Below are 144179 nucleotides of genomic sequence, written 5' to 3'. Positions count from 1 at the left end.
TCAACTCTGCAAGACCCTGGCTCAAAATAAAAATTTATAAAAGACTGAGGATGTGGCTCAGGGGTAGAGTACTTACCTTTAATCCCTAACACCATAATTTAGGGGAAAAAAACTTAAATATTAAAATTAAGACTTCTGATCAGCAAGAAATACAAGTTTTAAAGTCAAAACTCAAGCAACAGGGGCTGGGGATGTGGCTCAAGTGGTAGCACGCTCGCCTGGCATGCGTGCGGCCCGGGTTCGCCCGGGTTGGATCCTCAGCACCACATACAAAGATGTTGTGTCTGCCGAAAACTAAAAAATAAATATTAAAATTCTCTCTCTCTCTGTCTTTAAAAAAAAACTCAAGCAACAAACTGAGAGAAAATATTTGCAGGGCACATGACCAGCAGAGAATTAAAAACAAGTATAATATGTCCATAAATAAGAAAAGGATACAGTATAAAAATTGGCATAATCTGGAGTTAAGATGTCCAAAATATCATCATAATAAAGGAGAAATAATTATTTGAAGTTACTAAAAAAAGGTTTAGTCAAAAAAGAAAAATTACACTTGAAATAACTAAAAGAAGATATATGCAATCTTATTGGTTATTAGAAAAATGAAAATCAGAACCATAATTAGGTAACATTTATACCATTTCAATTAGCAATAATTTAAAAGTTACAATAAAAATGTTTTGGAGAAATTGTAAATAGAGGAATAATTTACATGTAATGAATGTAGGACAAATTGATAAAACCATTTTTAGAAAAATTACTGATAAAGTTTATTATTAACTTATTCCATAAACCAGCAATTCCTATCTTAGGTACACATGCAAAGACATTCTTGCCTGTGTGCCCCAAGAGACATATACAAAATTGTTCATTATAGCACCTTTCAAACAAGCCAAAAATTATTGTCAATACAAATGTCCCTCAACAAATGAATAGATAATTCTAATGTATTCACACATTGAAATATGAACCATGCTACATAAAATTTTTAAATAGGTTGAAGGAAAAAAATGTTAAGTGAAAAATAAAAGTCCAAGAACATACACTAAGTATGATATCTTTTGTGTGAGTTTTAAAACACTTTAACTTTAAAATACAGTATTATTTAGGCATTCACATTTGAATGTGAACATGTTTAGTATTTATTTATTTATTTATTAAATCAAGTGTGTAAGAAACGCACAATTCAAAATCACGATTCTCCTGAGTTGGGTATGAAGAAAAGAAGTGTATAAAGGACTATAAGTGGCTCTAAGCTATTGCTAAATTTTCTGTCCTTGAATTGAAAAGTGGACTAAAGAGTGATCATGGCTTTTATGTGTTGCAGTGCTGGATTGAACCCAGAACCTTCCACAAACTAGATAAGTGCCCTACCACTGAGCTATTGAATGTATTATTTTCAATTCATTCATGAACTAATGATGATTCCATAAATATTTAAATAACATAAGTTCTCCAATGTAATTTATATCTTACTCATTAAACAAAATAAATTTCAGTTAATTGTAAGTATGGTTTACATTATATTTTTAATTTTCTATGTAAGTTTAATATAATATATAAATAATTAAATTCATCCCTGAAATTAATCTCCTTTGAAGAAATCTAAAAAGAAAAGGAAAAGGTAAAGCTTAATGTCTTAAGGGAATTTTTCATAAAACTGTTATTTGGATGTACCTATGACAATAGTCATGGATTTCCTAATCACCTCTGTGAGACATCAATCCCCACAAGGTCTAAACCTCACCAACAGAGTGGCCTTCAGAATTATAGATAAATATTTCCCTACTACATGTTAAAGATTCCTAGATTCATCAACCAACAAAGTACCCTTCTTCTTTAATTTGGCAAAACTCTATTACTGTAAATAAGAGTATACAATAAAAGGTTTTGAGTATCCAAAAATATATATATGGCCAAAACTAATTCATCAGTCTTTCCACCAGTTCCACAATTAATTTTTACCCCGTCCTTTGAATTAGAGACTTCCTGTAAATCTTAATTCAACCACTGCATTTAAATATAAATGAGATTGTGGTATTATTAAAAAAAATTTTAAAAACTGGTGTCAGTATAAAAACGCACACCAAAAAACAAAAACTGGTTAATCCAATTTTTCAGAGCTTCAGTAACATGCTCCACAAAAGTTTTTCTGAATTATTAATGCAATGAAGGATCATCATGATGAAAATATAGGTGCATTAGGACTACATGAGAGCATGACAGCTAAGAATTCTCCACTCATGAAAGTATATAATCTAATCTTTTTGGCTTCTGGTAAGTATTCTCTGATATCTCCACCAGAACATGCAGGAAAAGATAAGGGGTAGAAGACAGATCCTAGATAATGTAGGCCTCCATCTGATGTGAAAGCAAAACTGTGAAAGGCATATATGAGATAGTAATATATTGATGCATTCTCAGAGAGAGCATTAAAATTCAACAAGAGCAGTTAGTGTATTTTGAAGTTTTTGAATGTTTTCCATGCATCAGGCATTGTGCTAAACATTTTATACTTAGTCTATCATTTTATCCTCCTCAAAACCATCCTACAAAGCAGATACTGTAGGATAACTATTTTACAAATGAGGAAAATGAAATTTAAAAGTTGATGAGCTTGTTCAAGTCACACAATGAGGAAATGACTGACATCCATGGAGTGAAAACATGGTGGAGTGAATCCAGGGACTGGGGTCTTAACTCTTTTGATACTGTCTTTTCTGTTTGGATTGGTATGACTACAGCAATTCACCTTCTGCTTTAATTATAAATGATCCATTTATTATGTATTATTATTTTTAATATATTATTTTTTAAATATTCAGGCAGTTTTCTATTCATATTATGTTCATCAATATTATATTTAAATATACTTGGTTCATTTATCTTGAAATTCAATGAACTAAGTAAATGTAAATTATCCTACTTGGCAGTGAAGTACATCCACAGCATGAAAAAATGAAAACTGAGTTTCTATTAAAATGTACTGTGTCTCTTTTTAGTATCTGTTTCTTCAGTTTCATTGTTCTAAGTCTCATCCTTAATATCACATTCATTTTAAATGGAAGTTAAAATAATATCTAAAGTTTGATAGCAAGGCTTAAATCAATATGGAAAATGGTAAAAAGCAAAAAAATGAAGAGTCCTGCATTCAAGTTTACAATATTAAATTACGAAGAGTATAATTCCTGTCCTGGCAGCATTTCTAATAAGAATACCTTGTGCCTTATGTTATCCAAAGTTTAAGCAGAGCCAGTCATGTTTTCTACCTGGTAAAAGCAGCTAATGCATATTTTAGAAAATGTATGCAGATCATAGCTGTTCACAGTTTTCTTCAGTAGTGTTGCACTTCTGGAGTATGACGCTCACTTTGAATATAATAATTTGAGGCACTGGATTAAACCATGAGTGTCCAGTGGAGAATAACCAGCAAAGCTTGGCAATTAAAGATCATGCAGCATTAGGAACAGATAAATGTGCTTTGGTAATAGAAATCTAAGGTTTTAATATTAGAATCTATTATCTAAACATATTTGATAATAGATTCTAACATTAAAAGAAAAAAAGCTGGGCATTGTGGTGCACACCTACAGTCCCAATGGCTCAGGTTACCTGGGTCAAGTTCAAAGCCAGGCTTAGTGAGGCCCCAAAGCAACTTAGTCGAGAGAGAGAGAGAGAGAGAGAGAGAGAGAGAGAGAGAGAGAGAGAGAGAGACTTAAAAGACATATTCAATTTTTAATAAGCCATGCAAAGAGATAATTAGTAATAAACATCAGGACAGTGGATAGTTCAGAAAATATGAAAGAATTATGACCAGGAAAAGTTAAAGACAGCTCCTGGTAGCAAAGTTCTATTTCTTGAGTTAGGCACTTGTTACAAGACTATTCACCTAAACCTGTTCACATTTTCTATTTTTTATTTGTCAGTTGATCGTATTTATTTATTATTTTGTAACAAAACAGTTTTTTACAAAGCTATGTTGAATTGACTACTTGTGTTACTTTCAGAATAAAGAAGAGCCAGAGTTGGATGTTGCCAAAAGGGAAATTTTGAGCTCAACATAAGTAAATAAGAGGCACTGACTGAAGGAAAGAGGCTGTTCCATGTGCAACTGACCTTTCCTATCACTGAAGTTATGCAAATAAAAGTTGTATGAATCTTCTGTGGAAAGATCTCCTATGGGGGGAGGGGGGCTTGAAGCTTCTGAGGTCCATTTCAACTTTATAATTTATGGCATTTTGAACACTATCCCAAATTTAAGAGATCAAGAGTCCAATGAAATTTGTAATCAAAGCATTCAGGGAAATCAAACCCTCTTGTCCCTAAGGTTTATCAACCCAATGTATACATTATATGGTGGTTTTGTATATTTCTGTATACATCATTGTATTTGTACATTTAAGAAGTCATACAAAAATTTTAAAACATTCCAGTTTAGCTCTAGAGCATCATGATAAAAATCACTAGTGTGAAAAATGAAGGCAGTAAGGGGTAGATAGAGTAATAGTTATTTGGAGGTAGGGGGACATGGGTATATTTTGTCTTTTTAGAATTAAATGTAAACCCAGCACATTTCCAACTACTTTCACAAATATTAACATTTATAACCTTTCATTAAGGAAGGGAATATTGTTATATTAATTTCACATATAAGCAACTTTGTATTCCGACAAGCTAAATTATTTCCCAAGGACACATAGTTTCCAAATAGTGGAGCTGGGATTTGATGCCAGGCTCTTTGACTTTAAAATTTGTGTCCTTAAGCACTATGTTTGACTTGGTAGATGTCCTATTACAGAAAAACTGCACACTCATTAGTTTATACTTTTGTTCTAAGAAAAAATACATCTATAAGTCATACTACTTGCTAATAACAGTTAAAAATACATCTATAACTCATACAACTTGCTAATAACAGTTTCTTCATGATTACAACATTTTCATGTTCTATCTAAAGTTTGTATAACAGTGATTTACTCAAAATAATTTATCTTCATCTTAGTTATATAACTGCAACAAATTAAGATTTTTATTATACGACCATGAGGACACTATATACATAGGTAAGATACCATATGGTCAGGAATTATTGGCAGAAAAAAAATATTTTTAATTAATTTAGTAACTAAAATTTCCAACTATTTAATGATATGAGACTTAGTTCAGAAATGGTGAAACTGATGGAACCTTTATCCTTTTTAAGTACTCCTTTTAGAGTCAAAAGTGTTAGTTTTATATAAAGTGTTCCAAAACAACCAGAAGATCCACCATGTAATTGATAAATTCCATAAGGACAAATACTACTCACATTATTTTATGAATTATCAATTGTTTCCATTACCAGCCTGGCTAATTCTGTGAATGAACAGGTGAATAAGAGTTGATGACAAGTGTTGTTATACGTTTGTGGTGGACAAATGGCTCTGGAATTAGTTCAATTTTTAACTCTAACAAATCCATGAGATTTCTCTGAATGTATAATATTAGGCATTAAAGTATTTGAAAAATGGCCTCTGCACATGTAAGTAAAGGTTAATAATAAGAAAGATTTTTATTTTCTAGCAACGAAAAATACACCAACAAAAAAACAGCCTAGTTTATACAATAACTATAAAGCCTGAAATGTTGGAGAGTAGGAAAAATAGGGAGAAGGAGATTGGTTGTGATTGTGATTATGATGCTTGGAATGAGACGTTAGGCAGTAAATTTGGAAAGTGATTCTGCTACCAAATTGTAGAGCTGATCCCAAGAAAATGTTATTTTACTTCTTACCTCAAACACAACTCCTTTGATAAGGGAAAGATTTATCACAATGAAGTGATAGTGTTATAATTTAGGAGGAAAAATATCCTCAAAATATACTCTACTCTTAAATTATATTATTCACTTTATAGCTTCATTATTTAATTAAAATACATAGAACCATGGGTGGTATTTTATACTAATCTTTTGCAGTGATTTAGAATACACTGATTGAGTTCAGCATATTGTTAGAACAACTTTGGATTTAATTAAGTATGGAAAGGCTCTGGGCACTGAATATTAAAAGAGATGTTACAAATAGAAAAAATGCATGAATATAAGGAAGTTGGGGATACTTATGACAAATGTCAGAGATTTTCAGTTTTTACCTAAGGCTGACTCTGTTTTTGGTTACCATAATATTATCTCCTAGCTTTCATAAGGAACAATGGAAACAAGCAATGGAAGTTCCACAACAGACTTCATCCTTCTAGGGTTTTCTGATCGACCTCAGCTAGAGAGCATCATCTCTGTGATTGTCTTCATCTTCTATATTGTGACTCTGGTAGGAAACACAGCCATCATCCTTGTATCTTATCTAGACACCCAGCTTCATACCCCCATGTATTTCTTCTTATCTAATTTGTCTTTTTTGGACCTCTGTTATACAACTAGCATTATCCCCCAGATGCTGGCAAATCTATGGGGTCCCAAAAAATCTATTACATATGGAGGGTGTGTGCTCCAATTCTTCTTTGCCCTTGACCTGGGAGCCACAGAATGTCTTCTCTTGGCTGTGATGGCCTATGATCGCTATGCTGCTGTCTGTCAACCTCTTCACTACACAGTAATAATGCACCCTGAGCTTTGCCAAAAGATGGTGCTGACCTCCTGGTTGGGTGGCCTTGCCAGTGCCTTAATTGTTTGCTCCTTAACTTTGAAGTTGCCAAGATGTGGGAACCGGAAAGTAGATAATTTTTTCTGTGAAATGCCAGCATTGATCAAGATGGCTTGTGTCTATTCAAAAGTAATTGAGATTGTTGTCTTTGCTCTTGGAGTAGTATTTCTTCTAGTACCTCTATCACTAATTCTCTTTTCATATGGAGTTATCACTCGAGCTGTGATGAGGATCAGATCAGCAGGAAGGTGGAAAAAGGTCCTAAATACATGTGGTTCCCACCTCACAGTAGTAACTCTTTTTTATGGAACAATCATTTATATGTACATGAAGCCACAGAATACCACATCCCAAGAGCAAGGAAAGTTCTTTACTCTCTTTTACACAATTGTCACACCCAGCCTTAACCCCCTAATCTACACTTTAAGAAACAAAGATATGAAGAGTGCAGTGAAGAGAATACTAGTGATAGATAAATGTTCAGCAAAAGCATGAAATAAAAGGAAAAATTAGACCAGAGTGTTGCAAGCTAAGTAAATAATTGCTTTTATCAATAGAAGCTAATCAATGCATTTATTTAAATTTATTTAATAAATAAATGTATTTATTTATTTATTGGGCATGTACAATGTACCAAGAATTATACTAGATACAATATTCAACTTTTTAAATAGAAAATATAGAGGAATGATATGGAGACATAAATACATAAATATCTATGGGATAAAATAACTAATTATAAAATGTAGTAAATACAGTAATAGTGTTATGCAAAAGATATTAAGAAAAATTTCACATGGACATCTATGTTCATGTAGAGTTATCTGGACAGTTTTTATTCTTCCAAGACATACTACTCTATGAGAAATGACACTCCTCTTCATTCACACGAGAATGCTGACCAGCCTTTGTGGTGGAGGCTATCTGCCAATACATATTCCACCTGAAGTTTTAGCTAGATATATGGCCACCATGCTGCAAATCACACTCTTAGCTTGGTCTCCACCAATACAATGTCAGGAAAGTAATGGGTTTCACACGAATCTACTTCTATCACCTTCCTCACTCCCCTTCCTATTAGCTGGAATGTAAATGTGGAGGGTATCTCACTTGGACCATGCAAATGGAAACAGAACCCATGAGAAAGAATGTAATAAGTATGTAACTGGCAGAGCAACAGTTTCAGACCATTACAGGAAAAAATTCTTCCATTGTTTGTAATATTAATTAAGCCTCTGTATTGGGGGGCTTTCTATTAGAGTAACTTAACTCTAACCCTTATATGACCTGGTAAGGAATTTGGGCTTTATCATGGAGGAAACTGGGGTCCTGGGACCAGAAGTATTAGCATCACCTGGCAACTTATTAGAAATGCACGTTCTTGAGCCTCATTCCAGAAATATTGAGTCAACAATCTGAGGATGGACTCAGCAAACTATATTTTTTTTAAATAAGCTCCCAGTTGATTATGATCAAGCAGAAGTTTAAGAACCACTATTGTAGGGAATAGGGAGATATCAAGTGTCTCATAACAGAAAATTAACATAGTTTTATAGATTTTAATGAATGTCCTTGATATCTATATTCTTTTCCTTCCTGGTAGATATGGAAAAGAACATAGATATCAATCAGAATTCTTAGATAAATATCCTAAATGTTGGACTCCAAATTAGAGTCAGTCCATGAGAGACTTTCCACTACCACCACCACCACAAATCTTGAAAAATTAGGAAAATAAGAAGTTTCACTCATGATTAAATGAAGTCACCACAAAGGTTGCATTTAATAATACCATACCCTTCATGCAATTTGGCTTTATAATGCTCTTTCTTGTATTGAATTGATGGTGGTAGTACATGGTAAATTTTTGGAAGGAAGCTTGATGTTCTTCATTGACAAAACAAAAAATTAGCACCCTTGTGGTTTCCCCGCCACTTCTCACTTTACTAGCAAATACATTCAAATTTAGAAATCCCTGAGCTGGAGAGTAAACTGCTTCACTTCTCTACAAGTCAGCCATTTCAGAGATTGGAAATCCTCTCTTCATGTGAAAGATGCCCTTGCTGTGATATTTCAAAGACAGTCATTAAGAGTTTATGACCTTCTCTTTCAAATTTGCATTATGAAAACATCATATCTTCCTTGTAATGTAATTCCTCTTTGCAGATAACTTTAAATTTTCAGTCATGTTAGCCTTGATAAAAATGAAGAATTATAAATGGTAAAAGAGGACAGGAAAAGCATGAAGAAATATAAACTTTATGGTGTTATTAGGACTGTGGAAGGCAATAAAGTATAGAATGGTGAAATTGTGAATATTATAAACGATTTCAACTTTCCTTTGTGATGACACCTGATCTCAAATCTTGATAAGACATTTGATGTATTACTTAAAAATCTCCTACTCAATCTTTCATGCCTAGTTAAAAATCTTGTATCATCTGAAAAGTCCTCCAAAATATCATTAATTTATTTCTTAATTCCCTTAAAATCCTGATTATATCAGTATTATGGCATTATCCCATTTTATTTTAGTTACTTGTTTGTATTTGTATTTGAGGGAAAAGCATTGGTGAGTTTTTCAACAATAGGTGTTTGATTTTGCTGTGTCTAATCAGTTTCTGACATGAATTAAAACAGTAAATGTCTGTAGAATTAATAAATGAATAGATTTTTATTAATCTTCATGAAAATATTGAATCTGAAGAATAGATAAGATCCTTATTAAATGATTAATACTGGAGCAACAACTTCAGTTTGTGTTAACTTTGAAGACATACAAAACACCTAAGACTTAGGAAATGAGAAAGATAATATTGTTTTTCTTTCACATGCATAATATTATCAAATCCTCAGAGCATTTCTTGAAGGTATATTTAAGTACAGTCATCCCTCAATATCTGTGGGGAATTGACACCAGGACTCCTTAAGTTACTAAAATCTGTGGATACTCAATGCCCTCAAATTAAATGGCATATTATTTACATATAACCTACACACATTCTTTTATATATTTTAAAACATATTTAGATTACTTATAATATCTAGTGTAATGTAGATGCTATGTAAGTAGTTGTTACATTGTGCTGTTTGGGGAATGACAAGAAAAAAATCTATGTTCAGTATAAATGCAAGTTTCTTCCAAATATTTTCAATTGGCATTGATTGAATCCAAGGGATACAGAAGGCTAAATATTTATATTTGGAAACTAGAAAACTAAGAGAAATTTTTTAAAAATCTATATATTGCCGGGCACTGAATGCACAGCTGCCTATAATCCCAGTAACTGTGGAGGCTGAGGCAGGGAAGATGGCAAATTTGAAACCAACCTCAGCAATTTAATGAGGCCCCAAAGCAACTTAAAGATCTCTGTCTCAAAATCAATAAAAAGAGGTGAGAATGTGACTCAGTGATTAAGTGCCCCTGGGTTCAATCCCCAATACATGGGACATGTTCAGGGAGAGGATTCTTTCTACATTAATTCTTTCATCTACATTAATTCAAAAGCATTAGCATCTGGACAAGGTTTAGCTTTGGATACCAATGACTCGGTTCTGTGACTGGCAAAGCACACAAGGAAGCTTAATTTTAAAAATCTCTGAAGTGATAATAAAGGAATCTGAAAAACAAGCATTTGCATGTCATGTCAGTAAAAATTATATAGTGTTATTTGGTTCATCAAAACATTTTTGCCTTCTTTCTAATTACAGGATGAGTTAATGAGAATTTGAACAGTAGAATAAATATTCTATTGGAATGCCAACAAGTACACATCTGACAGTTCTCTGTAAAATCTTGGAAACTGTTTTAATTCCCAAGTCCTGTTGGCAATCTGTTGGGTTATAACCTCCTGAGATACATCCTCCTGATTCTGGCCCTGAACCAGATTTTTCTAGAAATTAATCAAAGGTACATGATCTTTTTGTCCTTTCAGCTTTTGCTAATTGACATAGAAAAATTAGTGAGACAAAGAAATACTATTAGAACTAATCTTAAGGCAAGCCTGAGAATATTCTTTTAAAAAAACAATCCAATGGACTATAAGGGGAAGGAAATACTCAACCCCATCTGACCAGAACTGCTTCAACTTGACCCTTTCTTAACTACTGGTACTATTAATCTGGTTGGTCAAATTCTAGGACATCAACAAAGTCTTGATTACTATGGAAAGTGTTTTCATACTTTAAAAGACACAAACCCATCTTCCATGCTTTGTCTTGGTTTTCCTCTTCTCTGAGCCAAGGCACTGAGACTGGCTTCTCAGTAGACCAGTTATCTTACTTGCCACTTTTTCCAAATTATTTTTTCCATGAGCTGGCCAGAGATGACATGAGCCTAAACTTCAAAAGTCACCACTGAAGAAAAAGCCAGGTTACATGCTCCAACTCAGACTTGGAATCTCTGCATAAGAACTGACCTTCTCCATTGGTGCTTCTTTGAATAGTGGAGTGCTCATTCAGTTCTTTATAAATTGACAGTTCCCTTTTATTCAACAAAGTTTTTAACATCATTGACTCAAAAATCAAACAACCCAATTTCAAATCCTACCACTTACTACCTATGTGACCTTATCTGTGCTTCATATTCCTCACCTTGAAAACATAAATGGTAATCTCTAACTCATAAATTTACTGCAAGGATGTGATACAAGGGGTTTGGGGATGAAATCTACAATATCATGTAGTACAAACCAAGAAATAAAATTTACTGAGGAAACTTAGAACCAAGAGTCAGGCACAAGAGCCAGTGGAGTCTTCTCATAATCCCACAGAGATGAACCAAGGCCATGCATTTGACATGAAGTAGGTTGGTGTTCTAGTTCTGACCCAACTGTTCTGCCTTCTCAAAGGATAGCCTTGAATACCAATTTGCAGTAAAATAATAAGCAAACTACATGATTGCCTGGCTGTCTGGGTTTAGACATTAGCAAAGAGAAGGAAGCATCTGAAGATATCTACTTACCACCTGGGGACTATCTATCTGGTAGGGAATTTCAGCCCCTCCTATTAGGAAGTGTAAGGTGCTGGTCTATAGGAAGCTGAGGTTAGGTGCACTAGCTCACTTCCTAGGCAATCTAGAGTGAGATCCCAAGATCATATTTTAATATTCTGTTTATTGCCCCACAGAGGATTAAACAAAATATAACAAATGAAATATTTAGGATACTAAGTGTTCAATAAATGCTAACCATTATAATAAGTCTTTTTGGCTACTGTTCCTTTTAATTTCCTTACAAATGTCATATAAAGCAGAATGTCAGAGTGATTGACAGGGATAGATTTAGTCAATTCTGTATCCTTTAGCAATTTAAAAAAAAAAAAAAAGTACCGAAACCTCACCCTCAATGAATTACAGTCATATCAACAGTTACTCTAGCCTGCACCCTTATAACTCATGTGTACCTTTGTTTCCAAAGAGCTAGCAGGTCTCCACTACTCCAGTTGCTTTCCCACCTAGTTCCAATTTCAGTCACCAGTGTACTCCTCCTAAAATATAGTATCATATAATTTACAAGTTTTCCTAATTATTTTGTTGGCAAAGTTATGGGGAAACAGACTGGCCATTCCTATATAATATATAATGTGGCAAGAACAAATCCTTTAGGGCTAAGATGTTAAGGCAAGATACCATTTCAATATATCAGAAACTCTAAGTTCTTTAGTGATGATATTAGCTGAGCTACTAGCAACAGGGAAGACAAAACCATGCTGGAATACATATAAATCTCTGTAAGGATGAGTCTCTGCCCACTGAAAGGTAGAGAAGGTCCCAAGTGATTAACCTGCCACCAAATGAATGGTTATTATTCTCAAAGAGATCTTATCAAGGGTTCAGTGCTAGTAATAGCTAGCCTTTCTTGGCTGAAAAAATTAAAAATTTGCCCAACTTTAAGACACATAGCAGAGGGCTGGGATGTGGCTCAAGCGGTAGCGCGCTCGCCTGGCATGCGTGCGGCCCGGGTTCGATCCTCAGCACCACATACAAACAAAGATGTTGTGTCCGCCAAATACTAAAAAAAAATAAATAAATATTAAAAAATTCTCTCTCTCTCTACCTCTATCTCTCTCACTCTCTCTTTAAAAAAAAAAAAAAAATAAGACACATAGCAGAAAATATATATTATGCAGAAGTATGGATTATTGTCGTAGGGCTGCTGTAATAAGGTACCACAAATTGGACAGTTTAAAAAACAGAAATTTCTTTTCTCACAATTCTGGAAATTAGAAATAAAGGTTTTAGTAAACTGGTTCCTTCTGGGGCTATGAGGGAAATTTTAGTCCAATCCTCTTTCCTGGAGGTTTGCTAGCAATCACTGAAATAACCTGACTTGTATTATTACCCCAGACTCTGCCATCATCTTCACCGGTGCTCTCCCTGTTTCTATATACAGATCTCCCCTTCTTACAAATATGCCAGTCATACTGGATTGGGGCCTACTCTAGTGACTCATCATGACTGCAAGAGCAATTACTCTTTTTTTCAAACATGGTAACATTCTGAGATACTGAGACTTTTATAACTTCAATGTATAAGTTGGGGGCAGATATAATTAAATCCATAACTCAGGCAATAAGCAAATATACAATAAAATGTAGGTAGTCATAAATGTTACTAAGAAAGATAAAGAAAGGTAAGGAGAATGATGAAAAGTGCTAATTTATAGATGGCCAGGATAGTGTCTCTAAGTATCATATGTGAGCAGAGACCTAAGGGAACTAGTCTTGTAAAAATCATGAGGAGAAAAATTCTTAGGAAATTATAAAAATGGTAATGTGTTTTGTTTGCTTAACAGCAAAAAAGTTAGTGTGGATTATGTGAAAAATCATAGGCAAGTGTAAGGATTCAATGTATAAGACAGTGAATTTCCTCTGGTGAGCAAAATCCAAGGGATAACAAGCATTTTGTTTTCCATACTTGGAATATTCTGCAGTTTCTCCCAGGAACTAGTAAGATAACTAATACATGTGCAATGCCTAACTGCTATGGTAATGCCCTCCATGAAGAGGCTTTATGCTAGAGTCTTATCAGCCCTGACACTAGACACTCAGCTCTCTTATTAGACAACCACAATGTTTCACTGCACCTAAACCTATCCACTAACAGTAACTTTATACAATGAACTTTCTTTTAAAAAAATATTTATTTTTTAGGTGTAGATGGACACAACACACTGTCTTTATCTTTATGTGATGCTGAGGATCGAACCCAGGTCCCGCCGGTGCTAGGGGAACACTCTACTGCTGAGCCACAATCCCAGCCCCAATGATGAACTTTCTTAAGAGCTCCTAACCTTGCACATTGCAACTTAGTATGTAATTGAGGAATAAGCTGCATAATGTTGCTAACTCTGTAACCTGCCTAGTGATACAATGAACAATATATACTAACCATACCAATGACCTAAGATAACCTATGAATATAAATAAAGCTAGTAGCTCAGGCAAGGAGCTTTGCTTTGCCTCTGTACCTTTTGCTTTGCTTGCAGGCAAGTTTCCCTATAATAAAAGCAGCAAGGAAAAGAAACAACAATGCAGGCAGCGCCTTTTACTTTATAGATCATGATTTTTATTCTAAGAGTGAGAATTCAGAATATGGGATGTTCTAACAAGATAACTTGCCTAAATTCTTCAAAAAGTTAATGTCATAAAAGAGAAAGTAAGTCCATTGTTCTAGATTCACAATATCCCATAGAAATACCATGTAAGCAACAACTATAAGCTACATATGTATTTTAAGTTTTCTAGTGCCAAAAGTAAAAATTGCTGAAATTGATTTTAATTATATTTTATTCAACCCATATATCCAAATTATTATATCAGCATTAATCAACATTAAAATTAAGAATTTTATTTTCTACATGAAATCAAAACTGATTATGTATTTTACACTTGTCATGCATTTTAATTCAGACTAGCCATTTTCACTTGTGCTCAGCAGACATGTGGCTACTGACTACAGTAATAGACAGCATGATTCTATTTGTGCTCAGCAGACATGTGGCTATTGACTACAGTAATAGACAGCATGATTCTAGATCAAAATAAACTAAAAAAAAAAAATGTAGTGATTGCAAAGTGTATACCCTAATTGAATTCTGATGGGGGGAGAAAACAGCTTAAAAGACTTTTAAGGACAACAAGGAAATTTGAATATAGGTAAGATATTTGTTGTAATTTATAATTCAATAAGAATTATAAATCATTTTTTAGGAATAAAAGTGACATTACAATTATGAAAAAATATGCTTATTCTCAGGAGAGACATACTGAAGTGTTTGGGGATAGGTGGTATATCTTAAACTTATTTTAAAATGGTTCAGGAAGAAATTAGCAAATGCGACAAAATGTTCCATTTAAAAAGGAGGAAAAAGTGACAAGAAGCCAGTGGAGAATTTTAAGTACATTACCTAATCTACATTTCTAAAGAATATTGTTGACTGCTCTGTAAAGTGTGTCTAGAGTCCATACTATAAGGATGCAATAGTACACACAGGGAACTACCTACATGTTTTTTTAAAAAATGGATTTAGTATAGATTTTAAATACAGTATTGATATTTTTTGCTCACATTCTTGAGATAAAAGAACCTCTTTCTTTCTTGACCTTCAGATAAGAGAATGGCATAAACACATTTATTTTTTCCCTTCCATGATAATGCCTTGAAATGCCCAATCTAATACAGAAATAGCATGTGTATAGTTTATTTACATTAAACACATTATAGACATAAAGGTGAGAACAGAGTAATATTTTGTCAAACAAGATTGTTGTGAAGGTTAGGAGAATATACAGGCAACTAGGCAATGCAGACAATGAAGACTCTTTTCTTAAATAACAGAGCATAATGATATACAGCCACATTTTATGGATGAGGGGACCAATAGTAGTCAACAAAGACAAAGGGGAAAAACAGCTGGAAACACAAAAGGGGAACCAAGAAACAGCATATCATGGAAACCAAGGAATTAATTTCATTCAAAACTATTTATTGAGTTTCTTTCCTCCTCCCCCACTCCACTTCACCCCCACAACCTCCTGCCATTTATCAGCCAAGATTCTAGTGGCTTAGAATAATAATACATCAGTTAACAAAAGATAAGGTTTCCTGCCTGCGTGGAGTTTATACTCTATCAAAGTAGTAAGATAATATACATACAAATAAATAGCATAAATAAAATATATTATTAGTTATTAAAAGCTATGGGGGAAAAGTAGGGTAAGGTAAGAGCAATGAGAATAACAATAGGCAAGATACAATATTAATCAGGGTTATATCTCCAAAAAGTAAGGTCTCCTTGGTATCAACTGCTGCAAGGAGGTAGATGTGCATAAGGTTGAGGAAAGCATATTGGACTCAATGATTTTTCATCTGCAAACTCAGGGGATTTTAGTATGCTTTCTTATTTTATGCCCATTGAGATCTGAGCTCACCCTGAAAGTTTTCCCACACTTTTCACATTTATATGGTTTTTCTCCTGTGTGGAGTCTTTTGTGTACATTGAGTTCTGAGCTTTGATGAAAGGTCTTCCCACACTCATGACATTCAAAGGGTTTCTCTCCATTATGGACTTTCTTGTGGTGTCTAAGGCCTGAGCTATAACTGAAGGCTTTTCCACACTCTTGACACTCATAAGGCTTCTCCCCAGTGTGGATTCGTTTATGTTTGGTAAGGTCTGACTTCCCACCAAAGGCCTTTCCACACTGATTACAACTATATGGTTTCTCCCCAGTGTGAATTATTTTATGTTTGGTAAGGTCAGAGCTGCAACTGAAAGCCTTCCCACACTCAGCACACTGGTAAGGCTTTTCTCCAGTGTGGATTCTCTTGTGTTTGGTAAGGTCTGAACTACCACTAAAGGCCTTCCCACACTCTGTACATTCATAGGGTTTCTCTCCAGTGTGGATCCTCTGATGCATGGTAAGGCAGTGCCTAAACTGGAAGGCCTTGCCACATTCACTACATTCATAAGGCTTCTCCCCAGTGTGAATTTTCTGATGCATGGTAAGACAATTCCTTGTCTTGAAGGTTTTTCCACAGTCACTGCATTCATAGGGCTTCCCTCCATTGTGAATCCCTTTATGCTGAGAAAGTGCTGACCTGCTACTGAAGGCCTTCCAGCATTCATTACATTCGAAAGGTTTCTCTCCAGTATGGATTCGGTGATGTTCAGTGAGGGCCGAGATATTCCTAAAGGACTTCCCACAGTCCCCACATTCATAAGGTTTCTCTCCAGTGTGAATTCTCTTGTGTTTAATAAGATCTGAGCTCCCATTGAAGGCTTTGTGGCACTGGTCACACATATATGGTCTCTCCCCACTGTGGATTCTTTTATGTTGGGTTAGGGCAGAGCTCTGGCTGAAGGCTTTCCCACAGTCATCACATGCGTAAGGCTTCTCACCACTGTGGATTCTTTTATGTAAGGTAAGAGCTGAGGACACCCTGAAACCTTTTCCACATTCATCACATTCACAAGCTTTCTCTTTGACATGCATTTCCTCATGAAGAATAAGGTCTGACTGCCAACAGGTATTTTCACAACCTGTGCTACATTCACAGAAACTACACCCATTAGGAACTCTCTTACATATGACATATTCCAAGTTTTCAGTCAAACTTTCCTTTAGATCTTTACCTTTTAGTTCTGACACATCCATCATAATTTTCTTAGCTTTGTCATTCACCTTCCTAGAATTTTCATTCGTATTTTTCAGTGTTTCTCCTATGGATTTTCCACACTGATTCTTCTGGGTACTTTTCATGACCCAGTGTGCCTCCTTATTTTCAAACATTAGTTTTTCAAGTTTTTCAGTTGAGTTTTCATCCCCAATCTTGGTTCTAACACCTGGATCTTTAAAAAAGAAAGGAAAGGGGGGGGGGGGTCACTTGTTTATTGCACTTGTGTAGCTGTAGCAATAAATAAATAAATAAATAAATGATTGATTATGTGGAAAAAGTACGATGAGTTGTGATAAAACATTTCAAACCAAAATATTGTTTAAATCTATGGGGAAAGAATCGAGACAAAATTAATTTTTAAAAATACTGGGTCAGGCCAGGCACAGTGGCACATACCTATAATCCCAGCTACTCAGGAAGCTGAGGTAGGGTGAGACCCATCTCAAAATAAAATAAAATGTTTAAAAAGGGCTGGAGATGTAGCTCAGTGGTAGATGCCTGCATAGCATGTATAAAGACCTGAGTTCAATCCCCACTACCACAAAAAAAGAAAAAAAATTATATATATACATATATATATAAATATATATATATATTTCTAATTTACATATACATGTAAGTAATAGCAAATATATATGTATATGTGTGTACATATTCCATATTCATCATATTCACAACCTGTGCTACATATACACATACACACACCCACATATAGGCAAAATGGTGAATGAAAAAATCTAAGCTTATAAAAAATAGGGATTTACACCTTCAGAGTACCTTCCAAATTGAACTTAGTAGAGCTAAAATTATAGGTTATATCTCAAATGATACCACCATAAGGACTCAGGATGAAATAAAATTCAACAAATCAGTTCAACCTACCCTAATGTTACATATCTCACTTTAAACACAATCTCTTCAAGCTATTAGATTATTTTCAGTATTTTCTTTCAAAATATAATTCAAAACTTCTCTCCTACAGAAAATCACTAAACTCCCTTCCTACAGGAAACCTCCCCTGATTAACTCTGATTCAACTCTGGTCAAACCAGAACTGAGTTGTTTTTTAATTCTCTTAGAAAGTATTTTGCTACCCTGTATTAACTAAATAGTTATATATGCTATTTTATTAACTTTCAGATAATTGGGTCATGTATCTATTTTATCTAACTTTTTTTACCATAAACTTTACCTATTTTATGTCCATGAATAATCTTTTCATCAAAATCCAAAATAGGTTTATCCTTAACATAAGGACAATGTCATTGCAATGATCATATCCATAAATTCTAATCATTGCCCTCACACCTAGATTAAGAAACTAGTATACCTATGGGCTTCTTCTGTGTTCCTACAATAAACATTTATTAAACATGAATTATACAGCATATGTTCTGGTGATGATTACAGCCTCTCCAAGAAGCTCATAGTTTAGAATAATGTTTTTCAAACTTTAATGGGCATATCATATTGGAAGCTCATAAAAGCACAGATTCTAGCTTGCCCCAGGTAATATCTTGTCGATAAGCATTCCCATTGTTTCATATGTAGGTGGTCCTTAGATGTCACTCAGAAAAATAATTTATAAAAATAGGCCAAATATGTTTTTGAAAGCAAAGCTGGAGAATATCAAAGAAGACTGAATTGAAGATCCCATTACACTAAGAATTGTAGGTTAAGAGTATGAACAAAATGGAGATTATAAAGTTTTATCTAAAGTGGTAAAAAAATACAGTCAGCCAGGATGCAAGGGATTCATATACTTTTAAAGATACAGGTTGAAACCACGGTGTAGGTTTTTTGGTTTTTCCTCCTAAAGATTTTAAATGAAAGATATAACTGGGAAGGAGCTATATGATATGTCCTTAGGTAAAAAGACAAAGGAAAAGATAAGGTAGAAACTCTCAGATTCTTTATGGTTCACATACCTACACAGGAGCTTCTTGGAGCCACTCTTAACCCAGCTCCCTGTGGATCAAGAATATACGACTCCTGACCTTGTTCAAGCTGGGAGATCACAACAGGTTTGGGAAATTGAAGTGCTCCTTGCAAGGAGATAACAAGATACAATTACCTAGAAAGTAAAATAAAACTACTCCAAAGCCTAATCCTAAACTTACAGGCAGTTAAGAGGTCAATAAAGATCAGAGGAGATAGAAAAGCTGGGAGTAAAGTAATAGATGGACTAAAAATGTCCTCAGAGCATCAAAACATATAAACAACTCTACAAATCAAGAAAAAAAGGACAGAAACTAATTATAAACATGACAAAATAGGTATTCAATAAAACAAATCTAAATAAAAAGTGATCAACTTAATTACTCAGTGAAATGCAAATAAAACACACACAATACCATTATACATCCACCATATGGCTAAAATGAAAAGACAGTACCAAGCATTAATATTGCTGCTGGGATATAAATATGTACAACTACTTTGTTTGGCATATGTTATGACCCTACAATTTCATTCCTAGTTATAAACAACAAAAATACATGTATATTTTCAAGAAAAGCCATATTCACAGCAGCACTGTAAGAATCAAATCTAAAAATAACTCAAATGTCTCTTTATAGTAAAATTTTCACACAATGGAATAATATAAGTAATGAGAATGAGTAACTTCAATCTCTGGCAACAAATTAATAAATCTTACAAATATAATGTTGAATGTAAGAAGCAAAACCCAAAAGATGACATGTTGTTTAATTCTATTTATCTAAAATTCAAAAACAGGCGAAATTAACCAATCATGTTAGAAGTCAGTAAAATTGTTAACTTAAGTGGAGGTAGGAAGGTAGAGTAGAAGTACTATCTGAAGCAGACACAAAGGGACATGCTTCTTAAGTTCAGACAAAGTTGTATTTCTTAATGTTGGGTGACTATATGGGAGAGTTTTTACTCTGAAAATTCAGCAAACTGCACGTTTATAACATATATGTTACTTTTCTGGATACATAATATCCCCAACAAACCACCCTACAACAAAAAAGTATACAAACATATCACAAGGCAGAAGGAAACCAAATCAGAGAATCAGTTTCCTGTCCCTGAAAGGCAAAGACACATATAACTCGACTATCCACTTTTCACTGAAGAAAACAAAATTCTTTCTGGATGAGTTGAAAAAGTAAAGCAAAACCAAAGTAAGTGAATAAAATTCTTTACCTAGAGAAAGCAAATTCTGATAATTCTCCAGCATCACATTCCTATAGAGGTCCCTCTGAGCAGGAATTAAACACATCCATTCCTTCTGGGTAAAGTACACAGCTATGTCCTCAAACATCACCAGCTTCTGAAACAACAAACACTTGCTGTCCTAGGAATAATCCCATAATGACTTCATAAAATAAACAAGGAGATTTTGTTAAAATGCTATCACTTTCATTAAGATTATGAAAGGAGTGGCAGGAGACAATATAGAAAACAGTAAAGGGATTGGTATAAAATCAAAAGGCAGGCTTAAATAATCAAATAAACCTTCTTTAAGTGAGGATTAAACATCTAAATTTTAAAGCTATATGGTCAAAGACCACTTTGATTGAAGGTTTAAATTATAACTGGTTTGTTTTTTTTTTTTTTTTTTTTAATTTTTTATTGTTGGCTGTTCAAAACATTACATAGTTCTTGATATATCATATTTCACACTTTGATTCAAGTGGGTATAACTGGTTTATTCAGAGAATAATACTCTCCAGAAGAAAGGAAACCAAAACTCACCTGGGGATTGCTGACCAATGGCACTTCTTCCTGTGCTCTGTCTTCTTGGCAGTTCTCATGATCTAAGGCAGATTCAGGGGTGGAAGACACTGAGAGGAACGAAAGTAATCAGTGTAGTCAATATGGACCAATTGTTCAATAAAAGTCCCTCTTGCCAATAAATTTCCTTTGAATCCAGGAACCCTATTCAAATGTGTTCTAAAAACTAAAACTAAAACTCCACTGATACTCTCAACTCAATTTGCTTCTCTGGTAATTTCTTACCCCATTTTTTCATCAGAGCATTCAATCTGCATTTACAAGCTAAAATGATCACCAACCCTCACATATACGCTTAAGGCTTTTCCTCTAAGGCTTTGTCCATAGTCCTCCTGCCATCTGTAACAAGCCTTTCCTCTTCTACCCATACCCTAACCCTCTACTTTCTATATCCCTCCACACACACAATTCACAGTACATCTCCTCTGAGAAAGCAGAAAAAAAAGTACGCTCTCCTGGAGTAGCCCTCAAGCAAAGAGTTCACTGGCCAGATGGCCACTACTTTTTTTTTTAACAAGTGACTGCTTCTGAGAACTACAGAATTATCAGTACTAAGGTCGTTACCCAAACCCCTGCATAAAATTATTGACCAAACTCTAGCATAGCTTCCAGCAACAGAAGGTATGTCTCTATGATGACCCTGTCTCTCTACTAAAATGTCTGCCTGAGAAAACTCAACACTGCCAGGATAATTTACTATTTATTCTAGCTAAAACCTGGTGATAGGTGCCAACGTCCCTTAGGGCATTTACCACAAAAAGATTTAAAATTTTATCTCTTGCAACTCAGAAGTATCTCTCAAGGACCAGAGAGCCATTCCTTCCTAATGTTATCATCAACAGGGATAAGTTGGGCTAGTGATATAAGTCAGTTGGTAGAGTGCTTGCCTTGCATGCACAAGGCTCTGGGTTCAATCCCCAGCACCACAAAAGAATTAAAAAATAAAAAACGAATGAGTTTCCTGTGTCTTCTAGACTACATTATAAGGCTAGAATTCTAACTTTGATGGTACCAGCTGAAAAACAGCTGACCTAATCTTATTTACAGTGACTAATCCTTTGTATTTTTCATTTTTCTAGCTCCACTGATCCCCTTTACACCCCACACACATGCTTAAAACACCCAAGTCAGAATGGAGTTCAGCCCTTTCCCCTACTGTCAGTAATTACTGAATAAAACATTTTCACCCCTTTAACTTATATCTGGCTATGTTATCTTTGACAGTGTCCATTATAAAAATTCAGACTTCATAAACCAAACTCCTAGAATTATCTGCATCCTAGAATTCATCAATCTCCTTCCTTTGCTTTTCTAATCAGATACTTTCCTCTCTACATCTACTGTGGCATAACCTCTTCTATTAAAATTAGAAGAGATACCAAGTAGTATGTAATAGAATCATGCGCTATTCAAAAAGCCTTACAGAATTTAAAACCTCAATTGCTTTCTTGAAGAACTTCCTTTTTTCCCCCACCATCATTTTGGTATGGCTAGCTCATTCTGAACCCTTAAGAGTCACTTATTAGTTGTTTTGTACTTCATTGTCACTGTTATAGTTTAGATCTGGAATGTACCCCAAGGTTCATGTGTTGAAGCCTTGGTCCCCTAAGCAGCAATATTCAGAGGTTTTGGGAAAGTGACTGCATCATGAAGGTTTTGATTTCATTAAGAGATTAATCCACTGATGGGTTCCTAATTGAATGGACTATTGGGAAGCAATAGAAATTGTAGGAGGCAGAGTCTATTTAGAGGAAGTAGGTCAGTGGGGGCACAGCCTGGAAGTTCCTGCCCCTTTTCTCTCTCTTCTTTCTTCTTCCTTCTTCCCCTCTTCCTTCTCCCTCACCCTTTCCTTCTCTCTTACTGCCATAAAATAAGTTTTGTTCTACCATATCCTGCCTGTCATGATGTTCTACCTCACCACAGGCCCAGAATCAATGATATCCAGTGACTATGGATTGAAACTTCTGAATCTTGTAAGCCAAGATAAATATTTTCTCTTCTAAATTTATTTTCTCAGGCATTTTGTCACAGTGACAAAAAGGTGACTAACACAGTTGGCACCTATCATCAGGTGTTAGTTAGTCCACTGGTCCACAATCAATCATTTTCCTATCTCTGGAACTTAGAAACCCATTCAAACACTAACATTATTCCACACTTTCATTTCCAAATTCATATCTTCACAAATCCTGAACTCTAATTTACCATCTATCTAGCCTCTCTTCAGGTCTGAACAGTAATATTCTCAAAGTGAAGGCATCAAACTCAGTAATCACATTTTGGGCTCCTTCTTCAAACACTTTTGTAGAACCTCATCTACCACCAGTACAATGTCACCCTTCTTTGACCTCTGTGATATATGTCACCATGGACCATTCTCTTCCTTTTTCCTTCTGACTTCTTTCTTGCTGTTTCATAAAGTTCCTTCTACTTTTCTGGGTTGGGGCTGGGGATCAGTGATAGAGCATTTGCCAAGCATGTGTGAGGCACTAGATTCAAACCTCAGCAACACATGAAAAATAAAATAAAATAAAGGTATTGTGTCCATCTACAACTAAACAAGAATTTTTTTTAAAGTTCCTTCTACTTCTCTGTTTTCCTACTTAGTCTTCTTCAACAGTAGCTTTTCTTCTACTCACCTCTTAAACTTAAGTGAATTTAAGGTATCCATCCTTGCCCCTCTGCCATTCTCACTCAACAATTTCTCCCTACATTACTTCATTTACATTAGCAGCTTCAACTTAAGCAGATGATTCTCAAATCCATTTTTCTAATCCAAATCACTTTATTAAACTAAAACTCAGGTATTGAATACATGGACATCTTTGCATGTTCATCTTTGCAAATTCATCTTTAGATTCAAACTGATCATTACCTCAATCTATGTTGCCAAACTTAGTGAATAGCACATTTCTATCTATTCAGTTATCCAAACTATGAACCATTCTCTCTTATGTACCCTATATCCATACTCCAGCCACAAAGACCATCTATTCTTTCTACCCCCAGTCCCACAGCATCCTCTACATGTTTCTTTCACAGTGGACTGTTGTCACAGATTTTCTTCTGTTTTCCCAAAATTTCTTCTGTTTTCCCAACCAGACTAAAATGTCTTTAGGGCAGGAATCAAATAGCCTTCAATTTTGCATCTTTACTGCCCATATAGCTATCTGACACTTCAAATACACTCAGTATGTGCTCTACAAATGAACATATAAATTAAGTGAATGAATAAATAAATAGATAAATTGTTTATCATCTGCTTCAAGTGTACAAGATGAGAAAAGTTATTTAACTGAAAGCTGCTGTCTCCTCTCTTGGATATGTGAGTCCTAATTAGTCCAAAGGTCCACGAGATGATGGCCTACAGAACATATTCAATTGCATCAACAGTTTGGAGCTTTTGAATTTCATCCAAATGTTTGGTAATACATTTAATTTTATTACACATGTTACTATTTTATCTTTAAAAAAACCATTGGGTGTAGATCATTTATTTACTATTCTAAAAAATAATAATTATCCAACTAAAATTTCTCTTAGTCTAATTCTCTGAAAGAATTCTGACAATAAGAAGTCCTATGAGGATAGAAGTAAAACAACCCCCTTAGGTTGGGTCCTAAGCAAGGGATCCCTGCCTAAACTGATCAGATAAGCCCACCATGTAATTCAATTCTGTTATTATAGCATTAAAGCAATATGTAAACAAAAAAAGCACAGCTGTGTTCCAGTAAAATGTATGGACACTGAAATTAGAAGTTTCATAATTTTCAATGTCTTAAAATATTATAATTCTGTGGTGGCTTTTTTCCAACCATTTAAAAACATAAAATACACTCTTAATTCAGGGGCCATACAAAAAGAAGTAGTTGGTTCCATTTGATCTGTAGGCTGGAAATTGCCAACTCCCTGCCTTAGGAAATAAGGTGGCCAGTCTCCCGAGCCAAAGCAAGGTGGGACTGCCTCAGAAACATCTAAGGAGTAGCTTTTAGTCACTTTCAGGCCAATGTTTGCTTAGTTTTATTTTTAAAATTCTAATGTGTGTAACATCTAGAAATCAGTTAGTTATTTATATCATCCTTTGGTACCATACCATAGCTCATTTCCACTGAACTACAACAACTCTCTCCCATAAACAGAAGCATGCCTGCTAGCTCCCCACCTGACTTTTCTTGTAGAACCCAAGAAATAGGGATGACATTTTCAGGTTGGATAACCCCAGGCCAATGCTGGATAACTGGTGAATCCAAGGCTGATGCCAAAATCTTCTCATGTGCTACATTCTTCCCTTCCTGGGCACTGGATAGAGTCTAGATGTAGAAATGTTATCAAAAAGGAAGAAATATAGGATTAAATGGACTGCAGAGAAAAGGGAAATAATATTTTTATTTCATCTTATAAGAAGAAGATTCATATTCTTTCCTACAAAAGCATTCAACTAGAAAGTTGAATCAATATAGTCAAAACAAAGAGGTTATGGGAAAATCTCAACAGAGAACCTTTGCCCCTACTTTCCTTATCCCTGAAGAAAGACATAACTTTGATTGTTTCTCTCCCCTGGTCAGTAGAGACACTGCCTCCTCTTACCTGTTCTCCATTCAGATCTTGTTCTCCATCTCCTCTCATTCCTATGACCTCCTCTCTGGTAAGAGAATCCTGTACCCGCATCCAATCCTGTCTTTCCAGGAAGACATCCTGGTCCTTCTCAAGAAGAAAGGGCTCCTCAAGTGAGCCAAACCCCTTGTGAACACTGATCAAAAAAATAAATGGTTTCAGGCTGGGGATATAGTTCATTCATACATGCACAAAGCCCTGGGGTTTGATCCCCAGAACCACCGGAAAAAAAAAAAAAAAAAAAAAAAGAGTTTCTCCAGAGTAGCTGACATCTTGAACCAGGGAGCACACTGCATTTTGTGTCCATCGGCAGCATGACTTTCAACACCAGGAAAGTTCAGAGGCTCTGCTCTGCATTTCACATTATTATCTTTTCTTGAGAAAATATCAGAAGAAAAGTACCACATCAATAATTAAAGACACAAATGACTAGAGCAGTCCAAAAGGAAAAGATATTGGCTAAAATGAAGAAAACTACAGTTCTAATAAGAATTTTGGGATTGGTGCTGGCGGATTAGTATTGTGACTAAGAACGCAAAGTGGTGGCACCAGCCCGCATAGGTTTACTTAACCTCAGTTTACCTGCATTTTCACCATAGGCAAGTTTATTACCTTCTCTAGGTTTAAGTGTGCGCATGTAAAAACCAGGGTAATGACAGATACCCCTCCAACACACACACTGGATTTTTAAGAATTAAATTCATTCATACAATATAAAAGCACAAGACCTGACCCAGAAATAAGCACGCTATATTCAAGTGTTTGCCAAATAAAAATATTTTTAAAAAACCGTTTAATATTAAAGGGTGGCTTTTAAAAAGAGGAGCAAATGGAAGAGAGAAAAACAGAAGAGAAGGGAAACGAAAAAAATGTGTCGACAGGCGGAACCCGCGACACCGCACCCCACCTCATCTCACCCGCAGCCGCAGGGCTGGCGAGCCGGGCGAGCCGCCCTTCACCATAGTCCCACACCTGCCCTGAAGCCTCGTGTTTTCCGCTGGTTTTTCAGGTCCGGACTTCCAGGCCATCGGCCCGAGGGAGTCCAAAGGCCCCCCACACTTCCAAGTGAAATAAAAGAAACCGGGACCCCACCCCCAGCTCCCACACTACCTAGGCTCTGAGCCTTTCCACTCCGTGGTCTCCATGGCAACCTGCCTCTTGCCCTTCTAGGACCTGTGGCGGACTCTTCTCTTTGATTCGTCCCTGTAGACCCTGAAACTGTTGTCTGAATCACAGCTTAGTTTGTTGGGAAAACTCTCCATGTTTGGGGTACAGATCAGGTTGAATATGATGTTTATCTTCTTCAGTGTACGAAGAGAAAAGATAAATAAAATGGAAGCACTAGTTAATCAGAATTAGTGGTTGAACTGTTAAAATTAGATTTGAACTGTTTTGTCCACTCATGTATTTCAAACCTTTAGAACAGTTACTGTAGTGCTTGTTGAATGGATGAACTTAAATATGAGTCTGAAAATAAAATTACTGCAAAGCAATTTTGACTGATATCAGCATTTGCCTCTTCTTATAGCTGTGTCACCTATATTTAAACGTTTTAATTTTTAAAATTATGAAGAGTCACAAACATTTTAATGTATCCTATTTTCCAAAATGTATTTCTGTTATCTTTCAATAATATGTCTTTATTATGTTATAGTTCAATATAATGGTTTTTTTTTTAAGAGAGAGAGAATTTTAATATTTATTTTTTAGTTTTTGGCGGACACAACATCTTTGTTTGTATGTGGTTCTGAGGATCGAACCCGGGCCGCACGCATGCCAGGCGAGCCACATCCCCAGCCCCTCAATATAATGTTTAGCAGAAGAAATTTGAATGGAAAATATTCAATATACAAAAGTAGTAAGAATAAGCCCAAAAAATATATTTCAAAGTTTGAGGCAGTGGTAAATATTTTTAATAGATGGTATATTTTAAAGCAGTTTTAGGTTCACCGAAAAATTGAGCTAAAGGCACAGAGAGATTTCCCATGAACCCTTTTATTGCCATACATGCACAGGCCAGCCCATCACTATCAACATCTCCAACCAGAGTGGTACATTTTTTACAAGTGAGCAGCCTACATTGACATATCATTATCACCCAAAATCGATGGTTTACATAAAAGTTCACTTTTGGTTTAAACATTCTATGAGTTTGGACAAATGTATAATAATAAGTAACCACTATTATAGTATCATACAAAGTGTTTTCAATGCCCTAAAAATCCTCTGTGCTGTGCCTATTCATCCTCTGTTGCCCAACCCCTGGCAACCACTGACCTTTTCATTGTCTCCTTAGTGTGCCTTTTTCAGAATGTAATGTAACTGAAGTCACACAGTATGTAAGCTTTTAAGATTGGCTTCTATCCTTAGTTATATACATTTAAACTCTAAATAGCAAATGCTTTTTGGATTTTTCTTTCCTATGTTAGATGAGAAATGTGGCTAGGTGACTCAGGGGTAGAGTGTTTGCCTAGCACATGTTGAAGCCTTGAGTTCAATGCTCAGCACCAAAAAGTAAATTAATTAAATAAATAACCTTTCTACCATAAAGTTCTGGGAAATTATCCTTTAGAAGACTTTCCAAGAAAACAATTATTAAAAAAAAAAAAAACAAAAAAACACCACAACAGCAACCAGGTGGGGGAAATAGCTCAGTAGGTAGAGTGCTTGCCTAGCATGCTCAAAGCCCTGGATTCAATCCCCAGCACTACCAAAAAAAAAAAAAAAAACTCACAATGAATATAAGCATAATTGAATCTATATCAAATCAAAGAACAAAAAAAAAAAAAAAGGCTGGAGCTGTTAGCTCAATGGTAGAGCACTTGCCTGGCATGTGGGAGGCACTGAGTTTGAGCCTTAGCACATATAAAAATAAATAAAATGAAGGTATTGTGTCCATCTACTACTAAAAATATTTTTTAAAAAGACAAAAAAAGCAAATACTTGCTAAAGTTCTTAGTTGAGTTTAAATAATAAGAATATTAAGAAAAAAATGGAAAAGATTATGGCAGTTAAAAATGAGTTAGAACTACTTTTTTCATTAAAGATAAATCTTGAGGGTCTGAGGCTGTGGCTCAGTGATAGAGCACTTGCCTGGCACACATGAGGCCCTAGGTTCAATCCTCAGCACCACATAAAAATAAAATAAAGGTATTGTGTCCACCTACAACTAAAACATGTATATATATATAAAAAAAAGATAAATCTTGAAACCACAAAGTTGATTACAAAGTACACAATATACCCAATTTTCCCCAAAAATATTGAACCCAAATCAAATCAAGTCTTTCAAGATTAAAAAATATGTATGGAGGGAAACTAATTGTACAGAATTTGTAAAATACAAAAATTACACACTATGATATTTGTGGCTACCCATGTATGTACTAAAAAAATACAAACATGGATGGGAATAATAACATCAAAATCAGGATAACAGTAAATCTGGGAAAGAAGGAGGTAGGAATTGGGAAGGGATACCGAAAGAATTTAATTGTAATTGTAATATTTAATTTAATTTAATTGTAATATTTTATGTCTTAATCTAGGTGTTGAGTATTCCTTGGTGTGCCTGACATATTTGCTGTATTTCCAAAAGCCCCTGAAAGTGTACTTGGTAATTTTAATAATGGCCATGGGACCTATAAAATTACTTAATACCACATAAGCTTTTATTTCTCCACCAATAATCATAACTTTCAAATTGGGAATGTAGGACAAATAATAATACGAGGAAGATACTTGCCTTAAATGAGTTCAGGTCTTCATGCCTAGCCTGAAAAGTCCTAAAATCAGATTGGCCACAGGACCCTCTGAAGGCCATTTCTGAGGAGTGGAACAGATTCCCAAGACTATCAAATATCCAAATTTTCAAAAAGTAAAAAAAAAGTGAACAGTATAATTAACAGGCTGAAAAGCTTGACATGGACTCCTGGCAAAATTTCAGTATTAATTATTTTAGAAATCTTAACAACAATTGGGGTTAACCAAGAACAAATAGTGTAAATAAATTTATCTCACTAGATTATTAAACTGGTTTAAAGTAAGTCCTTCTTTTTTTTAAATATATTTATCTTTTAGTTGTTGTTGGACACAATATCTTTATTTTATCTCTTTATTTCTATGTTGTGCTGAGGATCAAACCCAAGACCTCACACATGCTAGGTGAGTGCTCTACCGCTGAGCCACAACCCCAGCCCCTAAAGTAAGCCCTTCTTTACAGAGGAATTCAGGCTAGTAAGTGTGTGTGGGTGGGGGGGGGGGTGAATGTTAGAATAGAAAAATCACAATTTTTTAATTTTTATTTTTTAGTTGAAGATGAACACAATCTCTATTTTATTTATTTATTTTTATGTGGTGCTACTCAGTGCTTCATGCATGCAAGGCAAGCGCTCTACCACTGAGCTACTACCCCAGCCCCAAATCACAGTTTTAAAATCCCTAATGAAATGGTTGATTCTGGCAAAGATTATCAATGGATGAAACCATCATATGAAAGGTTGATCAATTTAGCATGACAAAGAGTGAAGTAAATGTGGCAAAAAGTACATAGCACTACCTGAGAAGAATCCTTACCAAAAAAGTTAAATCTAACTTTAATTAAACCTTTAGAGCTAACATCTACCTTACAGGAAATACATGGCTAGAGAAATTAATTGAATGAGAACACAAATTAATAAAGCCAGTAATGAAACATTTAGGATAACTGACCCAGTTTGTTCAGTGAGTTCATTATATTGGGGGAAAAGGATGGAAGGAAGGAACTACTTTAAATCTAGATTTAAAAAGAGAACTAAGAATGTGTGAGGCCCCAGGTTTGATTCCCAGCATTGGAAAAAAATAATAATAATTATAGGCAAAAGAATTCAGAGATATAACCAACCATACTAAACGTGTAGATTTTAGATCCTGAGTCAAAAAAGAAAATATATTTAGAGAAATTCAATATGGAGCCCATATTAGGTGATAAAAAGGGATTATTTTCCTACATGGAATAATGGTCTTGTAATTCCATAAGAAAATGTCCACGTCGTTTAAGAGATGAAGTTGAAATAACATGTCTGGGTTTTGCTTTAAATATTTCAACAGGAAAATGGAAACCATACATGAAACAGTGCAGCAAAATCTTACCTAGCTCTGAGTGATGAGTTTATGTGGGTTCCTTATACTTTTTTCTCCACATTTGTGTGAGCTTGAAATCGTCTTAGAGAAACTGTTGTTTGGGGAAAAGACAATTATTTATGTCCTAAGTTGACTTTTTTCATATATTTGCCACAAAATTTCTGTCCATTCCCATCTTGATTTCCCTCCCTGACGGTGAGTCAATGTTACCCTGATCCTCCACCCTCCACAAACTTGAGTAAGATCCTCGAAATAGGAACCGCGAGGACTGAGAATTTCTAGGAAACCGCTCAACCAGAGAGTCTAGGCGTTTCCTAGAAAATCGCCGGAAGTGATGATCCAGGCCGAGTAGGAAGTGGAGCTAGTGTTGTGTTTGTGTTTCTCATTTGTTGCGGAGAGTATCCGCGGTAAGGTCTGGGCCTTAGTGCAGCGTGGGACGGAGTCTTCAGTCCAGGAGCTCTCGAGCTGCCACCGCAGGTGCCCTAACTGGCTAATGGGCTAGTGGGAAAGAGCGGGAGCCGCTACCAGCCTTTCTTAAATACTCCAGCCCGCTCCGGGGTCACCTGAGGTCGCGGGCCCTGAGCGGGCGGTGCTTTGCTGTCAGATGCGGGAAGAGGGTGCATTGCAGGTTTCCTCCTTTAGTCTTGGCATTTCTCGCCGATTTCTTTCTCACTTCCTCTTACTCTAGCTCCCAAGGTATCCTGACCTCTTGTTTATATTCATATCTCTAGCATCCATTCATATATTCATTCATTCAGCCAATTTTTAATCCAGCATTTACAAATGCAGATACTGTTTTAGGATTACAAAAGTGAACAAGTCAGATAAAACTCCCTATCCTCATCGAGTCTAGGAGCCTGCATTTTAGCGCGAGTAGTACTACAATAAATGATGGTTGTGATATATAAAGAACTAATGCACCATACTGGAAAGTGATAAAGTGCCTAGAGAAGAATTAACATAAAGCAAGGTAAAGTATTTCAGGACTAGAAGGAGAAAGTAGGTTGCAATTTTAAATAAGGTAAAGTAGACCTCCCTGGGAAGATGACATATAAGCAACATTTGGCAATAGCTTGAAGTGAACAGACCAGCTAGTAGAAAGGCCTAAGATGGAAATGTGCCTGGAATGGGGGGGGGGGGGATAAAAAATAAATAAAGGTCATTGTGGCTGAATGGGATTCAATGAAGGGGAGAATAGTAGAAGAGGATGTCAGAGATAATGGTCACATCCTATAGACTGCTAAAAGACTTGAAGCTTTTATCTTGGGGGAGCAGAAGAGTTAATGCCCTGTGCCAAAAGACTTCAGCTTTCATTTCAGTAAAATTGGAGAGTCTTGAGCAGAGATGAAATGACCAACTTAAGTTGTAACTGGAATGTTCAGACAGCTGTATTAAGAAGAGAAAAGGAAGGCAAGGATAGAAGCAAGGAGAGTGGTTAGGAAGCTATTGAAGTAATGGAAAGAAGGAATGATAATAATGGTTGCTCAGGCCAAGGTGTTAGCAATGGAGATTGTATTGTAGGAATATTAACACTTTCAATTTGTCTTTCTGTGCTCCCTCATCTCCACAGATGCACCAAGTCCTCAATGATTCTGTTTTATTCCCCTTCTCATGGTCACTCTCCTCTCTTTTTGCTCTCCTTCACCGAATATGTAGAAAAGCAAGATGTGAGTTCACACCTGACTTTTGTTGATGATGAACCTGAAATCCAGAGCAATGTTTAAAACATCAAGTCAGATAGCAGCTGCACTGTAAGTCAAGGAGTTTCCTTTTGCTGGTACCACCAAGATTTGTGTCCCCAAAAGGAGACTGGCAAATACAGAAGCCATTTCATTACTATTTGTTTGGAAACTAGATCTGACCATCAAGAAGAAAATAAGGACAGTGGTAGAAGACTATAAAAGAAAGCTGAGTAAAAAGATGCAGCAGGTAAGAAGAGGGGAGGCTACAATATACATCACAAGGAGGAGAAAAGAGAAGTGAGTCCAAGAAAGAAGGAAAGCAGTGAGAGTGTGTTGGGCCTAGACTGACCTTGTGAAGGTCTCTCCTTCTTGACATTGTTTTTCCTGCTTTACTTGCTGATTATTAGTTTTTCAGTTTTAGAGAATAACTGGGTGCCATTTTTGTTTTTCATAATGTATATTGAGAACTGAGTCCTTGATTTTCTTCCCTCTTTTGGTATTTCTGGGAGGTGTTTTCTACAGATAAATCCTTAATGATTGGATGCATCTTCCCATGTATTTTTCTTATAACCTCTCTGAATTCATTTTTCATTCTGCAATAGGTTGTGCTCTCAGATGAGAGTCCAGGATCACCATGCCAGCTACTTTGCATTCCCAGCAATACCCAGCTCCTTCAGAAAAAAGGTGAGGTGCACAGCTATTGTGACAGGAGTCATGCAGCTGAGAATAGAGTAGGGACATAGAATGGGTCCTCCCAGATCCAAAAATCTATTCATTATTGAGCATTTATAGAATGCTTTCTCATGTTTCTGTACTGGGTTTGGATCAGTATTTAGAATAATTTAGTTATTCAGTTTCTGCCCTAATCTTAAATCACATTTGGACAGGGGCTGGGGAGGCAAAAAACAAAGATTTATAAAAATGGCTGGGAATGTAGCTCCGTGTTAAGAGTGTTTGCCTAGCAAGCACAAGGCCCTGGGTTCCATCCCTGGCACCATTAAAAAAAGATACAAATTTTTTGTGAAAATTTTCTATAAAGAAATTTATCAAAGAAATCTAATGCATACACTCATTTACTGTATAGCAATATATATGATAAATGGTATACATGTTTGTACATAAATATTTACACATATAAAACTTGTAAAGGGGGATATGCTTGGGAAGTAATATTGGCAAATTATATTGATATTTTGTGTGCATGTATGAATATAGCAGAACAAATTCCATTATTATATACAACTATAATATACAATTTAAAAAAGTGGAAAAAAAACTTTGTAGTATAATTTAGTAACTTCTAGCCAAACACAGTTTTGCCAACATATACAATTTGAAAATATATTAAATTTTATTTCTTTATATATATTTTAAGAACCCTGAAAATTTTAATTATAGTATAAATACTTGAGAAATAAAAGAGCAGTGGCAAAAGAAAGAGTAAATGGTTTCCCATGAACCTTTGAGGCAAGTGAAGGAAAATGGACTAATGGGAGTCTGAGCATTAGAAGTGTGCTCTGATGTTGGGCATGTGGTACATTCTCTAATCCCAGCATTCTCAGGAAGCTGAGGCAGGAGGATTGAATGTTCAAAGCCAGCCTCAGCAAAAAGCAAGGCACTAAGCAATCCAGTGAGACCCTGTCTCTAATAAAATACCAAAAAAGGGCTAGGAATGTGACTCAGTGGTCGATTGCCCCTGGGTTCAATCCCCAGTACCAAAAAATCAAAGTTCTGCTTTGATGATATGTGAAGATCTGTATTAAAGGAGTGCTTGGAGATAGTTGCTGGGACATGGTATTCTAGAGTCAAAATTGGGCCCAGAAAGCCATGAACTTTTGAATAGAGTACTAGGCACACCCAAAAGTAAGCTTTTTAGTATATATTACCTGTAAAAAGAAAAAGGAAAATATATTTTTATATGTAAGAAGAAACTAATATGTATATGTATAAGAGAAGTACTCTGTTTATAAGAAATCAAATGAAAATTAATAATAGAATATATTATAAATTTAGAAGTAGAAAATAATAGATATTACCAAACTTAGGTGCTCATTTTTTAAATTTTTATTTAGTTGTAGATGGACACAATATCTTTATTTTATTTATTTATTTTTATGTGGTGCTGAGGATTCAACTCAGTGCCTCGCACAAGCTAGGCAAGCACTCTACCACTGAGGTACAACCCCCGCCCATTTTGTTTCATTTTTTAAAATAAAATATACTCATGGGCTAAGGTGTAGCTCAGTGGTGGAGTGCTTGCCTCACATGTGTGAGGCACTGGGTTCAATACTCAGCACCACATAAAAATAAATAAATAAAATGAAGGTACTGTGTCCATCAATAATTAAAAGAATATATTTTAAAAATAAATAAAATATACTCATGACCTGAGTCTTCCAGTCCTCCTTTAACTAGAGAGGAGAAACTGACCTTTCAAATTCTAAAGCTAAAAAATAAAGCTTAAGCATCACTATGAGTTGAGAAAACTAGCCCAGTAAGTATGTGGAGGAGAATTTGAGTTATATAGGGGTATGCTTTTGTCAAAATTCATCCAGTGGTACACTTAAGGCTTGTATATTTCATTACATGTAAATTCTATCTTAAAAAAAAATTAAACAAATATTTACTCCAGTTAGTAATATATATGCTAGAGCAGTTAGAGCTGAAGTTACTGATGTTTGCAACTTCCTTTGAAATATATCAAAACATAGATTAAAGTACAGATAGAGGAATAGATATGTGATAAAAAAGCAAATACTGCAAAATGTTAATCATAGAATATAAATGGTTGGTATATGGATATTTACATTTTTCAACTTTTCTGGATATTTGGAAACATTCATAATAAAATGTTGATAAAAAAAAGCCAATTGAGAGCTTTAAGTTTGTTGATGTTATAAGGAAAAGAACTTTTATATAGCATTATAGGCAAAATATATATTTGCTATGAGCTCTGTACTATCTAGGTGAGCTTGGGACTGAGACAGAATAACTTGGCAATTTTATAGAGAGACAGTGGGAAAAGTGACTGGAACCACCATAATTAAGACATAGCCTCAGTCTTGGTCAAAAGCTCAAGAGTAACCTAGACCAAAGTGGGTGTTCTTAGGAAATTTCTGTGGGAAGAAATCTAGTTCTAAAATAGAGTTCTGGTCAAATTTGAATAATAATTTTGGATGCCTAAGACCAAAGATGATCCTAGATTCTTACCAACAGATGGCTTCAACATTGCTGGTTTGTTAATAGCAAAAAGAATTCATTCAGACTTTAATTTAGGGATAAACTGTTAAGAAACGTAAGTCACCTTAAACATTGAAGCTACGAAAGGTTGAAATGACCTTCAAGAAATAAAGCAAGACCCCATTAATTAATAATATGAAGCTGTACTTCTTGCCCAATTCATATAGATTATACCTAGACTATTGGACATTTTGATAAGCTTTCCTTTTTCATCTTAAAAATACTCTCATTTCTCTTAGGTTTATATAATCTTTTACCTTTTAAAATGCCAAATGTGGGGCTGGGGTTGTGGCTCAGTGGCAGAGTACTTGCCTAGCATGTGTGAGGCACTGGATTCAATTCTCAGTACCACATATAAACAAATAAATAAATGTCTGTCGACAACTAAAAAAATACTGAAAAAAAAAAATGCCAAGCATGCAATACCGCATTCATGTGGGGAAGATGGCTTAGTAGTAGGAAATTAGTAAGAAAAGGGTTCAGTATCAGCAAAAAAGTTATTTCTCTCTGGTAAAACAAGGAAATTTTTTATTCTAATAAACTAACAAGTTAGACCAGCCATTTAGTTACCTATAGAAACAAACTTGACCTGTTACTGGATATTACTGTTCAACATCTCCTGTTCCCCCATATGTCCCTTCTCTCCCCACAAGTCTTTTGGAGGAAATGACCTCAGTATTCAGATACAGAAAGAAATGTTATTGTACAAGCTGAGAATCAGTAATTTAAGCCTTTTTACCTGATCTATTTGAGGAGGGGTAAGATTATTCAAAGACAAACCAGAAAAAAATTATGTAGTAAGTGAGAGAGGGAGAGAATGTACTTAAAGCTGGCTTGGCTGCCATGCCAGTGCTGATAGCTCAACACTGAAAGCTAAGCCTAGAGAAATAGTGGAGAAGAGAATATCATATGACAGTAGGCTTGACCCCTAGGTTAGAGCTGCTGTGCTTCTGCATTTGGTGAAGAAGAGATTGAAGCAGGTTTTGTTATGCTAAACTGACTCTTGCATATTTCTCTTCCCTCAGTTCTACCAGCTTCTCAATATCCTGTCTTCACTAAAGATGGAAGTCAAGAAAACCTACTAGAAACAGATGCCACACTGATGAGCTGGGCCCAAGTGAGCTGAGGCACCTTTCATCCTTCCTGAAACTATTTCAATACCTCCTAAATATGGACTTCTTTTCTTTTTTTTTTTTTTTTTAAGAGAGAGAGAAAGAGAGAATTTTTTAATATTTATTTTTTTGGTTTTTGGCCGACACAACATCTTTGTTTGTATGTGGTGCTGAGGATCGAACCTGGGCCACACGCATGCCAGGCGAGCGTGCTACCGCTTGAGCCACATCTCCAGCCCCTGGCCTTATTTTCACTACATTATATGGTTACACAAATCTCAAACCAAGATGCTCCCTCTCATAAGGAACATTTTGTTGGAGAACAAACCACTTGTAGATTGTTTCCTCTTTTGTTATTTTTCAGTATTAAAAGCCTGTGTTCCCTTTCACTTCATTTCTAAATATCAACCAAACAGTAACAGTCTTTCACTTCTATAAACCTTCTCCCTATAAATTCCTTTCTTCTGTCTCTGTTTCCTGAGGAAACTGTGGGGTTTTCTCCTGGACAACAGGAACTTATTGTTTCAGGCATCGCTAACATTTGAGGATATAGCTGTGAACTTCTCTAGTAAGGAGTGGCAGAGTCTGACCTATTTTCAAAGGCATCTCTACAAAGATGTGATGTTGGAAAATTATGGAAACATGGTATCCCTTGGTAAGAACCTTTTCTGCACTTGGCGTAGTGCTTTCTCCATCCTTAAAAAAATAAAATAATGCTCATTTTGTTGTGTATAGGCTCGCATATTGAAAGTTAGAGCCCTCTTTCTTAACCATCAGGATCTTGCCTAAAAATAAAAGTTTTGGTTTACCTTTGTTGTACAACAGGTAACCTTTTAGGCATTTTTGTTATTGTTTTCTAATTCTTTGGAATGGTACTCTGTCTGGGTGAAAGGGAGATACCTAGCTTCTCTTTTCCCCAGGTTCTTGCTTCTTCAGCTCCCTAGTTTTTCCATTAAATGGCATGTGTTCAGCTCCTAGTTGTGAACTGCCTTCTAGGGGCCTAAAATAGTAGCCTTCTAAGGCTTTTCTAAGACAGTTTCCAAACAAATCCTTGTACCTGTTTCCAGAATGCTAAAGAAACCCTTTTCTCTACCTAAGTAGGTATTTCTTTCCTGTCTCCTTACACAAACAGAGGGATCAGGGCCAAGTGTAAGAACAGCTCCTTGTTATTCTATACAGTCTCATTCCTTCTCTGCAACCAGGATTTTCATTTCCTAAACCTCCTTTGATCTCCCATCTGGAGCAAGAAGCAGAGCCATGTGTTCAGGATCTACAGTACGGGAGGTTCCTGAGCTGCTCCTTCCCAGGTGAGTGATGATGAAGCTTTTAGTTCCGTATCGTCTTCCATGTACAAAATGATTATAGAATGTTCTTAGTGATAGTTCATCCATCCTGAAGGCCCCAGAAATGAAATCCATTTACAACTCAAGAAAAAGAAAACAACAGCAACAAACATGGGTAGTAGTCTTTCATTATCTAATTGGTCCCCTCCAATCTATCTAATAACCTTTTGCAGTTAAGCCCTTTTAGAAAGCTCAGAAAATTGCTTTCCTCTTTGTATATGAGTTATTGCAGGGCTCAGAGAGCAATAAGTTGAAGGAGGAGAGAGGCAGTTGAAGCAGAGGGAATAACATGTGAGAAAGTATTGTGGAATAAAACAAATAAACTTGGACTAGTAGAGTATGACCAGAGCAAAGAACTTAGGGTAATTTGTAGAGAAAGTTCAGGAGCAGTAGAAAAAAGCAAGATCATGGTTTGAAGGATTTTCTATGAGTGTTTGATAAGCTACATGCCTTGAACTTTGTAACTAACATTGGTTAAGTACATCAGTATGGCAAGTGTTTTATATACATTAACTCATGTAATTATGGACAGATGATCCCATTTTATAGATAAAGCTATTGACTCAAGAGAATTGAAGTTATCCTTCCAAGTTCACACATTTATTAGGTACCAGAACTAGAATCTGAGCCCAGCTAGGGCTCTTGACTGTATGCTTTACTTCCTTTCTTTCTGGGTGACTCTGGAGTACCATTTGAAGTATTGTAAGTTGAGTGACATTATTAGAAAGAATGGTTTGGAAGGAGTGTGGAGTATATGTTAAATGGGAACCAGACTAAAGGACATTTGAGGGGTATTACAGATAGCTAGTGAGAATGCACAGGTGGAAATGGAGAAGGGAGATTGATTTTGGATTGTTTGGTTGCCAAGAATAAAAATTTACTCTAAGCAAAAGAACATAAACTCTTTATTCAGGGTATGCCGTGGCACTTAAATCAGGCCTATCTCTCCAACTGTTTCTCTTCATTCTTTTCTGCCAAATTGATCTTTTTTGCCCATCAGAGCAAATGGCAGAACATTCCCTCCCCTGTGTCATATACTTTCCTGCCACCACTTCTCTCAGAGCCTGATCTTGCCTGCATTCAGATCACTATTCCAAAGGCTAAGATGAGAGAATCTAGCCTGGTTTGGATCAAAGTGTTACCCAGCTCTAATCCTTCCCACCCAAATGGACAGTCACACAGCAGAAATATGGCCATCCAGAACCCACTCTTAGGATCAAAGCAGATACTTCTTTTAAAGGGGACTGCATCAGGATTTCAGCACCCCTTTAGCAGATCACCTCATAATTAGAATTTGTAAAATGTTAGCTGAGTAAATATGAGGGGAGGGAGAAGGAAATAAAGATGATTTTCAGTTTTCTAGCTTGTGTATGAAGTTGTGGCTAGGTGTATGAAGTTGCTGCTCACTAAACTAGGAGACTGTAGAAGAGGAGTATTTTTGTAAAGATTTTATATAAAGTTTGCCAAGTTTAAAATGTCTTCATACTTCTCAATGTTTCAGCCTACCCAGGTGAATGATAGAGAAGCTTTCAGTCTCTTCCCTTTAATGTGACAAAATGGTCATATAATGTCCTGACCTTTGACACAATGTTAGTAACTTTTCTAGCATGAAAGTTATTTGCTCTTTTTTTGTGTTTATGAGAAATTTTTAATTTGTTTTTTTTTTTATGTCATTTACTCTTCAAACAGATTCACATTGCTTCACCTCTCCTATCTTATTTTCTTATTTTCTCTCCTCTGACAGTCTTATTTTCTCTTTTAAGTACCAACAGGCAGGATTTGGCCTGGGAGTGAGAAGGCACCTTCAGAACAAGAAGTATTTGAAAACAGAGAAGTCTTCTGGGTGAAATGTAACAGTCTTCTAAATATTGTTTCCCAGGATCCTGAAGTTAGAGAAGTTTGTATGCAGGATGTCAAACTAGAAAATCAATGGGAAACATTCGTAAGGGGAGAACTGAGAGAAGTGAGAGAAGGCTCTACAGAAGTGACCTTCAAAAAGGGAAAGAACCAGAAGGTACTTAAAAAAATCTTTAATTCAAACTCAAAACATATTTCATATAATAGAGTGTTTACAAAGCAAAAACTTCATGAATATACGAAATGTGACAAAAAATTCAGCTGGCATTCAGACCTAATTCTCCTTGATCAAATTCATTCTGGTGAGAAATCCCATGTCTGTAAAGAGTGTGGGAAAGCTTTCAAGACCAGAAATCAATTTTCTGTACACTACATAATCCACACAGGAGAGAAACCTTTTAACTGTACACACTGTGGGAAAGCCTTCAACAGCAGATCAGCTCTTTGCAGACATAAAAAAATCCACAGTGAAGAGAAGCCTTATGAGTGCCAGGACTGTGGGAAGGCCTTCAAGACCAGGACACGTCTCAGTGTGCATCAGATAGTCCACACTGGGGAGAAGCCTTACAAATGTAATGACTGTGGAAAGGACTTCCAGTTTAAGCATTCCCTTATTGCCCATGGCAGAATCCATACTGGGGATAAACCATATGAATGTGAGGAGTGTGGGAAGGCTTTCAGAGGGAGTTCAGATCTCACCAAACACAAAAGAGTCCACACTGGGGAGCGACCTTATGAGTGCAACAAGTGTGGGAGGGCCTTCAGTCAAAGCTCAGACCTAAGCAAACACAGAAGAGTCCACACTCAGGAGAAACATTTTGGGTGCCCTCAGTGTGGAAAAGCCTTTAGTATCAAGGCAGATTTCAAGAAGCATAGAAGAATCCACAATGAGGAAAAACCTTACAAGTGTGAGAAGTGTGGAAAAGCCTTCCGTCATAACTGTAAGCGCAGGGCTCATGAACTAGAACACACAGGGAAGAAGCCCTATCCATGTGGAGATTGTGGGAAAACTTTCCAGGATAGGCACTGCCTTACCATCCATCAAAGAATCCACACTGGAGAGAAACCTTATAAATGTTTGGAATGTGGCAAAGCTTTCAGTGGGAAGTCCAACTTGACCAATCATCAAAGAATTCACACTGGAGAGAGACCCTACACATGTGAGATTTGTGGAAAGGCCTTTCATCATAATTCAGTACTGAAGCAACACAAAAGAATCCACACTGGTGAAAAGCCATATACGTGCTATGAGTGTGGCACATCTTTCCGTCAGTACTCAGCTTTAACTGGACATAAGCGACTTCATACTGGAGAGAAACCTTATGAATGTGAGGAGTGTGGCAAAGCTTTCAGGGTGAGCTCCAATCTTACTGGACATAAGAAAAGAAAACATTTGAGTATGGAGAAGCCATGAGCTTGATGAGAATGGGAAATCCCTCTCTCCAGTAAACATTTCCCAGACCTTCTCAGTAATCAGTATTTTGACCATTCATGCCAGATTATAATGATTCTGTTGTTTACAACTTTCCATTTCCTTACCAACTCTTAGACTGGTCCTTCTTGTTCTCCTACATAGGGTTTTCCTGACTGCTAATTGTGAGACACGCCCACCCCCCCAGAGGCTTTATCCTTTCTTTATCTTACGTATTCACTAAATTTATAAAAGAAAGAGATGAACAATGGGTTACTCAGCATTTCTCAAAATTTCTTGAAAGTGTTTTATAAGTTAGTGTTCTTAAAAACAATTATATATTTTTTTGTTTGTTTTTCAGTGAGCACAGTCACTTTCAAGGGTTTAATCAAACTTTTTTTTTTTTTTTGGGGGGGGGGGGATATAGGGGTTTGAACCCAGGGACACTTAACCACTGAGCCACATCCCAAACTCTATATATAGAGAGAGAGACAGGTTCTAGCTGAGTTGCTTCCAGTCTTGCTAAGTTGCTGAGGCTGCCTTTGAACTCACAATCCTCAGCCTCCTGAGCCACTTGAATTACAGCCATGCACCACCATGCCTGGCTCTCACTGTCAAACACTTCTAGATAACAATAAATAATTTGTTTAATCCATACAATGTTCCTATAAAAAGAAGAATTTGAGGTATAGAAAGATTAAGAAACTTGCTTAAAGCCAGTCAAGGTAGCACAACGCCTGTAATCCCAGCTACTTGAGAGGCTGAAGCAGGAGGATCCCAAATTCAAGGACAGTCTGGGCAATTAAGTGAGACTCATCTAAAAGTAAAAAAAAGCCAGAGATATAGCTCAGGGGTAGGGCACTTGATTGGCATGTGCAAGGCCCTAGGTTCAACCCCAGTACCAAAAGAAATGAACTTGTCCGGGATCATATGACTAATACATTCTGCACAAATTATCCTCCCAAGTGTTTAGACTTACCTAGGCAATTCCCATATGCATACACCAAATCTTTTGGCATGAAGTTTTACCTCAGTTCAACACAAAACATTTTTAATTGATAAGCATTGATTATTTTTTGCCAAGGTATTAAACTTAAAACTGGTACTTCTCTATATTGTATATCAGGATTCCTAAGCTTCAGAGTGAAAATGGAAGTGAGAGAATGGGTAGATTTAGGAATTACAGATAAGTCAGAAATACAGTGTTAAGCAGCAATTTACTTAGGAAAGAGTTTGAAGTCTTATAAATACAACAAAATTTTTCTAACTTTATTTCTTAAATATTACTATGTTCATTTGCATAGCATATGAAATACTCTTACAAATATATTTTTATATATATTTCAAGATTCTCTGTGTTCATATCCTTCCCTTTCTCTTCTAAATATTATCACTTTATGTGTCCTTTGTTGCAGACAGAATGAAATACCAAGACATAATAAGGCTATTAAAATAGAAGTTAAAAATTAATTGTTTGTTTTTATTAACATCATTGAGAACTTAGCCTAAGTTCTCTCACTGGTAAAGAGATGAACACTGTCAGCGGCAGGGTGCTTAGTTAGTGTGTTCCAGGCCTGGGTTTCATCCTCCGCACAGTAGTTTAAAAGAAAGAGATGAACAATGGGTTACCCAGCATTTCTCAGAATTTCTTGAAAGTGTTTTATAAGTTAGTGTTCTTAAAAATAATAAATTTAGGAAATTCTGATTAGGTAAGGTTGTGTGTTTTGTCATTTTGTTGTTGTTCCCTTAAAGATTTTTCAGGGCCTAACCCATTTTTCTGTATAATTAAAACACACTAATTAAAAGAAATTTCTGAAGGCCTATAATATGTTGATGTCCATTCTGAATCTATAAAAACATTGTCCACTAGGAACCTATGAAAACATTGCTTTCCAAAAATAATTAACCATAGAATCTTTGTTTAGGGGAGCATCTTCATGGATTATGTTGTTTCACAGAGAATGTTTTGGAAAATGGTTACATATCTAGTAAAATAGACAAGGAATTCAAGAGATAAAATTTTCTAGTAACAAATTCCATGTGAACTATGGTTTATTATACAAAAGTTATAAATGAAAGCATTATTTCTCAGATTCAGTATCTACAGAAAATTAGCAATAGTTTTATATGGCCACTTATATTGTTTGTTGATGAAAACATTTAGGATGTATTCAGTTAAAATTGTTTCTATAAAGCATAAAACTGTATATCTGGCTTTCAGATGATAAAACATGATTTAAGAACAGAACTTAATGTAATGTGTCTGGAAATTGGCAGTGGTTTTCCATAATTTTTGATAAGAGAACCTTTTATTTGATGACCAACAAATTTCACAGACCACACTCTTCCCCCATGTGTGCACATATGGAGGTAGTTGTGCTTTGATGCTTAATGATGAAATGTTCTCTTCTAGAGTGTAAAGTTTTGATCATTTATGATGCATATATATGCCTTTGGAAAATATTCATTTGTTGTGCATTTGGACTTTGAAATCAGAATCCTCAGCCCTGCTTGAGAACCATATAGTATATCCCTTAATATCACTTCTTTTAGTTAGTGTTTTATCAGAATCTATCAAGCTAGAAATTCCAGTTTAAGTTCTGGACCATCCTGAAATGTTGCTGTTTTGTTTAGATAGCTTAGCTAGTTGGAGAATCAAAACCTTCAGACACAGCTTGCTGGAGGAGGTGACAAATTAACATTCTGTTATGAAAGTTAAGAAACCTCTATATGGAACCCAAAACAGATTGCCTCTAAACTCTATCTTCTTCAATCCATTTTCAACATGACCATTGTCACCCCAAAATATTTCTATGATCCTGATACTAACTTTAAAAACCCCTGATTAAATCTCAGTCTTAGTGTAAGAAACTTCAAATTACTAATTTGACATCCAGGAATATTTTGATGTTTCTAGAACATTTAAAATGAATCTAGTGAGAAAGCATTTGAGAAAATTTCAGGTATTTTACTGGGTGGAAAAAGAAGTTTTTGATTTGTTTTGAGGTTTTTGAAGGACTACTTTATAAGCAATGGGTTAATTGTGTTCTGCAACTATCCAAGGACATAGAACTACAATTCATGGGTAGACACTACAAAAAGACATTTCTGTACATTTAAAAGAGAACTGGAATCGATTGCCATAAAGTATTAAGTTTGGTAGGCATACTTTTTAAGGAATTTATGAGTCAGATAATAAATAATAGATAATAAAACCCATTAGTGTTAGCTGGGAGCAGCATATGCCTGTAATCCCAGCGGCTTGGGAGGCTGAGGTAGGAGGATTACACGTTCAAGCCCAGCCTCAGCAACTTAGCAAGGCCCTAAGCAACAACTTAGCAAAACCCTGTCTCAAAATTTTTAAAAATAATGATAATTTAAAAGTGCTGGGGATGTGGCCCAATGATTGAGTGTCCATGGGTTCAATCCCTAGGACCACACACACAAAAAAAATAAATCCTGTTGCTTAAAACCCTAATAGTTCTAATACTGAAGAGTTACCAAAACAAAAATCACCAAGTAAAACTCCATTTTTTAACCTAATTACATTCTAAATGTAAAGAAAATTTTCACTAAAAACATTGAATGTATAAGATCTTTACCTTCACAGAAGTGGAGAATAAACACTTAATTTTAAAAGGGTGATAAGCTTGGTAACAATTGTAACTTGAATATATATTTCTGCTTTTGCTCTCTCTAAAAACTGCACTGATGCTACAGTAAAGGATTTATTTTAGGGTCTTGGGTTGTAGCTCAGTGAACACTTACCTAGCAAGTGTAAGACAGTGGGTTCAATCCTCTGTACCACATAAAAAATAAATAAATAAAGGCATTGTGTCCCTCTACAACTAAAAATACTTTAAAATAAGAATTTCTTTTAAAAAATAAAAACACTTTCATGCACAGGAATAATGATGGAATAGGTAAGTACAAAATTGGGGAAACTGAAAAGTGGATAAGTAGTAATGTTAATCAAATCCACAAAGCCAAATTTTATTGCAAGAGACAAGAACGAGTCTATTTTGCATCATAGAATCCTTAAAAAGTTGGGGCTAGGGTTGTGGCTCAGTGATATAGCACTTTCCTAGCACGGATGAGGCCCTAGGTTCGATCCTCAGCACCACATATTAATTTTTTAAAAAAAGGTTGTTTTTTTTAAAAAATCCTTAAAAGGTTCAAGAATGGGTGACACCAGGTAACCCTGAAAGTAAGAATGAAGGGACTAAAATGAGAATTAATTGTGAACTATTTAGGAAGCAAGCTGAGTCCTAGGTCCTCACCCTTTTTTTTTTTTCAAGTATATTTTTTCTAGGAAACCCCCCCCTTTTTTTTTCTAATTATAAGTGTTATACACAGAAGACTGGAACCTTATTTTCTGAAAAAGGCAAAACGAAAGATGTGGGCTGTGCAACTGAGGGCAGGAATTAAGTTTTGAAAAAGGAGCATTGAATGAACATGTGCATTCAATAAATGCCCACATCACCAGCCAGCTTTCCACTCCTTGTCCCCCAGAAAGTTGAGGGTCAGGCTTTGGGCAAGATTAGAATAAATTTTCTGTGAGAAATCTAACCAAGGGAATGTATCTCCTAAAAATACATAAGGAGTTTCTCAGCAGGTGACCCAGCCATATAACCTACAGTGAAGATCACCAAGTCCAAATCATGTCATCAGAGCTTCCCATCAGTTTTATAATCTCCCTTATTTAAGGAATAAGTTTATTTTACAAAATGTCCAACCCATGCAAAAATAGAGAAAATAGAAAAATTAACTCCATGTACACAGCTTCAATATTTATTAACTCAGGGTTAATCTTTGTTTATATCTCTTCCCCTGACCCCTGTTCAAGATTATTGTGAAACAGATACCATAAATTGCATTTTATCAAAATATTTATGAGTTATAAGGAGTTTTCTTTAAAAAAAAATAAACTAACATCACACCTCTAATTCCAACAACCAGGGAGACTTAGACAGGAAGACCACAAGTTTGAGGCTAATCTGGGCAATTTAGTGAGAACTTTCATCACAAAAAAAAAAAAAAAAAAAAGTTTAAAGTGGAGGCTGGGGATGTATCTCTGGCAGAGCATCATTGGGTTCAATCCAATTCTGCAAAAATAAAAATAAAAAATGAACATTAAAAATGCAGAGTGTGTAGTTCGATGATAGAATGCTTGTGTAGCATGTTCAAGGCCCTGGGTTCAATTCCCAGCACAAAAACAAAACAAAAAAAATGATATAGTTGTTATCATACTTAAAATAACCTATTTTGTCAGTATCATCATTCAGTGTTCAAATATTCTCTAATGTCTCCATTTTTTTTACTTTTTTGAAAATCAATATTCAAGTAAGGTCTATGCATGTATTTAGTCAGTGTGTGTCTTGAGTCTTTTAATACATGAATTTTCCCATAAACTCTTCCTTTTTTCCCTTGCAGTTTATGTAATGACTTAAATTATTTGTGCTAAAGCATTTCCTACAGTTTGGAGTTTAATTATTACACTCCTTTGGTGGCATACAACATGTTCTTATACAGCTATATGTCCTATAAATTAGTAGCTATATCTAGGGGATTTTGTCAAATTCCAGTTAGATTTTATGGGAAGCTCATATGGCATGACTTGAATCTTCACTGTAGGTTATGTGGGTGGGTCACCTGCTGAGAAACTCCTTATGTATCTTTACATTCCCCTGGTTAGATTTCTCACAGAAAATTTGTTCTAGTCTTGCCTAAAGTCCTGATGCTCAACTTTCTGGAGACAAGTGAAGAAAGCAGGCTGATAGTACTTGTAGGGGGTGCCCTGAACAGGAGCTGAGCAGCCCCCTTAGCCTTGAGTAATGGGGGTGTGGAACTGGCATCCAAAGCAGTGCAAGGCAGGTGGGCCTCACCTTCGCTCCACAAGGAAGTGCAGCTCTGGGAGTGGACTTCACCCAATAGAACTGGGCTATGCCCCCATGTTTGCTGTAACACAATTCCTTGCCTTGTTTGGGTGGAATTTTCTATTGAATATCTTTCCCCTAAATAAAAGCAGGGGTTGGGGTGCACTCATTCTCTTGCCTCCCTTGTTCACCTTTCCCTCCAATGTTCTGGATCCCAAAAAAGGTATTTCTATGTTTGGGTAGTCTTTTAGTTGTAAGCCCAATTCACACAGAGTGACCCTGACTCCATTGCCTTCGCAGAGGGGGTGATAGGTACAGGCATTCCATGTGCACATGTTCATATGAAGTAAGACTACTTCATACCCATCAGTACAAGTCTGTAGAGTTTATCTTCTGAGCTCTTATTACATGGCTATAGCAGTCTTCCAAGCTTTCTTGCTTTCTCACTTTCTGATGAAAAGATTTTTCAAGTATATTTTTCTAGCAAACCCCCCCCCTTTTTTCTAATTATAAATGTTATACTGAGATGAATGTTACACCAAGACCCTCAAATAACTCTCAGACCACACAGTTTTATGCCAATAAAGCTTTTATTGCTGGCCAGCGGTGGACACTATACTCTCTAAAAGCAAAATGGTCAGAGTGACACACATCCCTTCAGTCTGGCCTCATATTTAAGCCAAAAAACCATAAAAGGGACAATTGGGGGTTTAGCCAATGCAAGCAAGCCAAGTTACAGAAGTGGGAGATTGCAGTCAGGTGGCGTGAAGCTTAGCCAATCAAAATAAGCCTAGTTACCCCAGTTACAGAAACAGGAGCTTGTGCTTAGATAGTTCTATGTTCTTAAGGGTTTCCACAACAAAAGGGAAAACAACTTGCCCCAGTCATGACCTTTCTATTTTGTATGGCTGTTTCACAAAATGGAGTCACTATAGCCAAGACTTCTGTCTCATCACATTCCCCACTGATTTTATGTAGAACAATAAAAACTTATTGTCAATTGTTAGATTCTTGGTTGTCTTCTGTATCCATTATCTGTTCATATTGGCTATGCAAAAGCATAAGGCAAACAGCCTGAACTCTGTCTTGGACATATCTGCTGATGAAATTTAATATTCAGGGCCCAACCAGGAGAATCAGCAATAAGATGAGGAGGAGGCCAGCTATGGTGCTAATAAGAGTGGTTAGCCATGGCAACCAAGGAAACCAACTTTTATACCAACTTTCCTGTTTAGTACCTAATTCTTCTCTTTCCTGTAATCCTTTCCTCACCTGGGCAAGACTGTCTTTAATGACCCCTGAATGATTTGTATAGAAACAGCAGTTTTCTCCAAGGGCTATGTAGAGTCCTCGTTGTTTCAGAAATAGGAGATCTAAACCACATCTGTTTTGTAAGGCTACTTCAGCCAATGAGTTAAGGGATTCTTCTAACCTAGACACTGATTTTTCTAACTATGCTAAGTCTCAGTTTATCTGAGAACTAAGAAGCTTGAAGTTCTGATCCTGTAAAATTAGGGCAGTGGCTCCAATAGTGGTAGACCCAGAAAATCCAGTAGCTACTAGGAAAGGGACAAGTATGGGGGCTGCTCTCTTGTATCTATTTGACATTAGTACTTCAAAATGTTCAAAACCTGCAGTTCTGCTATAGTAATAAACTTGGGGCATTATATGAACAGCTACACAAAACTCTGTTCTAGCATCAAACAAGCTTTGTGGTAAGCAAGGTGTCAATCCTGTCAGACATGAAAACCAAGTTCCTGGGGGCGCTTTAAGGTAGTTCGAGGATACCCCTGTCAGATTGTATACTTCAGAACAGGCGTCCTGATAGGGTGAAGTGTATAAGTCATATGATGGGGTTTTAAAACATGAACCCTTATCTTGTAAGTCCCCTAGGGTGAGTTTGGGGGAGTGACCCCAAGGACAGATGGTATCATCTAGAGTAGTGAGATTTTGTAAATCCTGAATGAAAACTTTGGCTCCTATTTCTACATAATAAGGTGGTTCTGGGTTTAGGCAGAGCCAGCATTCAGAAGTCAAATTGGGAGAAGTAGAGTTCAGGAATAAGAACACTGTGTCTAAGGTATTAAGTAAGGGGTTCTGAGAGACCGGATTGGAACTGTCTGCTATTATTTTATGGGTGTAGCGTAAAGGGGTAAAGGGAGTAGGTTTAAGACTTTGGGGACTCTTTGGAGGTACAGCATGCATGGATTTGGGTAGCTTTAAAATTGGGAGTTTTGAGGTTGGATATAGAGGAGCACTTGGGCTTAATGATTTTAGCTTAAGAGACCTTTCAGTGTACTGTTGTATGGTAAACTCTATCCCGGGGTCAGGTCCTGATTTGTGTATTCTGAGCCCCCATGTCTTACCTTCAGGCCAGGAAGTGGAGTGGGATTTTATTTGAAGGTAAAAGGAGGACATTTAATAAAATGTGTATCACAATTTGGGGGGGGAATTTTCATAGATAATGTGAAGATCTGAGTCTACCTCTGTTTTCCAGGGGGCTATAGTCTCACATACCCAGTTTCTACAATGGTAGCTGTTAGGTCCTTCACAATTGGCATTTTGTTCATCTGGACATATATAGAATTGGACTCCCCTTAGGTCTCTACGGAACCAGTGCAAACAAATGTTTTGGACCATATACTTAGTAAAATCACATATATCCAGTTTAAAAGTGGGTAATTGTTGGTTAACTATGGTTACAGACTTAATAAGAGAACCGCTCTGAGTATCCCATAATTCCCATCTGAACTGTTGCGGGGCATGAGGGTTAGGGTTGGCTTTTATCAACTGAAATAGAGAATTTGCAAAGAGAAGATCAAATTTTTTGTAATCTTATCTTTAGCAGATCTAAGGTTTTGTGAACAGTCTGTCTTTCCGGTTGATCACTCTGGTCCTGTAGGGGAGCCGGATTGATGTGAGTCCAATGAATCCAGGCAGATTTTCCCGCTATTTTGATGGCGGTCGGGGTGGTGAAGAGCACTGTCCACGGGCCTGTTCAGCAAGGTTCTAGCGAAGCATGCGAGTGTCTTTTGATGTAGACCAAGTCCCCTGGCTGTAGAGTATGTTGAGATTTTTGATCATGGGATTGAGACACAGGAGATATGCCCTATCCAAAGACTTGTTTTATGTGATCTTGGATGGGGTACAGGGCCTGTAAAAAACTGAGAAGATGTTCATTCATTAGCAAGTTTCTGAGCAATGTCATCACTTAACATTGGAACCAAGGGGGTGGTTGGCCAAACATCACTTCAAAGGGGGTGATTCCCTCTTTATAAGGGGTGCAGCGCACATGTAAAAGCTCAAAGGGAAGGAGATCTACCCAGTTTTCGCCAGTCTCTGTGATTGGTTTTGTTAAAGTTTCATTTAAGGTCCTATTCATTCTTTCTACCTGTCCTGAACTTTGGGTCTATAAGCACAGAGAAGTTTCCAATTTATTTCTAGTGCCTTTGTAACCAATTTGGTGACTTTAGCAGTGAAGGCCAGATCATTATCCAATCCTATAGATAAAGGTACTCCAAATCTGGGAATGATGTCATAAATTAACTTTTTAATGGTAATTTGGACTGTCTCTGACCTGGTTGGGAAAGCCTCGGTCCATCCTGAATAAGTGTTTATGAAAACAAGCAGGTACCTGTATCCATATGGTCCAGGGTTTACCTCAGTAAAGTCCACTTTCCAGTGTTCTCCTGGAAAAGATCCTCCGAAGCGGGTACCATTCTGGTTATGTGGGGTTCTTTTGGAATTTACTTGGAGACAGGTGGTGCATTGGGAGATCACCTGATGGACCCAGTGGGACATCTTTGGGAAATAATATCTTTCTTTTAAAACTTCCATAAGTTTCGTTTCCCCCAGGTAGGAACCTCAGTGAAGCTGCCGGATGAGAATATGTCCCAGAATTTCAGGCAAAAAGATTTTTCCATCTGGCAGGATGGACCACCCTTGTGGATTTTGGGTGACCTTTAATAGGCTAAATTGTTCCACATCTGAATCAGAGTAACAAGGCTTGTGTGGTAACTTTCTATCAGGTTTGACGGGAAAAAGGGTGAGTGGCCCCACAGATATTAAGGCAGCTTCCTTTGCCCTCTGATCAGCGAAATTGTTGCCTTTTACTTCAATGTTGTTGCCTTTTACTAAATGTATTTTTATATTTAGAACCTTTTAATAATTTTTAATCTGTTGATTCCTCTTTCTGTTTATACCTTGAAATAACCCTTATAAATTTCTGAATTTAGATAAATTAATCCATTTTAATAAGATGAAATACTTTGTTATTTATAGTAATCTAATTGAAATGCAGTTGAAACCTCTTGATCTCTTGTATATAGAATTATACCTGTTGGGACTTTTAACTTTTAGTAACCTTGTTTTTGTGATAACACAAAGTAATTTTAAACTCCTTTTTAATTTACCAATTTATGAACATACAAATAGTGTTTAAGTATTTTACCTTATGGAGTTTAAGGAGTTAAGAGTACTTGATATTATATTTAACAGGTAACATTTAAATTTTGTAAACCAATCAGATGTCTCTAACGAACACATCCATGATTAATTTCATACATGTCAGATCTAATTTACTTATTTAAAAAAAAATAATAATAACAAGATATCAGACAAGTGCATTGAACAGCATTAGTCATTTTTTTCTGTTGAAGAAAAGTCCTAGAGACAATGGATATTAGACATTTTGTAGACATTAACATTTTATTAACAACTGCTTGACTTCCTAGAAACAAAACTGTACATTAGTAACTTTAAAGGCATTTTTACTTTTATTTATTTATCCAATTTTTAAATTGAACTTTTTAAATCAAATGAGCCAAAAGTATTTGGATCCATTTTTTAAATTTTTCATTGATGACCTCATATGTCAATTTTTGGTACCAAATATATGTAGACATAGCAATACATGTAGACGGATAGTACACCAGTGCACCTACACAAAACAAACAGACAAACAAAAGCCTTGTAGGTTATTTTTTAAAAACCTATTAGATTGAGAGTTAACCCTTGTAAATTGGCCTTAGAACAAAGCAGAGTATAATCAGAAAAACATATTAACCTACTCATGTCAGATCAAAATTGTGAATTTAACAAATATAGAATTTTAAAAGTCTTCCTGGCCTTCTTCCTGAGGTGGTCCTGTTCATCAAAGCTAAAAAGAGTTAAGGGAACATAGATAAATGACTGGGCCTTATTCCTCCCTGAAGGAACTTTCCAAAGAGGCAGCTCCATTGGTCTCCTTGGGAGAGTCCCCCCAGGACTCTAAACTGGTTTTTCTGGTTTCTTGGATAGTGTCCACTAAATTTTAGCCTGACATTGAAAAATCTTTGGACCAATGTTAATAGTTAGGAGTTATTCATGCTTGCAAATACTGAGAGATAAAAGCCAAATTTCCTAGACAAAATTGTGCTTTTTGTTATACAATTTAGAAATAATAATTTTATAAAATACTTTAGTCCTAATCTGCCTTCTATAGGAACTGACATGGTCTACCCTCTTGGCCATCTGGCCCAGTTCCTAAATGAAGGCAATCTCTAGAATGCTTCTTTTACCTTCAGCTTTTACTTTTGACATTTTTTTTTAGTCCTGTTGGAGCCATTTACATTTTAATGCAAGCTTTAGTGAGCACAGTTAAAACCTTTTTAACCATTTTTTAATATTAGAAACAAACTGACATAGAAATTAACACAAAACACAAAGAGGACAAACAATAACAAACAACAATCAAGACAAGACAAAAACACAAGACAGACAATAAAACACACAACAGGTAAGGCACCAAAGACAAATTCAACTGACATAAAACCAGACTCAAATCAGAGGCCTGAGTAAAAACAAGAATCAGATCAGAGGACCGAGTAAAAAAAACCAGATCAGAGGACTAAGCAATGTCTTGCTAGACATGGATCCGGGGAAATAATTCTGTGTCCAGGTTTCCCTCGAGCCTCTTCAGACGCAGATCTGCACAGATCAGACTTACCTTTTCTGGGGAAACACAGATGACTCTTGGTAGTTTTAGATGGGTGGGGATTGATAGAGGGATGGCCCAGGACTGAGGAATGTCTCTCAGAGACCTTCTCCAAGGCGATCTCTCCACCACTGCACCTCCCTTGGTGGTCCTGAGCAATCTCTGAGATGAGAGAAAAGTAGATCCCACTGGGGGCCTCCAAATGTCATGGGCCAGGTCACTCAGAAAACACACCAAGTCCCAGTTTCGTCCAAATTGAAGAGTCTTTATTCAGCTGGCCAGCTGGCTGTCTCTGCAAGCAACAGCCCCAAGCCTGAGCATTTTAGGATACTTAAAGACAAAAACTACATCTGGATTGATGTAGCTGTAAGCAAGCAGATACAGATTGGATTGGATACAGATACAGCTGGATACAGATACAGCTGGATTGGGCAGTTAGTACGACAATGCAATGGATACATTGGTATTTCCCATGAGAAACTGATGTGACTCCATTTTTGAGAAACCAGCTTCTACCTCAAAGCCTGTCCTAAGGAAGGGGGCATGACCCTTGTCCTGGGAAAAACTCACAGAGCACTCCTAAGCACATACCCACCCTGCTGAGTTGTTTGTCTACAAATAACAGGAAAGATCTGTGGCACCAGGTGTCCCTGACTCAGTTAGGCTAGATGAGGACCCATAGCAACCCCCTAGCAACCACCAATCAGCATGAGACAGGGAAAATATCTGGGATGCCAGATGACCCCTCAGTAGTTTATGGTGGTTGATAACATGTTGGGAAACCATGTAGTTTAGCACTTACACCCCTCATGGCTTAAACCAATCAGTTCAAAGGAATCCTCCTCTTGTACTAACCAATCACCCCTACCCAACTTGTTCCCGCCAGTGAATGTGCTAATCAATGTTAAGAGTTGTTGCTTGATTTTCCCGTGGTAGGTAATGATTTGCTGTGTGATATTGTGACACATAGAGTATCCCCCCAAAACCTATAAGATCTCACTGAACAAAGGACCAGGACTCACTCCCTGGGACCGCTGCATCGGGAACGGTTGTGAGTCCAGGCTCGAGCTTGCAATAAAGACTCTTGGGTGATTGCATCGGATTCAGCTCCTGGAAGTCTATTGGGGTCCCACGAATCTGGCATTACACCCACAAGACTTTCCAGATTGGCACAGCAGCAAGCAAGCAGAAGGGAAGTGGGTCAAAATGACCCTAGTTGAGTACAAGTTAGTGAATGGTTGCCGCAGTCCAGCTGCAGCAAAATAACCGGGGGGTGACGAACAACTTGTGCACGTTGATACAGCAGGAGTGGGAGCCGTTTATTGCAGGACAGGAGCAGTATTTATACATTCCACACAGCTTATCTAATTAGCATAAACTAGATACAGCAGTCAACCAATCAGGAATCTCCACACTTAATGGCTCACTTTTGTTACTTCTCAAACCACTCCCTCTGGCATTTTGCCAGGCACCATCCAGACTTGTTTACGAACTTTAACATTCCCCTGGCAAAATGCCAGGTGTTATTTTGACTTGTTTACAGACTCTAACAAATGGTTACCAACATCTAGACAATTAATCTCTGACAAGGTACATTGCCCAAGAAAAATGGAAAGCAAAGAGAATAATTTTACATCGTATAAGAATTACTATTTTGTGTTGCCAAGTATGTTATGCAGGTAACTATTAATGGGTACAGAGGTGGGGCTCTCCCACGGGAGAAGCGTTTCTTATATGATATGGAGTCTCAGGGTAAAATGGAGTCTGTTTGGTCATTGCCCATATAGCCTGGCCCATAACATAAGTGATACGACTTTTCTTAAACAACAACAACAACAACAAAAAGCTATCATCACACATCTAATTCCAGAGACTTAGGAAATGGAGGAAGGAGGATCACAAGGTCAAGATCAGCCTAGGAAAGGAATATAAAATCTGAATGATCTGATTTCAATTATTTAAATAGAATCTATAAAATACATTTCTAGAAAAAAAACTCCAGGCACAGGTGGTTTCACCAATTAATTCTGCCAAACATGTAAGAAAAAAAAACCCAACCTTAAACAAACTCATTTATAAAGCCTACCTAAATTGATAACAAACCCCAACAAGGAAATTAAAACAAACTTAAAGTTACAGGACATAAGTATTAATGAATATAATGATAAAAATGTTAAAATATTAACAAACAGAATTCAGTAATATATATATATATATATATTTTTTTAAGATGATGTATTTTGAACAAGTCAGTTATTCTAATAACATTCAAAAATCAAGGTAATTTACCACATTAACAGAAGAAAAGAAGGGAAATCATATAAATATTAAAGTATTTTATTATCTATTAACAGTGAAAAAACTCTAGTAGTACATATACACAATGGAAGATTACTCAGCCAATAAAGAAGAATGCAATTATGGCATTTGCAGGTAAATAGATGAACTGGAGACTATCATGTTAAGTGAAATAAGCCAATCCCCCAAAACCAAAGGCCAAATGTTCTGTCTGATATACAGATGCTGACTCACAATGGGGCGGTTTCCACCAGATTGGAGGTAGGGAGTGGGGGGAATGGAGGAGGGATGGGTATGGAAAACAGAGTAGAATAAATCTGATATAATTTTCCTAAGTACATATATGAATACATGACCAGTGTAACTCCACATCATGTACAACCACAAAAATGGGAAGTTATAGTCCATGTACATATGTATGTCAAGATACATTTCTACTGTCATGTATAAGTAAAAAGAATAAATAAAAGAAGAAAATTGATTAAAACAGATGAATATTTAAAATATCAGGAATAACTTTAATTATTTGGCACAATTGACTTTGAACCACTTTTGTCTTCTGCCTGTGTGTTAAGGTTTGGATGTGAAGTGTCCCATAAAAGCTCACATGTGAGACAATGGGAGAGGGTTTAGAGGGGAAATGATTAGGTCCTAAAAGCTTTAATCCAATCAGTGAATTTATCACCTGGTGAGATTAGTTGAGTGGTAATTGAAAGCAGGTAGTAGAGTGTGGCTGGGGGAAGTGAGGCATTGGGGGCATGCCTTTGGCAAGTGAACTCTGTCTCTCTCTCTCTCTCCCTCTTCCCCCCCACACCCCCTCCCTCCCTCTATCCGCTGCACCCCTCTGCCATGATGTTCTGCCTCACCTCAAGCCCCAGGAATGGGGCCTGCTGTTTATCAATTGAGACCTCTGAAACTGGGAGCCCCCAATAAACCTTTCCTCCTCTACAGTTGTTCTTGTTGGGTCCTTTTATCACAGCCCCGCAAAAGCTGACTAAAACACTGTGTCTGGAAAGAATTCAACAATTTATGCTGTTGATCTCTCGTTCGGTCAGTAGACAACTTACAAGTATTTGCAAATTGGATTTATCTTAATTTAACCTATACGTTTAGAAGAATATGGATGTATGGGCTGTCCCATTCAGACTGAATCCTAAATTAGAAAGCAACGGCCAATACTTTTGTTAAGTATTAGGCAGAGGTTCTAAAAGACTGAATTCTATTTCAAGACTGATCCCAGTTAAACTGTAATTCCAACTATCATGTCGTTCTCAGGCAATGAGTGAAGCTTTTAAACTAACAAATAAATTATGATAAAAATTTTTTTAAAAAGAAATGAAAAAACTTGAAGGCGCTGAAAGGAGCAATGGCCACAGCCTTGCAGGGCAGCTTTTGTTTCTTTTCTACAGGCATGGTTACAAATTGGAGCCTATTCCACAACCCAAAGGCAACCAGCACCATGTGGTTAACAACTGCCCTTCATTCACCTATTGATACCTCCCCAAAAAAAAAAAAAACATTGGGGAACTTCACACAAAGCTCCTCTGTTATTCCACCAACAACCACTGGAGGACCTAAACATCACTATGAGCTCCAAAGAGGCCCATCACCCACACTCAGCAGGTACCCAGCAAGCTTACTATCCACAGCGTCATCACTTCTTGGGTAACACCTCAATTTGACACAATAGTAGAAAGCTGGTTATCAGCCCACCGGAAACATCATCACCAAAACCAGGCAAGACATTCAAGCAGTAAATCCACCTGCAAGTTTCCATGTCTAATCTTTGACAAATGACAGTTATCTTCCAGTTCAGAGATATTGGGGATCCCCTTAATAATCAGTGGGGTGTCACAATCAATCAGAAGAAGACATTTCCAGAAAGCTCTTCATTCCAGTGCTCAGTCCACAAAGTTGTGGGGAACTCTCAGCACATGCACTTCAGAGCTCTCCTCATGTGTTCATTTGGTCTAATATCCAGACCCCAGGGTCATCTTCTGTGAAGGAGGACTCCATTTTCCCAGATCAGAGGGAAAACAGCCTTGCAAGCTGTGTCCTTCACACTGGTATTCTTACCAACCTAGAACCTGGACCTATTCTGGTTAAAGACACCCCTGAAGAGAAGTATGGGATAAAAGTCACATGGAGAAGACAAGGCACCTGTTGGTTTACCTTAGGGAAAGAGGGAAGTTGAGGAGAAGCCAGTTCCCTGTGAAAAGCTGACTAGATTTCTCAGACATCATCCTCTCTCATCAGTAGTCTCAAAAATTGCTAATTTTCATAAAGTTGAAAGAATAAAATAGAAATAATATCAACAGGAAAAACAAATGTTTAAATAGAGCCTAGAGTCACAAGGGAATTCAGTTCCCAGATTGGCTTTTAAGATTTTATAAATAATTTAATTTAGTGTCATGACTGTTCACTTCATATTTTTCTTGTATTGTTTAAAATTTTTAAATATCTTGAAGTAACTGTTCAAAATGTATGTAAATAAAGAGGTACAGAAAGTTCTTAGAGAACTTTGCTTCTGTTAGTATTGTGGCAATATTGCCCATCCACAAAAAGTCTCATTTCCTTTAACCACTACTAATTAATCCTTTAATTATCTCATTTAATCTAATTCCACTTTTGTTTTCAGTGCTGGGATTTTTTGTTTGTTTGTTTCCTTCATGCTAGGTCAGCACTCTACCACTGAGCAACTACAACCCCAGTTCAGCCCACATTTTTGAGTACTAACTCTGAGGCTCAGTGGCAGCGTCCTCTTTGACCTAATGGATGGAAAAAATCAAAGCGAACTTGGACTTTTTATGGTTGAGTGCCACCTCTCCAACTTGGACTCATTTGAAAAAGCAAGCCCTGTTTTATTGAATACAATGGGATGAGGGAGTCACAGACTTGTCACTTAGTGTGCTTGTGTTTTGAATTTTTGTTTCCAACTGAAGAACCTTGTAAATATTAAATAGGGTGGGAAAATGTTTTCTTATGTTAAATATTTAAATTGTATATAAATAAATATGGAAAGTTTTCAAAGAAAAAAACTAGAAATAGAAAAATTTCTCCATTTAATGGCATATGTCTATAAAACATTCGTATAAGATGTCATATCTATTGATAAAGATCTACCAGGACAAAGATGTTCACCACAAGGAACCACCCATGAATTACTTGAGACTCTTCATTCTGTATGAGCCATGGAGATTTAGGTTTTTCCTTGGGAACTATCCCACCTCCCCTGCACATTTGATTGCCCAAGGCTCATGACCTCTATCTCCGACCTACTAGGAAGACCTTCTTGTAGCTCAGGAGTTGGGCATAACCATTGAGAATTTGACAGCCCACCTCCTGCCTTATTTGGCAAAGAACATTCCATGGAAAACCTTTGATGGTCCCTGATATAAATAAAGCAAGTGTGGGCTCCAATGTGCTCTTTTTTATTGTGGAAGCTTGATCCCTAAGATTGGTTAGCCCTTACTGCCCCACTTTCTAAAATTACTTTCTGTGTCCTGTGTTTTTTTTTCTCCACCCAACCTTTCTCAGCTTTTATTCCACAGCCAGCCCATTCTACCTCTTGGTGGAACTCCATTCCCATCACCCGCACTGGATGTGGAAAGGAGTTCACTATATCTTAAAAAGAAAAAAATATATATTTAAAACTTACAATGATATACAACCACAAAAATTAATATGTCAAAATATACTCTACTATCATATATATCTAAAAAGAACAAATAAAAAAATTTTAAAGATAAAACTTATAATGAGTCAGGTGGGGTGGTACAGACCTATAATCCCAGGTTTGGCTCAAGGTGTTGAGGCAAGAGGATTCGGAGTTCAAAGCCAGCCTCAGCTCAGGCACTAAGCAACTCAGTGAGACCCTTTCTCTAAATAAAACATAAAATAGGTCTGGGAATGTGACTCAGTGGTAGAGTGCCCCTAAATTCAATTCCCGGTAACCATCCCCCCCAAAAAAAATAATAAATATAAAATCTTTTTGCAAATTTTAAAATACATCAATGAAAAATTACAGAATACTGTGGAATAAAACAAAAACCCAAAGTTTTCAGTCAGAAAAAAAAACTAAAAAAATCAAATACAAAGAAAAAGAAAATAGAGTATAGAATCATAGTAATAAAAAATAGCACTTAAGGACTGGAGGTATAGCTCACTGGTAGAGTACTTGCCTACAACCACCAAAAAAAAAAAGCACTGATGTTAATAGACAATGCCTTTGACATTGTAATAGAAATTATTTTCAACTTAGGTTTGTGAATCTAACTAAATGAATAATAAAGTATGAATAATCAGTAAACATTTTTAATCATGAAAGTTCTCAAAAATTACATCACAATTATATTTTATCATAAAATTCATCCAAATCTAAGCCACCCTAAAACTTAAAGTCTCAAATAATTAATGAATAACAAAACACAAATTCAGAAATAAATTTACAAAAGATGAAGCTCCTGATAGATCTAGTCCACACAGGTTCTAGAACTAGACAAAGAAAGAATGCTTCCTGTGGTTTATATAAACTTTACAGTAGACCTTAAGAAGGAGGCAAAGGTAAGCCCCTGATTCTAGATATTCAGGAACCAGTCTAGACCTCAGCATGATGGAGAATTTGGGGGGAAAGTTCTCCAGAGAAAAATCACAATAACTTATATACCTGACCATTTAGAAAGGAGCATTTAGGAATTTCACAGTTCTTTTGGAGAATTAGGGAGTAATATGTAATAGTGAAATAAAACTAATAAGATGAAATATAAGGCAATTAATGAGTCAAACGTAATCCAATTTGTTTTATATATATATGAATACATATACATATATATGAATACATATAGTATTTGTTTTAGTCTGAAAAAAATACATTGTATTGAAAGTGTGGAATATGGAAACCAGTTGCTAGTAGTACCAGAAGACAATTCTCAAATTCCAAAATAGGAAAAAAAAAGTGTCTAGAAACATAAACAAAGAAATAGCAATAGAAATATTGTCTGGGTTGATGGCAAGCATCTCATTGGGGGGTTCTTTTTCCTGCTCAGGGGAATCTAAGCCACCCTAAAACTTAAAGTCTCAAATAATCAGTGAATAACCAAACACAAATATTCAGAAATAAATTTACAAAAGGTGAAGCCCCTGATAGATCTAGTCCACATGGGCTCTGGAACTAAACAAAGAAAGAATGGCTCCTGTGGTTTATTTAAGGGGATACATCTAAGGCAGGGATAAGGTTTCAAGGGCAGGGTCTTGGTTAATAAAATCTTGCAGTAAGCAGGTTGATTGACATCTTGGAAGGTCATACCTATCTCACGTGCTCTGTGGGCCACAGCAGAGTGGGATAGAGATTCACATTGACCCTGAGCAATTAACCAGAGAAAATGTTCGCTGGTCATCCCCAGACACCAGATGTCTCTATCCACTAGGCTTCCATGCACGGTGACCCACATGCAACCTATGGACGGTCCCTAACAAAATATATTATTTTAGCTGAGGTCTATTGTGTGCTCGAAGCACCTACATCTATCCTTTCAAAGCATTGCAATTCTTAAATTTGAATGGCAACATACACATGTGATAATAATCTAAATATCAGAGTAAAATGTAAACAGTACTCTTTGTCTCCTTTTCTCTACCTATTGACATGTAACTATCAAGAACTATGGACAATCTGATATTTTACTATACTTATTTCAAAATAGACAACCACTGTTTCATGGTTTCTGGTAAAACACAAAAGATTCCTGAGTCAGAGACCCAGCAATGATACGATCAAGATTTATCAGCCTTCTAACAGATTCCTTAAGAAGCAGTTCCCACAGAGTTATTCAGATGGGCCCATATAGGTGTCTGCATGCAGAATAAATAGCAGTCCAGGAGAGAAACTCTGAGGTTAAGGAACTGAGTGAGCATGCCTAGTTTTCCCTTCAGATGAGATGCTATCTCTGTTTTCCAAGGTTGTTCTTTAAAAATTTCCTTGAAATATAGTTCCAAAAAATGGTAGTTAATCAATCTGTGGTATATTGTCTCCAGTTCCTGACCCCAAGCTATCTTCCATCCTCTCAATGCAATGTATTTTTTATACTAAAACATATACTATACTATATGTGTGTGTATGTGTGTATGTATATTGGATTATGTTGGATTCATTAATTGCCTTGTATTTCATCTTATTAGTTTTATATCACTATTGCATATTACTCTCTAATTCTCCAAAAGAACTGTGAAATTCCTAAATGCTCCTTTCTAAATCGTCAAGTGTGTAAATTATTGTGATTTTTCTTTGGAGAACTCTCCCCTAGAATTCTCCATCATGCTGAATTTCCAAAGTGATAGGCGCCTCTTTTGTTCTAATGAGATGATGCTCAGTGGACCTCTAGATAACGTCAAGGGCTGATTACCAGAAAGACCAAATCTTGGTTAGAAGTATGGAACTCTCTCTCCTAATGCTCATCTCCGCAGGGAGTAAGAGGAACTAAACTTAATAGTCCATCAATGGCTATAGTGATGAAGCCTTCATAATCACTAAATGACAGGGTTCAAAGAGTTTCCAGGTTGATGAAGGAATTGAGGTTCTGGGAAAACGCCTCACTCAGAGAGGGCATGGAATCTCTTGAGTATCTACTTTACACACACTTTGGCATCTCTTCCTCTTGGCTTTTCCTGAGTTGAATCCATTATAATAGACTGATAAATAAAATAAAAAGTGTGTTCCTGAGTTATGAAGTCTGTCCCAGCAAGTTATCAAACCTAAGGAGGGAGTCATGGGTAACCCCAATTTATAACCAGTTAATCAGAAGTACAAGATAACTGAGACTTAACCACTGGTGTCTGAAGTAGAGGACAGCCTTTAACCTGTAGGGCCTGCACTAACTCCCAGGAGTGTCAGAATTGAATTGAATTGTTGAATACCCACTTGGTGTGCATGGAGAATCAGAAAATTGGTTGTTGATGAGTAAAAACAGTAGAGACTCATTCATAGTACATGCAGAAACAGAGAGACCCCTGAAAATTGTCTCTCAACAGTAATCACTGGGAATCATTTGGTGATTAACCTTCCATCTATTATTGATAACTACAATGTCAATAATAGATAGAAGGTTATTATTATTAAAATAGGGTAGGCATTGATAACAGCAAGCACAACATAACAATCTCAATATTAGTAAACCCCACCCATGAATAATTGTTTGATCTAAGTAAAGTTGAGTAACCAAGAAGTTAGCCAATCCAATAAGTCTAAACCTCCATCATCACCTATCAATGATATCATTAAAGGCATTATTCTCTAACCTCTTCATTCTCTTAAATGTGGAACATCACTCAAAGCCTACACATAGAAAGCTATCTCTTTTTTAAAGTACAGATTACACCGTATTTGGACAAGAAATTATCTAATTCTTGTGAACCCCATGAAAACCCTGCAAAACTCTAAATCCCATAAAGACAGGGTCCCTCTGTGCTGTTCCCTTCCTCTCTTTATCCTACCTAATTGTAAATCTGGAACTGATAGAGGGAGAGGACAAGATCAGGGAAGGCTTCCAACATGAAACAATTTCCAAGCTAAGCCCTGGAGAATGAGGACTCACGATGTATGCAGAGAAACTCCTCAGAGCAGAGGACATACTCAGAAGTCACACGAGCAGAGTTGCCTGGTGTAAAGAATAATAATAAAGAGGAGACAGAGACACAGACAAGGTGTAGAAACAGGGAAGGTGGCAGAGTGCCTCTTTGTCCAAGCGGCCATGTTTATTTATACCAATAGGTTACATTAGGTCATTAGTACCATAACCATATTATTGTTTAGAGTATCAGCAATGTTGCTTATACTGCATTTACATTTTACAGTTACAATATGTAATGTTAGGAGATTTGTGCAGTTCTCAAGAAGGGCCACTGTCCAAAGTTACTGTTAGGCGAGCAGCTCCAGGAGCTCTGGGGCTTTGTTAATCATTGTAGTTATCAAACAACCAAGTTCCTTTATTCCCAGGAGTTATGTGCCTAAGATTAAGGTCGAAACTGATAAGACTCTAGCATGGAGGGCATTACCATAGCAACTGGGCATCCTATGCCTTTACACAGAAATTATAGCACCTAGCATGCCACAGCAATGAAGTTATCAGGGACCCCAATCCCAAACACAAAGCCCCTTTTTTAAGCCCTTTCAATGAATAATATTTGTTTGGTTCTTAATGCTGGTGGAAGCAAAAAATAGGGTAGGCATTGACAACAGCAAGCACAACATAACAATCTCAGTATTAGTAAACATCCACCTATGAATAATTGTTTGACCTAAGCTGGGTAACCATGAAGTTAGCCAATCCAATAAATCTAAACCTCCATCATCTTGTCGGACCTTATCAATGACATCATTAAAGTAATCTAACTCCTTAAAATAGAATTATTGTTATCACCTAAGTTAAAGCAACACATTATTAAACTCCTGAACATTCTTTATGATATAATAATAGCAAATAATGAATTGTAGCCCAATGGTCAAGTATAGTTTGACAATGTTGTTTTGGTTCTTCATGAAGCATATTAATTGCCATAGAGGTATGATTAATATTATGTACCATAGCAGAGTTCAGTTTTATAATGGTTCTGTAAGCCCCAACAGCTAGTCCAGGTATAGCCACTAAGGAAAATGTAAAAGCGTCAAATTTTGCCTTAGAGAGAAGGCTCACTGAATCATCACAGTTTTTATCAAGAGGAATAGCCCTTTTATGAATACATTTTGCAGGATGGTGGCTTATTAAATCTTGTAGGAATGGTAAGAATACAGTTACCCTGTTAAGACAACAATGGGTAGCATGAGACATTTTTGTAAGTATATAACAATTTCAGTGAAGCAAACCCCCCAGATATTATAATGGGTTTTAGAAGTTAAGGAGTTTGACTGTACTGAATTTCCATAGCTGGGGTATAACAATAGAACAACATTATTTTTAAGACCAAAGTGTTTACAGTTTTGTGTGAGTTTAACAATCAAAGCAGTAACTAAGTTTTCTGGAGTACATTTTAACCCTATTTGAGCCAACAGCTATTGGTGATATTGTGAATGATTTTGTATCTCCCCAAGTCACTGGAAGTCTAGTAGCTTGGAATCCTCTTTCAATGTATCTTCTCTTTCTAGAAGAGTGATCATTGTCCTTTTTTTTTTTTTTTTTTTTGGGGGGGGGTGGGATTCTCCTAATCCACAATCAAATGAAACTTGGGGATCAGGTTGTGAAGTACCTGATGTTCATTCATAATTGATAGGTCTCATGCATCTAGATATACATTCCATAGTCACTCATTAATTATATGCCACAGCACCTAAATCACATTGGCTCCTCAGAAACGGAAGAAGATGGTTCTGTGGATATCATGAGTGGCCCCTGCATAACCCGGCGGCAAAGACCGTTTTTGTTTACCCATGCCTTTAATGAACAGGAAAGAGAAAAAGCCTTGGCAGCGGTGGGATTCGAACCCACGCCCCCGAAGAGACTGGAGCCTTAATCCAGCGCCTTAGACCGCTCGGCCACGCTACCACTGGTGCACGTGTTCTCTTTCTAATTTTCTCATTACAAAATCAGGTCTTTTCTCTGTGCCCCTTTCTTAGGTGTTGCTTCCAATATCATTGTCTGGCCTTCAGCCACCTACCTGCCCGACCAGCTTTGCTTCTACACAGCTAAGAGTAGTGCAAGAGGAAACCAGCGGATCCAAGATGCCCACGCCTTTGTCACCAACATAAGCATCCAAGAAACACTATGGGTTGCTTGTAGCAATGAAAGGTGACGTCGGACGAGAACTTAGACTCTGCAGAGGCCGGTAGTGAACTGTTTTTGTGAGTCTGTGTTTGTGTAATGCATGAGTATATATGAGAACGCTAAGAAATAAAGGGGAACACTGAAGGCAAAGATCTAGTGGCGCGTGGTCTCCACTTAAATACCCCAAGGCAAAAGGCCTAGGGTGGTTCTTTTGGAAATGCTAAGAGGTTGCCGCTATAAAGCAATACTTCGACAAAGTCGACCCTGTGTTTCTCTTCTTAATGTAGATGGCATGGGTGACTCTCAACCCAAAAGTTTTGACTCTGTCAAGGAAGTTCTAAAATAAAACACATTATGCGAATTATGACAAATAAAATCTCAATAAAGGAAGTTAAGCAACGTTGAATTTTCTGTTTGTTTTTCCATTTATCTCTAAGAAAGCCAATGTTGGGCAGAAGGAGGGAAAAAAACTTGGCAGCTGTGGGATTTGAACCAAGATCTAGCAGCTGTGGGATTTTGAAACAAGATCCAAAGAACTTGGATTTTTAATCCAAGATCTCAATGAGAACTATACTCAAGAATTGCTCATCTGGAATTTACTGCATGGTGCCTCGGTATTTGTCTCCCAAAGTGACTGTAATAAATTACTACAAACTGTGTGCCTTAGAACAACAGTAACCTGTTCTCTCACATTTCTGGAGTCCAGAAATCCAATCCATACCTCCAACTAAAATCAAGGCATAGGCAGAGTCCAGCTCCCTAAGGAGGCTGGAGGAGAAAAATCATCATTCTTGCCTCTTCAGCTTCTGTTGGTAACTGGCATACCTTGGCTTGTGGCCACCTCGGTATAGTCTTTAAGTTCAGCATCTAGAAATATCTCACTGCTTTATGAGATACAGATCTTCTCCTTAAAAACTCAAAAGTTTTCTGATTCAGTAATATCTCACATCTGTAGTTACACAACTTTTAGAAATTATCAGATCTATATCCTAGAGAAACTGAGATAATGACTAAGAAAAAGGATTCCCAAGAAGGCAGAAGCAACATAGTTAACCCCTACTCTTCTTCCTCCCTAAAGTCTCACTTTCCTCTGTACTTCTATATATTCCAAGCAAGCCAAGAGCCTCTTTTCTCACCTGGTGTGTAAATCTGAGCTCTCTACATGAATTCTTCTATCTCTGTGTTCCTCCCTTACAACAACTGTAGTCTCCTTGCCACTATTATGCTCATCACTATGTACTCTTTTACCACTTTTAGATCTTTAAGGGCAAGATGACCATAACTTAAGGGAGATTGACCACCTTGACAACTTTAACCTTCAGGAACACAGAGCAAGAGTACCCTCCATCTAGGTGTTAATTGATTCAATTCTTCATCATCTTGCTCCATCAAAGGCATCAATCCAGGCCCTCATTTTCTGTCTGAGTGTTTGCATTTTTTGCATGATAAACTAAAAGGAGAAAAACATAAAATAATTTGAGGAAAAAGTATATGAACCAGTGGGCATCAGGAATCCATTGGCTCATTCCGTTTGCCTGGATATTGGGTATTCAGGAAAAACACTGACACCTACAAGATGCCTTTTTTGCTGGTTTTATTTCAGTTAGAGGACCCACAGAACTAACAGGTAACACTGATTATGTAATTTCACGTGTCGTGATTGAGAAAGCTGGGGTCACGCACCTCAGAGAGTCAAATTAGTGTAGATCTGGAAAGGTCTACTTGGAGGAATTTACGAATGCATTGAGGAGTGGGGTAGGGAATGAAAACAAGAGTACCTAGAAACCTAATTAAAGAAAAACACTTTGGGGTGCCGCGGGCAGGGCCAGATTGGACCTGCAACCAGAGAACCCTTGGAACCCTTCTTCCCCTCCTCCAGGCTCCTCCTGGAGGGAGGAAAGACTTCATTACTGGATGAGCTAAGGATGAAAAGACAGGAAAAAAAAGAAGGGGACGGAAGACTTCTCCCACAATTTCCACCGACCCCTCTCATAGGCGGTGGGCGGTAGGAGGCGCCTGGGAGCTGCGGCTGACTGAGCGTTTCTGGATCTTTGACACCAAGAGTCGGAGAAACCTGGAGCCCAAGAGCGCACCCCAGGCAACACTAAAGGCAGGGGGCACACCGAACCTGAACAAGTTAAGTGAGATGTAAGTATCCCTCTTCCTGGTCCCTGGAGAGAATCTTAGTACCACCTCTACCTACTGAGTGTGTGCTCTCCAGGATACAAGGACGGCCTCTCTCGCTGGCCCTGTTTCGGTCAAACGTCCGACAGATTCAGCCCAACTTCTTTGGCTTGTTGGTTAGAACACGAGATTTGGAACCACTCACAGAGTCTTGGGAATTGAACAGAGAACTCTGATGGGTCCTCTCTTTAAAATTTAAAATCAACTCCCCTGGGTCGAACAACCAGGGAAAATATCTAAGACCCTCTTATGTACATGGAGGAGACCTTGTCAACAATTGCCATACACGTAGAGGAATTCCAGCTTTAAACTTGATGTCATCAGTAGTATAGCAAGTTCTAAATCAAACCTCAGAGGAATGACTTCCCATTTATTCTCTCTTGTCTTCATACTGTCTTTTCTACATATTACGTTAATCTCAATTTCTCCAGTTAATTCAATTATCTCCGAAATTTCTCAGTAAGCCACTCAGTTGAACTAGTTTTTTTTTTTTAAAAAAAAAAAAAGTATAGTTACCAAAAGTTTTAAAATCATTGATTTTTGACATTTTGAAATGTGACACCTAAATAGTGTTTCCAAGCAGAAAATGCCTAAAAGGATAACGTTTGGTTAACATACAACGTAATGTTTACTGTCATGAGACATTTCTTCTTTACCCTGACTGAGAAGAAAATTCTTGAGCTTCCCTGACCGGGAATCGAACCCGGGCCGCGGCGGTGAGAGCGCCGAATCCTAACCACTAGACCACCAGGGAAGGTGGCGGTTCTCTCCCAAAATTCGTATGTGAAGAGAGAACCCTACACATGCACAGTTCTGGGTTGTTTTTTTTTCCCCAGTGAACTAGAACAATTTTTCCTTCTCACTAATTTCAAATCCCACAACAACCGATAAAATCTGGACTGCGCAAAATTGTGGCACCACCGAAGACTTAATTTAGAAGGCATATAGCTCAACAGTTAGGCTTCCTGCACTTTGATGCGTGGATTGAACCGGGAATAAATTGTAGCATTTAACTATCTCTACAGCAGTTCTTATGACAATACTTTGAAATTGTCTCCTCGCAAAACAGCCGTTCCAAAACAGAACCCGTTTTTAAATTTATCTTAGGCTACCTCAGAATGTTTGTCATGGTGCTTCTTAAACATATTTCTGTTAGCAAAGACGTAGTGATTAAAGTTATTATATTTTATTTTGAAGTTTTTGTGGGCGGAGCCGAAATAGCTCAGTTGGGAGAGCGTTAGACTGAAGATCTAAAGGTCCCTGGTTCGATCCCGGGTTTCGGCAAGGCCGTCCATTATTTTTCTTTAAGCATTATAATTGAATATTGACCTTTCTACAAATATAGTAATACTCCCTTGAACCAAAATAAAGGGCAAATTCTTCTTAAAATGATTCAATAGGAGAAGCTAAGGCGTAGGCTTCTACACCTTACTAGATAGGAAGAAACGTGACACATGTGCTGAAGGAAATGTATTGGTCCATCTTTATGTTTATTGTCTTTTCATTTTTCTTTTTTTTTTTTTTTTTTTTGTCTTTTCTTGATTTGAGCTCTGATTCACTTATTCTACATTCTTTTTGCACCAATTCTACGTCTTCTTTATTTCCATGGAGTTATCTCAACATCTATAAGCCAATTTCAGATGCTCCAAAGAACTTGACAAACATTTTCTCCCCTTTTAAGTTTATTCTGACAGCTTCTAACACAAAGGCACCGATAGTCCAAAGAGATATGGAAGAGAGAAGTTTAACATGAGGGATATTAATTACATTTGATCTCTCTTGACCTTACCTGTCTCACTTCAAACTACAGAATGGCTAAATCTTTGTCTTTAGACAAAAACGAAACACAGGCTCTCCGGTATTGCCTCATGTATCCTCTCCACACGCTTTCCTTCCATCCACCCTCCAAACTTATTCCAAGAACAATGTTTGAATCCACTTCTTGCCTTATCAATTGCATTAGCTAAGGTCTGTCTCTCATTCCCAGGAGATCATTACCACCAACTTCCTACTTTCAAATGTATGGGCTTTTTGTTTGTTTGCTCATTTTCCTTACACTTAATTTGCACAGAAGGCAAACCTATTGACAACCATTCCTTCATGAAGCAATTTAGACCTTGAGATTAATCTCTTCTCTCTCATTTATCTACATATTTTCTTGGACTCCATTTCAGTTACCCCATTCCTTTCTAGGACTTTTTAGAAATGATTGCTTCTCAGGGTCCTCACTTTCATTTTTTAAATTTAATTTTCATTTAAATTTAAAATTTTTAAGATAACTATAAATTTGCATGCTGTTATGAGAAATAATACAGAGACATAACATGTTCCTTCCACCTAGTTGCTCCCCATGGTAACACCTTGCAAAACTATAGAACAATATCACAATCAGGATATTGATATTGATAAAGGCAAGATACAGAACATTTGCATCTTGATATTGATAAAGTCAAGGTATAGAACAGTAGCATCATCATAAAAATCCCTCCTGTTGCTCTTTTACAGCCGCATTCATTTCTCTCCTGCCTCATGAGGCCTACATCTTTGACAACCACTAATCTTTTTTTTATTTTGATAATTTTGCCATTTAAGAATGTTATGTAAATACACTCATATCATATTTGTTAATTTTCCATTGCTATAATGAAACACCAGAGGCTAAGATCCCTTATCATAAAATAAGTTTATTTAGCTCACAGTTCTGCAATCTAAAAATCCTAGATTGGCCATCCCCATCTTGTTCTACCTCTGGTGAGGGTCTCCTTGGCTAGATCACATCATGACAGATGGCATCATAAAGAGAACATGATGAGGGAAATCTTACTTGAGGAGACAGGAAGCCAGAGACCTCGAAAGACCAGGGGCCAATCTGATTCTTCTATAAAATATCACTGGATAACCCAGGTCCCATGAGAAGTAACAATCTCTTGTCAGGGCAGGCCTCCAATGACCTATTACTTTGCTTAGGCTCCACTTTTTTTTGTTTGTGTGTGCAATTTTTTAATTAGAGCTTTATAGTTATACATACTAGTTGAGTTCATACTGACAAACTCAAATATGGAAATCAATTTCAGTTCATGATTAGGCTCCACTCTTAGAGGTTCCACCACCTCCCAACATTATCACACTAGAGACCAATCTTCCAACATATGAACTTTTGAGTGACAAAATACTCCCAAACTAGAGCATATACATATAACCTATTGAGATTGTTGTTGTTGTTGTTTCATTCACCCTTATTCTCCAGAGATTCATGCAGGTTATTGAGTCATTAATGTTTCATTCCTTTTTATTGTTTAGTAGCATTTTACAGTATGAATTTAAAGTTTCACTGAAGGACATTTGGGTTGTTTTCAGTTTTTTACTATCATGAATAATGCTTCCATAAACATTTGTGTACAGGCTTTGTGTAAACATAAATTTTCATTTCTCCAGAATAAACGCCCAGAAACGCAGTTATTGGGTGGTATGGTACTTGCATGTTTAATTTTTTTAAGAAACTGCCCCCTGTTTCCTAGAGTAGATACACCATTTCACATTTCCACCAAAATGTATTCAGCCTCATCAGTATTTAGTATTGAAACTATTTTTATTTTAACCATTCTGATAGATGTAGTACATGCAAAATCTGGAGATGGAGCCTAATTAGAGTAGTACACACACGTCCTTAATCATGAAGTCACGTGGCCCTGCGTATGCAAACATCACGTTGGGAAGTTTTTATCTTTATTTTATTTTATTTTTTATCTTTTATTTATTTTATTTTTTGTAAATACACGACAGCAGTGGAATGCATTACAATTCTTATTACACATATAGAGCAAAATTTTTCATATCTCTGTATATAAAGTATGTTCATGCCAATTTATGACTTTATACATGTACTTTTTTTGCATTACAATTCTTATTACACATATATACCACAATTTTTCATATCTCTGTTGGTATATAAAGTATGTTGACACCCAATTCAAGTCTTCATATATGTACTTTGTATAATGATGTCCATCACATTCCACCATCCTTGCTAATCCCCCCCCCCTTTCCCTCCCACCCCTCTTCCCTATCTAGAATTCATCTAATACGTTAGGGATTTTTAAAAAGAAAACTTGAAACAAGAAATAAAAGAGAAGAAGAAAAAGAGACCGGGTCTCGTGGATGTCCCGGGCGGAACTGCAGGCATTGCTCGCAGGCGCGGTCCCACCGCCGCCCAACACGGGGAGTTTGACCTGCTCCGTGTCCGGCCTGGGCCGGGTCCCCCCTCCTTAGACAACCTGGTACCCCTGGGCTCCCCCGGGAGCACCATGTTGGTGCCGGGTCCGGTGCGGACGCCCGCTCCACACAGCGCCGCAGCCCCGAACCCCCGGGCACCCACGATCCACCGACCTCAGCCTCCCGGGAAACTGGGATTACAGGCGCGCGCCACCGCGCCCGGCGGGGGAATGAGGCGGCACAAAGATCCTGGCGACTGCGGCTGCAAGCTGGGCCCGGCTGAAGAGATGCAGAAATCACTGGCAGAAATGAGAATGAATTAATGAATATTATCCTCGGAATCTTTGCGGGAAAAAAAAGGAGGAGAAAAGGCGGTAAATTTAATAAGGGGGCGTGTTGAGCGTGCTTCTAAAATTCATTGTGTACAGGAAATCACCTGGAGATCTCGTTAAAATTCAGTCTGTAACGCTGTTAGTTCTATAATGGGACCCCAAAATTCTGATTTTCCTTCCAATCCCCACCCCTTCTCTCTCTCTCTCTCTTTTTTGGACTCTCAAGATACGTAAGAAAACTCTTAAAATATGTACGAAAAACAAATACAAAGAAGAATGTTAAATACAATAACAATGCAAAAGAACATAAATGCAATAATGCTACTTATGCACATGTTACCTATATTTAGTTAAAAAAAAAAAAAAAACACCTGGGGTTGTGGCTCAGGGGCAGAGCCCTTGCCTCTCACATGTGTGAGGCACTGGGTTCAATCCTCAGACCACAGAAATATAAATCAACCAAATAAAGATATTGTGTTCATATGTAACTTAAGAAAAAAAAAGAAAGAAAAAAAACAGATACATGTTTTAGAGGTACATGATTCAGTAGGATATCTTTACCCTTCCTTCCTGTTTCCTTTTTTCCAATATCATTACTGTGAACTGCTTGCAACAGTTAGACCAGGCCTTTTTTTTTTTAATGTAGTGTTAAAGCTGAAAAGGTAAAATTCATTCTGACTTGCAGTTCTGCTCTTATCAAGCCCATAAAACTCAGATTCCTTGTATGATAAAATCAAGCTAAATATCTTCTAAAAAGAAAAATGTTTAAGCATTAAATATTCAGGATTTTGTTTACCAGCAAGTTCAGGTTTTTAGACTCCTCCAAAATATACATCCACTTTGTATCTACAAGTTCACTTTTGGTAGACCAGCTGTTTAACAACCAGGTTCTCATCATATTACTCTCATGTCTAAAATGCCCTATAAGGAGGGGGGATAGTAGAGGATAGGAAAGGCAGCAGAACACAACAGACACTAGTATGGCAATATGTAAATCAATGGATGTGTAACTGATGTAATTCTGCAATCTGTATATGGGGTAAAAATGGGAGTTCATAACCCACTTGAATCAAAGTGCGAAATATGATATATCAAGAAATTTGTAATGTTTTGAACAACCAACAATAAAAAATTTTAAAAAATAAAAAATAAAATAAAATGCCCTATAATATTTAAATACTACAGAGCACATTGAATATTGAGTGTCACCATAAGTTAAACCACTCTTTCTTAGGGACTGTAGTTTTAAAACACAGATTTGAACTTGTAAAATAAAACCTGGATTCCAAATAAATATGTCTTGTTTAACCTGTCTGCCCTGTTTTTTGTTTGTTTGTTTCTTTGTTTCTTTGTTTTGTTTTTGTTATTCTGAAACAGCCTTATTTCAAAAAGGAAAAAAAAAAAACAAAAAACCTTTTTTTTCTCCAATGTGTGTTTTTGTCACAATCTATATGACATATTCTACTAAATAAAATTTATGGGAAGTGAGTATTTGGAAATAAGCTAATTCCTGCCCCAACAGACCAGACCAAACTGGAGTCACTTGGGCTAAGTAATCAAACTCAGCTTTACAAAGGTCCAGTTAAACAAGCAAGCAAACAAATGAACAAAACATTGGAAATTTGTAGCAACCAATAGAAAGATGACCAGTCTACCTAAGCTAGCATAATAAGGAATGATCTCTGCTTTAACATAAAAATTGAAATGACTAATGCACTTTTTATTCCTTGTTTCTACTTTCTTCAGCTTTCTATGCCTATGAAGTCTACCTCCTGATTAATTCTTTGGATCACCATTCTGTTTCATAGATGGGATGCCACCAATTTGTGAATTCATGAAGACAATTCAATTTTTAAACTAAATTTTTGGAAATTTTGTTCTTTGACATCAAACATGAAAGAATAAATTTAAGATTTACTATAGTCCTTTCTATTCTCATGCTCAAAGTGTTTCCATATCAGAGGAGGGCATTTCTCTTGCCACACACATTGAAAATATGATTTTACAGCAGGCCAGTAGTTTAACATCTTTGTTATGACTGGAAACAATGATAGCCATGTTGCAGACACATGTTTATAGAGACTATCTTCTTCCATTTCCATAGGGTCAAACATCTCTTTAAGTTCCTCTGCATATATTGAAAAAGCTAAAAATAAAAAAAAATTTTTAAAATTAAAAAGTGACTCTACACCTCAATAAATCTGGAAAGTCTCAATATCATAAGTTAGCATATAACAATTATTTTTAGCAATATTGTGTACAGGACATTTAGCATGTCAATCTTTTCATCTTCTTTGGTAAGAAGTTTCTTGTCTAAATGGAATTTGCAAAAATTTGCATTTGCACTGTCTGCCAAATACTCAAATAGATGAGCTTGTATTTGACCAAGATATCCATTGTATTTTCTGTTATTTCATTAAATGTTCATACAAATCTGTTAGTCTATAAACAAGTCAAAATAACACCTGGCATTTAGCCAGGGGAATGTTAGAGTTCCTAAACAAGTCTGGATGGTGCCTGGCAAAATGCCAGAGGGAGTGGTTTGAGAAGTAACAAAAGCAAGCCATTAAGTGTGGAGATTCCTGATTGGTTGACTGCTGTATCTAGTTTATGCTAATTAGATAAGCTGTGTGGAATGTATAAATACTGCTCCTGTCCTGCAATAAACGGCTTCCACTCCTGCTGCATCAATCTACACAAGTTGTTCGTCACCACCCCCCCACTCGGTTATTTTGCTGCAGCGGGACTGCAGCACAAATCAAGAAGATAATTTTCAAGGCCATGTTCTAAATAAAAGTGAGAACTAGGAGAAACATTTTGTTCTTGTTGTTGGCCTAATTTTACATCAATTGATATGTTGTAGAGAGCAAGGTCATCTGACATAATTAGCTATGCACTGCAAGGGATCAACAAATGGTTGTTAAAATTTTCTTTTCACCCATGGCTTGAAACTTCTGAATCACAAAATGAGTATAAAGAAACCATTAAAAAAAAAAAAAAAAAAGTATGTTCTTTCCTTGTATGTTGACCAATGCCATTTTCAATTGAGCATTGATTATTTTGAAAGATGAAGAAACCTTTGGTTAATTCCAAAGTTCTTGCCTGTCTGTCTCATCCTGGACTTGTGAATTTTACTCTCCCTATGCATTTTCACATCCATACTCTTTCTTGCATATTGTGCAGTATGCTCTGTTTGGGTGATCTATTCCACAAGTCTAGTTGTATGTGTCCTTCCATCTATTATTAAAATTTTAAGACAATCATTTAGACTTTTTCAAAGATGTGTTGGTCATGCTGGCATTTACATGATAATTGTTCTAATTTTCATTTTATGAAACTCTTACAGAATGTGGATCTGTCAGAAATTAAACCAGCACCATCTTGATAGAAGCTAGCACAATAGTTTATCCACAGACACAGGTATAGATGAACCCTAACTGCTCACGATTACTAGTACAAACACTAAAGTCTTACATTTAAGTCACATGACAGGGAGTAATGCAACACTGAACGGCCCATTATTGTGACCGGAAAGTTATAATTGCCAATATCAGTGACCAAGGGAAAAACAAAGGTAACAACTAACAGAGGACAGATAAGCTAAACCATACCCATTTTATATTAAAAGTCAGTGTTGCTTTCCCTGGGTCAGGGTAGGGAGAGACCAATTATCACAAGATATTTTTTGTATTTTCTCAACCTTCTACCTTTATGCTGAAAACTGAAAACATGGACTTTTCAAATTCCAGGGATAGATATCCTAGAAGGTGGGAATTTGAGTGCTAAACCAGAGCGATCTCTTGGCAAACTCAGGAAGCAAGTAAATCAAGCTTTTCACCTCTTCCTGCTCCTATTACTACCGCTCTTACCCGCTAGCAGATTCCCAAGAATCTGCATCAACAACACTGTATCCTTTAAACTATGAAGTCCCAAATGTGTAAGAACTCTTGTGGACTTCCTGAGAGACACAGGAAGTTTCAGTTAAAAAGTCAATGGAACTTGGGGTGGTGTTTTCTTAAAATTAGGACAGACTACTTTACAAATTTGACTTGTGAGGGAATAAATGAGATAGAGCGGTAACTGGTAGTCAAAGGAAATGTTTGTTGTTTAAGATAGCACACACTTGAATGTTTCCCAGTGGGAAGGATCCAGTATAGGAGAGAGGGATAATGAAGAAGGAAGCAGACAGGTTTCCTCTTCCATAGAGAAAAATATACAGTTAAATATACAGTCTTTTGAGCGGGAAATTTCTCACCTGACGTGAGAATAGGCGGCTATCAGTTTCAAGTGAGGGGGTGAAAAACAGCAGGATCAATAGCGACTTTCTTCATCTGTATAGGTTAAAAGTATGTGATGAGGGGCCGTGGGGTTGTGGCTCAGTGGTAGAGCACTTGCTAGCATAAAGGGAAAGAAAAAAAAAAAAAAAGGAAGAAGGAAAAAGGGAAAAAAAGAATATGAGGAGGGTGTACACCTGTCAGTCTCCTTAGCGCAGTAGGCAGCGCGTCAGTCTCATAATCTGAAGGTCCTGAGTTCGAATCTCAGAGGGGGCAGTTCAGTTTTACTCAGCGCAGTCCTGCTTCGTTGTATTCAAGAAATGAAAATAGAAAATTGGATAAACTATACACAATGTTCAGTGAAGAAGAATGAAATTGTTATTTGCAAAAAACTGGAGAACGTGGTGTTGAGTGGAGTGAGCCAAAGTCCCCAAGTTTCCTACTTATTTTCACAAAAGTAGAAGCTAGGGGCAAACACGAGTTTTATGGAAATAGAAGAGAAATCAGAAGAGTACAGGAAGCCAGGGAGGAGGTACTGGGGACTGAAATTGACCAAATTATGTTGTGAGCATGTACATATATATCACAATGAATCTTACTATTAAGTATAATCATAATGCACCAATAAAAATAATAAGTCTATAAAATAAAAAAGGTTGGGGATGATAGAGTGGCCCCGGATTCATTTCCAGTGAAAGAACTTTTTTTTTTTTTTTTGCATAAAGAGAAAGAAAAAAAAAAGAAAAAGAAAAAGAATGAATGAATGAAAACATTTTGTGGTAGAGACCAGACTTTAAGAAATGTAATGTATTTAAAAGGAATAAAATATCTTTATCTTTCAGTGTGCTGGCAGGATGGCAGGAGAAATTTGACACTTGATTTGAATTTTCCTTTGGGAACTAAGTTCAAAGGAAGATTCCAAATAATTCAAGAGTTTGCATATTCACCATCTTGGGGCAAAAAAAGAAAGAACGAAAGAAAAGACTTGTATCTGGCCATCTCAGTTTTCAATGCAGTATCTTTAAAGAGTGGCTCTGTAACCCTGGGGAATATCATCATGGAACAGAAAGCAAGAAAAAAAGTAGATGAATTCAGAACTTGTTAGGATAGGAGCTAGGTTTTCAGTATTTCCATCACCCTGTACTTTGTGGAGGATTGCTTGGCCAAGTACAGGTGCTCCTGGATGGAGATCATTTTCTATATGCTGAGGCACCACACTCTGTCCAGTTTCCAATTCCTCACTGCCCATTAACTCTTCAGATTAGAATTTTCTGGCTTTCTTCCCCCAATTACTTAACTGAACTACCCTCAACACAATCGATACTGGCCTTCAAATCAATAAGCCCAATATATGCATTTCAGACTTCAACCTGATTAACCTTTCTACAATACTATCCTCTCTTTGCACCCCATCCATCAGTTTTTGTTTCTCTTCACCTTTTCTCCACTGAGTCTTCTTGGTTATCTTAGTGGGCAGTTCTTCCCTACATATCTATGTCTTGATATTCCTCAAAGATCTGCCCCATATTGTTGCACTTCACTATATTTGTACACACATATCTATTTCCTTGCAGGCCTGTGCCCTCCCTCATATAAAAGTTTTGTCTTGTACATTTTTATTTTCTAAAGACCTTAAAATGTTGCTTTGTAAGAAAGATATGTCTAAAGACTAGCCAAAGACAAAAAATCATAAAACTGGGGAGAAAGGCATGGAGGCATCTCTAGCTATAATGCTTTCATGCAAGCATATTGGAAAGTCACCCAAGACTGCCTGAGTAGTTATAATGAGCAAATAAAGAACAATTCTGGGGCAGGGAGACAGGGAGAAAGAAATAAAGTTGCTGCTATAGTTGAGTATGCATCTACTTCTATAAATCCAGACCATTGGACTGGATTTATGTGATCAAAGAAATAAAGTCTCAACTTTCTTCTTTTTGTTTGCTTCCCTAGTTCTGGTGGGTATTCTATAGTTATCTTTTTTTTTTTTTGGGGGGGGGGGGGGGGGGGTTTACTAGGGATTGAACTCAGTGGTACTCAATCACTGAGCCACATCCCCAGCCCTATTTTGTATTTTATTTAGAAACAGGGTTTCACTGAGTTGCTTAGTGCCTCGCTTTTCCTGAGGCTGGGTTTGAATTTGGAATCCTCCTGCCTCAGCCTCCTGCGCCTGGCTCTATAATTATCTTTGATATGTAATGTATTGGTTATCATTCTCCACTCAAAGGACAAGCTGTTTTGTCCCAAGTTCCTTTGATTTCAGTTCCTTCTTGGGCAGCATGTTACCATGCAACTTACTTCACTGGGAAAAAAGAAAAAAAAAAGAGGGGACAGATAGATAAAAACTGGATATTCAATTTTCCCAGCAATTCTTATTTTTTCTTACATACATGAAATTGCCTTGCCATGACCTCCTTATATAATCTAGTCCTAGTTTTTCCATCTATACCTAATTAAATAGTGTTCTTCAAAAATGTTGGATGTAGGCTGGGGTTGTAGCTCAGTGGTACAGTGCTTGCCTAGCATGCATGAGGCACTGGGTTTGATTCTCAGCACTACGTAAAAATAAATAAATAAAATAAAGGTATTGTGTTCATCTACAACTGAAATAAAATAAAATAAAAAGAATGCCTGATGTAGTTGAAGAAGAGACAAGAATGACCCTACCAAACTTGTGCTGCTGCATCCCTCCTAAAAAGGTCCCACAAACAAGGGAGAGAAGGTACCCAAAGGGGAAACAGGGAAAGCTGATGCAGGCAAGGATGGAAATAACCTGCTGAAAATGGAGATACCAAAACAGACCAGCTACAGAAGGGTGATGCCAAACGATTGGATTTTAGAGTAGCTTTCTGATTTTGATAGCCCATCCAAGAAGGGAATTTAAAAATTGTTGTATACTGTTACCAATTATCTGCCCATATCCTGCCTGAAATTCCATAATTTTTCTGAAAAGCATTTTTCATAAAGCTGCATACAGTTTGGCTTGGGGAAAAAAAATTCCTGGCTTTCGAGACCTTACTGTGCGGCCTTATTTGGAAGTGATGTATTTACAGATGTGATTACATAAGTTAAAATTAGGTCATGGTAGACTAGTACAGCTCCTAAATATTGTCCTTACAAGAAGACCATGTGAAGACAGACACACAGAGGGAAGAAAGTCAGTAACCTGAAGACAAGCGCAGACTGACACTGTGCTGCCACAAGAAGCATCAAGGATGTTCAGTAACCAATAAAGGATTCTTCCCTAGAACCTGCAGAGGGAGCACAACCCTGCCAATACCTTCATTTTTGACTATCAGCCTCTGTTGTTATAAGCTTTCCAGTTTGTAGTAATTTGTTCAGGCAGCCCTAGAAGACTAATACACTATTCCAACCCTCACTCACTGACCTCCCATCACACTACCTCAACCTGTTCTATTTTCTTCATAGAAACTTTATAAAGTTGCCTTGTCTTTTTATTTCTTTAATACCATTTTTTTTCTATTTCTCACATACTCCCCTAGATTGTTAATTCCACTAGAGTCATCTCTGAGTCTGTTATTTCCAGCACCTAGCATGGTATCTTGTAAACAACAAGAATATCTCGCATCAGTCAATAATTATTTTCAGTCAATAATTAATTAGCATTTTAAATGTCATTGTTTTCTTTTCATATTCCTTGTATCTATCTTACTGCAATCCGTTACATTTGTATTATTTCCAGTAGTCCCCTCAGGAATCACACACAATGAAATTCATCTTGCAGACAATACCCCTCGCCTTGGGCAGCTTCTCCAAATTGTCTGGACCTTGGTGGTATATTTTTCAGGATAGGTCTCTCAATTTATTCTGATGCAGACTTTAGTAGGCATCTAATAGGAAACATCTTAAAAGTGTCATTTGAATCTTCAGCCTCTGGTTCCAGGAATTTGCATATGCTACAGATAAAGGGAGCAGTTAAGGATTTAGGAAAGGCCTCAACCTTTTCAGGCAGCTCCTCAGAGAATGCTTAATCATTGTTGGAGCCATTACCATTCAGAATTTTTTCCTCTCCTTTGCAGAATCAGAAACTATATTTTAATTCACCTTGAACATTTCAGACTTCCAAAAATGACTCACAATAACCAAATGTCAAAGATGTTACAAGTCAGAACGTGAACATATACCTATACCAGTGGTGGATCAGCCTGTTACTTCCTATGTAAAATAAACTCTGCAAATAATAGAAAGTTGTTCTGTGCAGCTATAATCAGAGTAACAGAAATAAAGTAATATTAATGACTACATCAAGCAATGATAGCCTGGCACATTCAACACTAAAAAGTGAAGCCAAATCAAAACAACTAAAAGTCGTGTTGTCCCATGTGTTTGACCCTGGTTTCAGATGGAAACATACAGTTCAGATTATATAGTGTGTCATTTTCCTAAATAAGGTTATAATACCACTGGTCAGATAAATAGTATTAGTAATACTTAATTTTTATCTTGTTACTTTATTGATTTGGATATCCAGAAAAATTCTCTTCATCTACTCATTTTCCAATCAACTCTTGAGTAGCTCACTTCTACTTCCACAAATGATTAAACACATCCTTTACAATAAGGGTGTAGTAACTTCACTCTGGCTTTGTTTTATTTCTTTGTTACAGTAAAAAGGAATTAACAGTCAAAGAAACTCAGTTCTGGTACTCCTCAAAGTTTAGTTTCCTTCACAAGGTCTTGAGCCTTTTCTAGCAGGGGTTCCACGTATTTGCCTAGCTTTCTTCGGACAACACTGTAGATAATTGGTTAATTAGCCCTAAAGTTTTTGTTTTCTGTCATTTTCACCACCTATGGAACATTATGGAAGTTTCAAACTGTTTTTCCAAAGATTTTATCAGAATTTGATGTTCAAAAAGGCCGATATAGGAAACGCCCGAACAGGGACTTGAACCCTGGACCCTCAGATTAAAAGTCTGATGCTCTACCAACTGAGCTATCCAGGCCCCTTAAGTGAAAGGCTTTTCTATATTTCCTAGTGTGAAACTGCGTGGAAACACTTTGGCTTTTCTTATTCTATTTGTCTTTTCTTTATTCTAAACTCTATATTTGCCTCTCTGAATATGTCTCACAACTATTTCTTCCCTAATTTGTGGAATAAAACTTCCAACATTATGTAATGTAACCCCAACTATTATTTCTAAAAGCATTACATAAGTAGAGAAGTAATCACAACAGTCTTGTCAATGTTCAAAGGTTATGCCCCATTCTCCCCATGATTTTCAGAATGCTTGCCACAAAAAAGAGAACAGGACAAATAGGTATTGAGAATTTATTTTGAGGAAGGTGTTCTGCTTTCCCCTGAGTTCACAGCAGTGAATAGGGACCATCTTTAACCCTATGGGGTTCACACGTTGACCATCAAAAGGCTTGTTTTGTTTTTCAAGAACTTTTTGTTATAGACACAAGAAGCGATGCTGAGAACCCAGGACCTCATACGTGTCAGTCAAACATTCTACCACTGAGCCACAACCCCAGCCCTGTACTAAGCTATTTCAATAGCCATTGTGATGAATGCTCTCAAGAAATATTTCAGGTTACAAGATGTTGAGAGAAACAGTATAAATTCATGATCTGAGTTTTCAAATTAAATGAGATAATGTAAGCAAACTCAGAGAATAATATCTGGAACATGCTAATGGTACAATAAAATTTAGGTGTTATTACTATTACTTTTATTAGTGTAGAATAATAAAATACTGTAGATTAGTACTTAGTTGTTTTGGTTGTGCAGCCTTAAACAAAATTTTTAATCTCTCATCTACTTTCTTCCTTTAAATCCTGCAACTGAAATTTCTTCTTCTTCAAAGGCTGAATTTGACACAATAATTACCACATAGTAAGTTTTCAATTAAGTATTTACTTGTGCTACTGTTTAAAAAAAGGGTTGAGGTAATCTACAAGATTACCTCTGTAAGATAAAATGGAAAATGTTAATAGATTTATATCAGGATAAAGGGAATAGAGAGGTAGAAAATTAAAATGAGACTAAATTATGCACCCCACCTCACCCCCAAAAGACTATTTATAAGGGAAGATGACCTCTTTCAAGGGATTAGAGAAAACTTTTCCCAAAAAGTGATGTTTCACCTGAGAACTGTGGGGATAACCCCTCAATTGCACAAAGGTTTGACTCCAGTATTCCTGGAAAATCAAAAAACATAATTTTCAGAGGACTGAAAGATAACACAAGTAGCTTGAATGCATAGAGCTTGAGAAAGTACTGATGTAGGTGTAAGGAAAAGTGGTCAGGAAGGCAGAGGCAGACCAGTAATTGGCTCCAAGATTACAATAGCAGTGCAGAGTTCAGACTTCACCCTAGAAGCAATATGAAGCCTATAAGGATTTTAAAGGAAGGAACAACATGATTACACTTTAAAATTATTACACGATTTTAAAAAATAGCACAGTGGTGTCCTGTAAAGAATGGATGTAAGGCAAAAGATTATGCAAAAATATAAATTAGGCCTCTGTGCAGAAGAAAATCATGCAGATTTGGCCTAGTGACTATGAGGTAATGGGAAGGAATGGTGAAGAGAGACTGAGGAACATGAAGAAAGAAGAAGACTTGTGGACCCACACCACCCCTGGGGTCTGGGAGAGCAGGAGGTGTCAATGTGATTCATTCTTCTCAGTAGCTCATTTCCCACATAGGCTTGTTACTGGGAAAGGCAGAAATAAAGGAGACTAGGAAATGGCACTTAAGATCTTTTGAGAGTTCTTTGGGAAGCCTAGAGCATTTGTAGTGTTCTTGATAATCCTTGTGGAAACCCAAGGAAGCTGGTGCTAATTCTGACCAGTAAGCCAGCCCTGAATGATCAAACAAAAACAAGGAGAATGTTGGAAGGAAGTAACATCTTCAATGATAGTCCACAGAAGATACAATTTCTAAGAGGAAGGAACCTGAGTCTGACTAAGCTGCATCCTCTCCTTCAAGGTCCTCACAAGGTGTCTGACAGGTAGGACTAAGGTATCATCTGACAGCTCAACTGGGAAAGGATCAGCTTTCAAGCTCACATGGTTATTGGTAGAATTAAGTCCTTCAAAAGCTATTGACCTGAGGACACTCAGTTCCTGCTAGATATTGGCTGAAAGCCACTCTAAGTTGCTTGCCACATGGGCTTCTACAACATGGCAGCTTGCTTCCTCAGTGTGAAAGTCAAGAAGGCCACAGAGAGTCATCCAGTCAGTCTAAAGTCACAACTTTATAAAACCTAAATAAATTTAGATCTGGTTGACTTCTACAATTTCTCCTGAATTTCCTAATTTAATTACTTGATGTTAGTTTACTAATTTAGTTTCTTTTTTTCATCTCTGAAATAAACTCTCTCATTGTTATTATGACCTAAGACTCTACATGAACTACACTTACACTAATAACCTTTTCTCCTGTCAGGTTCCTCCTTGCTCATTCACTGACCTTAAACCATACCTGTCTTCTTGCTATTCCTTGAACATTCCAACAAGTTTCTTGCCAAGCCCTTTTTACCTGTTGTCCTCTGGCCTGCAATTCTATTCCCCCTGATAGCCTCATAGCTCACCTACTCACTTCCTCTGGTTCTCTGCTCAAATGTCTCCTTATCAGAAAGACCTCCCTAGTCACTCTTTATTATCAAATATTCTCTCCCTGCCCCTTTATTCTGTATTCTTTTCCCCACTGATTTCATTTTTCTTCCTAACATGTATTACTGACATATATTTGGTTAAGAGTTTATTATCTGTCATTCCCCATTTTTCCGTTAAAATGTAAATCCATGAGAGCAGGAGCTTTTGCACAGTGTTATACCTCCAACAACTTATTAGCAGACTGGGTCCAGTTAAGAAATAACACTAAACTGGGGATATGATAGCATGTTCCTGTAATCCCAGGGACTCAGGAGGCTAAGGCAGGAGAATAGCAAGTTCAAAGCCAGCCTTAGCAATTTATCGAGGCCCTAAGCAACTTAGCAAGACCCTGCCTCAAAAGAAAAAGGGCTGGGAATGTAGCTCAGTGGTTAAGCACCCCTAGTATCAATACTTGGTACCAAAAAGAAAAGAAATAACACTAGGCATTTCAACTGGATACAGTGTGGTAACTCAGACATAATAAAGTAACTACTCATTCTCAGGGCTGGGGGAACAAAAAGGAAGAGGTTGGGACTTCTGAAGACAAATTACTGGCCAGCTGCTGTTACCTCTGCTGCTAGTATTTCAATAATGGGATGTTCTGGGAATCCATAAAGAGAATGAAAGTTGGGAAGGAGTCAATTGCCATTGTTACAACAACTTGACAGGAAGAGCAAAAATCAAAAAAGCAGTCCCTTCTTTTTCCTTCAGACTTCCAGAGTTGAAAAAAGTAGTTTAGGGCTGGGGATGTGGCTCAAGAGGTAGCGCGCTCTCCTGGCGTGCGTGCGGCCCGGGTTCGATCCTCAGAACCACATACAAACAAAGACGTTGTGTCCGCGGAAAACTAAAAAATAAATACTTAAAAAAAAGTAATTTGTGGACACCCAGCCCCAACATCACAGAACAGCATATAGGAGGACGGATTTGAAGCTGAGCGAGAAGATATTTTTTTGCAGGGGCGTTGGGGTGAGTTGGTATGGGAGATTGAACCTAAGGGCGAATAACCACTAAGCCATATCCTCAGCCCTATTTATTTTTTTTATTTTGAGACAGAGTATCTGTAGGTTGCTGAGGCTAGTTTTGAATGTGACCTGCCTCAGGCTTCCAAGTCGCTGGAATTACAGGCTTGCACCACTGTGCCCAATGAAAGAACTGAGCCATAGGAAACACAGACTTGAACAGTGCATAGTAAGTGTGGAATAAAAATCTATTGAATACTTCCTGCTACATAAACTGAGATGTTGAAAGCAGGATACTAAATATTGATATTGTTCATTATTGAATTGGGTGCTTATCTTAAATACCAGTTTATCTACTTCACCTCTTCTTGTTTCTCTTTTACCATTTCCTGCATCTTATAATTTGAATAATTTAGAACTCCAGCCACCAGCAACGGGGCAGGAAAAACGGTTCAATGCAAGAAGACTGAGGGAAAAGTTTTGTGTTGTTTTGCTTTGGTAAAGTGTGTGTGTGTGTGTGTGTGTGTGTGTGTGTGTGTGAGTGAGAGAGAGAGAGAGAAAGAATGGTCATCAGTGGTGACCTGGTGATAAACAATTCCAGAGGACTGGTTTTAAAAAAATCAATAATTAATGCAACATATTTCATAGTATGCAACACCTTCCACAATTCCAGTACAACAACCTTCCATCCTCTCATCCCTCTCTTCACACTCTTGGCCCCGTGAGTTTCTTGACCTTAGTGTTTTTGTAACAAAGAATGCCTGAAAGGCATTTTCAACTCTCCTCTACCTCCATCTCCAACTGTTATGAGAAAAAAGAAAAGAAAAAAAGAAAGAATGAATTTTGGAATATCCTTAGTGAAAGTCTCCGTTTTTTAATTTAACATCACATTTCTCAGGAAAACAGCACACTACCCCTTCAAACTCATTAAAGCATATGTCTTGCTTTTAAGAAAAGACGTATAGTACATTTTCCTACGGAAAAAGGTAGAGAGGGAAAAAAGCGGAGGAGGTTATGGAGCTTCCTTCACTGGTTTCCTTCCTTTATGTTAGGCAGAAGGAAAACTAACTTGCGTTGCCCCCTCTGAGGTTCGAACTCAGGACCTTCAGATTATGAGACTGACGCGCTGCCTACTGCGCTAAGGAGGCAACCTTGTTACAGCTTCACACGGATAATTTACCAATGTTACTGGAAAAAAAACTACTATAAATGTTCCGAATCATAGTTTTCCAAAGTAATGTAAAACTGTGGTTTAATTAGTGTCTAAAACGGTTTGTATGACAAAGGCACGCAGAAAAGGCAGGGACCGACATCCAAATTCAATCCCTTTCCCTGCGAATCTTTCTGCGGAGACTCTAAGGACTGTAAGGGCAACTGAGTCCAGATTTCACACATGTCCTGAACCGAATGAAAAGAGGGCAGATTTTTAAAAAGGTCTCAGGATTCTTCCTTATTTTTCTCTAGCAGCAACCGGTTCAAACCAACGACCCCAGACTTGCTTACACTCGAAATCCGAGGGCTTATTTAACCGGTCCAACCTCAGTGGGTGTAACACCTTCCTCCGGTTTTGGAGATTGCCGAGAGCCTCCCTCCCTCTCCTCCCGCGGCGTTGGGTCAGGAGTCACCTCGGAATGCTGTTGGGAGTAAGGGAGTTCCCGGGTTGTGATGGAGAGCTAAAGGGAGGGCCTGCCACTAATTAGCAAAAGAGAGTGGGAAAAGGTAGCCGAGAAAGTACTGGAAATAGGCAAAATATTTCAGGAACTCGGTAAGGAGGAAGTACTAGCCGAGCTGTCTAAATCCCTACGAATGATTCCACCCCTTTAAGGACGTGGGTACGAATCCCAAGGACACTGGTCCGTTTTATCTTTTTTCATAGCCAATAGACAGTTCTCACAACTTCCCTATTCAGGCAGGTTCCTCTCCTTCCATTACCTGTTTTCCCAGGCCAGAGGTCACACATATTTATTGTCTCTAAAGCTGATACGTAATAGGGCTTCAACTAATTATTTCATTTAACGAGTACTTACTGAGTACCTATTGTGTAATATCCCTTAATCATCATTGTAGTTTCATCACCCAGAACTATCCAAGGTATAACAGGCTTTTATTTAATTCATTTGTTTATTTTAAAAGTATTATTTTGCACCTACTATGTATCAGTTACTTATCTAGGCCTGCATAAACCTCAGTACTTCCTTATTCTATTATTAAATAAAGAGATGATCCTCAGTCTCCCTGAATCCGCTTTCACCTTGAGACGGGTCCTGCCTACACCACTGAAGCAAAAAATCTGTCAGATCCCGGAGAAGACCCTATTCTTAGCATTGCCACAGCGATGATACATAATCATTTCATAATCTGAACCCGGATTACCCTGATCTGAATTGAGGCGACTCTGCAAAAGACCCCATTCTTCGCCTCCCGACTGCCCCTTTACATTCCACTAGCTAGGGACGCTCAAGTCTCCCGGTGCGTCTCTTTCTTTCTGGGGCCACTGCTAGCAGTTGCCTCCGTCCTCATCGCTTTTCTTCATCCTCTAGGCCTCACCCTAGAAATTGCTTTCTCCTGGAAGCCTAGCTTGAAGTCTCCCTCCCACAAGGTTCAGGATTACATTTAGCAGCTGAGGATGATGAGGGGGATAGGAAAGATGATTCCCGCCCTGGAGCCTAATGGAGAAAATAAGCCTTTAATGATGGCCCTAATATGACACATTACTGTAAAAAAAAAAAAAAAAAAAAAAAAAAAAAACACTATGAATGACATCTGAGATATATTGTTACCAGAAAAAAAGAGTGCTACACAATAATACAAAAGAACAATGTATAGAAAGGGCACAGTTCAGATTGTTACCAGTGATGTTATCAGGAGAGAGGAAAAGAGATTATAAATTTTATTTTCAACATTTGTTTGAGTTGTTAAAATAATGAGTTTATATTTATTTTACAAATTCAATAAGTGAATTAATGAATTCATAAAGAAATTTAAAAAAAAACTCAATCTGATGAGTGCAGCAAAGAAGAAAGACAGCATGCTGGGAACACAAATCAGATCTGGGCTCAATCATCTTTTTTTTTTTTTTTTTTTTTTTTGGCAGCTTCTAATCATATTACCTATTCTTAATTGGGTATTCCTCTCGGTATGTTTTGGGTACACTCTGTTATCACTCAATCCATCACTTATTTTAGCACTAACCATACTTCTTGAAAAGTTTTCTGAAATTGTCTGCTTTTTCCCATACATTATAAATTTTGTCAAAAGCGGAATCATTTTTCTCTTTCCCACGTCATGAAAATTAGTACTTATGGTAAGTTTTTGTGAATAAATACACGAAACAATGTCTTTCCAATTTGAGAAATGTGCAAATCATACAGAGATGAGGAGCCTGGATGGAAAACAATGAGATCTTAAGTTTTAGGTGTATTATGTGTTATTAAGTCCCTCCAACAGGACACTCCTGCTGAGTTAGGTTCCAGATCATTGATTATACCAAGAGCAAGTATGCAAGTATGCTTTTCGTGGACTGAGCTCTACTACCAGTAACTGCAAACCATTCTTGCTTAGATTACCAGGAAACAGCTGTTTCTAGATTGTGGAACTCAGATATCTCTTCCACTACTCATTCTCCTTGGTGACTTTCATGTGTTTGCATTCATTTTGCAATATCTGTGAGCCAATTATGGGCAATTTCAAGAAAATAGTTAAGCCTTCTTAACCTCAAACTCAAGAATAAATAAATCCACCCATGCCCTCTATTTTCCAGGTCTCTACTCATTGTTCTTTCCAGAAGATAAAGTTCCAAAGGTGAAAGAGAGAATAGTCATCTAGACTTACTCCCTTTTTCCTTCTTTGGAGGGAAATTTAAAACCTACAGTTCAAAAGTAGGCTTTTGAGGTTCTGGTGTCATATTTAAACTAATGAACACCCTCACACCTTTGGTGCTAGGGATCTGCCTATGTGCATACTAAACAAGCACTCCATCACTGAGCTACATCCCCAGCTTGTTAGCCTCCCCTCCTTTTCTTTCCTTCCTTCTTTCTTAAACAAGGTGGTGGTTTGTGAAGTAAAAAGGGTGCCACCAGAGCTAGGGAAGAAAGACCTTAACTAGATCTGAGATAGTATAAACCATCTTTTAAGGCTAGGACATTCCAGCAGATAGTATGGAGAGTTTATGTTTACAAAGGGAGGGAGTATGCACCTGAGAGGACTTTATAATCACCTATCCAGAAGTCTTTGGATTTCACACTACACTATTTCCCAAAACTCTATTCAATTCCATTTCTATTAATTGACTTTTTTTTAACAGGCACCTTGCTTGGATGAAGACATTCAAAAGAATGGATGCCAGAAAATGATTCCAGGATTCCTGGGTATCCACTTGGTGCTGGGACCGGGAAAGCCAAGAACGAAATGGAAAAAGAAGAGGAAGGGGAGAAGGAGGATTTAACTCCCTTTAGACTTGTCAGAATTAGCCTATGGAATGAAGGCAAAAAGAAATTCTCCAAAAAAATCTGAGGCTGGGCTACCCTACTGAGTATTCATTCGTTTGTCCATCCATCTGCCCTTCATTCGTTCATTCATTCACTCACCCTTTCATCTATGCATTCATGGAACAAACACTGAACTTCAATTAAGTACCAGACCTTGGGCTATATTAAAGCAGAGTGAAGATTCTGTCCTGTAATTACGGCACTTTGGAGAGGAAAGATAGATTTTAAAAGTTCAGACTCATGATTACAACTGAGGGGAAGCACTAAGATAGACGGAGTTAGCTCTAGATGTCTTCAGAAACCGATAAAATGAGTCAGTGACGCGGAAAAAGGGCTATGTTATATATGTCATTGTTCCCTTTCAAACGCTGGGGCTAAAATCAAGTTTGTCCTTTCATGGGTCGGAAATGAAAGGAAATTAGTCTCCCGAGGTAACAATATTCTTGAATCAAATCCCGCCCCTCCTGAGATGGAAGGAAAGAAACCTGGGAAGAAGCAGCAGTGGAAACAGTGTGTGACTCCTCCCCTCCCCCTCCCAACCTACGTTTGGCGTTTCTAACGCCCGGCCGCTGGAAAGTGGGGATATTTTCTATCCGGAAAAAAAAAATACCCTTGTAAAAATTATATTACATTAATTAGGATGCAAATACAGAGCTTTTATTTAAAGTGATATTTCATTTTCAATTTGTTTGATATAGTTCATTTTTCAAGAGTACAAAGAGACCTCAGATGGACAGTGTGTCCAGAGCTTGTCCGGAAGGGTTCCATGGTGTAATGGTTAGCACTCTGGACTCTGAATCCAGCGATCCGAGTTCAAATCTCGGTGGAACCTTTCGTATTGTCTGTCTTTTGCTTCTCTTTCTCTGGTCTCAAACAGTGTAATTTTCACCTTTTGAATTCCAAGTCTTTAGATTTTGATGAGCTCTGACAATGAGAAAAGGATATGTGACATGCAGTCCCAGTAATCAGTGAATTCTGAATCATTCTTTAATCACCGAATATATGTAATGAGCCTTTCTGTTCCCATCACACTAATTTCGTACCTCCTACTCCCCCTTGATGTCCCCAGGTTACAGCGAATTTAGTAAATGTGACTTTAATGAGCTGGCCAGAGAACAGGACAAAACGAGCTTTGTGATTAATAAACAAACAGGAAAAGGAAGAGGACCGATCTCAGTAAAGGTCCGTCATTTTAGTTAATATTAAACAGGAAAAAAAATAGAATAAGAGTAAAGAAATGGCTGAAATTATGGACCTCAAATAAACAAAAGTACCTGTGTCAGAAGTGGGATTCGAACCCACGCCTCCATTCGGAGACCAGAACCCTCAAACAGGAGGAAGCAAGGCTTGAGTCTGGCGCCTTAGACCACTCGGCCATCCTGACACACCCGGAGGTTTTTCTGAAATCATTATATTCTTCAATTGTAATGAATGTCCACACAGTGCAAACTACTACATTTAAAAAAAATAGTTTAACCAAAGAAATAGAAATACGAGTCGTTATAAGTAAACTGAATCCTCTTTCTTCGTAAAATCAGAAATTCTGAGCAACTCGTGAGGTTTTCCTCCTAATCCGGACTAGAATTTAAAGTTTCTCTCCCCTCACTTCCTCCCATGCCCAGTGTACAGAAGCGTGAAGATCCCAACAACATGGCACTGACTCCAGACTAGGCAAGAAAGTCCCCTTTATCCGTGATGTGAAAGGACACAAAGCACGGGCTCGGTTCCGAATGCTGCATGGCAAACCAAGCGAGTTGTGCAGGAAAGTGATCCAGAGATATGGACCATGTGAGTAAGCCTATGTAGACAAGAAGGGCAGGATGAGTGGGCGACTGGGGCCTTGAGCAGGAAGACTGGCTGTAAAAGTAACAGGAGTTGGTCTGATCGGGAGTTGAAAGAGGGAGAATAGCTGATGTGAAAAAACATAATGGCAGAAGGAAATATCAACAGAGAGCCAACATCCCCAGATCCCTTCACCAAACTTGCAGAACTAGACAAACAAGTTCATTCTGCTGAGGTGAATACTACTGCAAACTAGTACTACAGATAACAACAGACACAGACATTTATAAAGGTCCTCCGAAGAAATGGCCAGGTATCAATGTGATATCTAAAGAATCTCCAGTCCAAAATTTTGGCCCAGATCTACAGAACACCCAGCATCCGATTTTTCATTCATAATGTTAAATATGAATGACAATCAAGGACAACCAGATCTTTTTTGGAAATATTTCTACAATAAAGACAAGGATGAATACAAACAGGTCGGGAGGATCTAAGAGGAAACTAATACAAATGCAAGAATTTGGATGTCTTTTTAAAAAATTACAATTAAATCCTCAAGGAGAAGAAAGAAGATATTGCACTAATGAAACAAGAGAAGGCAAGGGAAACTCTTAAAATTAATATTATAATGGCAGAATTATTTTTGTAAATTTCAAAATAAAGTTGGAGAAATCTCTTAGAAAGTAGGGTGAAGAATGAGAAATGGAAGAGGATCAATAAGAAAATAATAGTGTAGAATAAAAGATTTATCCTCATACTACTGGGGCCTCCAGAAAAGAGGAGAAAATGAAGGAAATGAGATAAAGACAATAGATATAAAATTATTTTTCAGAACTAAAGACCTCAAATCTACAGATTTAAAGTCCACCAAATGTCCTGAATAATATGTAGAGAGGCAACCCTTTGAGGCATGTCATCACAAAACATCAAAAAATGAAGATCCTAGGGCTGGGGTTAAGGTAAGGGTTAGGGTTAGGGTTGGGGTTAAGGTTAGGGTTAGTTGTTTTGTTTTGTTTTTTCTTGAAACAGGGTCTCACAATGTTGCCCAGGCTGGTATTGACCTTCTGAACTCAAGAGATCTTCCCTTAGCTTCTTGAGTAACTAGAACTATAGGTGTAGGCCACAACCAGGAAATTGATATGGATATAATCTACTGATATTTATTTCTCACCATTTTCATATGCATTCATGTGTTTGTGTGTTTAGTTCCATGTAATTTTATTGTATATGTAAATAGCATACAACCAACACCACAATCAAGACAGAACTGTTCCATTGCAAGGTTCTCTGGTGCTACCATCTTAAAGCCTCAGATACTTCTTTCCTTCCCCTCTGTAAACCCTGGCAACTACTAGTCTGTTCCCTAGCTCTATAATTTTGACATGTCAAAAGAAAGAAAGAATGTTATGAGTGGAATAATACAGATTGTATGTAACCTTTTGAAATTTATATTTTTACCTGGCACAATTTGCATTTAAATTGATCCATTTAAATTGTTTCAATAGTTCATTCACTTTTAGTGTTCCATGGTACGGATATACCATAGTTTATATAACAACTTGCCATTCAAGGATATGCAGTTGTTTCCAAGCTTGACTGTTATGAATAGTGCTTTGTGCTGATTTTTGTGTGAACATGTTTTAATTTTTCTGAAATAAATGCCATTGATATTCAGATTTGAGATTCAAAACTGCAGTAGCTATTTTGCTACCTTATCAGAGAAACTTCCCCTGATCACCTAATAAGACTCCATCACTTTCCATCCTCCATATCCTGCCTCATTTCTCTTCATGGTATCTTTTACACTATTTCATATTTGATTCTTAGTTTATTTATTTTCTGTCTTTCCCTCTAAAAAGTAACTGCAGAAACTCAAGAACTTTGTTTTGTTCCCCAGTGTCCTGGAGACTAGAAGAGTGCCTGGCATAGTCAATACAATGACTGGCACACTCAACAAACATTTGTTGAATTAATGAATACATGAATTTCAGATCTCCATTCATATTGGCATATATTGATCTAACACGTTCATTTTTGTTAAAGCATAGCACTCCATTGTAAGCCTGCATAGTATTTTCCACTAACTTGTTCCCTAATGAACTATTTTTATGAAGGTTCCAGTATTTTACAAATCCAAACAATGCTGTAAGGACAATACTTGTATAAACAATCATCTGTGCAAATGGAAGAAAAGTGGAGTAGAAGGTTGCCGCAGCCGGCTGGCTGGGCAAAATAGCGGGGGTGGGGGGGTGGGGGGGGTGACCAAGAACTTGTGTAGATTGATACAGCAGGAGTAGGAGCCATTTATTGTAGGACAACAGAGGTATTTATACATTCCACACAGCTTATCTTAATTAGCATAAACTAGATACATCAGTCAACCAATAAGAAATCTCCACACTTAATGGCTTGCTGGTGTTACTTCACAAACCACTCCCTCTGGCATTTTGCCAGGCGCCATCCAGACTTGTTTACAGACTCTAACAGAAGGTTCAAAAAGTATGTGCATTTTTAAAAACTTAGCTACTGTTAAATTGCTTTCAATGATGTTCTTTCCGCTTATATTCCCACAGTGTGTTGGAATCTATATTTTCACATTCTTTTTTTTTTTTACTTTTTAATTTATTCTTTTTAGTTATACATGACAGTAGAATGTATTTTGACATATCATATATACCTGGAGTATAACTTCCCATTCTTATGGTTGTACATGATGTAAAATTACACTGGTTGTATATTCATATATGAACATAGGAAAGTTATTATTTATTCTATTGTCTTTCCCATTCCCACCCCACCATCCTGTCCCCCATGCCAACCTGTCCAATCCAGTGAACCCCCATCTCATCCTATCCCCTTTATTTTCACTTTCTTAACAATACTGAGTATTGTCAAGGTCTCCCATCTTTCATAACATTATAAATTAAAAGGAGTATCACCACTATGCAAAGGTTTATTGGTGGGGCTGGGGTTGTGGCTCAGTGACACAGTGCTGGCCTCGAATGTGCGAGGCCTTGGGTTCAATCCTCAGCACCACATAAAAATAAATAAGTAAAATAAAGGTATTGTGTCCAAATACAACTAAAAATTAAATATTTTAAAAAAGGTTTATTGGCCATTTATTCTTTTCCCTTGAACCATCTGTTCATATACTTTACTCATTTTCCTTCTCTTTTTGTTTTTACTTGTCAAAGTATTTTGTCTTTTTTTGTTATTGTTGTTTCAATTAGTTATACATGACAGCAGAATGCATTTCGACTCATTGTACACAAATGGAGCACAACTTTTCATTTTTCTGGTTATGCATGATGCAGAGTCACATCATTTGTGCAATCATACATGTACATAGGGTAATAGTATCTGTCTCATTCTACAATCCTTCCCAGTCCCATACTTCCTCCCCTCCCCTCACTCCCCTCTGCCCAATCCAAAATTCCTCCATTCTTTCCTTGCCCCCTGAACCTCATTATTGATTAGCATCCACATATCAGAGAAAATATTTGGCCTTTGGTTTTTTGAGATTGGCTTATTTCACGTAACAAGATATATACTCCAGGTCCATCATTTACCTTTAAATCCATAATTTCATTCTTCTTTAAGACTGAGTAATATTCCATTGTGTGTATGTATATCACAGTTTCTTTATCCATTCATCTAGGACCTGAAAGATGATCAATTATGCCTGGACAGGCCAAAGCCAGGAGAAACTCTGGTGGAGGTCCGTAGGGGTCCTGACATGCAAATCCACAAATTCGTAGTCTGACCTAGGTATAGGGGTAAAGACTAATCGAACCATCTAGTAGCTGATTCCCTCTGAAGTTTTCCTCAGGATAGCTGGTGCTCTCACAGAAAAAAAAAAAAAGATCTTTTAAGGAAATTCATCTGGTCTTATTTGTTAAAAATATCTTCCCAGTTCTCCTTTAGCATTCAAATATTTTGAGGTATTTTTTCATGTAGAAATTGTTTGATTTTTAATTTTATGTGTCGAGTTTCTGTTCTCGCTATTAAAAGGCTCAGGTGTCACTCCAGGAAAACTGGGTTGACTGGACTGCGCAAAATAACCACACAAGAGACACAAATACCATTTTCTTTGGGGTCGCTGTGAGGGGTCCTCTGACCTTAAGGGTCTGCAGGAAGAGAGAGAGAGAGAGAGAGAGCGAGTGTGCACACACGTGTACACACAGACACACAAACACAAATGCATGTGTGCTAACCCCTTTTATTGAGGAGAAGCTATTCAAATGAGGTAAGGGGTCAGGTTTCAGGGGGCCGAGTCCAGCTTCATGATGTCCACTGTCAGCAGGTTGACTGCAGCAGGCCACACCCAAGGGCACAGTAAGGGAAGGGGACTCACACTAGGCACTTCCATGGAACATTTTATCCTAAACAGGGCAAGGGGTAATATTACAAAGGAATAGGTGAGCATAGCCCTACCCATGGGGCTATAGGAAGACACACCGAGCAGGAAGACAGTCACTCGAACCCTAGAAGAGCGGGGCAGTCTAGCAGCATGGGTGCCAGATGCCACATCGCCCAGCAGGAGAGTTAACTCAGTCACATGCGAGGTTGGTCTCCACATTTATGTAATCAAATCAATCAATTTGTGGCTTCTGGATTGGAGTAACATTTAGAAAGAAATTTTTTAAAGTCAATCAGGTTGAGCTAGGATGGTAGTCAGGGGTAGAGCACTTGCCTAGCATGTGGGAGGCAATGGGTTCAATCCTTAGCACCATATAAAAATAAATAAATAAATAAATAAAATAAAGGTATTGTGTCCATCTACAACTAAAAAAAAATTAAAAAAAAAAAATCAAGGGCTGGGGATGTGGCTCAAGCGATAGCGCGCTCGCCTGGCATGCGTGCGGCCCGGGTTCCATCCTCAGCACCACATACAAAGATGTTGTGTCCACCGAAAACTAAAAAATAAATATTAAAAAAAAAATCAATCAGAAAGCAGGCTCAGTAGCGAACATCTGTAATCCCAGCTGCTCAGGAGGCTGAGGCAGGAGGATTGCGAGTTAAAAAGCCAGCCTCAGCAAAAGTGAGGTACTATGCAACTCAATGAGACCCCCATCTCTAAATAAAATACAATATATATATATATATATATATATATATATATATAATAAATACAATATATATAATAAATAAAATACAATATATATATATATATATATATACACACATGTATACATATATATTACATATATATATGTTAGAGTCTGTAAACAAGTCAAAATTACACCTGGCATTTTGCCAGGGGAATGTTAGAGTTCGTAAACAAGTCTGGATGGTGCCTGGCAAAATGCCAGAGGGAGTGGTTTGAGAAGTAACAAAAGCGAGCCATTAAGTGTGGAGATTTCTTATTGGTTGACTGATGTATCTAGTTTATGCTAATTAGACAAGCTGTGTGGAATGTATAAATACTGCTCCTGTCCTGCAATAAACGGCTCCTACTCCTGCTGTATCAACGTAAACAAGTTGTTCGTCACCCCCCCCCCCCTGCAGCCGGACTGCGGCAGATGGTGGCCCGTTATGGGGAGCCCCAGGACACTCGGGGGTAAGTGACGGGGGAAAAAAAAAGCTTCCCGTCCATAGATAGGACGGGAGCAAATCTGCTCGTCCCCAGGCAGATAGGGCAAGAGAAAAAATGGCGATTTTGAGAAAATGGAGAAGATTGATACAGTATGTTTGTGTCTTGTTTTGTCTTGAAATGTTGTATTGTCTTTGTGATGAAAATATGGAAGGGGTGAGAAGTAAATTACTAAGGGAAGGAGGCACCCCAGTGAAACCAAGAATAATTAGGGCATGTGTTGATAAGAGCCCAGGAACTCTAGTCAGAAAGAAAAAGAAAGTTCAGAAGAAGAAGGATTATCAGGAAAAAAGTTGCAGCAAAAGGCTATTACTAAATACTTTTCATTACCGGAGGGTGCGTGAAGCGGAGAGGCGGCTGCCGAGTGTGCAAGCTGGTCACAGCGCAGCAAGGATTTTCCAAGAGGCGGCGGCGACTGGCCCTTCCCGCCTCCTGGCCGGGGAGCTGGCTCTTCCACTGCTGCGAGCCCAAATCTAGACCTGACCTGGAGGCACAGTCTCGCAGGCTCTTGCTCCCTGTGCCCAGTAGCAGTTTGAGTCCGGGACACTCCCCAGGGCGATCTGGGGCTACCCAGGCGCTACAGCCAACAGAAGACACTACCAGCGTCCCTGATGTTTGGTCATTTTCAATGCCAATAACTAAGCTACAATGGTTCTCCCACACCTGGAAGCTGATGAGTAATGAGCACTATTAATGCTTATTTCAAATGTAAAAAACCTTGAGATAATATACTAAATTGTTCAGAAGGTTGTTTTCTTAGTAGAATGCTACAGGATTTTCTTTAGCCTTCGTCCCAGTGCCGGTAAAGACCAAGGTGGAAGAATTTCCAGTGTTGCTGAAAACCGGACGAAACTTCAGCTGAGAAACAGACGACACTTCGGAGCTGTTGCTGTTTCTGCTACTACAGCTTAGGCTAGCTGCCTGCAAAACTTACCTGGACTGTGATTTAAGCTAGCTTCCTGCAGAACTTACCTGGACTATGAACTTACCTGGACTGTGAGTTAATCTATTGAGACACTGCTTTATCTGGACTGAGACAACAAACTGTAATCTACAACAAATTGTAACTCGGTATCTTTGCTAACGCTGTCATTGCTGGTATAATTTTTCCAAGGGCTTCTTGCATGGAGCCATCAATTGGCTTGGTATTGTGGCATTTTGTATCCTCCCTTTCTGTTTGTAGCAGGTTATTTATGGTGTTTCTGTAAAAACCACTATGGTCGTTATTTATATTAAACAAAAGGGGGAAATGTTAGAGTCTGTAAACAAGTCAAAATTACACCTGGCATTTTGCCAGGGGAATGTTAGAGTTCGTAAACAAGTCTGGATGGTGCCTGGCAAAATGCCAGAGGGAGTGGTTTGAGAAGTAACAAAAGCGAGCCATTAAGTGTGGAGATTTCTTATTGGTTGACTAATGTATCTAGTTCATGCTAATTAGATAAGCTGTGTGGAATGTATAAATACTGCTCCTGTCCTGCAATAAACGGCTCCCTCTTCTGCTGTATCAATCTACACAAGTTGCTCATCACCCCCCCCCCCACTCGGTTATTTTGCTGCAGCCGGACTGCGGTATATATATATATATATAATGTAATATATATATATTACATATATATGGTAGATGGACACAATACCTTTATTTTGTTTATTTTTATGTGGTGCCTGGATGGAACCCAGTGAGTGCCTCATGCATGCTTGGCCAGCGCTCTACCACTGAGCCATGACCCCAGCTGGCTGGGTTGATTTTTTTTTTTTTTAAGATATTTTATTTTATTTTTAGTTGTAGTTGGACACAATACCTTTATTTTATTTATTTAGTTTTATGTGGTGCTGAGGATTGAACCCAGGCCTTGCACATGCTAGGCAAGCGCTCTACCACTGAGCCCCAGCCCCAGCCCGCTGGGTTAATTTTTTAAATTGAAACTTTTTTTTTTTTAAAGTTTTTTGAATTGATCTAAAATATATTTTGGTGTAACAAGTGAGATGTGATTTTTTTTTCCTATCAAACAGCTTGTTAATAATTCCAAGATCATTTACTGAATGTACAGCACCAATCTGCAATTTTTTTCTTTCTCTTATACTAAACTCTTATTGACATTGTGGTCTATGTCTCAATTTCTTATTGTGTTCCATCAATCTGTTGGCTATTTTTTACATTATGTGTTGTACCTTGTGTTTTTCCTATTTTTTCCAGACTAACTCTGAAAAGTATCTCTTGGCTAAGGGTAGATAAGAGGAGATAAGAGGAAGTAGAAATATTTTCTGTCTCATGGAGTCCTATTCAGTTTGCTGCTTGGAAGACAAGAGGGTGTCAACAGTGTCAAATGCCTGTGAGATGTCAAATGGAGATTGTCAAAGATTCCCTGGATTTAGCCAATACAACAGAAATCACTAGTTCCCTTAGGCAATGTAGATTGAGGAAAGTTAGCAAATAGAAAATTACTTTAAAACATTTTATTAATCCATATATATTATTTATAGGGCCTGTAGATCAAAGAGTTTAGTCAATGTTTTGTAGACAAAAGGGAAATTTTGAAGATTTCTGAATAAGAAGTGAAAGAATGAAAAAAGCACTATAGTTTTTAAGGATGATTATCTCCTTGGAGGTGATACATAAATGGATTGGAGAAAAAGACTACAAAGAGACAAGTACCTGAAAGGGTTGCATTTATCTGGCTACAAATTCTTTTCAAAAACATTTGCAAACTGATACATTGTTTCAATGATATAGGTCAGGGTATAGTAACAAAAATTAAAATGAACAGGCAACTTGATCAATAGAGCAGATCATAATTGAATTAAATCTATAGGGTGAAAGGAAGATAGTAATCATTTAAGAAAGGGGACTAATAGTGATTACGGAATATAAATCTTCCCTTTCCTTTACTCCCACACCATCCCGCTAATCTATTTTGTTCTTCAATTCTTTACTTCCAGATCATCTGCCTCCAGAAGTTATGAGGGGCTAAGATAATGAAGCCAGAATTAGACAGTCAGTCAGTGTAGATAGGTAAATCGAGTCAGGTTGGATCAAGGAGGCCAATTTTGAAAGGACTTTGGAGACTGTCCCCTGAGGGATTAAAATGTTAATTCCTTCAGAGCCCTTCCTCTACCCTAATCAAGAACCTGCCCCAGCTCCAACCAGTTGCCAAGGTAACCAGTCCCAGGAATTTCCCCTCTACAAGGAGCTATAAGGTTGTTAATGTGTACTTGGCTACTCCATCCTGCCCTTCCCCCTTCAGCCCACCTGTTTCCCACCTTTTGGCCCTCCTACCAAGCATTCCTGGGCCTAGTCACCTATGCGGGAAGGAGAAAGATAAGTGGGGAAAGGCATACAAAAAGGGCAGAACACCTCACTTATTAGGATACCAGCTAAGGGGCCCCTTCTTCCTCCCAGACAGAAGTCTATGTTACCCCTTTTTAAATAAATCCTGCTTCATATGCTTGCCTCAGTGTGCTTCTCTAATGCTCAAACTTCAACATGTGGGGAAGCAGGACTACACAATCAATCCTAAAAAACAAAGTCAATCTCCAGGCCTGTGTCCCTAAAATAAGGATATGATAGGTAGCCTTATCTACCATCATATCTTTTGTATTTATACACTGTTTTGACATTTTATTCTTTTCAAAGTAAATCAGAGTAGAAATACACTTAATTTCTCCAAATCTCAATTGTGACTCAATTTCAAACCAGGATAAAACTTTGATGTGGCCTGGCATTTTACTGAAATGCTCTAAAGTGATTTACACTTGAGGTTTCAACACTGGGCACTCAAGAGTATGATTCAGAGGGAAAGGTAGGCTTAGGGTTGGCTAGTCCATTCAGTGCCTGGATTTCGTGCCCCATAGGTAAGAGGACCAGAATGGAATCCTCTTAAGTGATGTTTGGGAAGGAGAAGCTCCTCTTGCTCAGATAAAAGAACAATACTAAGAAAATCCCAAAGGAAAGTAGGAAATACCAACTCAGGGATGAGGGGGCAATGTAAGAGTAGGACGTCTACTGGATAAGAGAATGGATTTTCGGAACTATAAGACCCCTACAATCACAGGATTTTCAGTGTTTCTCTACAGAAAGAAATGAGCATTTTTTAGGTTCTATTCAATACAACAACCCAATGCGCTGGATATTTTATTATAATTTCAATGAAAGTAATGGATCAACATCCTCATAGTTCAAAATAAAACAAAGTCTACCTCCTTGTGAGGATATAGTTATCATTCCCATTCCGGGGGAGAAGAAACTGAGGCTTAGATCAGCAAACCAATCTGAATGGAAAGTAGAAGAAATGCACTGGTCTGTTTCTGACCTATAGAAATATTACTGTGTGACAATTAAACATTTCTTTTTCTAAGAATCCTGAGTACTTGTAGTTGGGTGTGTTACTAAAGTGTCTCACTTACCAGGTGGGGCTTATCTGCTATTCCCATCCTCTGGGCCTCATGGGAAGCCAGAAGTCTGAGCTTCCCATTACCTACACAAAGCCATCTTTCTTTTACAGGGGCCGAGGCCTGGGCACCAAAAGGAAACCCAACAAAAGACTAGGGGTCCAAGCACTGCGGCCGCAGAAGGTTGGATGTAGGCCAGGACCGGGCTGGCAGGGGATATTCTGTCACCGCTGCGCACAGCAGACACCACCTGCTCGTGTGACCGATCTTGGAGGCTCCAGTTCTGGCGCGTTCCACTCAAGGGCAGGTGGCTGGGCCTCTCAGTCGTCTGCAGGAGGAAACAGCCAAGCCCCAGGCCACGGAATCTGGCGGGGAGCTGGAGGCGCGGGCTAAGCCCCGCCTGCCGGGCCGCCTCTTCCGCTCGCGCCGGGGTGGGGCAGACGCGGCCGCCTGGATCCGTTCGGACGCGGCCACGTTGTCTTACGCGCCCAGCGCACCTGGCCCTGAGAACCTGGACACCGGCTCCCTCTTCCTGCCCCCCCGCCCCCCAGCTTTGTGGGGCGGTAGTATTCCTACGCTCACTCAGCGGAGCACAACCGCTCAAGGAAAGGCCTGGCCGTCCCGAGACTCCAGCGTGCGGGCACGTCTGGAATCTGGGCTCGAGAGGCGCCGCCCTCGGTCCGTCCAGCTAGCCTCTCCGCGCCGCCTAGGAGCAAAGAACCAGAGAGAGCACAGGAGAGTGGGGCTCCGCGCAGAGCTCGGCGCCCGGGCCCATGCCCGTGCGCCCCCGCGGGCCCCCGCTATGGCCTCCGGGAGCGTGGCCGAGTGCCTACAGCAAGAGACCACTTGCCCCGTGTGTCTGCAATACTTCGTCGAGCCCATGATGCTCGATTGTGGCCACAACATCTGTTGCGCGTGCCTCGCCCGCTGCTGGGGCGCAGCGGAGACTAACGTGTCGTGCCCGCAGTGCCGAGAGACCTTCCCGCAGCGGCACATGCGGCCCAACCGGCATCTTGCCAACGTGACCCAGTTGGTGAAGCAGCTGCGCACCGAGCGACCGTCAGGGCCCGGCGGCGAGATGGGCGTGTGTGAAAAGCATCGCGAGCCCCTGAAGCTGTACTGCGAGGAGGACCAGATGCCCATTTGCGTGGTGTGCGACCGCTCCCGGGAGCATCGCGGCCACAGCGTGCTACCGCTCGAGGAGGCGGTGGAGGGCTTCAAGGTGAGGGTCCGGCGCGAAGAGTGGGGAGGGGTAGGAGCGCGAATCGGACAAAGGGAGGGGAGAGTCAAAGGGGCTTCCCTTTTTTCCGCCCAGAAAATGGCTGAGCCGGACGTGTGGTTCACAGCCGTCATTTCCTCTCCGTCAGCTATAGAGCCTCTGCACTCAGATTTGGGAAGAAAACCTGTAGCTGGCGAGGAAAACAGAAGTCTCCCCACCCCCCACACTCCTTTCCCTGTATGCTTGTCTCACCCACACATTGTGCATAAAGATGGCCTGTGAAGGCCTTCTCTTGACAGTATAAAAGATGTGCGTAAAAACACGTACACATCGACAAGCTTATGAGACACTCGTATTCCCACCGGCTCCACGATAATATCAGACAAAACACATTTGAACGTTGACTGTGTACATGAAGCAGTGCCCATTCCGTGGTTTACGAGTATTTCTCCAGCACTCACTTTAACCCTTCTGTTCTAGAAGCTCATGGAAAAGAACAGAGTTCTTTACTGCTTGAGTAAATCATTTAGCCACTCAGACTCAGGAGATAACAGTTATTGTGAAGATTAAGTGAAATGTGACTTACAGAACACTTTGTGAACTGTTGAACACACATTGGACAGCTAAACTAACATGGAAATAAAGTATAACGTGAAATAGTTCTAGGTGACATTTAATGAATACATGACGTTTTGTGTTTTTTTGTACTTTGAGGACTGCAGGGATATATACACAATTATGTCCCTGTTTAAATGTGAGTGCATCCATGTATAATTAATCTTGTAACATTTGTGGAACTTCCAGTTATATCATTTCACTCACTCATGGTAATTCCTAGTATGTTGGGAAGGCGTTGTTTACCTATGTCATCCATTAAGAAAATAAGAGAAGTCATTTTCTCTGTGCCTGTGTGGAAAAGCTATAATTGAACTTTAAGCTCCTTCCTAGTCTAGTTACCTTTCCACAAAGCCATGCAGCATCCTTCCAGGGACTGGTGGGTAACTCAGTGTTTAAGAATCACAAATTGCCAAAAGATAGTTTTGGTGGCCACCCGAGCTTTAGGCTTTTCTCTGGTGCATGGCAGTATAGTCTGAGGACAGGCTTTAAGCAGGGACTTCGCATTAAGACTGTGTGTTCCATTTATGATAAGAAAAGTAGCCAGGCTTATACTAAAAAGGTCTGCCAACTCTTTTGCTTTCTTTAGGAACAAATCCAAAACCAACTGGACCATCTAAAAAGAGTAAAAGACTTAAAGAAGAGACGCCGGGCACAGGGGGAGCAGGCACGAGCTGAACTCTTGGTAAGGGTTGTTGGAATTCTTAGATATCACTTCTGCCAAGAGATGTTACTCTTTCTTGACAATGCCTCAGTTCTGAATTTTTCACTCTGCTTTCTTGCTCCAGTCTCTGAAGGTCTTGAAAAGTGGCTAATGTGCTAATTCTGATAGAAGAATTTGGGAGTTTTGTTTTAAAAAATCAAAAAAATATAGAGACTTTTATAACATACACTTGTATATTCACTGCCCAACTGTTTAAATTTCTTTTTTTAAACATTTTTTTAGTTGTTGATAGATCTTTTTTTTTTTCTTCTTGTTTTGTATCTTGGGATTTTTTAAAGACCTTTATATTATTTATTTATATGTGGTGCTGAGACTCGAACCCAGTGCCTCACACATGCTAGGCAAGTGCTCTACCACTGAGCTACAACCTCAGCCATTTAAATTTATTTTTGAACAATAAATGAAATAAGTCTGTACCCTTTAAAGGTATCTACATCTAAAAAGCAAACTTCTAGACTAGTAGTGTCTAAGTTAATCTTATGTGAAATTTTTTTAGTCCTGATCTGGATATGGTAAAGAACTCCTGGCTAGGGAACTCATTCCTTTGGTGTCCTTAGATCCCACTACGTGCACTTCCCACAATACGCTGAGACTTCACCTCCCCTTGGATGAAATATCTCAGTGAAACTGAGTAGACTGAAATGATTATAATGTCTTCTTTGGGAAGATTGTCAAAAATGAGGGACAACCTTTCTCTGAAAATCAGGGTGCCTGAACATATTTAGTGGCTCTGACACTAGCCAGTTTTTTTAGATGGATAGAGCGCAACCACCTCTTTTGGCCTTAGTTTCCCCATCAATGAAATGGGTCAGTTGTACTAGACTTGTGATTTTCCAGCAAGGCTAGTACTGTCCTTTCCCTACAATGGTGTGTGTGGGTATTTCTTTGTGACTGAGGATTAGAGTAATTGGAAAGGGTAAGGCAGGGATGGTAAATGTCTTAACAACGCAAGAAACAGTCCCATGCTAGGCAGAATTATTCCTTCTAATGGCACCTCCTTTGAGAAATACTGAATTATGTGATCTTTAAGGTTTCTTTCAGCTTTGATTTACTGTTTTTAAGATTTATTGTATGGTTTATGTCTTTGAAAGACTTATCCAGCTGAAAAGAGTTATAAACTTATGAAAAGGATTTATAAACCCAGGTATGTACATATTACTAAGTTGCACAGTGAGTATATGCTTAAGAAGGGTGGTTAGAGGAATGGTTGTTGGAGGAATGTTCTTGGGGAACAGGTGAATTTAGAACAGGTGTTTGTAGACTTTACATAAAGAACCAAATAGTAAATATTTTTAGTTACTTGGAATATGTCACAATTATCACCTCTGCCATTTTATCTCAAAAGCAGCCATATCAGATACATAAATGATTGGCTATGGCTGGATTCTAATAAAGCATTACTTGATTCCTTTAAAGCCATTTGCTAACCCCTGACTTAGAACAAAATGATAATAGTGTCCTGACAGTGGGACATGGGAGTAGAGAAGGAAGGATAGATAGATAAGCTGTGACAAACAAGTTAGCCACAGGAGGGAACCAGGGAAAACCTCAGTACTTCCCCAAGCTCTGTGAGACAGGGCAGTTTGTGAACACCCCTGAAAACCAAATATAGAAGACATGGATTATGAAGGGCCCAAGGAAATTGTGTTTGTTTCAAACTGTACCACACAGGACACATATCTGATTGTGTTATTTCTCTGTGTGACAATCTTTTATGGCTCTCAATTGCAACAAATTCCTTACTCCTTAGCCTGGTATGTTCTCGTCTCCTCTTAACTCTTCTGCTTTCATTCCTTAGCACTTATGTACTCCAGACAGATAGAACCATTGGCCTTCTCTCCCTACTTTTTTGCCTGTGCTATTTCTTCTCCCTAGAAAACCCTCCTCTTACTCATTTGGTGAATTCGTGTGTGAACACTGATTCTGTGAAGACTGTGATACCTCCTTCCACAGCAGCCTGTTACTCTGTCTTTACCCATCCAGGACTCTGTGTAGCACATGAGAGCAGGAACTGTGTTTTAATAACCACTAGGATAACTCAGTTCCTTGCCATTATGGTAAACATCATAAATAATGAGTAAGTGAACACAGTGAAATAATGAATAAGTTTTAGTATCTTTGGATAAACTGACTTGGGGTGAGTCACCAGGGGAGAATTGTGAAAAGAGCTCTAGAAATGAGCCTTTTCTCTTCACTGCCCTTGTCTATCATCTGCACAGAGCCTAACCCAGATGGAAAGGGAGAAGATTGTTTGGGAGTTTGAGCAACTGTATCATTCCTTGAAGGAGCATGAGTATCGCCTTCTAGCCCGCCTTGAGGAACTAGACTTGGCCATCTATAACAGTATCAATGGTGCCATCACCCAGTTCTCTTGCAACATCTCCCACCTCAGCAGCCTGATTGCCCAGCTAGAAGAGAAGCAGCAGCAGCCCACCAGGGAGCTCCTGCAGGTAAGACATGAAGAATCCTCCTAAGACACCTCCAATAAAAATAGCCTCTTTTTTCCTTTGCCAAGTAGTATCCAGGACCTTCTGTTTCCTGGTTAACTGTGCAGGAGTTGCACAGGTGCCAAACTCATGTACTGAGTATGTTGGAAGAAAAACATACACCAGAAGCTGTGGTTGACACAACTTGGATTATCAGTTACATTGTCTCAGAAAAGGCAAAGGGAAGACCTGGTGCCCTGGCCTGCCCTGATAAATGTTCTGATCATGGGCAAAGTTCTTCATATCTTTGGGTTTAGTGACTTCAATAAGAGGGGCTTGGATCACATGCCATTTGGAGAGCTCCTCATTCCATTATCCTGTAATTTTAATGTATACATGTATATTACCATAGCTACAAAATAGCAAGCACTTGAGCAGGAGTTGGGTAGTCCTGTGATTTTACTGTTTTAATGTAGTGAGAGAGCTGCAGTAGATCTAGCCAGGTAAGATTGCAGGCAGTGAGCTATTGCCCATGTGTTCGCTCATTCAGTGCATACTAATTGTCTGCTGTGGATCAGGCATTGCTCTAAGCACTGGGATTAAGTGGTGAGTAAGCTTCCCTGAGTTATATTCCAGTGTGGAAGCCAGAAAATAAGTAAATAATTATTACAGTTGTTGACAAAGGCCATTAAAAGGGATGATGAGATAGACCAAGTATCAGCAAATATTTAAGATAATTGGAAAAAGAATATACTTTGCAATAGGTGAAATTATATGAAATCCAGATTCAGTGACCATACATTTTTAATTGGCACACAGCCATGCTTATTCAGGTGTATATCCTCTATCATTGCTTTTTCATTATAACAGTAGTGTTGAGTAGTGGTGACAGACTGAATGGCTCACAGAGACTGAAAGACTTACAAAGCCTAAAATATTTACTACGGGCCTTTAAGAAAAAATTTATTGACTCTTACTTTAAAATAACAAGAAAAAAAGAAAAGCTTAATTCTTAACATACATTGCTATTTAATTGTCAGGCAGAGCTTGCAAAGAGGACAGTTGACCAGAGAGGCAGAATGTAATCAGAAAGAAAGACTGTTTTGGGAAGGAGGGAGTGGACAACAGGGTCCAGTGCGTTTGATGTCAGATAATATCAGAGCTGATATCCATTTGGTTTAAAATATGACTGCCATTGATGACCTTATGTAGAAATGCCACAGTGGAATAATTTTGGGCCGGAGTTAAATGGTGAATGGAGTGGGGTGAATGGAGACTATGAGAGAGTAGGTGACTATTTAAAAAATGAAAATGAAAGAAAAACTTAGAGATGAAGTAGATTTGTGGGGCTTTATCTGGAGGAGATGCTTAAAGAAACCAGTTAAACTTATTTTCAAAGTCTGTGTTGTAAGGATCCAGATGTGAGGGAAGATGTCGAAGCGGTGATGGGCTTCAGGATAGTGTGCTGTCTCTGAGAAAGCAGGGGGAATGGGAATTAAAGCATATGTTCAGAAGTTAGTTTCAGAAGGTCCTCTCTTGCATGGGAAGAAATTATTATTTCAAAATATGGGAAAGCCAGTTAGTCCATGAGACATAGGATAATTTATAATATAATGATTTAAATGATATGATTTAAACCAGTCATTTATAGTAGAACCATCCTGTCCTGTTGTGATTTTCTTTTGTGCTTTTGTGTCAGATCTAGTGCAAACACTGAGAAAGAAGTTAGGCCTAAGATAATTGGAGTTTTTTGTTTGTTTTTTTCTTTTAAGAAATGTTTGTAAAATATACAGAATATAAATTTCACTATTTGTGTAACTCTGTGGCACAAAATAGCATTCAGTAAATTTACAATGTTGTGCAATTGTCAATAACTATCTAGATCCAGAACATTTTCATCACTCAAAAGAAACCACATATAATTAAGCAGTCATTCCTTTCCCCTTCTGCCTCCAACCCCTTGCTCCATGCATCTATCTATTCTGGATATTTTATATAAGTAAAATCACATAATAGTCTTTAGCTTCTTTCACTTGGCATAATTTTTTCAGGTTTATATCTATATTGTAGTACATATTCAATATTTTATTTCTTTCTATAGCTGAATGATATTCCATTGCATGGATATATACTGTATTTTGTTTACTCAAGATTTAATGAACATTTGGGTTGTATCCACATTGTAGACTAGTGAATATTGTGAATAATGCTAATCTTTGCTGTGTTATTTCAGTTTTTCTATATCTGCTGTTGAAGCAGACACCATACTCAAAATTTTAAAACTTTTTTTTTTAAGCAGAAGGTTTTTATGAGAATATTTTTGAATATACAGATAATGAAACCAAAGCTGGATGATAAGGAAAGTGGAAAAAGAAAGAGGGATCATGGACTTAATGATTGATGATGACAATCAAGTGTGTTTATGAAGGAATTCCGTAGAAAACAAGCTGAAGTTATAAGAATAGGAAAAGAAGTTAACATACAGAAATTAGCAGCCTCCATATGCGTATATAACAACCACTAGAAAATATATTATGTATTGGAAGAGGACACCATTTCCCATAGCAAAAAGAGAAAGAAAATAGATAAAGTACTTGGAAATACACTGAGAAAATCTATATAAAAACCTATGTGGAAGGGAACACCTCTCAAAAACACAAAATAGAAGTGAAGAAATAAAAAGATATTCTTCATAAGACATCTCAGCATTAAGTTGTCAGTTCTAAAGTTTTTTATAAGTTTAATGCAATTTCAATAAAAAGACCAACAAGCTTTTTCTCTGAATTTAGAAAGATTCTGGGATACACTGAACAGAGCAGCGGGTACTAGCCCTATTAGATATTAAAGTATAATAAAAAGGTCTGTAAAATTAAAGTAGTTGGTATTAGCATAAGAGAAAAAATGTCACAGGCATTGTAACCAGTCAAAAGTCAGTGTCAGATTCAAAGAAAATGTCTGCAACGAATAGTACCAAAGCTCCAATATATAAAGAACTTACTAAAATTGAGGGGGGCGGGGAATCAAAATTTTCTAGGAAAATGGACAGAAGACTTAAAAAGGCAAGTTGCAAAAGTTGGCCCATGAACATATGGGAAAAAATACTCAACTGCATTTGTAATAAGAAAATGCACATTGGGGCTAGGGCTATAGCTCAATTGGTAGAATACTTGTCTTGCAAACACAAGGCCCTGGGTTCAATCCCCAGCACACACAAAAAAAAAGAAAGAAAAAAAGAAAAGAAAATGCACATTAAAATGCTAAGATACCCCTTACCAGTTAGTGTAGAGATATATATAGATTTTTTTTTGGAGACAGGGTCTCTCTAAATTGCTTAGAGCCTTGGTAAGTTGCTGAGATGGCCTTGGCCTTGAACTTGCAATCTTCCTACCTCAGCCTCCCAAGCTGCTGGAATTACAAGACGTGAGCCATCACACCTGGCAACAATATAGTTTTAGCATAATATGCCATTGGCAAATATGTGGGAGAGACATATTATTGGTGGAAATGCAAAATCATGAAACCATTTCAGAGGAAAATTTGGCAATATTTAACAAACCACACACACACACACACACACACAAGCAGTTAAACTTTATCTAAAAATCTGTGCTAGAAATTTACCTTGAAGATATACCTAAGTATGAAAATATATTTGAAAATACCCAGTAAGAATACTTGCTGTAGCAATGTGTGTAAATGCAAAATATTGGATATAGTCTGTCTTCTAAACTTAGAAGATTTTTTAGTCAATTATGAATATATATACACAGCAAAATGCTATGCAACCTTAAAAAAGCATAAGAATGATACTTATGAGCTAAAAAGCCAGGACATATTGGTAAGTGAAAAAAATAAAAATGTAAAACATAGAGTATGTTGCTTTTTGTGTAAGAAAGGAAGAGAGATTGGAAAGTACATGTGTATGCTATTTTTGCAGAGGAATCTGAAAGGATAACTAGACACTAATAGAGATGGAGAGATGAGGTGGGAGGGGACAGAGAAGGGAGTAAAAAGGACTTTCTTGCCAAGTCTCAGAGACTTTTTGAGCACCAAAATAAATAAGAACAGTAATATATTATAGCACATTGAATAAAATAATCTGTGAGTCCACACTAATAATAAATAGGAAGGGAAATTTTTTTCTAATAGAATGTCAACTAAACATAGAAGGAATTTTGAAGTTAAAAAATGACCTTTTGGCAACCATCATAGTAAAAATTTATTAATAAGACTTGTCAGTGAATGCTAACTCTAAGGGGAAAAGTTTGATGAGAATGAAAAGTATTTTATAGATACTTATTAATTGCAAGAGGAAAAAATAGTAATTGTACAATGATCAAAATCAGTTTTGCCACTGGGCATGGTGCTTGCCTGTAGTCCCAGTGACTTAGGAGGCTGAAACAGGAGAATCACAATTTCAAGGCCAGCCTCAGCAACTTAGTGAGACACTGTCTCAAAATAAAAAGTGTCCCTGGGTTCAATTGCTAGTACTGGGAGAAAAAAAAAAATCAGTATTACCAGTGAGAGACAAGCAAATATGTACTCTAGAAGGCTATAACATACCCTAGTTAAAGATGGTATAACTGGAATTAATCATGAGGGAAATGTCTTAAACTGAAATGGAGGGACATCCTATAACATAATTAGTTTACATCAAATAATGGTAATGTGAAAGGTAAGTCAGTTCTGAGAATCTTTTCCAGTTAAATACACATCAATTGTAATTAAGTGCAATGAATGATCCTGGATTACATGGAATGGGGGTAGGGGTGTTGGAGCTATGAAGAACATTATTGCAATAGTTGATTAAATTAGCCTACAACTGTGGATAAAATAAATGTATCAATGTTCCAATTTCCTGAATTTTGTAACAGTGCTATAGTTATTAAAAAAAGTAGTTGTTCTGAGGAACTACACATGAAAGAATAAAGGGATAGAATGTAAACAATTACCTCAAGTGGTTCTGAAGATGTATATTTCATATATATATTATATGTGAGAAGAGAAAGGTTAAATAATTATGTGAATAGTTAAAGGTTGGCAAACCTGGTAAAAGACTATAGAAGAGTACTTTGCAGTGCCAACTATTCTGTGTATTTGAAACTAATTCACAATAAAAAGAAAGCAAGGCAGACGGGTATAAGTTATTGACATCCAAGAGTAGAATGACAGAGTTAATAAATCTCAGTTTCTTCTGCCTGATTTTTAGATCCTTGAAACTGAGTTATGTTCCAATGATTCTTTTCTCTGGCTTTTCCCAGGAAGACCAGCCCATAGTTGGGTTTTTAATGAACATTTGTGAAAGAAAACTCAAATTATAAATAGCTTCTCATAGTATCCTTTTCCTTTCTCTTATAGGACATCGGGGACACATTAAGCAGGTATAGTTTTCTCTCCCCCTAGTGTTAAATCAAGCACAGGAAGACTGTCTCACTCACATTTGTAAATCCTGAAAGGAGCCCAGGGCCCGAGATGGACATCTTCCTGAATTGCTACCTATCTCTGAAGAGTCACCGGTGTGCTAAGAACTAGATTAACCACAACTGTTCTCTGTAAAACTTGGAAATTATTGGCAAATTGTGGAGGTGGGGTAAGATAGGGGTTCACATTTGAGAGTGTTGGTGTTTATGGGTGTGAGGACACTTCCATGGAGAGGTTGGGAACTTACAGGAGTTGGACATTACAAGGACACATTATGGCTGTTACTTAATATGAATTTTAGAATCTATTTATCATTCTCTTTCTCTCTTGCTATAATGGGGGAAATTGGGCCTAAAGAAAGTGTAATGAGCCTAGAGGTATAAAATTACTGATGAACCACTTGAATTCTGACTTTTCTCATTATTTCTCTATAATACTACCAAATGGAAGATGAGGAGGCCTGGGGATGTAGCTCAGTGGTATAATACCTGGTTGGCATGCACAAATCCCCAGCACCAAGAGGAATATGAGGAAGAGCTTCCTGGGGACATGACCAAAAAAGAAGGGAGAACTTGAAGAGGGCAAGAAACCAGGGCAGAGTTATATTTGTAGGATTGATGGTAAGAGCAAATCTAATAGGCCTCAGGAAGCTGACATTTACAAAACTTTGAAGTTGATTAAAAATCAACTAAATTTTTAAGTTAAAAATCCTAAATTTTTGGTGAAAATCTTCCAGTGGAAACTATATGGAAAGCTACTATTGAGGAGATTGAGAAGGGTTCCATAGAAGGGGTAGGTTGGCTAGGAGGACTATGGTTATAGAAACATGTTGATAGGAATAAGGTTGTTGAGGGTCCTCAGGATGGAGATAACTTGGAACTTATACCAGTCCCAGATAGATGTTCCAAGAAAATATTGCCTCTATCTGGTACTTTTTGATAATAACCATTTCTGACCCATCATAAGGGCCTAGATCGCACAGACCTAGTAGTATGTGATATTAAGGACTGGGATTAGCTATGTGAAATAGGATATCCAAAATTCCATTGGCTTAAGGCTTCAACATAATTTTAAAAATATGTTGCCGTATAAGAAATGTGCAGGTAGGTAGACTGAGGGCTGGTAGAGTGGCTCCAGTGATCCTCATATTTCTGATTTCTTCCCATTTGCTGTTATATCATCTCTGAAGTATGGTCTTCATATCGACGAAGTAGCTGCTAGAATGCCAGCCAAGAGAAAGAAAATCACATTTCTTTTTAAGCAAATTTGTTTTCAAAATATGAGATACTTCTTAATCTCTCATTGGCCACCTCAGTTACAAAGTCATATCCATCTATAAGGGAGACTGGCCACCCATGAGCCGTTAAATTTAGAAAAAAGGAGAAGAGGCACTGGGTGGGCAACTAACAGTCTTTGCCATAGACTTCCTTTTAGATGTGAGAAAATTGGGTGTTGTCCTTCATATAATGTCTGTCTGTCTGTCTAAAGATGTTATTCCTCCTGTATTTGGGAACCTGCAGATTATGGATAGTTGCCCACTGTAAATATCAAGGACTTCATCATGGACTCTACACCTTTGATAGTCAGTTTTGTAATGCATTTAGTTCAGTAAACTTTTTTGAAGACTTGCTAATTGGTTTCTATAACCATAGTCCTCCTAGCCAACCTACCCCTTCTATGGAACCCTTCTCAATCTCCTCAATAGTAGCTTTCCATATAGTTTCCACTGGAAGATTTTCACCAATTTCTCAGAAAATGAAAATGGGTAAGATTATCTCCCTTGTTTTGGTTTAGAGGATTATAGTTGTAAGAGAAGACATAAAAAGCTACAGTAGCTGTTTCTAAAGACTGTCTGCCTATGTTGAAAAGTTTGATTCAGGATCTGTTCTGGCCCATGATAGGCTATATAATTGGGGAGGGATTCACATGTGTTTTTTAAATTTAGGGCTGAAAGAATCAGGATCCCTGAACCTTGGATCACACCTCCAGATCTGCAAGAGAAAATCCACATTTTTGCCCAAAAATGTCTATTCTTAACGGAGAGTCTGAAGCAATTCACAGGTAATGTGAGGAGAAGGGTCATGAGAGGAATTAATTTATACTATTATAATCTATGTATTGCCTAAAAGGTTATATTTTTCTCAGAAAACCAAATAGTGGGAGCTGGGTATATAGCTCAGTTGGTAGAGAGCTTGCCTCACATGAACCAAGACCCTGGGTTCATCCCTACCACCACCACAAAAAAAAAAAAAAAGAAAAAGAAAACCAAATAGTGGGATGCAAACTGAATATCTTCTCCTTTTCTCTCCTCAGAAAAAATGCAGTCAGATATGGAGAAAATCCAAGGTAAATTCACCTATTACATACTGGACTTTTGATGATGGAATTTCACAAGAGGAAGAGCATCTGAACTTATAATGTGGGAAAATAAGATGGTTGATCTCTAATATTTTACATCTTTCTTTTAGTCTTAAATTTTTCATTTAATAGCCTCTTGTTCTCATTTGAAGTCGGTTAACTATATCTAATCAGTTCTCAGTCTATATGGAAGAGAAAAATAGGCAACTTAAAATGTAATCCAGAATTAAATTGATTATTTAAATTTTTTTTTTTAATTAGGAAAAAGAATGAACATACACTGTCCATTTCACATGAGCCAGTATTTATAATTTTAATTGACTGATTTCTTATAGCTGTAGACACAGAGCCATACTAGGCCAGGAGGAATGAGCAGCACTGACTGAGATAACACCAAGGAAGTGATTTTTGAGCCAGCATTCAGGAATCAGACTACTAAGGTTGTGGGCCCACCTATGTCACTTAATGTTTACAATGTTGCTGAGCATGGTAGCACTTGTCTATAATCTCAGGGACTTGGGAGACTAAAGCTAGAGGATCTCAAGTTCTAGGCTAGCCTCTGCAACTATGTGAGACCCTGTCTCAAATAAAAAAGACTGGGGATGTACTTCAATAATAGAGCACCTGAGTTCAATGCCTAGTATTCTAAATCTAAAATTTTCTGCTCATGAACCATTTTCACTTAGGAGTTGGCCAAATGCTGAATATTAAAATTTTTAGGCAGTCTGGTAGAGTCGGAAATTCTTACAAGTAGGTAGACTCTTATTTATTAAAAAGTACCAACCCCCATAATCTTTGATAATCTCATATCATGTATGCTGAATCCTTATTGCATCTTAGCTATATATTTATTTGGGGCCTCTAGCAATATAGATTTAGGACATGTCTTTCATAAGCAAGACAGCTAGGGAGAAACTCCATAATACAGTGGATGGTTTAGACATAGCTTTTCTTGATGTGGTTCTTATTAATGTCTCTGGTTCTTTTTCTACTTAAAAGGCTCAATAAGAACATATGTGAAAATGACTAGGAATGGTCTTGTTTGCCCCACAGTAGTAGTCACTTGAGCCACTCAGCCCTTAGAGCACAGACGGCTTATGAAAGTAAGGAGTTGTGTATGACTTGGGATTTGAACTGTGTTTTGCTCTACAGAGCTAGCCAGCTCACTTCAGGGTGGAATTCTTGCTTGGTTCAATTTGATTTCATATTCTACCAGTCTTAGGCATGTTGTTTTCCTTCTACCAAAGATTCTCAATCCCCCTTCTCTTAACGTCTTTAGCTAGATGATGAAGTCATACATTGTATGAGGAAATCTGCATGGCTGACAACAGGATTTCTGAGATTTTTAGTGGAGCACACTAACCAAAGATCTTTTGAGTTACGTATTCCTTGGAAATACTCAAATGGCTTTCATAACAACTTCTCTGTTTTTTCAGAATTGCGAGAGGCTCAGTTATATTCAGGTAGGTGATATATACAGGAGAAAGGAATAAAAATTCTGTGAACCTAACTACTATTGTGAATGATTTGTTGGAGAATTAACGTAATTTGGATTCTTTAGGTTATGTATGTAAACATGGCATATAACAACAATCCACTATATTTCTGTGTGATTACAGTTATCTTTGCAACCTAAGGTGCTTCAGAGCTAAAACCATTGGTGGTGGTGGTGGGGTGGGGTGGGGTCAATTTCAGGTGATAAGAAGGATCATAGAGTGTCAACTGCAGTTCCCCAAACTAGAACACTTCTGTGCATCTACTATAGTGCACTGCTCTGCCTCCTCAGCCTCAGGGGCAACATGCTGTTTGCAATAAGCAGGAGTGATTGAGCTCAACTGTTAACTCTAGTGCTAGAGACAGTCTAGGAATCTTGGTCATTCCATCACTACTTATTTTTTTTTATTTATTTTTTTAATATTTATTTTTTAGTTGGACACAGTATCTTTATTTATTTATTTTTATGTGGTGCTAGGCGAGCGCTCTACCGCTGAGCCACAACCCCAGCCCTCCATCACTACTTATGGGAAAAGATTGAAACTTCCCTTCCCCTTGACAATCACCTTTATCCTATAGTTCAGAGAAGCTGAATGGAATCTTCTTCATGAAGAGAAGGGTTCTACATATAAAAAGATCTTCTTTGGTGCTGCACTGATTGTGAGCCATATTTGGTTCTTTAAATAAGTATTAACTGAATCCTTTGCTTTTATACCATACAGTTTAACATTGTGTACTTTAAAGGAAACAAAAGAGTATAAGATACTAACTGCCCTGTCCTTGTAGTTTACATTGTCTGGTTGAAGATATGAGGTACACTCATGACATAAGAAAGAGGTAGGCCCAAGACTGGGTATATATAGCTCAGTGGTAGAGCAGGTAGCTGGGTGAGGCCTTGGGTTAAATACTTAGCACCAAAAAGGGAAAGACGGGTGGATATTGTATATTGTGAACAGATTGAAGAACCAAGGGTTCTGGTCACTCTACTGGTGTCCTGTCATGAACCTTTGTTGGGAGTCACTTAGTCTGACTGTGTTTTGATTTCTGAGAGGTAATGTTTGGGAATCCTTCTCATAAACAAGATGTGAAGAGCAAATGAGAGACTACATCAGTGCTTTTGAAGCAAGAAGGTTCCATATGGTGCAAGAGGCAGTAGTGCTAAATAACAGAAGAGATGACATGAATTATACAGTTTTAAATTTAAAAGCAAGAAGAGTACTGGTGTGGGCTGGTTAAGAAAAACTGGGGAGCTAGGAACAATAGCACATGCTTGTAATCCCAGCCTCTCAGATGAGGCTAAGGCAGGAGGATCAAAAATTCCAGGCCAGGCTGGGCAACTTAAGAACCTGTCTTAAAAAAATTAAAAATGCTGGGAATGTAGCTCAGTGATCGAGACCCTGGTTCAATTCCCAGTACCATAAATAAATAAGTAAATAAGAAAAACTGAGGAAGATATGGGCCTTAGAAGAAAATAGAATGAATGATTCAGATGTACAGGGTAAAGACCTAATGGAATGAATAAGAGTGAATGGGAAAGTAGGCAAATTGGTCCAGATTCCTCAGTTCCTTACCAACAGTTCCAAATTCTTTGAAAGCCAAAGTTTTGTTACCCCCCTCCCCTACATTGTTTTGCAGCCAATTAATTAAGGTACCAAAACCTGAATTTATGTGAGACTCTTTAGAGCTTTTATCCTATATCATGTGAACATTTGTATGTTTCACAGCAGATATGTTAATATTTGATTATAGGGTGCGTGCGAGACCTTAACTATTGTAATCTGAATTCTTTGGAACTTTTGACCCCTATAGCTTTCAAATTAAGTGATTGTGAAAATATAAAAAAAAAAAACAAAACTCAAATTTGGTAAATAATGGATGTTGTGGCTTAGGATGTAAAAGAAAGGGAAGGGGGCAGAGTGCAGTGGCACATGCCCGTAATCCCAGCGGCTTAGGAGGCTGAGGCAGGAGGATTGCTAGTTCAAAGCCAACCTCAGTATAAAAGCAAGGTGCTAAGCAACTCAGTGAGACTCTGTCTCTAAATAAAATACAAAGTAGGGCTGGGGATGAGGCTCAGTAGTTGAGTACCCCTGAGTTCATTTCCCAGTACCAAAAAAAAAAAAAAGTGGGAATGGGGGTAAAATTTTAGTATTTCACTATATCATCATTATAGAAGGCAACCACCTAATCCAACAGTAGTTTTTGAAATGTGAATTTTAAGATGTATTTCATAAGATGAATGTATCCTCTTAGTACGGAGCTCTTATTCTATACCCAGGGAGATAGAAGAAAGGCTAGGTGTTCTTGAGTGGGCTCTCCTGGACTTCAGGCTGACTCTCCCCTTTGTGTTTCTGCAGTGGACGTGACTCTGGATCCAGATACAGCTTACCCCAGCCTGATCCTTTCTGATAATCTGCGGCAAGTGCGATATAGTTACCTCCAACAGGATTTGCCTGACAACCCTGAGCGGTTCAATCTTTTTCCCTGTGTCTTGGGCTCTCCATGTTTCATCGCTGGGAGACATTATTGGGAGGTAGAGGTGGGAGATAAAGCCAAGTGGACCATAGGTGTCTGTGAAGACTCTGTATGCAGAAAAGGTGGAGTAACCTCAGCCCCCCAGAATGGATTCTGGGCAGTGTCATTGTGGTATGGGAAAGAATACTGGGCACTTACATCCCCAATGACTGCCCTTCCCCTGCGGACCCCTCTCCAGCGGGTAGGGATTTTCTTGGACTATGATGCTGGTGAGGTCTCCTTCTACAATGTGACAGAGAGGTGTCACACCTTTACTTTCTCTCATGCTACCTTCTGTGGGCCTGTCCGGCCCTACTTCAGTCTGAGTTACTCGGGAGGGAAGAGCGCAGCTCCTCTGATCATCTGCCCCATGAGTGGGATCGATGGGTTTTCTGGCCATGTTGGGAGTCATGGTCATTCCATGGAGACATCCCCTTGAAGAGGTGAACGCAGACTAAAAGGGCTGTTGGCTATAATTGTACCCCAGGCACAAGGCATCTTGTTGCCTTGCCGATTCCTGTCTGTCACAGCTGGGTACCATTTTCCATTCCCTTGCAGAGGCAGACAGGATGTCCATGTTCTTTACTATCCTTTTCCTTCCCCTGCAAATTGTGAGATGTAACAAGAAGTATCAGTATTTCCCCAAAAATAAAAACCAGATGTCCTCCTCCAGTGTTTCACATTTTTTGGTTTTACATAGAAACCAGATAAACAGCAAATAATAATCTTTGGATTTGGAGAGCCACTCAAGTTACTTACACCATCTTGGCTTAGCCTGGCTTCCTCTTGCTCAGTCCACATAATAATCATGGGAATTTTACTGCCATTTCTTGACTAGGGATCCTTTCTGAGAACCTAGAATGGAACTGCAAGGCCCTGTTAGCATGGCTTCCTTTATTCCAATTTTTTCTTGGAAAAGTACGTCTACCCTTGATTTTCAGTCTGCCAGTTTTTTACTAACAAGGGTCTATATGTGTTTGGGTTAGTTACAGTTATTTTACAATAATGGTGAAAAATGGCCCCACTTCTACCATGAGAGGATATTCTAATCAGTGTTTCTGCCTCTAAATCTTTTCTGGGGCTTTATTTGTTCCCTTCATACTAATGACAGGTGTCTCCTAGTGCTGGGTGCACATCATTTCAGGTCACCATCTACTATTTCTAGATCCTCTCCCAGGCACATCTATGGACTGGTGGTCAGTTAAACACTATCTCTGGAAGAATTCTAGTATTCCAGAAATTTGTTGCCTTTTTACCTCCTTTTCTCTATCTCCTCTGGGAGATGGGGAAATTCACCTTCATAATGTGTGTATCATCAAGGGGCAACTCCATCCCAAATGGCCACTGGATCTTGAGACATTCTGGAATCAGAAGGCTAAGGCGGGTTACTTTGAGCAAGCCCCATGATGGTTCTTGGTCTTACTTCTCTTTGGGAATATGCTCCTCTGTTTAAAAAATAAAGTAAATATGGATGTTTACATTGCTGTTGTGTTGTGGGTCTTGGTCAGATTGGGTTCACACATGGAGCAAGTAGGGTGTCAACTTCCACTATGGTTTCAGAATCCTATTCTGGCCAATGTTTTTCTTACATCTGGGTGATAAAACTAGTTTCTTAGTGCCCTGACACTGACTCTAATGGTGCTGAGAAAGTAATGTTGGGGCCAGGCACTGTGGTGCATGGCCATAATCCCAGCAGCTTGGGAAGCTGAGAAGTTCAAAGCCAGCCTCAGCAATTTAGTAAAGCCCTGAACAACTCACTGAGACTCTGTCTCAAAATAAAATATAATAAAAGGGCTGGGGATGTGGTTTAGTGGTTGAGCCCCTCTATGTTCAATCCCCTGTACCAAAAAAAAAAAGTAATGTTGGATATTCCTGGCTTGGAATATGTCAGAAGGCCCAAATTTTGCTTCCTAACAGAACCACCATCCCAAACCCTTGGGGTACCTAGTCACCATGTACTGAGGAAGAAATATGAGGCAGAGAGGCTCTGTTTCCAGGAATTTGATCTTTTCTACTTCTGAACATGGCTTCTGAAGACAAGATTCTGTTAGCTATATATCCTTTCATTGACGTTTGATTGCTATCATGAATTGTTGATAATGTGTCATTTATTTATTCATCAGGCTTTATGAGAAATAATTCAGAGATTACAGAAAAGGGATTCCATGAGGCTAGATTAGCTTTTACCATTTTATTCTGAGATATAAATGCATAGAATAACAGATACATGCATATAAATTATGATTCACAGAGCAATGCTTGGAACATAGTGTGAAGAGTAACAGACTTAACACAACAATCTCATGAAGTGTGTATTGTTGCCCTTATTTTACAGATAAAGAAACCGAAACAGGGTAAATGACTTACCCTAGGTGTATAGCTAGGAAGCAGCAGAGCCAGGATTCAAACTGAGATGGAACACATGACCACATACCTCAGATTCTTACACATAGTATATATACATAGATTATGCTTTTTACATGGGAAAGGCAGAGCAGAGACTGGACACCTTGACGTGCCAGTTCATCAACCTGAGACGCCTGACTATGACTATTTACTGTAGACTTGAGGTTCTGTAACTGGAAAATGGAGTCAAGACTTCCATTCAAAAATCACATTCCACTTTCACTTAGTCCCTTGGAGCAGGAAGGAAGAATAAAGATACCTTGTACGCTTTCAAGGAAATATGCCCTTGAAATGGACTCCTGGTTTTTACTGTCCCAGTGATGAGGCTATGGACATATCTATAAGGGTAAATCTTAATGCTGGGTGAAAAAAGTCTTCAAAAACTATATACTTAAGATACCCTTCTTAAATGAACAAAAAAATCATGGTTATTTTTATGAAGTGTGGGGAAGGAAGGAAAAGAAGAGGATATTGGTTGATAATGTTTTATTAGCTTCTAATTTGGGGGTGTGTGTTTCTAGGTATTTAAATTTTGTTTTTAAATGCTAGTTTGGGGATAAATAAACTTGTAAATGATTCTAATTTTACTCATCTGCAGAAAAATAAGAAACCTTTGAATTAATTGAGTGAGGATATGGGCCACTAAAGACAAACATGGGACTCAGGATTCTTCTGGCTCCTCTTTATTTCTTTCTTTGGAACACCTGAATTTTTTAATTGGGGTTACAACAACTTCTTTTTACTAATGGAGGAGAATTTTGTATGTGTGTGTTTATATGCATGTGCACACACACTTGGGTCTTGAGCTGCTCTTATTTTTCCTGGTACAGCCCAGAATGCAGAGAAGAGCACCTTTCCCAAGAGCGGATGAGGCCCAGAAGAGATGTTCAGAAACTAAGGAACCTGAGTATGCTTCCTATCCTCTACATGTACATTTAAGAGAAGATGAGAGATTATGTCAAAATTGCCTACCACTTAAAGGCACACTATGAAATTAAGAGCAAATTGCTGTCAGATGGTAAATGAAAGTCATTTGTTACTGTTATCTATTAACATTTATTATGGTCATTGATTGTCTCTAACAAAGGGTATATGAAGGAGGAAATCACATCTCCCAGAAAAATAAAACAAAGCTCAAAAGGTTCAACAAATGGAAGACAATGATCCTTTGATTCAAATACACAATTAACCAGTGTTGGGTATCCTAGTTGAACCTGACTATGGGGGAGAATACAAGATAGCATGGTTTCTGTCCTTGGAAAAATAAAAGTCAATAAGGAAAAATAACAAAAAGAAGTAAACAAAAGATTATCTCAGGACTCTGTGTACCACAGTAATCTTAAGAGGAAGCTGAAATGCTAGGTCTACGTTTCTTAGTACCTTAGTCCCACCCCAAATTCCAAATCCTGCACCATGTTAGGGATTGAACTCAGGTCCTTGAATCTGCCAAGCAAGCAGTCTACCACTATGGGTTCCTTAGTACTCTTTTTTCTTGAGGCTGAGGGCCTAATGCCCACTAGCTTGGTCCAGCAATAAATATTAACTATGCAATTAATTTACTGAATTAATATCCTGAACCTTGTTTATCCCAGAAATTCCTGCTATGAAGTCTGCACAAAGAATAATGAGAAAGCCCCAAACCAAACCAGAGTTGGTGGGATTATTATAAGGGAATTAATTGGATCTGCCAAGTAAGTATTTTAAATATTAAGACATGCAAACAATACTTGTATTTGACAGTATTGCCCTAGTTATATTTCCTTTTTTGTGTTGAGGAAGTGTAAATTAAACATACCTGGCTCAGTTGTTGCCTTAATTTTGCATTTGACCATTTGAAATGTAAGCAGAGCATCTGAAGATAACCCTTTTGGTTACACTCATGTCTCTACCAGATTCTTCATTCAAAGAGCATATAGAATTTGGATTTTTATGGGCTGTGATGCCAAATCCAGTTCAGTTTGTGGTACGAAAGAATGTAATAGAAAAAGTGAAGAGAATGAATTTTAGTCTAGAAAGATTTCACATTTTTAACCTAAATATTATTATTTTTTCATACTTTTTGGTACTGGGGATTGAACCCAGGGGTTTTTAACCACTGATTATTACCCCCTACCACACCTTTTTAAATTTTTTTTTAATCTTGAGACAGTGTCTCGCTAAATTGCTTAGGGCCTTGCCAAGTTGCTGAGGCTGGCTCCAAACTTGAAATCCTCCTGCCTCAGCCTCCCAAGTCACTAGGACAACATATTTTTTTTTTAATAATATGCCAAAACAACTTGCATTGATGCTTTTGATGAGATAATACATCATTTTTTCCCCCCTCTGCAGTTTTGAAATGCTGGGAATTGAACCTGGTGCTTCTAGATGCAAGCAAGTGTTCTACCATCCACAACTGTTTTACTTCTGTATTGAACCTTTCCTGGTAGAGACCTTTTAAGTATACACAAAAATGGGGAAAATGTATAATGAAACCACCATCCTATCTCCCAACTTCAACTATCAATTTATGACCAATAATATAACCTCATCTCAATTTTGATACTCTCTCCCTCCCCAATTCTAAAGTGAATCCTGATGACTAGGGATATAGTGCAGTTGGTAAAGTTCTTGCCTCACACGCACAGGTTCAATCCCCAGCACCACAAAAAAAAAAAAAAAAAAAAAAAGAAAGAAAAGAAAAAGTGAATCCTAGACAAGATATCAGAAAGCAAGATGATTTTATGAATTTCATATAAGACACTCCAGGGACTAGGAGTGTAGCTCAGTGGTAAAGTGGGTGTTTAACATGCATGAGGCCCTGGGTTCAATCCCCTTACTATATGTGTTTTTTTGTTTTGTTTTTTATGTAGACCACCACTTTCAGCTTGTTTCCTTTTTAGTCTCCACCACCATCTTTAAATAATTTGTTAGGCCTTTAAATTTCCTCTTGTAGAAGACATTTTCATAAAATTATAGGATGGCCTCTGGGGGAGTCCTACTGTATAATAAATATTATTTATTAGTCAATAGTAAAAACAATTACATATTTAATTATATCTCATCTTATTCCAAAGAAGATGTAAAGCCATTTAAAGCAAAATCAAGAGAGCCACAGCCTAACATGCCATAAAGGAAGAAAGACTCAGGGTGGCACCAAATTAAAAAAAAAAAAAAATACTACGAACAAAAGTAAATGCACAGCATAACATTCCAAGGAAGCTAAATGTAGGCCACAATTTGGTTTTAAAGATGGACCCTGTTTTATTTTATAGCTCATAATTTCCATGAGATAGAAATAAACTAAATGTTCAAAGGAACTTAATGAAATTCTTGTTAGTATATATGAGGGGAATTTCTCCTTATGTTCTTGGTAAGTAGAAACTATGTCACAGAGTTTATTTTTCATAAAGTGAGCTATGAGCCAGTAAGAAAAGGTGAACACCTCAATAAAAATTTGATAAGCAGTTTACTGAGGAAGTATAAAAATCCTTTCAACCTGAATGTTGAACTTAATAATCTGTAAAATATGTATTATCATTTTTAACCTATTAAAATATTCTGTTGTTTGAACCTAGTATCTTTTGTTGGTCAGGCTTGAGGTGTTTAAATTGCCTCACTTTTTTTTTTTTTTTTTTTAAATTATTTTACACCCTTATTTTATCCCAGGGCCTCGAGATGTGCTAGGCGAGCACTCTACCACTGAGTCACAACCCCTCTCCAACATTTTTTTTTTTTTAAGCAGGTAGTTGAACAGCATGTATTAAAAGTTTTCAAAACTGGATAATCATTGATCTAGTGATTCCTCTTATAAAAATTTGAGGAAATAATTATGGATGCTTGAAAATATTTACACAAAATTGTTCTTTCCGGTATTGCTCATGAAAATAAAAAATTAGAAAAAATCCAGTGTTTGATAATGCATTTGATATAATATCTGCAGTTATGAAAATTTATGCAAAAGAATACTTCTTAAAAAGTATATATGTAATATGTTAATTTGAAGAGTAAATTAGCCAAGTATATATTAAACATGACTTTTTGAGATCTGTATGACATATGATAGGACTAAATTCTAACAAGTGAAGAAGTTATGGATAATTTTTATTTTTTTACTTATTTGTATCTTCTATAATTGTGTACTTTGCAACTGAAAAAAACATTAATTACAAGTAATTAATGGTGTGGTTGTGTCAGAAATCACTTGTGGTACAGTTTCCTTCCAGTAGAGCTGTAGACGATCAAAGAAAATATAGCAAATCTCATATCTGGAAGGGAGATTGAGAAACCAGTGTTGACTATATATCTCACTCCCCATTTTTAAATTATCAAAAGTACAATCTGAAAGCGAGGAATCTATGGAAAGCCAAGATAGGACCTACTGAAACTTTTCTTCAAGCAAAAAAAAAAAAAAAAAAAAAAAAGAAGAAGAGATCTTTGCCTTACAAAAAGAATAGGAAACCCTTTTTTTGTGTGTTCAAAACAATACCTATAAGGACAAAATTTAATTAAAATATATTTCTACTCTCTAAATATAGCTAGAAAAAGCTGTTAAAACAGTTGAGTTTATTGAGCTCTTACCACGAAATTTGTTGGCACTGCCTGGGCAGCATTTGTCTTACGAACGTTATTTAATTTAATTTAATTTATTTGGAACGAACGTTATTTTAGCAATCTCTTGCTGTAGTTGGGAGAATAATTTCTTACTGTTTGGTCTCAGGGGCCTATTAAGAAATGCGACCTCGGGCCTTCCAAGTCCAGAGCCCGATTGATTACTTGGTGCAAAACTGAGGAACAGCTGAAAAATTGGTCTGGCAATGTGGCACATTCCTGTTGAAAACTACCACTAAGTTTCCCGACCTGGCAATGAACACCTTGGAGACTTAATTGGGAACACCTGAGAGAGACTGCAGGCGGGGTAGGGAAGGGGGTGAGGTCAGCGAAGGTATAATTGCAGGAGTCTCGTGATCTAGACGCCTAGTCGCTGAGGCCCCAGTATCGGCGGGAGCCATGGTAACCGGGCACTGTCTTCCCACTGTGCCCCGGGTATCGTTTTCCCGGCCCAAGAGAAACTTTTCAACAAATGGCAAGGCAGTTCTGGAGACAAAATAAGCCGAAATATGGGGATCTGAGGCAGCCGTACCATAAAGCCGGTGTCTATTTTTCAGGGCTTTGTATTTTTATTTCTCGTCCATCTTCATAGAAAAGAAACCCATGCACAAGGCCCTGGGTTCAATCCCCAGCACCACAAAAAAAAAAAAAAAAAAAAAAAACAGAAAAAGAAGGAAACCCAAGAGGAAGCCTGACTTCTGACTTTAAGCAGGAATTCAAGGAAGATTGGAGGTCGGAAAGCCAACCGAGGGACCTAGGCAAAAAGATGTTCTTTCCTTCCTTCCTGAAATCTGGGCCTGCTGGGGAAAGGAAATGTTTGCAGGTCCTTCTCAAGATGGAGATGACAGATGTAAGGCATTAGACTTTCATTTTCAAAAGAAATTTGTATCCAATTTTATTCATAAATTTTGTTTTCCCCCGCCTGCAAACTCTTTTTCACTTTCAATCTACAGGTGGCAGTCTTCTCTAACAGTTATCAAAAAATACTGACATCATTTTCCCTGTATGTCACAGAAACGTTGATTGCTCCTAGATCTACTTTACTAGAAAATCTCTCCCGTGCCGCAGGGTGTCAGGATGGCCGAGTGGTCTAAGGCGCCAGACTCAAGCTCCGCTTCCCCGCGCTGGGGTTTCTGGTCTCCGAATGGAGGCGTGGGTTCGAATCCCACTTCTGACACGTCTCTTTTTTTTTTCTTCCCCTTTAAAAAAAAACACATTGTTTTTAACAGTACTTATAAATGGTTACCAAACTACTTTTTAAAATTTTCACTTTTAGAATTTTCTCACAAACTATCAACGTTGGAAAAAAAAATCCGCAGCGGAAGCATCGCGGTATTTTCAAGAAACCGCGAGATTTGAGGCATAGACGCTTAATAAAGGATGGGATACAAGAAAATGGCTTGTCTGCTGGATCGCGAGATGATCTGAAAGTCACGGAATTTGGGACCCCGGTTGCTACCTGTCCTGCGATACTGGAGGAGAAAAGAGTTTACAATCAGGTACATCCTCTGTGTCCCAGACCCAAGTATTCCCTGTAGCACTTTTCTAACAATTAACTTCACAATTCTGGCTGATGACATTGCGGTCTCTGAAGAAATCGTAAAACGGATCCTTTGCTCTCTTCACTATCAAAAGTCATAGAACTAGTTCTCAAACATTTCCCTTGTAAAATGCTCATTCACACTCAGCTTGGCGTCTGATCATTATTGTCTCGTCAAAATTGAATACTCTTTTAACTCCTGAATAAAATATGAAAGGTATACTTTCTCTTCCAAATATAACCGCCGTCAATTGCATTTTTTAGTTTTATCTCTGCATTACATATGTATTCATAAATATCTCATTTTTAATAGATATGAAATCATTCTATACCGTTCTGAAATATTTTTCATTTACTAATTTTTTGGACTTTTTCCACTTGAAGCACTTCTTTTTCCTCACAAAGGAAATATTGAAAATCGTTCCATAAGATAGTTATAACCTACTTTGTTTAACCACTTCTTCTTCTTCTTTTTTTTCAACGGAACATTTAGGGTTATTTGAACTTATCATTCATCCAATCAATAGTTAATGAATGTTCATTATGTGCCAGAGGATACAGATCAGAGGGTATGACAGTAAAATATAAAAAATTAAGGTTACAAAAATGAAATTTTCTGGCCTTGTGGAGCTTTTATTGTAGTTAAATAACTTTGGCTCTGCTTCAGGAATACCACATTGCAAGACTTATCTCTCAGAAGAATATGAGTCATAGACCTTCAAACTAAACATCTAATGCCAGCTATTAAAGATTTATATATGCACGATCATACAGTTCTCTTTCAATTTGACCACTCATAATAGCACTGTATTAATTTTATTATTGATTTTATCCTCATAATAAAAATGTGATAAAATGGGCAGGAGAAATGAAAGCTGGTTTATCTAATAATAGGATTCTCAGGAGATAGTCATCATGGACAAGATCTAGCCATTTGGGAGGCAATGTCTGAACTCAGGTGGCTGGAACCAAGTGGTTTCAAGTAATGCTAAGCAATTCTAGATCCTTGCAGCACTTAAATTCATTATGTGAGATATGAAATGGATTACAAAGCTGAGAGTGTAGCTCAGTGGTAGACCATTTGCTTAGCTAGCATGAGGTCCTGGTTTAATCTCCAACAGAGAAAGGAAGGAAGAAATCTAATATAAAAGTTTACACAGGGGAAATAAAATGAATTCTTGTATGATTTCTAGTATTATTATTAAATATATAAAAGAATAAGGCATGATATAACAAATTCATGTGTATCACTGCCTTAATAGACATCCCCACTTTCCCCACCCCCGGGGAGCAGACAAGTATATCTTCAAAGACTTTGGAAGAATGTGTATTTCCTTTTGGAGAACTGGAGGTGAGTTAGAAAACAGAAGATAGTATTGGGTGGGGGGGGGGAGGGGGGAGATAGCAGTGTTTCGCCTGGAAATTTCTAGAGTAAAAGAAAAAAAAGGATTGTGACATAATGACTTTTTATATGACTGCCGAAGTAGTTTGGTGGTGGTGGTGGGGAGTTGTTTTTATTTTTGGCAATGCTGTGGATCAAACTCGGTGTCTTGTGGATGCATCCCACCACTGAACTACATTTCCAGCACTGTATTTTAAAGACTAATTTTAGGGAAGGAGGGAGGGAGGGAGGGAGGGATTATGAAAGTTTACAAAACTGTGAAGAATTGCTGGGAAGATAATTCAAAACTTCATTCCACTCCTTCTTTGCTCTTTCCTGCAGGCAGAGGAATTATTAATCTTATTAAAATTTTTTACTTTCTTAGACCAACATTTTTTCTTAATGTTCAGCTGTGCTGTGGTCTCCCTCAGTTCTTTGTGTTGATGTTTTATAGACATGCCCAACTGAGTCTTTCCAACTTGCCTCAAAGAGTGTCTACTGGGCGCCAGGGCCTAGACAAAGGAGAAAGGAGTAGGAAAGCGCATTCTAGCTTCAGACCCAAATCATGGTCTTTGAAGCTATACTTATGAGCCAGACAAAGTTGATGTCTTGTTTCTGCCATTGATGTATATGCCTCAATTGTTTCCAAATTGTTAAAAATATTTTTTTCTTAAAAAAATAAAATTGAGGCCTGGGGATCTAGCTCAGTGACCAAGCCAGTGCTTAATGTGTACAATGGGTTCAATCCCCAGCACCAAAAAAATAGAAATAAATAAAATAAAATATGACTAATACAAATAAAAATGAATTTGTGTCAAAAAGCCCATTTAATCAAGCAAATAATGTAGCAACTAGAAAGGTGTTACAGTTGTTCTAAAGAAAATTCAAAGTGCTGCATATTTGTAGATAATCTGGAATTCTGGAATAAATATACCAGATAGATTTTTTTAAAAACATGTCAATATCTAGAATAATGATTAGTTGCTTTCCACTGAACTAGTAATTTGTGTTCTAATGGATGAAAATCGTTTGGACTATTGTTAGTTTCCTACTTCCTCAAATTAGGAAGTAAAAACACAAGTTGTAAGATAACTCAAAATGACAATAAAAGTTGCCCCAGATAAATACCTGAAAATATATATTTTTTTAAGTTGTAATGGGCACAATATATTTATTTATTTTTTTTTATGTGGATGAGGATGAAACTAGTATTATTATATATGGAAAATGACAAACCCCCAAAATAGTGAGACCTGGGAAAATGGAATGGGAAGGAAAGCCATACACTGAGAACACTGATCCTTTCCCAATACTTTCTTTCCTGGTGATAAAACAAACCCTGGAGAAGAGGTGTCCATCAAACCTAGAAAGGCAATCTCTGGAAAGAGGCCAACATACTAATCCTTGCCAGATATAAGCCACTGACCCCAGCTCCTCCATCAGGTCCAGTAAGATAAATCCCAGAGACTGTCTACTGACCCTAGACTCCCTCACATTTTGCCCAGTAAAACAGACCCCAAATTCCTGAGTGCCCAAGCTGGCACACTCATTAATTAAGTCACCTCTCAGTATAACCTACATAAGCCCAGTCTCTTCCTTTGTTCAGTGGCTTATTTTCCACCAGAAAAGTGAGTCCATTCCACTAGGTGTAGTCCCGTTCCTGAATAAAGGCTGAAATGATCTGTGAAGTTTGCGTCCAGACTGGTCTCTTTGTTCTAACACCCAGGGCCTCCCACTTGCTAGGCAACCTCTCTACCACTGAGCTACTACCACAGCCCTGGAAATCTTTTTGTTTGTTTTAATCAATTTTTCTTGACAGAATACATCTGGGACACGATGTAATTACTACCTTGAAAACTGGCCTTCTGTGGTGGTCCATGCCTATGATCCCAGCTACTCAGGAGGCTGAGGCTGGAGGACCATAAGTTCCAGATGAGTCTGGGCAATTTAGTGAGACCCTCTCTCCCCATTTAAGAAGATGTAGAGGCAATGGAATGAAGATGTAGCTCAGTGGAGAGTGCCTGCCTAACATGAATAAGGCCCTGGGTTCAACTACAAACAAAAAACCTGAACATATTCTTCTGTCACCATATGGGGTCAGAAAAAGTTCCCAGAAGGGAAACTCCGTCCTCACAGATCATGACTTAAAACATAGAAAGAAGTTTCAGGATGCTTCAAAATAAGCATAAGTAGAGATCTATTTAGGAAAACAAGGAGATTTATTCAGGAAAGCAAGCAATAGAACAGGATATGCACTCAACGGGAGAAGGAGTGAAGGCCCTGAACAGTGAAACTTGCTTTGGGGGGTGTCTGGCTTCTTCTTTTAAATGAAGCTATAAATGGTGAACATAAAAAATATGGGTAGGCATCAGCCTAATGAGCTGGATTCCTGTGATAGTAGCACACAGAGCAGGCCAGAGGGTCTGTTTTTGTTGTTGTTGTTGTTGTTGTTTTCAGAATCTTCAGGTGACATTATCTGGTTAATAGTCAGCACTTGACTTATGCCCATATATATGATGGTTCTTTAACAATTTTTCTCTCTAGGTTTCTTTTAAAAAACATTCTGTAATCCAACAAGGCATATAGGCACTAATTCACTAGACTTACAATTCTCTAAGATTGATTTAAGAATTTAGTAATGGAGGAAAACAGGCCTTGGGGGGAGGTGAAGGTTGAGGATGTTCATGGAGTTTTTAAAGTTTTAATTCCTCTTTCCTTTCCTGTTTGTCTCTTCCTACCTATCCTTACTTTTTATATCCTGTCTTACTTCCACTATTTAACTAACACAATCCCAGAATTGGGTTTTAGGGTTGAATTTGGTTAAACCAAAATTATGGGATGTCATTGTTTTAGAGTGACCTCCTTCAGTAGGCCTCAGTAGAAAGACCAAACCAACTAGTGTTAAGTGCCACATAATCAAAATGAACCGTTAAGGAAGTAAATTGACCCCCCAACAGACCAGTTTTTCCTGAAAACAGGAGATTCTGAAGCTGATAAATGGGTTAATTCTCTTCTAGCACTAGCAAGTCTGTTTTTACTGCTTCTGCTTTGCTTCCTTCCCCTATGCCTCCCTTTCTAAATAATTAATCAATAAAGCCAGACTTGCCTGAAAAGTAAGAGAAGACATGAAAGAACACTGCCAGTCATATCTTAATTAGTAATCTTTCTTTAAGTTTACAGGAACCAGTAATATCTGAAATGCCTGGTGACCTATGGGCAACTTTGAAAGGTAATTGATAACTGCAAGAATTAATGACTATTCCAATGCTCACCTGGCTATGCCAAAATCAAAGTCTTTGAACACCCCACATAAGCTTTGTGTCTGCTACCCCTTGATGGAGGGCACATTTGCCATTTTGACCTTTTCTGATTCCTTTGTCTTTAGCTTCCTTTTTTTTTTTTTTTTTTTAGTACCAGGATTGAACACAGGAGCACTTAACCACCACTGGGATTACAGGCATGCACCACTAAATGACCTTCAGGCCTTCACCAAATGACCAAAGTAACATCCTGGCAAAATGGAATCTTCCAACTTGCCAGCTTCTTGCCAGTAAAGCTCATTCTCCTCCCATCTGTCTCTGCAATTGCTTCATCAGGTGGCAAAGGAACCAGAACTTTAATTGTTACAATTCCAGGATACAGAGACTTTAAACCTTATACAAAAAAAAGTAACCTGATGTAACCAGTTAGATTTTGTTGTTGTTCTGTTTCTTTGTTCCTACTTTGCAAAACTCACTGTTCTACCATTGCCTATTTTATATGGTGGAGGCTTCCCTGACTCATAAATCTCAAATAAAAGCTAAATTTATTAACACGTGGCTAATATAGGCATCTATCTCTACAACTCGGAAAGTATCCTCCAATTTGAAATGATTTTCCAGCCAATAAGTATGGAATAATAATGGGCATTTATTTGAAATTTATTGTTACATGCCAGTGCTATTATGCAAATTTTTCAGGTATTATTTTCATTAATTTCAAGATAATGATAATACTAAAGGAAAGAAAAATAGAGGAAATGACTTACTTGAATTTGTATCTGATCTAATCATTTATAGTTTTAAACTATGAGCCTCAGAATTAATGACCCTAGTAATCTCTTCTGTGAAAGCTTCCACTTCATTTCTTTCCTCCTCTTTGTCTCTCTTCCTTTTTCCTCCACTCCAATTAACTCTGGAATCCTGGGTGCTCTGCATACTTCACCTCCGTAGAACTATTTTCTCCATCAAGAAAACTAAATTACAGATTATTTAAAAGAAAGTATTAGGGGGACAGACCGATGAGAATGATGGGAATACAAGGTGAAGAGAATAATTCCATAAAATGGGCCCACTCTGCTGATTCCCACATGCTTTCTTTCCAAGAAGCAATTTACCTGCAGCCGTGCCTGGCCTAACTGGACAGGATATGTCACATTCCTCAGCAAACTACCTATCTGCAGGAGAAATACAGTACCAAAATAATGTTGATAAGAAGATCCCAAGTTACCCTGAAGGGAGAGACTTTTGTGGCTCAATCCTAAAATGCTGGGAGATAAGGGTAGTTCTACCTAACCATAAAATCTGTAAAAATGTATGATTAAGAATCCACATAGAGCTGGACACAGTGGTGCACATCTGTGATCCCAGTGGCTCGGGAGGCTGAGACAGGAGGATCAAGAGTTCAAAGCCAGACTCAACAATTTAGGGAGGCCCTAAGCAACTCAATGAGACCCTGTCTCTAAATAAATCAAATATTAAAAAGGGCTGGGGATGTGGCTCAGTGGTTAAGTGCCTCTGGGTTCAATCCCCGGTACCAATAATAATAATAATAATAATAATAATAATAATAATAATAATAATAAATATATATATATATAACCAGTCAGGATGGCAATGGGGACTTGAAAGTCTGATGTCATCTTGCTGTTAGTCAAAAGTCAAGAGGTGGCCCTGGGCGGGACTCTCTGGAAACTTCTCTGGGTTCCCCAATAAAACTGGAGTGCTAGAGAGGCACATTGTCCCTCTTTCTGAGAGGATACACTCTCCTTTTTCCTGTTCCTTCAATAAAGTCATTCTTGTTATTCTGAGCAACATGTCTGAAATCTTTCTGATTTGATTGCAAAAATCGGGGTTTGAAGAAGGGGGGGTCTTTGTGTTACCTCAGTTTTCCCAAAGGCCTCAGCTCTGTAACAAAAGGAAAGGATAATTTAAATTCCCTTCAAGAGTCACTGTGGGAATAGATGGTTTCTTTTCCAGAATGTATCCTGTGTTCCTGGATTTATTTTACTTCTCTCTGCAGAACTCATAATGTTTATTTTTTTCATGGAGTAAGAATTAATTATTCTCTGAAAAGCTTTCACAACACTGATGGAATTTCTTACTTCTCACCCCCACCTTCAACTTTTTAAAGTAAATAGCATTTATCTGTCAGGTGGGATAGGGAAATACCTACTGCTAAATCTCTTCCTCAAAAACTTGCAAAAACACCACAATCTCTCCCAAACACCAGAATTTAGCTCCCTGAGAAAACAAAAGGTGAACTACCTGAGGGAATTAGCAGCATCTTGACATCTGAGGTGAAAGGCCAAGGTATTTTCCAGTTTCAAATTATTGACTATCAGGAGATCAGCTACCATGAGTTTGAATTCCAGAATGAAATGAGATAATGTATGTGAAATGCATAATTGTTCCTAGTACAAAGTAAGAGATCTGTAAATACTATCTGTAGTGTTGTAACAGTGGTCCACTTCACCTTTTGAATTCAGCCCTCCTTGCTCTGAGGCTTTTTTTTTTTTTCCACATAGAGGACTTTTTATTTGTAACTATTAAAAATCTGAATTTTAAACTGATTATTGAACTGGTGGTTCATAACCATTAGGTCACTCAACTTTAGCACCTATCTTATCTCCAGCAATTGAAAGAGACATGAACTGTATTATAACCATTTTTGTTTATTTTTTATATTTTGCTTGACTTGGTTTCTCCTTTGGTTGGCTTTTCCTTTATTGTAGTTCTTCCCTTTGCAGGTTTTCATTGTTGTTTTTTATTTCCTTTTCATGGAATATTTTGCCAAGAGTGTTCTGTAGTGAGGCTTTCTTGCTATAAATTTTTTAGCTTTTGTTTATCATGGTAGGTTTTTACTTCAGCATCAAATTTGAAGCTTAATTTTGCTGGATATAAGATTATTAATTGGCATCCATTATTTTTTAGAGCTTGGTATATGTTGTTCCAGAATCTCCTAGCTTTGACAGTCTGGGTTGAAAAAGTCTGCTGAGATCTGTATTGGTCTTCCCTTATAGGTAATCTGATTTTTCTCTCTTTCAGCTTTTAAAATTCTATCCTTATTCTGTAAGCTAGGCATTTTCATTATAATGTGTCTTGATATAGATCTGTTGTAATTTTGTACATTTGATGTCCTATAGGCCTCTTGTATTTGATTTTCCAGTTCATTCTTCATGCTTGGGAAATTTTCTGGTATTATTTCATTGAAGAGATTGTGCATTCCTTTGGTTTGAATCTCTGAACCTTCCTCTATCCCAATAAATCTTAAATTTGGTCTTTTGATGGTATCCCATAATTCTTGGATATTCTGTTCATGGTTTCTTACTATCTTCGCTGTGAGATCAACTTTATTTTCAGGATTGTATATTTGTCTTTAGGCATACAGCGTAGTCTAGGTGATCTCTAATGCTTATTTTTAAAAGGGACAAGTTTTTTCCTTTTCATCTTGTCCCTCTCTCCCATTCCCTAACCTGGGGGTGGAGAACAAGATTACCTTGAGTTATCTGTGCTTCACAGAAAGGAGATATCTGCCAGTGGATCTAGGAAGCAACTAACTCCAAATTAACAAGTGAATCATCAGGGACCCCCCACCACATCACCAGCGCCACCACCACCAGACCACACCTGGAATATAATCCTTGAAGAGTTCCTTTAATACCTGCTGAGAGCCCTGGCATTTTGCCAACAGTATTGATTGACAGGCGAGGCATTACTATCTGCCTCTGCCGCAACTTTTGAGTTCTCGCACTATTTTGGAGTTCTCGTGGGGATTTCCGGGGATTCCCCGAGAGTTCCCATTGGTTGGGGAAGTGCAGGAGGAGGGATTTCCGGGAGAGATATTTCCGGCTGGGGGTTCCTGGACAAGCCTCCTGGCGCGTTCGGGAGGATTCCCCGGGAGCTGTGTGAAGTGTTTTCCTGCAGTTTAAAAATAAAGTTTGTTCCTGCTTCAGTGGCTCATGATTTGTGCCCAGCCAGACTGCGGCATTTCTGCCGCAGTCCGGCTGCAGCAAAATAACTGGGGGGGGGGGGGGGGGGGACAAAGAACTTGTGTACGTTGATACAGCAGGAGTAGGAGCCGTTTATTGCAGGACAGGAGCAGTATTTATACATTCCACACAGCTTATCTAATTAGCATAAACTAGATACATCAGTCAACCAATAAGGAATCTCCACACTTAATGGCTCGCTTTTGTTACTTCTCAAACCACTCCCTCTGGCATTTTGCCAGGCACCATCCAGACTTGTTTACGAACTCTAACATTCCCCTGGCAAAATGCCAGGTGTTATTTTGACTTGTTTACAGACTCTAACATTTCCCCCTTTTGTTTAATTTCAATAACGACCATAGTGGTTTTTTACAGAAACACCATAAATAACCTGCTACAAACAGAAAGGGAGGATACAAAATGTCATAATACCAAGCCATTTAATGGCTCCATGCAAGAAGCCCTTGGAAAAATTATACCAGCAATGACACTGTTAGCAAAGATACTGAGTTACAATTTGTTATAGATTACAGTTTGTTGTCTCATTCCAGAAAGCAGTGTCTCAATAGATTAACTCACAGTCCAGGTAAATCACAGTCCAGGTAAGTTCTGCAGGCAGCTAGCTTAAATCACAGTCCAGGTAAGTTCTGCAGGCATCTAGCTTAAATCACAGTCCAGGTAAGTTCTGCAGGCAGCTAGCTTAAGTTGTAGCAGCAGAAACAGCAATAGCTCTGAAGTCTCCTTCAGTTTTCAGCAACACTGGAAATTCTTCCACCTTGGTCTTTACCGGCACTGGGACGATGCTGGGAGCCATTAGCCAAGTAAGTATGACAATTTCCTTGCCAGCGTACCCCATGTTGCAGTGACATTGAATGTACTTAACCTTGCTCAAGGACCAAGGCAGATTAGGGTGTTCCCGGTTTTAAGATAATCTTGTTTAGGGCGTTCCCAGTTTAGGTTCCAGGTTTAAGGTTTAAGATTATTCCTGCTGGGAATAGGGCGTATCCTGCTGCCTGAGTTCCCCTTGAGTTCTCACGGGATTCAGACAGTATATTTTGGAGATAGAAGCCCAGTGGAGGTGAATTTGGGAGAGAAGGTGGATTTGGGAAGAGAACGTGGATTTCCCCAGAACGTGATTGTAGACGGCTGGTGTGAGTTCGGGAATAAAGAGTTGCTGTTTGAATCTACAAGCTGTGTGGTGGCTCGTGATTGTGTGCCCAGCCAGACTGCGGCATTTGTGCCCAGCCAGACTGCGGCATTTGGCGGCTCGTACGGGGAACTTCTGAAGCTTAGAGGTAAGTGAAATTGCTCGCCCCTGAGGAAGAGCGAAAGAATGGGTGACCAACTCAAAAAACAATGTGTTATTGTTTTGATTTATCTTGTTTTTGTTTCAAGCTGCCTATCCCTAGAAATTTCTCAGGCAAACTGGAAAAAATGGTTGACTAAAGGTTTGAAGTTTGTCGGCCCTGAGGAAGAGAAAATTGATACAACGATTTTTTATTCCGTTTTTGTTTCATTCAGTTTCGGCTTTGTTTTGTGCTATCTTATTGGGTTGCGTTATCTTTATAGTAGATTAGAAATTAGTAAAAAACAAACTGAAAAGATGTTAAGTAAATTGTTAGAGGTTCAGACCATGGAGAAAGACATTTTAGATCAAGCAAAAGAGAAGGTCTCTCGAGCTAGTCAGACAGAGGAAGAAAATTTAAAGGAAAAGGGGTTGTTAGGAAAAAGGCCACAACAGGAGGCTGTTACTAACTCCATTTTATCACAAGAGGGCGTAATTCAACCAACAGCCCCACCGATGGAGACAGCTGAGTGGCCCTCAAACCCCGTAGTTGATAAATGGGATCCTGAGACAGGACCTCAAAGATTAGCATGCCCTGTACTTGAACAGGCAGGAGGGCAGCGAATTCACCGTGCTTTAGATTTTAAAACAGTGAAGCAGTTAAAGGAGGCTGTAACAACCTATGGTCCCCAAGCTCCCTTCACGGTAAGCATGGTTGAGTCCATTACTAACTTGGACATGACGCCAGCAGATTGGGCTAGCATGTGTAAATCTGTACTAAATGGAGGACAATATTTGTTATGGAAGGTTGCCAATGAGGAATTTTGCGCGGAGACAGCTAGGCGAAATGCAGCAGCCGGTTACCCTCAAAGAAATCTAGATATGTTGTTAGGAAAAGGACCTTATGAGGGTCAACGGCAACAAATTGAATATGATCCTGCTATATATGCACAAATTGCTGCAGACGCAGTTAGGGCATGGAAGACTTTACAAGGACATGGAGATTTACAAGGTCAGCTATCTAAGGTAATACAGAGAGCTAATGAACCTTACGCTGACTTTGTAGATAGGCTAATTCAAACGGCTGCCAAAATTTTTGGGGATACAGAACAAGCAATGCCATTAATAAAACAACTGGCTTATGACCAAGCAAATCGTTGCTGCAGAGAGGTTATTAGACCATGGAGACATGAAGATTTAAACACATATATTAAATTATGTAGAGATATTAATGAACAAGGGCAAGTCTTGGCAGCTGCAGTACAACAGGCTTTAGATGCCAGGCCAAAAACATGCTATGATTGTGAACAAACAGGACATTTTAAAAGGAATTGCCCCATAGGAGGAGGGTTTAACAAAAGTAGGTATCAAAGGAATAGAATACCGGGTATTTGCCCACGATGCCGTAGAGGGAGACATTGGGCTAATGAATGCCGTTCTCAAACCACCATAGAAGGTACTCCCTTATCAAAAAACGGACAAAGACCAGGTATTTATCCAAGATATCGTGGAGAAAGGCATCAGGCTCCATTGCCAAAAAACGGACAGGGGGGCCCAATGCTCCGGGGCCCACAACCACAAATATACGGGGCAGTGGAGGATCCCAGCAACACCATCAGGGTAGTGCCCAGGACACATTGTCCATTAAATCCCTCATCAGACAAACCCGAGGGAGCGCAGGGTTGGACATCTGTGCCTCTGCCAGAGCAGTATTAACTCCAGAGATGGGAGTTCAAATCATTCCCACAGGAGTAAAAGGACCTCTTCCCCAAGGAACAGTAGGCTTATTACTGGGACGTAGTTCATCTACATTAAAAGGACTTATGATAAGTCCTGGGGTAATTGATCCTGATTATGTAGGTGAAATAAAAATTATAGCTAGTTCTCCAAGAGGTATATCAGTAATTTCACCTGGAGATAGAATAGCACAGTTGTTAATAATACCCAGCCTACATAATAAATTTCCTAGTCATAGTGTAGAAAGAGGTTCCAGGGGATTAGGCTCCACAGGTGTAGATTGGGCTATGTTGTCTTTAAATTTAGATTCTCGCCCAATGCTAAAACTAAATATTCAAGGTCATGAGTTTAATGGGCTACTGGACACAGGAGCTGACCTTAGCATCATATCTCGTCAAGAATGGCCAAAACATTGGCCATTACAACAAGCCACTCAAACGCTTCGAGGCCTAGGAGTGGCGACTAATCCCCATAGAAGTTCTATGATATTAGATTGGAAGGATCCTGAAGGATGTGAAGGAACTATACAGCCATATGTATTGGATCATCTTCCTATAAATTTATGGGGACGAGATGTCCTAGATCAATTAGGTTTGACGTTAACAAATAACATCAATCCTAATGCGCCCACTACTAGGGCTAGACAAGGCTTTAGGAAAGAAAAAAGATTAGGAAAACAAGGGCAAGGTATAGCAGCACCAGTACAAATAGATCAAGGAACAGACAGACATGGGTTGGATTTTCAGAAAGGGCCACTGAGACAATCAAAATTACTTGGAAATCAGAAAGACCAGTGTGGGTTCCTCAGTGGCCCCTGACTAAAGAAAAGATACAAGTAGCCCATGATCTGGTCAAACAACAATTAACGGAAGGACATATACAACCTTCCATATCTCCCCATAATACTCCCATTTTTGTCATCAAAAAGAAGTCTGGTAAATGGAGATTATTGCAAGATTTAAGAGCCATTAATAATGAGATGGTTGTTATGGGACCTGCTCAATCAGGGATTCCTCAATTGTCTGCTTTGCCAAAAACCTGGCATGTTTTAGCTATAGATATTAAAGATTGTTTTTTTTCAATTCCAATTCATCCCGAGGATAGTCCACGTTTTGCATTTACTATCCCTGCATTAAATCATGAAGGTCCTGATCAGAGATATGAATGGAAAGTACTCCCTCAAGGGATGGCTAACAGTCCAACTATGTGTCAAATATATGTTAACAAAGCAATCCAGCCACTTAGAAATCAAAATCCTGAACTACAAATATTTCACTATATGGATGATGTATTATTGGCACATAAAGATAAAAACATATTGCTGGAATGTTATGCCACACTTACAAACTTATTAAAAAATTATAATCTAGAGATAGCAATAGATAAAGTACAATTAAATTTTCCAATTAATTATTTAGGAGTTCTACTATCCTCAACCATGGTCCGTCCACCAAAAATTCAAATACGAGTAGATCAACTCAAATCACTTAACGACTTTCAAAAGTTAATGGGAGACATAAATTGGATAAGGCCTTATCTAGGTATACCAACAGGAGAATTGGGACCTTTATTTGATATTCTAAAAGGTCCATCAGATCCAAATTCACCCCGCATGTTAACTCCTAAAGCAAGAAAGGCATTAAAAATTATTGAAACATATATGGAAAACATACATTTGGATAGAATTGATATAAGTTTGCCTTTATTATTTATTGTACTACCAACAAAAAATATTCCTACAGGAGTATTTTGGCAAGAAGGTCCATTATTGTGGATACATTTACCTTATTCTCCTAACACTATTCTTACTAGGTATCCTGAGGCTGTAGGACAATTAATACTCAAAGGAATAAAAGCAGCGAAGGGAGTGTTTGGAATTTCTCCCAATAAAATTATTACTCCATATACTATGGATCAAATTGATGAGTTAGCTAATGAGTTAAATACTTGGGCAATAATCATGTGTAAATCTAATGTTTCATTTGATAATCATTTACCATCTAATCCTTTGTTGTCTTTTTGGTGTAAGCATCCTGTAGTTTTTCCTAAAATGACAAGAAAAACACCTATCATGAATGCTCCAAATATATTCACTGATGGGTCAAATAATGGTACAGCAGCAGTAGTTACCCCTAATCAAACTTTTACATTTTTAGTACCCAAACAATCAGCTCAAAAGGTAGAGCTTAATGCAGTTTTACAAGCTTTTTTGATGTTTAAAGATTCTGTATTTAATTTATTTTCTGATAGTCAGTATGTAGTTAATGCTATAGTATCTCTTGAAGATGCCGGTAGGATTTCCCCTTCTTCTACTGTTTTCTCTTTGTTTTCCACTATACAAAGTCTAATCTGGGACAGAAAAGATCCATTCTTTATAGGACATATTAGGGCACATACAGGATTGCCTGGAGCCCTTAGTTTAGGCAATGATTTAGCAGATAAAACTACACATGACATACATATTTTCTCTACATTTGAAGAAGCTACAAATTTTCATAAAAGGTTTCATGTTAATGCTAATACTTTACAAAAGCGTTTTAAAATAACTAAGGAACAAGCCAGACATATAATAAAACAATGTCAAAATTGTGTGACATTTTTACCACAAGTTAATCTTGGAGTCAATCCTAGAGGACTGATACCTAACCATATTTGGCAGATGGACGTCACACACTTGCCAGAATTTGGAAAATTAAAATATTTACATGTTACAGTCGATACTTCTTCTGGATTTTTGATGGGCTCCCTTCATGCCGGAGAAAAAACTAAAGATGTTATAGCTCATTGCTTACAAAATTTTGCCACTGTGGGCGTTCCTAAACAGTTAAAAACCGATAATGGTCCTGGCTATACCTCTACCTCTTTTAAACAATTTTGCTCATCATTTGGTATTACTCATATAACAGGAATCCCATACAATCCACAGGGACAAGGCATAGTTGAAAGAGCTCATCAAACTATTAAAACATACTTATTAAAGCAAAAAGAGGGAATTGGAAGGGGGTATATATCCCCCAAAGATAAACTTAAAATAACGCTTTTTACTCTAAACTTTTTAAATTTGGATTCATCAGGACTTAGTGCTGCGGAAAGGCATATGTATCCAAAAAATGTACATAAGCCTAAAGTACTTTGGAAAGATATTCTAACAGGACAATGGAAAGGTCCTGACCCAGTGATTGTCTGGAGTCGGGGGTCTGTTTGTGTTTTTCCACAGGGAGAACAGCAGCCCATTTGGATTCCAGAGAGATTAACTAAAACAGTTTCTACAGATCGAAAAGAAGATGATTTGACTCAAATCCATAACAGCTGATATCCAGAACTCCAGCTTGGCCATTCTTACATCTGCGACAGTGATTAACCAGGATGCTTTTTTCAATAGCTATTTTATTATTGCATTTTTCCACATCATAAGGTTCTATTTTTATTTTTTGAGCTCATACAAACCTAGGTTAATGTTTTTCTGATCAGTTTTATTTTTTGACTGTGGAGTTTTTAAACATTGCAATGGAGATTTCACCTAGGTAAAGCTACAAGGCCTTTACTATTTTCTTATGTGTTGTACGTTTGTGTACACTCTTGTGTTTTGTGTTGTATGTCTGTATGTGCGTATGTCCATATTTCTTGTATGAGGAGCGCTCATGAAAAAATGGATCCGAATTATTATTATTTTTTTATTCACGTGATTTAAATGGTTTAATTTAAATTAGGTAAACAGCTGTTAAGGATTGTTTTTAAAGGTGGTTAACAGATCTGTTTGTTTACTAGTTTAAATTAGATAAAAGGCTGTTAAGGATTGTTTTTAAAGTAGGTTAACAGATCTGTTTGTTTACTTTCACCTTTCCTTTTCATTATATTTAATAATTCTTTTCAGGATAATGTCTCTTTAGCATCATTGCCAGAATTCCTATCTCCATCCTAGTGCCGGTGAAGAACTCAACAAGTAATGCTCAAAGAGTCAACTTACTTTGGGAGAAAACGGATTTTGGGAGGAAATGGACGTATTGATAGATTCCTCTGCTTTGAACTGCTTGCAGAACTTGCCTGGACTATGTAACTATCATTTGGTGCAGCGAATTGTGGTAATGCTGGCATATCTTTGCTGATGGTGTCACTAGTGATGCAATTTTTATTTCCTTGCCAGCGCACCCCATGTTAATTGTGGTAGTGCTGACATATCTTTGCTGATGGTGTCACCAGTGATGCAATTTTTCCCAAGGAGCCGTCAATTGGCTTGGTGTCGTGGCATTTCTGTATCCTCCTCCCTTCTGCTAGTGATGGTCTAAAATTTGGGGGCCAATGGCTTATGCTGGACCGGTAGTCAGTGACGGGTATGATCCAATTGCAGTGGTATCAACCTAAGACAGGAGGCTGACGCCTAAAGGTCAGTTTTCCGATGACGGGTAAGAACCATATGTTGAATTGGACAACCTACCAGGCACGGTCCATAAGCCACATTAACCTCACTCCCCCACTGGCACCAAGGCCAAATTTGGGGGCCAACAGAGGTGAGGCAAAGAACCTCACCCCCCCACTGGTGCATAGACCTATCCACAAGTATGGCTGTATGCTGGACCGGTAGTCAGTGACGGGTATGATTCAATTGCAGTGGTATCAACCTAAGACAGGAGGCTGACGCCTAAAGGTCAGTTTTCCGATGACGGGTAAGAACCATATGTTGAATTGGACAACCTACCAGGCACGGTCCTTAAGCCACATTGCTTGTTGTTTAATTAATCAGAAGGGGGGAGATGCTGGGAGCCATTAGCCAAGTAAGTATGACAATTTCCTTGCCAGCGTACCCCATGTTGCAGTGACATTGAATGTACTTAACCTTGCTCAAGGACCAAGGCAGATTAGGGTGTTCCCGGTTTTAAGATAATCTTGTTTAGGGCGTTCCCAGTTTAGGTTCCAGGTTTAAGGTTTAAGATTATTCCTGCTGGGAATAGGGCGTATCCTGCTGCCTGAGTTCCCCTTGAGTTCTCACGGGATTCAGACAGTATATTTTGGAGATAGAAGCCCAGTGGAGGTGAATTTGGGAGAGAAGGTGGATTTGGGAAGAGAACGTGGATTTCCCCAGAACGTGATTGTAGACAGCTGGTGTGAGTTCGGGAATAAAGAGTTGCTGTTTGAATCTACAAGCTGTGTGGTGGCTCGTGATTGTGTGCCCAGCCAGACTGCGGCATTTGTGCCCAGCCAGACTGCGGCAGGACGAAGGCAGGAACTCCGGATGGCTAAAGAAAATCCTGTAGTATTCAACTAAGAGAACAGCCTTCTGAACAATTTAGTACATTATCTCAAGGTTTTTTACATTTGAAATAAGCATTAATAGTGCTCATTACTCATCAGCTTCCAGGTATGGGAGAACCATTGTAGCTTAGTTATTGGCATTGAAAATGACCAAACATCAGGGACACCAGTAGCGTCTTTTGTTGGCTGTAGTGTCCTGGGCAGCCCCAGATGGCCCTGGGCAGTGTCCCAGACTCAAACTGCTACTGGGCACAGGGAACAAGAGCCTGCGAGACTGTGCCTCCAGGTCAGGTCTAGATTTGTGCTCACGGCAGTGGAAGAGCTAGCTCCCCGGCCAGGAGGCGGGGAAGGGCCAGTTGCCGTCGCCTCTTGGAAAATCCTTGCTGCGCTGTGACTGGCTTGCACACTCGGCAGCCGCCTCTCTGCTTCACGAACCCTCCGGTAACGAAAAGTATTTAGTAATAGCCTTTTGCTGCAACTTTTTTCCTGATAATCCTTCTTCTTCTGAACTTTCTTTTTCTTTCTGACTAGAGTTCCTGGGCTTTTATCAACACATGCCCTAACTATTCTTGGTTCCACTGGGGTGCCTTCTTCCCTTAGTAATTTACTTTTCACCCCTTCCATATTTTCATCATAAAGACAATACAATACACTGAGACAAAACAAGACACAAACATACTGTATCAATCTTCTCCATTTTCTTGAAATGGCCATTTTTCCTTTCGCCCTATCTGCCTAGGGACGAGCAGATTGCCCCCGTCCTATCTATGGACGGGCAGCTTTT

At 37.9% G+C, this 144179-nt stretch overlaps 4 protein-coding genes, 1 long non-coding RNA gene, 9 other non-coding genes and 1 pseudogene across 20 annotated transcripts; 8 read left to right on the top strand and 7 right to left on the bottom strand.

Annotated features, from left to right (window-relative positions):
* Positions 1-6190: 6190 nt before the first annotated feature.
* LOC124103252 (olfactory receptor 2W1-like) lies at positions 6191-10713 on the top strand. Its single transcript, XM_046459759.1, has 2 exons — positions 6191-7123; positions 10687-10713. Exons 1-2 carry the CDS (start codon positions 6191-6193, stop codon positions 10711-10713), a joined length of 960 nt encoding a protein of 319 aa, XP_046315715.1.
* A 3110-nt stretch (positions 10714-13823) lies between these two features.
* Positions 13824-26785, bottom strand: LOC124103052 (zinc finger protein 383-like). Of its 2 annotated transcripts, none has more exons than XM_046459532.2 (7): positions 26602-26785; positions 25668-25830; positions 25243-25390; positions 21042-21130; positions 20490-20616; positions 19247-19363; positions 13824-17490 (listed from the first exon to the last, which is right to left on the bottom strand). In XM_046459532.2, exons 1-7 carry the CDS (start codon positions 26604-26606, stop codon positions 16019-16021), a joined length of 2121 nt encoding a protein of 706 aa, XP_046315488.1. In that variant the 5' UTR covers positions 26607-26785; the 3' UTR covers positions 13824-16018. The 2 variants fall into 2 exon arrangements, with proteins under 2 accessions (XP_046315488.1, XP_058440578.1); XM_058584595.1 differs by having other exon boundaries at positions 26612-26785.
* Positions 26786-31165: 4380 nt separating this feature from the next.
* Znf311 (zinc finger protein 311) lies at positions 31166-41882 on the top strand. Of its 6 annotated transcripts, XM_046459557.2 has the most exons (8): positions 31166-31292; positions 32472-32566; positions 32671-32744; positions 33100-33181; positions 36763-36854; positions 37378-37504; positions 38052-38156; positions 39956-41882. In XM_046459557.2, exons 3-8 carry the CDS (start codon positions 32736-32738, stop codon positions 41461-41463), a joined length of 1923 nt encoding a protein of 640 aa, XP_046315513.1. In that variant the 5' UTR covers positions 31166-31292; positions 32472-32566; positions 32671-32735; the 3' UTR covers positions 41464-41882. The 6 variants fall into 6 exon arrangements, with proteins under 6 accessions (XP_046315513.1, XP_058440583.1, XP_058440585.1 ...); XM_058584600.1 differs by having other exon boundaries at positions 31169-31292; positions 32386-32744; XM_058584602.1 differs by having other exon boundaries at positions 31187-31785; positions 32386-32744.
* Positions 41883-57101: 15219 nt separating this feature from the next.
* On the top strand, positions 57102-57831 carry LOC124103250 (RAD9, HUS1, RAD1-interacting nuclear orphan protein 1-like; annotated as a pseudogene).
* A 7228-nt stretch (positions 57832-65059) lies between these two features.
* Positions 65060-65141, bottom strand: Trnal-aag (transfer RNA leucine (anticodon AAG)). Its single transcript has one exon. It is a non-coding gene; the product is annotated as a tRNA-Leu (tRNA).
* A 3085-nt stretch (positions 65142-68226) lies between these two features.
* On the bottom strand, positions 68227-68298 carry Trnae-cuc (transfer RNA glutamic acid (anticodon CUC)). Its single transcript has one exon. It is a non-coding gene; the product is annotated as a tRNA-Glu (tRNA).
* A 457-nt stretch (positions 68299-68755) lies between these two features.
* On the top strand, positions 68756-68828 carry Trnaf-gaa (transfer RNA phenylalanine (anticodon GAA)). Its single transcript has one exon. It is a non-coding gene; the product is annotated as a tRNA-Phe (tRNA).
* A 7737-nt stretch (positions 68829-76565) lies between these two features.
* On the top strand, positions 76566-76638 carry Trnam-cau (transfer RNA methionine (anticodon CAU)). The gene has a single exon. It is a non-coding gene; the product is annotated as a tRNA-Met (tRNA).
* Positions 76639-81250: 4612 nt separating this feature from the next.
* Positions 81251-81323, bottom strand: Trnak-uuu (transfer RNA lysine (anticodon UUU)). The gene has a single exon. It is a non-coding gene; the product is annotated as a tRNA-Lys (tRNA).
* A 4693-nt stretch (positions 81324-86016) lies between these two features.
* Positions 86017-86089, bottom strand: Trnam-cau (transfer RNA methionine (anticodon CAU)). Its single transcript has one exon. It is a non-coding gene; the product is annotated as a tRNA-Met (tRNA).
* A 3974-nt stretch (positions 86090-90063) lies between these two features.
* Positions 90064-97586, bottom strand: LOC124103199 (uncharacterized). Its single transcript, XR_006855123.2, has 3 exons — positions 97137-97586; positions 90703-90828; positions 90064-90352 (listed from the first exon to the last, which is right to left on the bottom strand). It is a non-coding gene; the product is annotated as an uncharacterized LOC124103199 (long non-coding RNA).
* Positions 90189-90260, top strand: Trnaq-cug (transfer RNA glutamine (anticodon CUG)). Its single transcript has one exon. It is a non-coding gene; the product is annotated as a tRNA-Gln (tRNA).
* On the bottom strand, positions 90706-90812 carry Trnal-caa (transfer RNA leucine (anticodon CAA)). The gene is made up of 2 exons: positions 90775-90812; positions 90706-90751 (listed from the first exon to the last, which is right to left on the bottom strand). It is a non-coding gene; the product is annotated as a tRNA-Leu (tRNA).
* Positions 97587-101622: 4036 nt separating the features above from the next.
* On the top strand, positions 101623-119438 carry Trim27 (tripartite motif containing 27). The gene is made up of 8 exons (XM_046459603.2): positions 101623-102414; positions 103616-103711; positions 105970-106200; positions 111535-111557; positions 113543-113658; positions 113911-113943; positions 115392-115418; positions 117804-119438. Exons 1-8 carry the CDS (start codon positions 101995-101997, stop codon positions 118397-118399), a joined length of 1542 nt encoding a protein of 513 aa, XP_046315559.1. The 5' UTR covers positions 101623-101994; the 3' UTR covers positions 118400-119438.
* Positions 119439-126024: 6586 nt separating this feature from the next.
* On the top strand, positions 126025-126130 carry Trnal-caa (transfer RNA leucine (anticodon CAA)). The gene is made up of 2 exons: positions 126025-126062; positions 126085-126130. It is a non-coding gene; the product is annotated as a tRNA-Leu (tRNA).
* The last annotated feature ends 18049 nt before the right edge of the window (positions 126131-144179 follow it).

The sequence above is a fragment of the Marmota monax genome, unplaced genomic scaffold (assembly GCF_021218885.2).
Source record: "Marmota monax isolate L192 unplaced genomic scaffold, Marmota_monax_Labrador192_F-V1.1 WCK01_AAM20220418_F8-fsc00280, whole genome shotgun sequence".
Classification (NCBI taxonomy): Eukaryota; Metazoa; Chordata; class Mammalia; order Rodentia; family Sciuridae; genus Marmota; species Marmota monax.
This window is presented reverse-complemented; position numbering and strand designations above follow the sequence as displayed.

Coding starts and splice junctions, on each gene's coding strand:
- LOC124103252 (XM_046459759.1), top strand. CDS start 6,191: ATGGAAACAAGCAATGGAAGTTCCACAACAGACTTCATCCTTCTAGGG. Junction 7,124..10,686: donor TAGTGATAGATAAATGTTCA/GCAAAAGCATGA, acceptor ATGGACTATAAG/GGGAAGGAAATACTCAACCC.
- LOC124103052 (XM_046459532.2), bottom strand. Junction 21,131..25,242: donor GGTTCTACAAGAAAAGTCAG/GTGGGGAGCTAG, acceptor CGTTCCTCTCAG/TGTCTTCCACCCCTGAATCT. Junction 20,617..21,041: donor CATTGGTCAGCAATCCCCAG/GTGAGTTTTGGT, acceptor TTGTTGTTTCAG/AAGCTGGTGATGTTTGAGGA.
- Znf311 (XM_046459557.2), top strand. Junction 33,182..36,762: donor CCAGCTCCTTCAGAAAAAAG/GTGAGGTGCACA, acceptor CTCTTCCCTCAG/TTCTACCAGCTTCTCAATAT. Junction 37,505..38,051: donor TGGAAACATGGTATCCCTTG/GTAAGAACCTTT, acceptor CTCTGCAACCAG/GATTTTCATTTCCTAAACCT.
- Trim27 (XM_046459603.2), top strand. CDS start 101,995: ATGGCCTCCGGGAGCGTGGCCGAGTGCCTACAGCAAGAGACCACTTGC. Junction 103,712..105,969: donor AGGCACGAGCTGAACTCTTG/GTAAGGGTTGTT, acceptor TCATCTGCACAG/AGCCTAACCCAGATGGAAAG. Junction 115,419..117,803: donor AGAGGCTCAGTTATATTCAG/GTAGGTGATATA, acceptor GTGTTTCTGCAG/TGGACGTGACTCTGGATCCA.